Here is a 144179-nt window from a genome sequence, read left to right as displayed (position 1 = left end):
GTACATTCAGGTCTGTGTGTGGAAGGCAAGAAGGCATGATTCCATGCTTGATATTGGGAACAGATGTGTCCCCAGATGACTCTGACTCAGAATTCTGCTTGCCAAGGGAATGAGTCTGAATTGTTTGTCCAACGAACAGATAATATGCTTAAGAAGAAAGCAAGTGTATTAGAAGAAGCTTTCTTCCAAATCATTGCTGGGGATTTGAAATCTTTGGCAGAGTGATTCCAAAGAATGAACCAGCCAAATAGCCACGTTTTATGGTGCCCCCAACCCAAAGAGGACATTATCTTGCTTATTGCTTTAAGTCACAGCTAGCCTTAAGGAATGAAAGGAATTTTTTAAAAAAATTTTGTGATATCAGGTTTTCTAATTCAGAAGCCCAGCTCAAAAATTTCAAAAAAAATCCGGATAATTCATGGTTAGGCACTGGGGATATCAGATAAAATTGATATTTTCTACAAGGAAGGCAATGTTTTGGGGGCTTTCTTCTGCTTTTTCTTTCTCTTTAATAGAAAACTTCCTTTTGTAGCTTAAGTCTTGATTTTTTTTTTCTTCTATTTTTTCTTTCAGGATCCTAAAAGACCATCAGTCTACCTGTTTTACTTTCAGCAAAATGCAAATAGGATATATATTTAGAATAACTTAGTAAATAATTTATAGCCTGAACAGTAAATTATTTACTTACTCCAGGCATACATATTTAGAATATGAACATACATATTTTATAGTCTGTGCCACTGCTAACGAAAAATTAAATCAGCCTGCTCACAGCTCTGGTTTGTACTGTACATACTCTCTACATCATCAATGACCTGTGAGCAGTCTCACACCATCATGGACTTCATGTTATTGTACTTGCAGTATTTTCCAAAACATTCAGTCTTTGAAGCCTGTTTTAGTCTCTTCTCCTCCATATACTACCTTCTTGCTCTCACTTACTCTTTTCCTCTTTCTTGACCTTTCTCTAATCTGGTAAGAGTCTGGTTAGTCCTTTACCGATCAGCATATATTTATTGAGCACTGACCACATTTAATGCTTGCTAAGAATTGTAGACGAATTCGAGGAATTAACCTTGGGCCTTCCTAGGAGTTTGTATTCTGGCTAAGTTACATATATACACTGCAAACAAGCAAGCAAACAAAAAAAAATGACAGAACACATTAAGTAATTGCTATGAATACTTTTGAAAAGTGATAGCATTTGAACAAACTACATGGATGCGATTTGGGTACTGTGGGAATTTGTAGAAACTGAGAATATATATGGGGAAGAATTTGTGACCTCTGAATAAAACGGTTTCTTCTGAATTTTAGAGCTACTCCAAAAACCTTAGAGAACTTACCGTCCAGCAGCAACTGGCATTATTATGCTCAAAAAATAGAATACAATTACAGAAAGGGAAAATTACAGTGATCGAAGCACAGGAATAGAATCTTTTGGAATTAAATATTTATTATTAAATATTGGACTGTAAAGCACAGGACAGAAGCAGGAAAAAAACCTGAAATTATATAAAACCATAAAAATTAGGGACAAATTGAATATAAGCTTATTTTACAAATTCTTGATATATTAGGACAGCTTTATGAAGGCTCTCCTCTTTGAAACCTGGGCGAAGTCAATATTAGGATAATGCATAGATAACATTTCCTGAGTAGTTCGTACCTTCTAAGTGTTTGACATACACTGTTTAACGCAATCCTCACAACAGTCTTACAAGATAACTGCTATTAGTATCATCTTAAAGTTGAGGAAATTGAGACTTAAGAGTTTTTAAGAAACAAAACAAACAGACAAAAAAAAAAAACAAAGTAGAGAAAGCCAGTAAATGACAGACATGAATATGTGGCTAATTTTTATACTTTTCACCTGTTTTTGAAAAAATTGAGCCCTCAGCCTTTGTTAGGTGGAAATGTCCTTAAATGTTTATTACTGCAAGCTTATTCGTTGTGCTATTAAAATTTTCTGTATTCTTACATATTTATTTTGTCTGCTTGAACTTTTAGTTCCTGTGACAGGTATGTTAAAAGTCTCTCTCGAAGTATGGACTTGAATATTTCTCTTGAATATTTTCTCTTAAAATTCTGTCACTTTGGGGTTTAAAAATATGAAATGGCATTAGTAAGTTTATAAAAAATTTAAGCTGTTATATATTCCTGGTGAATTAACTCTTCTATCATTATGAAGTAACACTCTTTACCTCTCTTAATAACTTTTTTATTATAGGCTATTTTTTCTGAAATTAATATGACCATCTAAACTGTCTTTTGTGTTTTTATATTATACTCAGCTCCTTTAAATGCTTTTAGTGGGAAATGTATTCCCATAATTTAGCCTACCATGTTGCAAATTCAGAATGCTGTGATTTTATTTATTTATTTTTATTATAATATGGTCACTTGGATTACTTTTTATTAGTATTTTTCTGATATTTTCTTTCCAATCTTCTTACTTTAATACTATCCCAATAAAGATGTTGTAGAATATTTTCTAGTTTGGTTGATTGTCATCTGTAACCTATGACTCTGAGGTTAGCGTGGCAAGAAATGTTTCCAGTGACTATAAATATACATACATCGGCACAACCTGTTTTCTCTTTCCAGTGGCTGAAGAATACTTCTTTTTCATATTTCATTTATGGAGATTTCTACTGTTTTCTCTCTACTAAACTTAAAACATCTTAAACTACTCTGTTAGATTTAGAATAATCTCTTCAAGATCCCTAAGAAGTAAGTCATTGATGCCAAAATAAAAACAAAACTTTGAGCCAAGCAAACAGAGCCAGCCAAAAAAAAATCAAAGAAGTGAATGGAACTGCCAGAGAAGAGCTTGTCCACTCTCTACTATCACTCTTTGTCTTCCTGTGCTGGCACCATAAGGACAGGTCCTTGCCAAGTAGGTCTCCATTCGGCCCAGAATTAGAACTCAACCTGGCACTGCCAAGACTTTCCAGCATAGAAATCTTGAGCCATCATTTCCCACCTCCCTTTTCTTTAACATAATTGCATCCCTTAGTCATTCCCTATTTAGTTTGTTTCCTATATGAAATGGAAAACAACAGCAGCCTCACCAGGATGTTGAAGGAACTGTTAAAAAAAAAATTACACAGTTTCTGGAAATAGCAGATAACAAATTACTAGCTTACAAAGTGACTTGGAATCAAATTGGTATCACTCCTGATCCCCCTTTGAAGGGTTAGATTACTGAGACTCCAAATCCTCAGGACTCATTTTGAAAACACCTAGCATACTTTCTAGTTCATCTTTCAACTTAGACTAATGCTTACCAGGTTTGCAAGCATGTACAAATATGCAGACATATACATTCATTCAAGTGCGCGTGTGCGCGCACACAAACACACATACCCACCCCCCCACACACACACCCATGCACATTCCACCAACTATAGTAAACATTGTGGCAGGGATATAATTGTGTTATCATTGAATCATTAAGAATAAAAAGGAAAATGCTATTGAGTTCTGGATAGAAATATCTTAGACTTTGAATAGGACTAGTTTTCCTTGCAATCGATCTTCTACTTTTTTACTAGGCAATAAGAATCTGTATGTAGCTGTATTAATTAAATGAATACAAATGCAGTTGTCTATCTTATCTAGAGAGAATTAAAGTGATTTGGGAGGATAGTAATAGCCTGTTGTCTCCCATGGATCCAGATGAAAGAAAACAGATTTTAGTCTGACCACCTAAAAAGGAACAATTCTCCACGGAATCAAGTTTTAGGCTGGCTTATTTCTAAATCAAGGAATTCAGCATGTAGTCTCTTAATGAATGGGCACTATGTACTCTGATTGCAGATAATTATCCCAGTGGATAGGGTTGAAAATTCTGTTAGCCAAAGAGAGAAAGAGGAAAGGATGTTGCCATCCTGAGAACTTTTGATTATAAAAGTCATCTAGATTAAAGCAAATTCTGAACAAAAATTTTGAGGCTTCTACAATGACATAGACAAAACTTTCTGAATGGACTATTTACAATGGACCCTGGCACTCTTCTTAGTACAAATGTTCATCAGACTTAAAGCAAGTTATATATTTAAAATAAAGCACTATAAATTAGAATTATGTGGAGTTGAAAATTGATTTTCTCATTAAAATAAAGTGGCATAATGAGTTAATATTCCCGAACAAATGTTTGCCACACAGCTTTATCAAAATTACCATTAATATTCTATTTTACCAACTCTATGTAGTATACCTAAAGAAGATGAAGTTTTCTAATGTGCATGTAAATCAAAATCACAAGACCACTCAGTACCAGCTTCCACAAATTTAATTTACGAGAATATAGTATACCATGTAAAGTTCTTCTCGTCATTCCTCAGAGTTTTTTATTTTTACTGCCTCCAATCAGAAACCATCAGAGTCCTTAATCAGAATCAATGAAGGAATCTATGGTGGGGGATTTTCATAGTCAATTTAAGAAGATGTATGGCTGCACTGAGTCATTCTAGAAGCTGTTCCAGGATTGCCTGTTCTTTTTCTGGCTTATTTTTTTCACTGTACATATAGCAAATATAAGCATTGGGGATAAAGTTACTGGTCATTTTGCTGCTTTGGAAACAAAAATTTTATGCTTTCCTCAGTTGATATTTTATCATTATTAACAGTGATGATTTACATTTCAATGAAAGATAAATCTCTCTTTAAGTATATAATTCATTATTTTACCTTAATTGTTTTATTTGAAGAAAAGCCACAATCAAAGGATTCCACTCATGCAGACAAATCACGTCTGTCTGCTTTTCACGGTTTACTTCTGAGTCTTGCAATAAGAGGCCGCAAAGTTCACTAGAGCTCTACTGTACTTTTTAGTCATTTTAACAGGATCTGTTACTCTGAAGAAATGGCACCTTTTCATAAAAATATGTGAAAATTATATAGCCAAATCATACAGTGCTATTATTTTAAATTATCATTCTTTAGAAGAGATAACATCATGCATAAACAAAAACATTGTCCTAAATTGTGAGATTTTTTTAAAAAATTTTAAATTTAATTTTATTTACTGTTTTATACAGCAGGTTCTTATTAGTCATCAATTTTATACACATTAGTGTATACATGTCAATCCCAATCGCCCAATTCATCACACCACCACCCTTACCACCCTGCCGCTTTCCCCGCTTGGTGTCCATACGTTTGTTCTCTACATCTGTGCCTCATTTTCTGCCCTGCAAACCGGTTCATCTGTACCATGTTTCTAGGTTCCACATATATGTGTTAATATATGATATTTGTTTTTCTCTTTCTGACTTACTTCACTCTGTATGACAGTCTCCAGATCCATCCACGTCTCTACAAATGACCCAATTTTGTTCCTTTTTATGGCTGAGTAATATTCCATTGTATATATGTACCACATCTTCTTTATCCATTCGTCTGTTGATGGACATTTAGCTTCCGTGACCTGGCTATTGTAAACAGTGCTGCAATGAACATTGGGGTTCATGTGTCCTTTTGAATTATGGGTTTCTCTGGGTATATGCCCAGTAGTGGCATTGCTGGATCATATGGTAATTCTATTTTTAGTTTTTTAAGGAACCTCCATACTGTTCTCCATAGTGGCTGTATCAATTTACATTCCAACCAACAGTGCAAGACGGTTCCCTTTTCTCCACACCTTCTCCAGCATTTGTTGTTTGTAGATTTTCTGATGATGCCCATTCTAACTGGTGTGAGGTGATACCTCATTGTAGTTTTGATTTGCATTTCTCCAATAATTAGTGATGTTGAGCAGCTTTTCATGTGCTTCTTGGCCATCTGTATGTCTTCTTTGGAGAAATGCCTATTTAGGTCTTCTGCCCATTTTTGGATTGGGTTGTTTTTTTTTTTTAATACTGAGCTGAATGAGCTGTTTATATATTTTGGAGATTAATCCTTTGTAGATTCGTTTGCAAATATTTTCTCCCATTCTGAGGGTTGTCTTTCCGTCTTGTTTATGGTTTCCTTTGCTGTACAAAAGCTTTGAAGTCTCATTAGGTCCCATTTGTTTATTTTTGTTTTTATTTCCATTACTCTAGGAAGTGGGTCAAAAGAGATATTGCTGTGATTTATGTCAAAGAGTGTTCTTCCTATGTTTTCCTCTAAGAGTTTTATAGTGTCCAGTCTTATATTTAGGTCTCGAATCCATTTTGAGTTTATTTTTGTGTATGGTGTTAGGGAGTGTTCTAATTTCATTCTTTTACATGTAGCTGTCCAGTCTTCCCAGCACCACTTATTGAAGAGACTGTCTTTTCTCTATTGCATATCCTTGCCTACCTTGTCATAGATTAGTTGACCATAGGTGCGTGGGTTTATCTCTGGGCTTTCTGTCCTGTTCCATTGATCTATATTTCTGTTTTTGTGCAAGTACCATATTGCCTTGATTACTGTAGCTTTGTAGTATAGTCCGAAGTCAAGGAGCCTGATTCCTCCACTTCCATTTTTTAGCCTCAAGACTGCTTTGGTTATTTGGGGTCTTTTGTGTCTCCATACAAATTTTAAGAGTTTCTGTACTAGTTCTGTAAAAAATGCCATTGGTAATTTGATAGGGATTGCACTGAATCTGTAGATTGCTTTGGGTACTATAGTCATTTTCACAATATTGATTCTTCCAATCCAAGAACATGGTATATCTGTCCATCTGTTGGTATCATCTTCAATTTCTTTCATCAGTGTCTTATAGTTTTCTGCATACAGATCTTTTGTCTCCCTAGGTAGGTTTATTCCTGGGTATTTTATTCTTTTTGTTGCAATGATAAATGGGAGTGTTTCCTTAATTTCTCTTTCAGATTTTTCATCATTAGTGTATAGGAATGCAAGAGATTTCTGTGCATTAATTTTGTATCTGGAAACTTTACCAAATTCATTGATTAGCTCTAGTAGTTTTCTGCTGGCATCTTTAGGATTCTCTATGTATAGTATCATGTCATCTGCAAACAGTGACAGTTTTACTTCTTCTTTTCCAATTTGTATTCCTTTTATTTCTTTTCCTTCTATGACTGTCATGGCTAGGACTTCCAGAACTATGTTGAATAATAGTGATGAGAGTGGACATCCTTGTCTCGTTCCTGATCTTAGAGGAAATGCTTTCAGTTTTTCTATATTGAGAATGATGTTTGCTGTGGGTTTGTTGTATATCGCCTTTATTATGTTGACGTAGGTTCCCTCTATGCCGACTTTCTGGAGAGATTTTATCATAAATGGGTGTTGAATTTTGTCAAAAGCTTTTTCTGCATCTATTGAGATGATCATATGGTTTTTATTCTTCAATTTGTTCATATGGTGTATCACATTGATTGATTTGCGTATATTGAAGATTCCTTGCATCCTTGGGATAAATCCCACTTGATTGTGGTGTATGATCCTTTTAATGTGTTGTTGGATTCTGTTTGCTAGTATTTTGTTGAGGATTTTTGCATGTATATTCATCAGTGATATTGGTGTGTAATTTTCTCTTTTTTTGTAGTATCTTTGCCTGATGTTGGTATCAGGGTGATGGTGGCCTCATAGAATGAGGTTGGGAGTGTTCCTTCCTCTGCAATTTTTTGGCAGAGTTTGAGAAGCATGGATGTTAGCTCTTCTCTAAATGTTTGATAGAATTCACCTGTGAAGCCATCTAGTCCTGGACTTTTGTTTGTTGCAAGATTTTTAATCACAGTTTCAATTTCATTACTTGTGATTGGTCTGTTCATATTTTCTGTTTCTTCCTGGTTCAGTCTTAGAAGGTTATACCTTTCTAAGAATTTGTCCATTTCTTCCAGGTTGTCCATTTTATTGGCATAGAGTTGCTTGTAGTAGTCTCTTAGGATGCTTTGTATTTCTGCGGAGTCCGTCATAACTTCTCCTTTTTCATTTCTAATTTTATTGATTTGAGTCCTCTCCCTCTTTTTCTTGATGAGTCTGGCTAATGGTTTATCAATTTTGTGTATCTTCTCAAAGAACTAGCTTTTAGTTTTATTGATCTTTGCTATTGTTTTCTTTGTTTCTATTTCATTTATTTCTGCTCTTATTTTTATGATTTCTTTCCTTCTGCTAACTTTGGGTTTTGTTTGTTCTTCTTTCTCTAGTTCCTTTAGGTGTAAGGTTAGATTGTTTATTTGAGATTTTTCTTGTTTCTTGAGGCAGGATTGTATTGCTATAAACTTCCCTCTTAGAACTGCTTTTGCTGCATCCCATAGGTTTTGGATCGTCATGTTTTCATTGTCAATTGTCTCTAGGTAGTTTTTGATTTCCTCTTTGATTTCTTCAGTGATCTGTTGGTTATTTAGTAACATATTGTTTAGCCTCCATGTGTTTGTCTTTTTAAAGTTTTTTTCCCAGTAATTCATTTCTAATCTCATAGCGTTGTGGTCAGAAAAGATGCTTGATATGATTTCAATTTTCTTAAATTTACGGAGGCTTGATTTGTGATTCAAGATGTGATCTATCCTGGAGAATGTTCCATGCACACTTGAGAAGAAAGTGTAATCTGCTGGTTTCAGATGGAATGTCCTATAAATATCAATTAAATCTATCTGGTCTATTGTTTCACTTAAAGCTTCTGTTTCCTTATTTATTTTCATTTTGGATGATCTGTCCATTGGTGTAAATGAGGTGTTAAAGTCCCCCACTATTATTGTGTTACTGTTGATTTCCTCTTTTATAGCTTTTAGCAGTTGCCTTATGTATTGAGGTGCTCCTATGTTGGGTGCATATATAATTGTTATATCTTCTTTTTGGATTGGTCCCTTGATCATTATGTAGTGTCCTTCCTTGTCTCTTGTAACATTCTTTATTTTAAAGTCTATTTTATCTGATATGAGTGTAGCTACTCCAGCTTTCTTTTGATTTCCATTTGCATGGAATATCTTTTTCCAACCCCTCACTTTCAGTCTGAATGTGTCCCTAGGTCTGAAGTGGGTCTCTTGTAGACAGCATATATATGGGTCTTGTTTTTGTATCCAGTCAGCAAGCCTGTGTCTTTTGGTTGGAGCATTTAATCCATTCACGTTTAAGGTAATTATCGATAATGTATGTGCCTATGACCATTTTCTTAATTGTTTTGGGTTTGTTTTCGTAGGTCCTTTTCTTCTCTTGTGTTTCCCACTTAGAGAAATTCCTTTAGCATTTGTTGTAGAGCTGGTTTGGTGGTGCTGAATTCTCTTAGCTTTTGCTTGTCTGTAAAGCTTTTGATTTCTCCATCGAATCTGAACGAGATCCTTGCCGGGTAGAGTAATCTTGGTTGTAAGTTCTTCCCTTTCATCACTTTAAGTATATCATGCCACTCCCTTCTGGCTTGTAGAGTTTCTGCTGAGAAATCAGCTGTTAACCTTATGGGAGTTCCCTTGTATATTATTTGTCATTTTTCCTTTGCTGCTTTCAATAATTTTTCTTTCTCTTTAGTTTTTGCCAATTTGATTACTATGTGTCTCGGCGTGTTTCTCCTTGGGTTTATCCTGTATAGGACTCTCTGAGCTTCCTGGACTTGGGTGGCTATTTCCTTCCCCATGTTAGGGAAGTTTTCGACTATAATCTCTTCAAATATTTTCTCGGGTCCTTTCTCTCTCTCTTCTCCTTCTGGGACCCCTATAATGTGAATGTTGTTGCATTTAATGTTGTCCCAGAGGTCTCTTAGGCTGTCTTCATTTCTTTTCATTCTTTTTTCTTTATTCTGTTCCGCAGCAGTGAATTCCACCATTCTGTCTTCCAAGTCACTTATCCGTTCTTCTGTCTCAGTTTTTCTGCTATTGATTCTTTCTAGTGTAGTTTTCATATCAGTTATTGTATTTTCATCTCTGTTTGTTCTTTAATCCTTCTAGGTCTTTGTTAAACATTTCTTGCATCTTCTCACTCTTTGCCTCCATTGTTTTTCCGAGGTCCTGGATCATCTTCACTCTCATTATTCTGAATTCTTTTTCTGGAACATTGCCTATCTCCACTTCATTTAGTTGTTTTTCTGGGATTTTATCTTGTTCCTTCATCTGGTACATAGCCCTCTGCCTTTTCATCTTGTCTCTTTTTCTGTGAATGTGGTTTTTGTTCCACAGGTTGCAGGATTGTAGTTCTTCTTGCTTCTGCTGTCTGCCCTCTGGCGGATGATGCTATCTAAAAGGCTTATGCAAGTTTCCTGATGGGAGGGACTGGTGGGGGGTAGAGCTGACTGTTGCTTTGGTGGGCAGAGCTTAGTAAAACTTTAATCCACTTGACTGCTGATGGGTGGGGCTGGGTTCCCTCCTTGTTGGTTGTTTTGCCTGAGGCAACCCAACACTGGAGCCTGCCTGGGCTCTTTGGTGGGGTTAATGGTGGACTCTGGGAGGGCTCACGCCAAGGACTACTTCCCAGAACTTCTGCTGCCAGTGTCCTTGTCCCTATGGTGAGCCACAGCCACCCCCTGCTTCTGCAGGAGACCCCCCAACACTAGCAGGTAGGTCTGGTTCAGTCTCCCCTGTGGTCACTGCTCCTTCCCCTGGGTCCTGATGCACACACTACTTTGTGTGTGCCCTCCAAGAACGGAGTCTCTGTTTCCCCTAGTTCTGTTGAAGTCCTGCAATCAAATCCCAGTAGCCTTCAAAGTCTGATTCTCTAGGAATTCCTCCTCCCGTTGCCGGACCCCCAGGTTGGGAAGCCCTTTGCAGCAATGAAGACCCAACACAACCAAAAATAAATAAAATTAAATCTTTTGACTTCTGAGATGTCTCACTCACATGGCTGTAGGTAGGAGGCCTCAGTTCCTTGCCACATGGGTCTCTCCTTAGGGTTGCTTGAGTGTCCTCATGACATGGAAGCTGGCTTAACCCAGGATGAGTGATCCAGCCTGTGGTCCCCAGGACTGTCATGGCGTCAGCTGCTGGGGCCCCTCCAGAGCTGGCAGCCTCAGTGAGGCCGCCCTCCCCTCGGGCTCTGGGGCAGTTCGGTGACGGCGGAGGGATGAGACCCCTAGCCAGGAGTTCTAGCTCTGTGGAAATGCAGGTTCCATTCCGAGAAGTTTTAATTCAACCTCCATGACTGCTTCATGTAAGATTTTGGCCATGAACCTTAATATTTCTTACCCATAGTTTCCTTATCTTTGAAGTGAGGAATAGAACTGGATGATGTCTAAGGTCCCCTCTAATTCTAGAATGTTGTGATTCTAAGTCCCATTTATTAAAATAATTTTTCCATTGTTAAAATACTTGTATGATTCTCTCTATGGGGCTGCACTTGGAGAACCAGATTCCCCTTTAGAAAATACCATATTCTTTCCCTTGACACACTTTCTGCTACTAGCCTGCTGAAGTTGTGTTTTCTTCCCCATAGCTTCAACCAATAGCCTCTTACTGTGCGTTAACCACAACAGGAGCCCATGAGCAGGGTGGTCGATAGAAAGTGTCAACCTGGGACACTGGCCATTGGGCTATACTGCAGAGGGTGCTGGCTTCATGCCTGCGCTTCCCACCCTCCTAGTCTAAGTGCTGTGAGGTAGGGACTGTGTAGAGTGGAAAGAGCATTGAATCCACATCAGAAGGCTGGTGGTTCAAGTACTGGCTCTGTCACTTACTAGCTTGTATGAGCTGCAGGAAATGTGTTTAACCCTTATGAATCACAGTTTTCTCCTTTGTAAAATGAAGGCTGTTGTGAGAATTGATGAGATAATGTGAAAGTTCCCGGCACAGTGTCTGTTACACTGTGGGTGCCCATCAAACATTAGTTTGAATCTGGATCTGACATTGGCACCACTGACTGAACAACCGAACCATGAGCACTGCTCTTAGGCAAGGACTGTGTGCATTTGTTAAATTCCTACACTGCAACTGCTGCCCATGACTGATGTTAGAGTTTACAGGGATTTGCAACAGGAGTCCCATAAAACAATAATCTATTTCCCAGTGAGACTCACACAGAGATTGATCTCCTCTTTGGGATTTGTTGACAGAGAGGATGCAATAAACATAGGCTAAGCAATCACCTTGTTTAAGATCATCTGTCATATCCAAGTTTCCTCTGCCATATCCAAGTTTCCTGCTTGTACTTAAAAATGTATAAAGATTTTTCAGTTTGGAATCTGTAAGGGAGAAGGACCAGGCTTCTGAAATAGGTTAAGAGGTTGTGTTAATAGACTGTTCTCTCCTTTGGAGAATATGTGCTGATTAGCATCTATCAAAGGAGGCAGAGCTCAGGACAAGAGCCAAAAAAGTAGGGGTATGGCCAAGGGATGGTGTTTGTCAATATCCGTTGATCTTCTGGTCAGACATCAATGAATTTAAATTCCAAACTGGAGTTTTGAGCTTAGACCTGACAATCCCATTCCTCTGTACTTATTTTTATTTTGTGTCTCATGGGGTACAACCATAAAGCAGAAGGTACAGCAGCATGGACAGCTGGCTAAGCACTTGCTGCTGGAACGGGAAGAGTTATTTTCCTAGTTAAAGAAAGCATAACTGAGGCTAGGCAGAGCTTGGTCCTTGGAAGCTGAAGAGTGTTGTATTGGCTTCCTATGGCTGCTGTAATAAATTACCACAAACTTGGTGGCCTAAACCAACAGATTTATTATTTTACAGTTCTCAAAGTTAGGATTCCAACATGGATCTCACTGGGATAAGATCAATGTGTTGGCTGGGCTGTTTCCTTCTAGAGGCTCTAAGGGAGAATCCACTTTCTTGCTTTTTCTAGCTCCTAGAGGCTGCTGGCTTTCCTTGGCACTTGGCCCCCTTCTATCTTCAAAGTCAGCAATGGTCACTTGAGTCTTTCTTATATGCTGTCACTCTGACACTGACTCTTCTGCCTACCTCTTCCACATTTAAAGGACCTTTGTCATCATATCAGGCTTACTAGAGTAATCTAGGATAATCTCTTCATTTTAAAATCAGCTGATTAGCAACCTTAATTCCATCTGTAACCTTAATTCCCCCTTGTCATGCAACATAACTTGGTCACAGATTTTTGGGGATTAGGACATGGACATCTTGGTGCAGGGGGTGGTCATTCTGCCTACCAAAGATGTGTCAGGCTGGTGGGCACAAAACTGGGGAGGGTCTGTTCACAGTGCCTTTTAAAATATGCAGTAGTTTCTGGGAAGTCACAAGTTTAAACTGATCTCTGAATGTGGAGATTAAATAACAAAAGATAGAGGGATATAAACATCCAGCTAGTATTATAAGGCTATATTGAAGAGAAGGCAATACTTCATTTCTAATAGTTCACATCCTTCAATACAATGATTACACTTTAGAAATCCAGTCTAACTGTGACAGTAGTAAAGATTCGTGAAGAAAATACTCAGCAGACTGCTATTGGAAATAGACAAGATGTCCAACAACAGGAGATTATTTAAAAGTATCATGACACCATTCATATGACTGCCTATTATACATCCATAAGGTGCCATTTTGGGGAAAGAAGTTTTAATCTCAGCTGTGAGTGAATCCATTTTAACTTTCCCCATGTTTCTAGTTTCTCTCGCCTTGATCCAGTATTCATTAACTTAACTACTAAATGCTAGTCTCTGTATTAGGTGATAGAATACAGTATTAAACATTCCAGATCAAGTTTTTATGGAGCTTACAGTTAAACACTAAAGATAGACACTGCATAGGTAACCATAAGTATGATGAATATTTCAAAAGAGGTGGTGAGAGATACTTGAGGAGAAAACAGGAGGGAAATCTGTCTACCTTGCAGCCTCCCAAAACATAGAGACCTTATGTGCTGGCTAAGCCCAACTACCCTATCCTTACTAGGACTTAAATCACCACTGCCTGCAGGTGGTACATTAGCAGAGTTTGGTGCTTTAGAATCTACAACAATCCTAAAGGCATCACTTTACTTTGTTCTTCATTCTATTGATACTTTATGACCCCTGACCATTTCCTTTCTAATTTATCAACTGCTTTCAATAAATGTTATCTCATTGTACTTTATATAGCCTACAGTCCACTTTAAAATATTTCTGGAACAAAATGGGATAAACCAATCAATATTTCAAAATAATAAGGACCATACCCACCAGATTAATATGTTATTGGCAAATGGGCTGAAGACCATCAGCATATGACCCTGAGCAATTCATCCTTTGTTCTTCACCCTTTGCTTCTCCTTGCATCTGTTTCCAAAGCAGACAGGCACCCAGTTCTTTGTCTGGGATGTGGAAGTTTGCCCTACCAATCTTCCCCTAGTTCCGTGACTTCTCCATGACTTTTTCTTTCAGAGGAATGTCTAAATATGGACCTCTCTTCCTCTTCTTCAGAGTGACTGAGATTAGATTTGCCTTACTTTTCTTGTATATTTCAGGTAGTCTCTAAACATCACAATGCTTGGCATAGCACGAGTTCTAAATGCAGGTCAGCTTATTTTCCTTCACTTTGTTGAGGCATGCAGAGGAGACACTTCCATGGGACCAGTGGGTGAAATGGTTACCATGAACCCCAGCAGCTGCAGCAACTGCAGAATCCTGGGGTTTGTTTTGACAAGATCTACAGATTCCATCATTATTTACTCTCTCATATGGGAGATCCCTTGGACTATACCACCTCCAAAGTCTATCCAACTCTCCTCTCCTACATCTGAAAAAACTTTTAATGACACAGAAATATGTTTACCACATAATATTTTGTTAAAGAAGGAGAACTACAAACCATATGGAGCCCAATTTTCAGCAGGGGCATCTCTGCCCAAAATCTCCTTAAAATTAATTCATAGGAACCTTTTTCCTGCATTTCCCCATACTATATACCATGATGATTGAAACCCAAATCTCAAAACTTCTTTAAATTTCCCCCAAAGCATTCATCCACACAAGAAAACATTGGAGAAGTAGGAAGAAGGCACACGATGCAAACCATTTTTGGTCAAATTCAGGATATTTTGGTCAGATCCTAAGAGCAATGGAAAATCACTGAAATATTTCACTCACAATGATATTTGATATATATTTTAGAAATATCACTCTGGTTACATTTGAAGATATGCTTTTGAGAACCAGAATGGGATAACATAGGAGGTTAATGTTATAGCCCAGGTAGATTATGATGGTGGCTTAGACAAGGGTAGTAGTAATAGCGAAGGAAAGAAAGAGATTTCACATCTTAAGACAATAACATTGGCAGAGGTTGACGATGGATGGGGGATGAGGAATGAGTGAGAAAGAGACGTCTAGGATGACTGCCAAGTTTCTAGCTTGGTAACTATATCGATTGTGGGCAAGTGCCTTCCCAAATCCTTTAAGGGGCTCAGGAAAACAAAGCCTTTACAACTAATTGGATCCATCATTCCTGCAGCAGAGTAAGGATTCTAATTAGGTTTTTTTGTCTTTACATATATGTACATAATAAAATCCCAATTATTCGAAGTATGTGTATATATGTTCATTTGTATATATGTGTACTTATACATATATGTACATAATACAAATGTATATGTATGTATATGTACATATATACACACACATACATGGAAAGAGTTTAAATAGGATTATGACAATATGATGATAGTAGTGACAAAGAATGCTGATGTTTTAAATCATTATATTTTCTTCTTTTATTTATATTTTTTATTTATTTTCCAGAATTTCTATATTGAATAGAAATTATTTCTAGAATCAGAAAAACAACAAAATATGTAAATTTATTTTTTAAAGTTATTCTTTAAAAGAAAATGGCTTCCCTATGGCCATCTGCCCACATTCTTGTACTTCACCTCTTGGTGATTATAGCATATTTGTACATGTCAAAGATTTTCAGTTAAAGTAAAATTTATCAAAGATGTAATGCATTAGATTTGTTACCACTGTAACAAACTGCCAGAAATGTAGCAGCTTAAACAGTACACATTTATAATCTTACAGTTCTAGAGGTGAGCAATTCAACAAGGTCTCACTGGGTATGTGCAAAGCTGTGTTCCTTTCTGGAACACAGAAATACATTTACTTGCCTTTTCCAGATTTTAGAGGCCACTTGCATTCCTTGGATCATAGCCTCTTTCTTTCATCTTCAAAGCTAGCAAAATAACATTTCTCTGATTCTTCATCTATTGTCACAACTCTCTGATCCAGCCAGAAAGGTTTCCCCTTTAAGGACTCGTGATTAGATTGGATCCACCCAGATAATCCAGGATAATCTCCCCATCTCAAGGTCCTCAACCTTAAGTATATCTGCAATGTCCCTTTTGCCATGTTAAGTAGTATATTCACAAATTCTGGATATAGGGATATGGACATCTTTGGACAACTAGTATTCTCCCTACCACAACTTCAAAGGAATAAACCATTTCTGATAACATACTTCTTGACTTAACTTTTTCTCAGTTGCTATGTAATTATTTAACATAGGATTTGTAAAGATGTATGTAAATAGCACTGCACGCAATGAGGAAATATTTCTTCTAATCCTAATTACCCAACTCCCAGTGTTTAGCTGGCAACCATATTTCTTCCTCCTAATGTATTCACTGATTAAGGTCTTTATCCTCTGAGAATGGCATTTTTTGACTAACCGTCTCAGATAACTTAAGGCTCTGAGTTTGATTGCTTGGGAGAATTTCTTTTCCATTTTGGATTTTTCTAAATTAGAAAGTATCATCATATGATGCCAGAAACCACCAAATGCAGGAGAATTCAAAGTGTAAGAGAAATTTGAGACTCAAGTCTCTAGTACCCCAGAAAAGAGAGCTTTAATAAACAAACAAAACAAACAAATAAATAAATCAGTGTATCCTGAATTGAAGTTGGAAGTTGCCTCAACATTTATCTGAGGGAGGTTGGAAGGGCTTCCAGGCTCTCTTTCCTGTGTAATCCATTATAAATGGGTTAAAATGAACCTTTCAGAGGTGAAGAGCTAGAGCATTAAAAACCACTTCCTCTTGTAGGATCTTATTTTCAATCCAATTGCAATAATTTTATCAGCGTGCCAATGAACACAGGTACAGCCAGAGTCCATGTCTTTGCTGTACTTTTCTGTGTCACAGACAGATTTCCCTGTAACTAATCCCACACTGGCCAGTACCTCTCTTTTACAGTTTTGGCATTTTTCAATATGAATTTAGAAAAATCAAAACTTCCTCTCACTCCCTCATTTTCCCATTTGTAAAATGGTGTGACCATTTCCTGCTCTCTGACATAATCTGCTCTGTCTAAAAGCCAGGCTCTTGATGAGGCAGCTGGCTCAGTCTCCCCCATAATCAGAGTGTGAGGAAAGCTTGCTGACAAACTAGCATTTCAATCTGATGGTTACTTCTTTCAGGGAAGCTGTAGCCGTGCAGTAAGGAGAACCATCTACCCCATTAATGAGTCAGGCAGAGAAGGTCATATTTTCTAGCCCCTGAATAATATTAGAGCCATTTCCAGTTGAGTGTGCTTTTCAGGGATGTGTCTTATCTAATTTTCTTGAAAATCCATGATTTATAATGGAAATGGTGGTACCTTCTTCCTCCATCTCCTTCTCAAAATGATTCCCCCATGCAGATGTTAAATTCTGAAAGGCAGCTGCTGCCAGCAGCCCAAGAAACAGAGCCATATGGAATATTGAGAAACATGAAGAACTGGAAGAGTGCCAAGCATCTTGACTTGTTCCTTTACTTCATGTTTTACCACCCCAGATGTTGGTTTCATTCTGAGTCAGACCTTGGTAAGTAAGCTCCAATTACAGACAGATGATTATTTTCCTAATATGCCAGGCTAACCAGGCAGACCAAAAATAAGCTGCTGAAATGTACCAGGGTTATATGCAAAGTCTTAGCTTCTAGCCAAAAAATAAATTTCAACTATACAAGTTTCCATGCTCCTCCAATTTCCTCTTCCATCAAGCCTGCTACTTTTCCAGATTTCAATGTGGTGGCGAATAGTTACATCTTAATCTCATTGTTTGAGCCAAAAATCTAGTAGTCATCATTATTTCTCTTTTTCTCATTCCCTACCCAAAATTCATCAGCAAATCCTTCTGGTTATACCTAAAAATATATCCCAAATCCAGCCTGTTTACAAAAACAATAAGAAATGGAAATCATTGATAAATTCATCTGTGCCTTTCTCCTATGGCTCAGAGCTGATGATATAAAAAGCTGTTATTCCCTGATAGTAATGGGGATAAAGGGATCTCAAAATAATAGAAGTCAGATGATGATATTTATCCATCATAAGTAAGGTAGACACAATTATTTAAATGAGAGGCATCCAGGGTAACCTAACACTGAGGTGTATGGAATGCAGAATTCTAGGAGCAAAATAGATGGTAGCCAAGAAGTTTATAGTTTAATTTATACATTCAAAATAAAAGAAAAGTGGAAGATTAGGAAGCTGAAGGCAGTAACCTCAATAAAAACTCATGATCTATTGTCCAAATTCTAGATGTGAGTCCATTTTTAGACCCAGAACCCACTGGGTGAAGAAGATGATTGGTCCCTAGGAAGAAGGACTGTGTAACACCACAGTAACGACTATGATTTACCAAAATCTTCCCCAAAGGAATCAATGACCATTTACTTTGCTAATTGTATATGCTATGGACTGAATGTTAGTGTTTGCCCCCAATTAATATGCTGATACCCTATCCCCCAATGTGATGGTATTAGGAGATGGGAAGGTAATTAGAATTAGATGATATCATAAAATTGGAGCCGTCATGAATGGTATTAGTGCCTTACGAGGGTCACCAGGCAGCTTGTTCCTTCTTTCTGCTCTCTACCAGGTGAAGAGACAATGAAATGGTGTCCATATGTAACCTGGAGGAGGGCTCTCACCAGAACTGCATCATACTGGCGCCCTCATCTCAGACTTCCAGCCTCCAAAACTGTAAAAAACAGATTTCTTTGTGTATAAGCCACCCAGTTTACGGTATTTTGCTATAGCAGCCCAAACTAAGATAATACATTAGTGAAAGAAAATGTTCAATACAGGTTCGACAGGTATCAAGTTGACATTTATACCTGGGGACTCAAAATGTCATTATAGCCCTCCTGTTAGAGTGGGTTTTGTGAAGTCAGGAAGTAAACAGAGTCTTGGGTGGGGACAGCTCATGGTGGGTACAGTAGACCCATAAACCCTTCCAGTGGTCATTTCCCAAGTCCCTGAGTGTAAAATGGCATACTTGGTAGTTGACGGCTTGCTGTAATTTTCCCCTAGCCTGTAGGGTGAGAGCTATCATGAGGGAAGGCTAATTGGAAGCCTCTGAAACTACCCCCCACCACACATCCCCCACCAAGATAGTTAAGTTGAAAACTACAGTGCATATGGGGTGAATGGAAGAAATTAAGGCCACTCTTAATGGCCCATAGACGGCCAGGGTGGTGACCACATCAAATATCCTTTTACTTCACCAGTGTGACCTACATAAGAAACACCCTGGAGGATGACAGCAGACAATGTCAAATTCGCCCAGGTCATAACCTCAGTTGCAGCTGCTGTATCAGCTGTGCTGCCTAGTAGAGCAAATCAGCATGGCTTCAGGTAGCTGGTATATGACCTCTGATATGGCAAATGAGATATTTTCCATCCCAATCAGAAGGGAGGGCCTAAAGAAGTTTGCATTCATGTGAGATTTACAAAAGTATACGCCTACAGTCTCACCTTAGCCTGTTAATTCTCTTGCCCTCTGCACAATATAATTCTCAGGGATCTACACTATTTGGACATCCAGCAGCAAATTACATTGGTCCATATATCTATGGCATCACATTAATCAAACTGAATGAGTAAGAATTGGCAAAATGTCGAAGGCCTTAGTAAGATACATATGCTCCAGATGGTAGGAGATAAACCTGACAAAGTTTCAGTCCTGTCACATCAGTTACCTTTTTAGGGGTTCATTAATAAGGGACATGCCAGTACTTCACCATCCAAAGTAGAAGACAAATTTTTGCATTTAAAGACTCTGATTACTGGTTGGCTTCCTTAGGTTCTGGAGCCAGTGTATTTCACTCTTAGGAATACTTCTCTGATCATTTTGAGAGGTGCAGATGGCTGCCAGCTTTAGGGTCCAGGCCACGAAAGGCTTCTGATGTAGGTCCTGGCTGTATGGTAAGTCGCCCTGCTGCTCTGCTTGTGCAGCTTGGTAGATCCAGCGGCATTTGAGGCATCTATGGTAGAAAATGCCCTTTGACATCATGACAAGCCCCAGTGGCAGAATCACAACACAAAACCTTAGTGTTTGGAGAAAGGTTATGCCAGGGTCTGGCTATTTGAAAAATAGCTTTCGGCATGTTAGCCAGTCCTGGGGGAAGCAGAGCAACATCATGAGACATAAGTGACTCATGCAGCCGGACTAACCATCGTGAGCTGGTTTCTCTCAGATCCACCAAGTCATACATTTGGGTGGGCCCAACAGTGATTCATCATAAGATGGAAAAAACACATTTGAAAACTGGTGTGAACAAGGCCAGAGGGCAGAAGTTAGCTGCATAGGCAGGTATTAAAAATCCCTATGACATTTACCACTGGAGCACTCTCTCTCCCTCTCCTCACATGGCTGTATAGGAGTCCTTACGTACGACCAGCTAAGAAAGGGGCAGGGGGCGGAATCCATGTAAGACTGATTCATGGATAGGTTGGCTGCATATGTTGCTACGAGCCTGAAATGAATTGCTGCTGCGCTGCTGCCCTACTGTGGTATGTTGCTAAAAGATATTAGTCAGAAGAAATCCCCCCAAGAGGGGCAAGGCTTCAAATAGTGAGCATGGTCATCCACTTTATATACAGATAGAAAAGTAGCCTGATATAATAATATACATTGGGCTTCCCTGGTGGCGCAGCGGTTGAGAATCTGCCTGCCAATGCAGGGCACACGGGTTCGAGCCCTGGTCTGGGAAGATCCCACATGCCGCGGAGCAACTGGGCCCGTGAGCCACAACTGCTGAGCCTGCGCGTCTGGAGCCTGTGCTCTGCAAGAAGAGAGGCCTTGACAGTGAGAGGCCCGCGCACCGCGATGAAGAGTGGCCCCCGCTCACCGCAACTGGAGAAAGCCCTCGCACAGAAACGAAGACCCAACACAGCCAAAATTTAAATAAATAAATAAATAAATTTATTAAAAAAAAAAATAATAATAATATATATTAACTCATTGACAGTGGTGAATGGCTTGGTTTGTTAATTTGGGAACAGGATGGAGAAAGATTGAAAGATTGTAACAAGAAAATCTGAAAAGAGGCATGTGAATGTACCTATGGAAATAGGCACAGAAGTGAAAACCTTCCTATTGCATGTGAATGACCACCAGATTTTATCCACTATGGAAGAGACTGACCAATGAGCCAGACAGAATGATTTAGCCAGTTGATTTTCACCTATATCCATTACCAGCTACTTCAGTACCTATACCATAGGTATGTTAATGCAGTCACTTTGGTGGTAGGAATGTAGGTTATGCATGTAACTCCCACTCACAAAGGCCAATCTAGTTTCTGCCACTGCTGAATGTCCAACCTGCCAAAAACAAAGACTAATGCTGTACCCCTGATACAGCATTATCCCTCAAGAAGCCAGTCACCAGTGGCAAGTTTATAGCATTGAATCTCTTTCATTCTGGAGGAATCACTTGAAGAGTCAGCGTTTCATCTTGACTAAAATTGACATATATTCTGGGTATAGAGTTACCTTTTCTGTCCACAGGGTCTTAGCTAGCTAGATTATCTGAGGACTTACAGAGTTTTGATTCACTGACACAGGATCTTGTATAACACAGCATCTGCCTAAGGGTCCTGCTTTACAGCAAAAGAAGTATGTCAGTGGGCATATAACTATGGTAGCACTAATCCTATCATGTATATCAGCCCTCAGAAGCTGCCAGTATGACAGAGAAATCAAATGGTCTTTTGAAGGCACAGTTGAAGTGCCACCTTGGTTGTGATACCCTGTGATACCCAGCCATCAGAACAGAATGTATGCCCTGAATCACCTGCCATTATAAAGTACTGTGTCCTCAGTATGTGAAATTCACAGGTCCAGGAACCAAGAGGTAGAAGTAATAGGACTACTTAGCATTATTCCCAGTGACCTTCTTGGAAGTTTTTGATATTTTTCCCCACGATTCTAAGCTTTGTGTCTCGGCTCCTAGTTCTCAAGAGGAAATACTTTTATCAGGAGACACAGAAAGAGACAAGTTAAATTTTAAGCTACGTGTGCCACCAGATTATTTCAGGTTCCTCGTGCAGAGAGACAAATAAGCAAGGAAGAGTTAACATCTTGTCAGAGCAATTGACCCTAATCATAAGGATGAGGTAGGTTAGCTGTTTCACGGTTGGGGGAAGGGAAGAACACCTGGACATCCAGGTGATTCATGGGAACATCTCTTTTTACTCTTTGCCCAATTTGATCAGTAAATAGACAACTGCAGCAAACATGTCCTGAAAAGGCATGGTTGACTCGGGGCTCCAACCTTTCAGTGATGAGGATTTGAGTCATTTTATCAAATAATCAACCCAGACCTGCAGAGATGACAGCTGAGGGTGAGGAGAATCTAAACTGAGCAATATAGGATGAAAAATGAGTATGAATTGCATCCTGAGATGAGTGGCAGTGGCAGAAGGCTGTAGTTCATGCCACTCAACTTCTTCCCTTTAGTTCCCCAGGAACTGAAACCACCCAGAATCCTGGAAATGCTGTTTCCTGATGGGATGAAAACTTTATATGAAGCAAGCAGATCTGAGTATCACAATAGTAGATGCTAATAAGTCTTGTTGGTTGCCATCTCAGACCCCCTGAAACACTCCTTCCCCAGCTGCCAAGGCTGTTGGCAGCCAAAGGCCCATAGATTAGTCCCTCCCTGGAAACTGGCCTCAGCTGATGGTAGTGGCATTTACCTCCTCCCCGGGAGCCAGCTACATCCAATAATTGGTCGATGTCAAGGTATAAAGGCCCAGTCCTCTTGGCTCAATGTAGGCCCATTCTGCAAGTTCTCCGAGTTCCAGAGCTCACTGTGGAGCAGACCGAGGGCTCTGCTGTACCTGCATTGCACTTCCACATTTCCTCTGCCTAAGTGCTTCCCTCGGTACCTCACTCTTATAGTTCCCAAGAGCACCCACCACTAAACAGTTTACAAGTGAAACCCTGAGTCACGGTCTGTTTCCTAGGGCACCCAACTTAAATACATTTTACTACATTGTTAGTTAGCTGCTCCATACCCAAATTAAAGAGGTGATGAAAGCACAGGATCTGTACTCATAAGAACACAGCTTGGACATTGGTCTGGGTCTCATGTTTTAAGAGTGTCTGACAAATTCGAGTGCACAGGTTGATGAAATATCTAGAAAAGTATCAGATAAGGGTAGTTCAGGAGTTGAGAGTTTTAAACAGAGTACATTAGAACTAGTTAGATCAAGATAGCAATCTTCAGATACCTGAAAGACTAACATATGATAGAAGAATGAGGGATTTTTTATGACACTCCAGAACGTGGATCCAAGATTAATGAATAAAAATTACAGAGTGGGTTTCAACTCAATATGAAAAAGACTATAGCGTCTAATAATTAAAAGCTTTCCAACAAATGAATGAGCTGCTTTGAAAGAGAGTGAGTTCCTTGAACTGAAGGTAAGTAAGGAGAAGCTGTATGATCACCTTCATGGATGTTATCAGTGTAGTTTTTACATCATAAACTAAATGAACTTTGAGGCATACATTCGTTTTCTATTGCTCTGTAATAAGTTACCACAAAAGTAGCAGCTTAAACCAACACAAATTTATTATCTCACAGTTTTCATGGGTCAGGATTCTGGGTATGAGTTACGTAGGTCTCACCAGGTTAAAAGAATGGAGTCAACTAGTTCTGGGGTCTTATCTGATGCCTGGGGTTCTCTTCCAAATAGCATTCAGGCTATTAGCAGAATTCAGTTCCTTGCAATTCTTGGACTAGGTTCTCATTTTCTTGCTGGTTACTGGCCAGGAGTGACTCTAAGTTATTAGAGGCTACTCTTAAGTCCCTGCCCCGTGACTCACTTTAGGCCCTCTCACATTCTCATGCTTCATATTCCCTTTCAGGAAGGGCCTAGGACCTTTTAAGGCTAACTTGATTAGGTCAGTCCCATCCAGATCATATCATTTTTGATTATCTCAAAGCCAACTAATTCATAACCTCATCATGGGAATGATATCCCATTATGTTCACAGTTTCTGTCCACACTCAGGGGAGAGAATCACACAAGGCACGTATATACCAGGAGGGCTGGAATCTTGGGGGCCATCTCAGAATTCCGCCTACTCCAATGTGTCTTCTAGCTACAAAGTCCAGATTTCAAGTCACATGACCATCCACAGATTCTCACTAAATTAAAGGTCTTCTGGGTTAACAAAGTATGCCTGCTGGGGCTGCTTCTATATAGTCTGGCATTAGCCTCAGTACTGACTGAGACAACCTGACCATCTCCAGATCAGTGATGCTTCAGAGGTTCCTGGGGAGGCTGGAGTGGGGTCTGAATCTGTAAAGCAACAGCCATAGCTCTCCAAACTTCCATAACTGCCTCAGAAACATCACTGATCTGGAGACAACTTAGAATCACCAAAATATAGAATTTGGTGCTTAGATTTCTGAGCACCAAAATGAACAATTACTGAGCACCCAGAAGTATCTGGCACTAGTAGACACACATTTCTGGGAACAGACCAGAAATTCTCAGTGGTGAGACACAAAAAGGTCCAATTCTCCTCCTTTTTTTCTTTCTCTGTTCTCAGCTTTTCATCTGGACACTAAGAGGGTTAGGATTTTGTGCAGAATTATATCAGTAGCTCAACTGAGACCCCCCCCTGAAGAGAGGAAGGACAGAGTTAATGGGCAGGAGTTTGGAGATGGAAAGCCATACATGCTAACGATCTGGCTGAAAACACCTCCAGGTCCTGAAGGAGCTGTTGCAGGGACAATAACCTGTCACCCACAATGGGCCAGCCTAATCTACTCTCACTGTGTGTGGCTGCTACCTCCTGTGACTATGCCCCTCCAAATCAAACTGAAAAAAACCTCATTTGGCTTCACCAAGGTGAGGAACTGGGAGAAATGCTGGCCCTCCTGACATTTTGGCTTCCAGTTCCCGTATCATTGCCCCTGAGAGAACTGAGCCGAGCAAAGAGATCTTTATCTTTGCTCAGTGAGCTGCTGTTTTCATGCTTGAGCAGGAAACAAACAACCTTTTTAAGGAAGAGTATACTGTGGGGCAGACCCAAAACAATGAGCTATGCTTTGTTTAGAAATTCTAAGGATATACCCGTCACGTAGAATTACGACCAGACGAACACTGATCTACTCTAATATTCAACAGAATCACAGTGTGTTATTTTCTCAGATAAGCAATGAACATATTTGAGCTATGCTTTTTGATCTTGCCTTGAAACTTACACCCACAGAATTTGAAATATACTCTACACTTACTTCTTTTTTATTCTTTGGGCATGTATGTTTGTGTGTAAAAGTCTGCATGTATGTGATTGTTCTGAAAAAAAAAATTCATTATGGAAAATACAGAAAAGATTCAAGAAAAACTAGTAAAAGTTACCCATGCTTTCTCCGTTTAGAGATAACCATTCTTAATGTTTTGTTATATCCATCACATCGTTGAGATATTTCATATGTATCATGCATGCTGTTTGGTAGACTGATTTTTTTTAATGTAAAAATATATCATGCATGAGATTGACAGACAGCAGGGACCATAAACTCCCAAAACCTCAAAGCAGCTACTCTTGTTATTACTATTAGGCTTTAGCTTTATGCTTCTTTGTAGAATCCCATCTTCAGGGAATTTGACCATATCTGATAGGCAACAGGGGGCTATGTCAGTCCCTCTGGTTTAGGATTAGACTAACAGGCTTGTTGTTCCCTTTCTCCTGGACCCCTACACTTATCATGTACTTTTTTTTTTTTTTTCTACCATGTACTTTTAAGAGAGAGAATCTAGAGAGACAAGAGTTCCAAGAGCAAGTGTGAAAATTCAAAGAAGCCTTCTATTTAGACACTAGAACTACTGCCTCTTTCTTTGGCCATACCCAAAACTTCAGCCTCCAGCAGAATGGCCAGTGGGCTAGTAGCGGCCTTGTCCTATGCGTAGAGAAGAATCTTTGTACACATACCCCCTTTCACCGCAAGAGTTGACACATGCCATTTTAGGTGAGCATTTTCTCAATTAATGAATGTTTGAAGGCTTGTTTTTTCATGGTACAGTGTCCCACTGTTTGGATGTACCACAATTTAATCTACTGTGTTGGAGTATTCATTGTTTCCACTTTTTTTTTCTTTATATATAAGGCTATGATAAATGTCTATGTACATTAGTCTTTAAAAATGTTTCCCCCATCATTTCAGAAGACGATCTAACAATTTTGTTGCATTCTGACAACTGACAACAAATTTTTTTCTTATGTAAACTGTTAAAAATACAGTGCATCGTTCTAAATGACCTAAACAGAATTGTTTCTGGTGTTAAGAGTAGAGAAAATTTAAAATGGAAAGAGTACATAGAGAACTAATGTTTGGGAACCTCTTGGTACCAATCATAAACAAGCCTTTTACAGAGAAGATATTAACTATTAACTATTCAAAGTTGTTGGAAAAAAAGAAGCTTTTATGTTTTGGGCTTAAATATATATATATATATATATATACTCAAACCAGTAAATTGATTATCAGTTAAAATGAACATAAATAATGGATACCAAATGAGAATAGGTCAGTGACATTACTAGGTCAGTAAGATACACTTTATTATCCATTTAAACTTTTTGTAATCATTAAATAATTTTAAGTACCTAGTTGCTTTGACTCCCTAAAAAGTACCAATGGTTAAAATAGAGAAACCTGTACTTTCCTCTTTTTGGTGATCTTCCTTTGCTCCTTTTCAGAGTTCAGCATCATTCTTTGGTGTCATAAGGAAAGAGTTTAGAAACTCAAAGTCTTCACCCTTCCCCAAGTGGAAATAGATACTGATTACACTTGGGGGAAGGAAGAAGGAGACTATGTACCAATGACGAAACAGGAGTAAGAAAAGGCATAGATAGCCTCAGAAGTATGTTCCAACCAATCAAAAGCTAGATTTATATACTTAATAATGTAGTAGGAATCCTAAGTTTTCTGTCTATCTATGGTTCATCTGTTTATCTATCCACCTATCCGTTCACCTACCCATCCAAGCATATATCCCTTGCCTATATCCCAAAGAATTTGAAGTGGTTCACTTGCCGGCTGTTACAGAAACTGTCTTGGTGAGAATTCATGAATACCAATCTTTCTACTAGAGCACTGATCCTGACCAATATTTTTGAATCAAGTTCGAGAATAACAATGACAGTTTCATGTAATCCTTCGGTTTTTAAAATAAGTTATTTTTAAAAATACTATTTGAAGAGAAGAGGGAGAAAGATAGTGAAGAATACCTACTACTTCCTCTCACACTATAAGCATTTACTCTTGACTCCCATATCTCAGATTTTCTTTTTTTCAGCCGACGAGATGCTGAGTATTTTACTCCTCTCTGGTTCATCTTGAGGATCATGCATTAAGAAGTACTGGAAGGGTAGGGTCTAGTGTAAAGCACTGAATCATCAGCATTTTTGCTTAAGGGCTTAAGGTGTTTGAGTCTTCGGACACATCACTCATTCCTTGTGCCTGTATTTTCCCATCTTTAGAATAAGATGAATATGCCTTACCTTCCTTTAGAGTGTACCCATCCTGAGTCACTTGCTAGCATCAGTAAACTGCCTCTCAAGAAAGGGGTGTTTAGAAGAGTTATCCTAATTTTTAAAGGCCAAATGAAAAATGGATTGGCTGAACTAAAAGAATAAATTTTTATGGCATCAGTTTGGTACATGACTCTTTTTGAATTATGGTTTTCTCAGGGTATATGCCCAGTAGTGGGATTGCTGGGTCGTATGGTAGTTCTATCTGTAGTTTTTTAAGGAACCTCTATACTGTTCTCCATGGTGGCTGTATCAATTTACATTCCCACCAACAGTGCAAGAGGGTTCCCTTTTCTCCACACCCTCTCCAGCATTTATTGTTTCTAGATTTTTTGATGATGGCCATTCTGACTGGTGTGAGATGATATCTCATTGTAGTTTTGATTTGCATTTCTCTAATGATTAATGATGTTAAGCATTCTTTCATGTGTTTGTTGGCAATCTGTATATCTTCTTTGGAGAAATGTCTATTTAGGTCTTCTGCCCATTTTTGGATTGGGTTGTTTTTTTGTTATTGAGCTGCATGAGCTGCTTATAAATTTTGGAGATTAATCCTTTGTCAGTTGCTTCATTTGCAAATATTTTCTCCCATTCTGAGGGTTGTCTTTTGGTCAGCAAACCCACTACTGGGCATATACCCTGAGAAAACCATAATTCAAAAAGAGTCATGTACCAAAATGTTCACTGCAGCTCTATTAACAATAGCCAGGACATGGAAGCAACCTAAGTGTCCACAAACAGATGAATGGATAAAGAAGATGTGGCACATATATACAATGGAATATTACTCAGCCATAAAAAGAAATGAAATTGAGTTATTTGTAGTGAGGTGGATGGACCTAGAGTCTGTCATACAGAGTGAAGTAAGTCAGAAAGAGAAAAACAAATACCGTATGCTAATACATATATATGGAATCTAAGGAAAAAAAAAAAAAAACAGGTCATGAAGAACCTAGGGGTAAGACGGGAATAAAGACACAGACCTACTAGAGAATGGACTTGAGGATATGGGGAGGGGGAAGGGTAAGCTGTGACAAAGTGAGAGAGTGGCATGGACATATATACACTACCAAACGTAAAACAGATAGCTAGTGGGAAGCAGTCGCATAACACAGGGAGATCAGCTCGGTGGTTTGTGACCACCTAGATGGGTGGGATAGGGAGGGTGGGAGGGAGGGAGATGCAAGAGGGAAGAGATATGGGAACATATGTATATGTATAACTGATTCACTTTGTTATAAAGCAGAAACTTACACACCATTGTAAAGCAATTATACTCCAATAAAGATGTTAAAAAAAATTTTATGGCATCAGGAATAGCAAAAGGGCAGCACAGGGGCAGAGAGTTTTGGGAGGATTCTAGAAAGTAGAAACAGTAGAACCTTGAAGAAGGAAGTTCTGGCTCTGAGACTTCTCCAAGGCAGCCTTTTCTCTGGACTATTCTCCCCATCAGGTCAAGGCACGCTACAGCTAGCCCCTCCTTTGATTTCGCTCCTCAGGCCTAGTTTCTACAGGAAACCAGTCAAAATATATTCAAGTTACAGTGTGAATGTCACCCTAGGGAGAAACTTTGGAACTAGACTTGCCTGTTTCTTAAACAGGTGGGTAAATTACACTCCCAAGAGCATGCCAAATAACCTCTCAGGGCTATTGGGAGTGGGAGAGCAGAGGAGGAGGTGGTTTCATGTGTAGGTATATCTATAGCCAAACACTGGAAATAGAAAATACATATCCAAGTGATTATTAGTATGGTTAAACCTCATCATAACAGACTCCACAGACATGAAATTTCCTTAAAATAAGCATTCCTTGCTAGCTCTTCCCTTCCTGCAGCTTTTCAATGTTACACCCACAGTGCTATAGGGTCCTGTCTAAAAATACTGCAGCATATGTTTATGTAAAAATACTGCACCATGACGATAATAAGGGAGGATTCCCTTGAAAAGCACCATGGGATAGTGAAAAGAGAGCTGGGCTCAAAACTGAGAGATATTGGTTTCTACTTTTGATCCTACTTGTGAGTAAGTCTGAAGATGTGACCAAGTCAAATGACTTTCTAAGCCTTGATTTTTTTTTTGTCAATAAGAATTTTTTGAACAGCATGCTATTTAAAGCTCTTCTAGCTCTACTGTCATATGAGTCTATGATAGGTGATAGGGAAGGTTCTTTCTGGCACTATGATACATGAAGTCTTGCTTATATTTTCTATTTTATAAATTCCTTTCTTAAAATTATTAAATTAGAAAGTCACTTATTGGGGACATCCAAAATTAGCACTGGGGTAAATGCATAAAAATAAGCAAACACATCCATTTATATTTCTTGAAATATCAATTTAAATTTTAAATTGAAGAAGCCTTTTTTTCATTTAAATGGAAGACAAATCTCGGGCATGAAGATACCTCCAACTATGAAAGGGCAGATAGAAGAACACTACTGAGACAAAGAAAGTTGCCTTAGGGAAATTTTTTTCTAATTATCAATTTATTAAAACCCGGTGGTCTCAAAAAGGGGCAATTTTACCCCAGGGAACATTTGGCAATGTTTGGAGACATTTTTGGTTGTCACAACTGGTGAGAACTATTGGCATCTAGTGGGTAGAGGCCAGGGATGATGCTAATCATCCTACAAGGCACAGAACAGCCCCCTATAACATAAAATTATCCAGGCTAAAATGTCAATACTGCCAAGGTTGACAAACCCTGATATGATGCTCTCAAGACTACTAACCGTATTATATCGAGCTTGAAATACTCAAGCTGACATTGAGAGCAGTAGCTTCACCACAAAATGGTTATTTTAGTTTTGCCTAGAGAGAAACCACCCTCTCAGATGAAATTCTCTAAAGGAATTAGGCAAAAGTATTACTTTTGTGAATGCAGGCATTTATTCCTGTATTCTGAGTTACAATCCAGCAAACTCAGCTATTTTGTGTTTCCTATATCACTATTTCATATCTTGATTTCTAAATATTCCTTTTCAATCTCTAGCAAAAAAAGCACCAAATATTAGTTATAGTCATACTGAAAAATATTACAATCCAGGAACCTAGTCAGATTTTCAGGCACTCCTGAGCCCTATCAAATCAGAAAGTATTAATGGAGAGCCAGGCTGTGGTTTCAAGTACCCCATCTTCAAACTAGTTGTGTTCTCTGTGTCTGATAGACTTTTGTGATGGACATCAGTCTTCTCTATCTTTCAAATAAACACTGGTAGCTGACATTTACAAAGGAGAAAATGACTAGTCAACAATTAAAAAGGGAGTTTCTAAAATCTCCTGAAATAAAGACAGGGGACTAATTGACCAGAAATCAAATGTCTAATGTTACTCATTCCTCCTTTCAAACCTATTGTCCTCTATTAATTACACTGTGAGGGCTTGTATGCAAAGATGGCCACTAACAATTTATTACTTTCTTATACATGCATGCCACTTTCTTAACAGATGCAGTCTATTCCTTCACCCTCTTGAAATTTAGCTGGCCTGGGATTCCTTTGACTGGTAAAATACAGCAGAAATGATGTTGTGCCAGGCTGAGGCTGAATCTTTAGGAAGACTAGTGGTTTCTGCTTTCTCCCTCTTAGAACCCAGCCCGCATGCTCAGAGGATGCCCAAGCAGCTACACAGAGAAGTCCATGTGAACAAGAATCAAGGCTTCTAACCAACAGCCTTAGCTGACCTACCATCTGACAGCAATAAACAATTTGTTCACCATGTGAGTAAGCCAGCTTATAAATGAATCTATCAGCCTCATTTGGGCCAACTGATATAGCACAGAATAGAAGCAAACTGACCACACCTAATCCTGTCCAATTACAAACTCATGAGCAAATAATTGTTTTTACTTTTTTTGAGCATTATTGAGGTAAAATTTCCAAAAATTGCATATAGTAAAGGATGTTTTAATGTATGTATACATTGTGAAATGATTACCACAACCAAGATAATTAATGTATCATCACCTTATATAGTTATCTGTTTCTCCCCTGCCCCTTTGGTGAGAACATTTAAGATCTACTCTCTTAGAGAAACGAAAAAAAAAAAAAAAATCCCATTTAAAATTATATCCAAAAAAAAAAAAAAATCCTAGGAATAAACTTAATCAAGGAGGTGAAAGACCTATATGCTGAAAACTATAAAACATTGATAAAGGAAAGTGAAGAGGATTTAAAGAGGTGGAAAGATATTCCATGCTCTTGGATGAGAAAAATTAATATTGTTAAAATGGTCATACTACCCAAAGCAATCTACAGATTTAATGCGATCCCTATCGAAATACCCATGACATCTTTCACAGAACTAGAACAAATAATCCTAAAATTTATATGGAACCACAAAAGACCTAGAACTGCCAAAGCAATCCTGAGGAAAAAGAACAAAGTTGGAGGAGTAACCCTTCCAGATTTCAGAGTATACTACAAAGCTACAGTAGTCAAAACAGCATGGTATTGGCACAAAAACAGACATACAGATCAATGGAACAGAATACAGAGCCCAGATATAAACCCACACACCCACAGTAAATTAATCTATGACAAAGGAGGCAAGAAAACACAGTGAGGAAAAACAGTCTCTTTAGCAGGTCGTGTTGAGAAAGCTGGGCAGCTACATGTAAATCAATGAAATTAGAACAGTCACTCACACCATATACAAAAATAAACTCAAAGTGGCTTAAAGACTTAAATATAAGACATGACACCATAAAACTTCTAGAAGAGAACATAAGCAAAACATCGTCGGATGTAAATCATAGCAATATTATCTTAGATCTATCTTCTGAAGCAAAAGAAATAAAAGCAAAAAATAAACAAATGGTATCTAATCACACTTAAAAGCTTCTACACAGCAAAGGAAACCATCAACAAAATGAAGAAACAACCTATGGAATGGGAGAAAATATTTGCAAATGATGCAACCAACAAGGGGTTAATATCCAAAATATACAAACAGTTCCTACAACTCAATATCCAAAAAACAAACAACATAATCAAAAAAAAAAATGGGCAGAAGGCCTAAATAGGCATTCCTCCAAAGAAGATATCCAGATGGCCAACAGGCACATGAAAAGATGCTCAACATTGCTAACTATTAGATAAATGCAAATCAAAACCACAATGAGGTATCATCTCATACCAGTCAGAATGGCCATCATCAAAAAGTCTACAAATATTGATAATAAATACTGGAGAGGGTGTGGAGAAAAGGAAACCATCCTACACTGTTGGTGGGAATGTAAAGGTGCAGCCACTAGGGAAAACAGTATGGAGGTTCCTTAAAAAACTAAAAGTAGAGCTACCATATGATCCAGCAATACCACTCCATCTTTTTCATCTGAAAAAGATGAAAACACTAATTCAAATAGATACATGCACCCCCATGTTCATAGCAGCACTATTTACAATAGCCAAGACATAGAAACACCCAAATGCTCATCAACAGATGACTGGCTTAAGAAGAAGTTCATATACATATACAATGGAATATTACTCAGCCATAAAAAAGAACGAAAAATTGCCATTTGCAGCAACATAGATGGACCTAGACAATATTTGTTTTCTTGCTATTGAGTTACTTGAGAATCTTATATATTTTGGCTATTAACCCCTCATCAGCTACATGGTTTGCAAATATTTCCTCTTATTTTATCTGTTTTTCATTCTACAGAACTAAGTTTTGGAATAGGTTTTATGCAGCAATCAAGTACCAAAACATACATCAAAGTCTGAATTTAAAAAAAAGATTCTTATTAATAGCCCTTGTTAACATCATGTAAAATATAATTTTATTTCTATGAATAGCAGCTGTCCTATGATTTATTATCTTTCTTATAAACTGGACTCTTTGGGAGCTTTGAGATGTTCAAATATATAAACAATGCCAATTTCATAATTTACTGATGAGATAAGTATATAGCTTCTGCTAGGAAGCACATACATGTAGTTTTCGGTAGTATTCCAGGACCAAAAGGTTTCACACTCAGTTTTAGGTCCTTTCTGTGGTGGCATAGGCAAAACAAGGGCATGGCACTATGTGAATTTGGAAGGAATCCTTTACCTTTACCGTAACCCTCACTCACTTTACTTAACAAAGGAATAAAGCTGAATGCACATCCTGTTGAAACGCACAACTAGAAAACAGTTGGTGTCGGGATGTAATGTAAAGCCACTTAAATTTCTCTTGGTAGTAGGTAGTCATCATTGCTATTTTCTGCTACTTTTAATTTCATGCTCACCACCCCTAAGCCAGTAAGCATTTAATCAGATGTCTCCAAATATCAGTCAATGCTTTACATTTTAAGCACAACTTAAGGATCCTATGTTAGAGTGAAAGCACCAAGAAATTTGGAAAGTGTTTCTTTTTTTTGCTTTGTAAGAATATTCAGAAGATTAATAATTTTTACAAATTCTAGTTGGTTGACCTGATGTCCTTTAAAGTAGGATTTAAACTGGCAAAGTCTTACTTTATCAGGAACTAGAGTCAAATCTGACTGCTACAGATCTGACTGCTCTAATTTTTATCAAATGCAAACCAAGTCTAGAGACCAGAGGTCTTAGACTAGAGCAGCGGTCCCCAACCTTTTCGGCACCAGGGACCAGTTTAGTGGAAGACAATTTTTCCACGGCGGAGGAGGGGATGGTTCAGGCAGTAATATGAGCGATGGGGAGCGGCAGATGAAGCTTCGCTCACTCACCTGCCGCTCACCTCCTGCTCTGCGGACCGGTTCCTAACAGGCTGCGGACCAGTACTGGTCCAAGGCCTGGTCCATGGCCCGGGGACTGGGGACCCCTGGCCTAGAGTCCTGTTTATCTACATCTGAAACTCCTACACTTCAGAAAAGATAAAATATTCAATGAGAATATCTGGAGTAGACTTTTAATATAAACATGGAAATTGCATTTGTTTTTTGAATCACAGCTTCTTGAATATGGAAGGCACAGGGAAAATTACAAAGTAGGTGGCTTATGTCAGGAAAATGCGTTCTACTTTCTAATGGCAATGGCTGGAGCCACTGAAGTGCTGAGCAGCAACTATTTCTGTTGATTCCTTTGTGGCCTCTGTGTGTGACCTGGTGGTTATTTGAACAGATGAAAACAGATAAGATTCAATTCCACCCAGCTGAAGGAAGGCATTCACAAGGAATGTAACCAGACTTTTATTTCAGGGACAAGAACTTGGTGTTACATAAAGCTTTGTGAAGTGTGGTTGCTACAATAGTTGGAGTTGTTTGAAGGGAAATGTAGTGACTTCCAAAGGCAACTGAGAGAGAAGTCAGCAGAATGGATCACTGGCGTGGTTTGGACAAACGACAATTTCTGCTAAACCAGTCAGCTTGGAAGGGGGATTGCAATGAAATGGGTCATTTGAATGTACCTCATTCTACATGGACTAATCTCATTTTACATGCCTTCCATAGATTCGTTATGTGTACATCACTGGAATGTAATTAAACCACAAATAAGGTGGCCACTCAATGTCATTTTGGAAATAAAAATCATATACATTATAAATAACTGGAATAAATATTGTGTCTATTTGGTACTTGACAGAGCAGTTAGCCTATGACAATATGCACGTGTGCATTTGCATATCTGTGTATATTTTGTGAGAAAGCCAATTTCTCTTGTTTTTTGTTTTTATTGAGTAAGAACATTTTATTGTAGTAAGTAACGTGAGATCTACTCTTTTACCAATTTTCTCAGTAACAATAAATACAGTACTGTTAACTATAAGCTGATTGCTCTTTTTTTGAACATTAACTGGATATTTAATATTAAGGAATAACTTCAAGTATCATGGAGTCATGATTATAATATATAATACAGTATATATAACAATATTATATTATTGTTAAAGGATACTTATCTTTTAGAGATACTGAAATATTTATAGATAAAAAATGATATCTTGGATTTACTTGAAAATAATTAAGGGTAGGGAGGAAGTGGGCAATGTTATACAGCAGGGCCAGGAATGATGGCCCAGACCAAATCTGGCATACTGTGTGTTTTTTGTTTTTTTAAATATTTATTTATTTATTTATTTGGCTGCATTGGGTCTTTTTTTTTTTTAACATCTTTAGTGGAGTGTAATTGCTTTACATCGTTGTGTTAGTTGCTGCTGTATAACAAAGTGAATCTAAGCTGATTGCTCTTTGAATTGGTTTTTTCACATCATCATAACCAGCAGAATACAAAAGTTCCATAAAATCAGGAAAACCACCTCCTCTATGGCTAAATTTGGCATATTACCATCTGGGATGAGGCCATGAACACAACTGGTACTAACCAGGTATAGGAGGATCACGATGTTGGTGAGGAAAAGAGTTCAGTGCCCCACCTAGTGAGTGAGCGGATCCTGCTGGGGACAGTGGAGTGTGAACTCTAGGAGCGTAGACTCTGACCCGAGTTTAAGCCCCAGCCCTGCCACCTTAGGATCTGTGTGCCCTTGTGCAACTTCACTTCTCTGAGCCATTGTCTCCTTGTCTATCAAACAGATATATGATTAAGTGAGAAGACGCATGTGTGAAGAACATTAACATATAAATAATTAAAGCCTCTTCCCCTCCTTTAGCCATCAAAGACAGTGTATGAGTCAAGACAGGTTAGGTTTTCTATGATACAAAACAACCTCCAACTCTCACGCAGCCCTTTCATAAGTTCTCTGCAGACATGTGCTCTGCGGACAAGTTTCTGAGGAGTTGTCCCCCAGGTGTTAGCCCAACATCAGCTCCTTTGATCTTATGACACCTTGATATCAACACATGCTTCCACGATACCCAGCAGCAGAACAGAAGGCTAGAGAGTCAAGCACCAGTGGTGATGTGAGGACAGAGGCAGAGATCGGAGGGACGTGTGTGCTACCCAAGGAATGCTGAAGATTGCCCAGAGCCACCAGGAGCTGAAATGGCAAGGAAGGATACTCCTTAAAACCTTTAGTGGCAACATGGCTCTGCTGACACATTAATTTCAGACTTGTGCCCTTTAGAACTGTGAGAGAATAGATTTCTGCTGTTGCAAGCCACACAGTTTGTGGTAAATGTGTTGCAGCAGCTTTAAGAAACTAATAGAGATTTGAAGACCAGTGTCTCTGGCAACCTCCCAATACTTCTCTCTTTCTGTCAAGATGGGTGTCACATCTCCAGATATCATGCCTATGTGCAAGAAAAAATAATAGAGGAAGAATGTCACAAATACCCTTTGTCCCTTTAATTGGGAAAGTTAAAATTCTCCATTAAGTGAATCTCTCTAGCAGGCTTCCCTTATTTCTTCCTTAGCTGGGTCAGTAATAATGAGATGTTCCGAGTTCAAACAAACTCTGAGAAAGTGAAGGAAACAATCCCTATGATTGGCTTAGATCTATCAGGCTTCATTGCTTGGGAAAAGCATATTGCTGTCCCAAACAACATCTGTCTTCTACGAAGCAAGAGAGAAGAGGATAATGAATATTGGATAGGAATAAAGTGTCATCCAAATTAATGTTAGCTATTATTACAGATCTAAAAACGGTGGGTCTTAAGTAAGATATTAGAAGAATTTGGGGTTCAGGACTTCCCAAGTAGCATACCAGAGTACATTAGTTTGCCACACATGGGCTATAGGCTGTCACTGCTCCCCCAGAGACCAGGGCTGGTTACCTCTAGGATCAAACACTTCATCTAATTACCCTAGTGGTACATTTAAATATTAACACTTTTTGTGTGTTGCATTATGTAGAAAGGCTTGGGATCATTTTTAATTGCTAGAGGGTGGCAGGGACTTCATCTAAACTCTTGGGAAAATCATAACACAGTCTAGAGCATAAAGAAAGAAGAAAAAAGGAATAGAAGAGTCAAAATACAAGAAGGAATAAAGTCCCCTGACCCTTTCATGCCTTCTGTGGTATATTTTCATACTCATAACTCTGATGAATTATGCCTCCAAGTATCCTAAGCCCTGCACATCCTCCTTTCACCTTGACTCTATGCCTGATAATGTGATTTGCTTTGGTCTTTGGGGCATCAAGAAACAAAGGCTTGGAAAGTGTTTGGGAATTGGGGTTTATATTCTTGGAATACTGTCACTACCATGTTAAGAAACTTCGGCTGGGGACATATAACTCAGCCAAGGGCCAGCACCAACCTTCAGATATGTGAGTGAGACCATCTCAGACCAGCAGTCGCTGTTGAGCCACCAGGTGACTGTAGCCTAGACACAGGTAGCAGGAGAACCCCTCAGCTAGACCAGTCCAACTGCAGAACTGTGATCAAACATTTGGCTGCTGTTTTAGGAGACTAAGTGTGTGTAATAGATAGTACGAGGTCATTGATATTTCTCTCCCAACTTATCTCCTTCCATTTTCCCTTCCCTCATTCCATGTCTGCCTAAGGTCTTCTTGCTCTTCCCTGAACATGACAGGCTTATTTCTGCCTCAGGTCCTTTGAATGGGTGTTGCCTCCACCTGGGAAGCTTCAATTGCTTCACGGTTCACTTCCTCATTGCATTCAAGACTCTGATCCACTACATCTCCTCAGGGAGGCCTTTGTTCACCACCATTTCTGATATATAACATCCCAGGCCCTGTCTGTTCCCTCTCCATTTCCTTTTTCTACTTTATTTTTTCTTGAGATCTTATTTTGAAAACATATGATGTATTTCTTGGATTATGAGGTTATTTTCTGTCTCCACCACGAGAATGTAAACTCCAGGAGGACAAAACCACGTCTACCTTGTTAATAGCTCTATCAGCTGTGGCTAGACTAGTTCTGGCATATGGTGGACACCTTAATGATGTCTTTTGAATGAATTAATAAATAAATTAAATGAAATTTATTAAGTGTGAATTTGGGCAAGACCAGAGGGAATGAGAAGGTGATATTCAGAGCAAGGACTCATAGATTCCTTAATTGGAAATGTATTCCTAATAATTTTCATATAAGTGCAATTTTTACCCTTTGATTTTTTTAATTGACATATTGAATTTTAACCTCTTAGTGCAGAGCTCTTGCAGTATATTTATAATACTTTTATTTAATTCTAATTAAATACTTAGTTACATGTTTGCTATAATTCATACATAAGATTCTTAATAAAGGCTACTATTTTAAATGTACTTTTTTCTTCATGTGGTTGTATATATTCTTCCTAACAAAATATCTCATTACCATTATTTTACAACTTCTTGAATGTAAAATTTCCAAGTAATTATGAAATTATACTTTACTTGTGTTGTAAAAGCTTCATAATTCTCCGCAGTCCTCTCAGGCTTGTTCAACAAACATCTTTAATAATTATATATAATAATTCACTATTTCCGTATATGAAAGTCACATACCTGAAAATCCTTACTCTCCTGAAAGAACATGAAATGACAACCTGTGAGAACCCACTGTACATATCAAACCACCTGTGGGTTAAATCCCATGCACTTGTACAAACATAATCTCATTCACAGCTGTTTATCTTTAATGTGAACAGCAGTCTAACAATTTTATTATCTAGATCTCTAATCCCTAGCAGACTCTAAACAGAAAACTGTAGTTGAAGAGAATTTGAGGGGTCTTCTGGAAAAAGGCACATTGGCAAATGCACCCTGCTCTGTCCTAGGTCCTTTAAATTGTTTGTGTCCATTCACACAAACTTATCCTTTGTTCTTAAATGACCAGTCAATGTCATCAACTGTCACTTACATTTAACCAGGCTGCCTCAGTTCACTGACTCTTGTATCTTTACTGGTTCTGTCCATCCTGATACCCATCTCCTGTTGCCCTGGTGCCTCTAACACTCTTATGGATTGACCATTACATCTCCCTCTCTCTCTCTCTCTCTGTCTTTTTCTCAAACACACACCCACACACACACCATTTTGGTGCTTCCTTTCCTTGTACAGTCACTAGGACCACAGATAAGAGAAAGCCCCATCTCTGGTTTTAGTTTCTCAGGACCCACAGCAGTCAGCATACTTTTTGCCTCCCTTTCCAGTAGGGGACAACAGATTAAAACAGAGAGAAAGAGTTGATGGTCAAATAGGGAGAAAGGAGTCCATGAACACTTAAAAACAACAACAGAAAAAAGTGAAGAAAACGTGTGTGATACACACACATATATATTTTTATATCTATCATGTATATGTGTATATACATACATAGATCCATATATGCTACATAAATAAACATGAGCTGGGTTTTATTTTACAGTTTTTTGTGTCTGCTCTCACCACCGACCTTGTCATACCTCACAGCAACCTGGAACCACTCAGTGTAGGGACAAACGAATCTGTATAACATTCATATTGACCAGCACTAATGGTGTGCATGTGTCACAGCAAGCATGTGGCTTTTTTTAAAAAAAAAAACAAACCAGAGCAATTGTTACAGGTCAACTCAAGTTAGTGTCATCCTTTACTGACTTAACTTGTCAAAGGCAACATGCACTGAGTGATTTGGTCCATATGAGACCTCCTCTGAAGACATGAAATGCTACTGTCAAACTTACCAGCATGCTCTGCAAGGGCAGAGACTAATTTATACCTGGCATCCAGCATAACATACAAGTACTAGAAAACATACCCGGGGAAAGATCACATGACATGAGCTCAGCCCAATTATTGGTTCGTGAACACTGTTCGCAAATTGTAGCCTGTCATTCCACAAAAGTGAGATGGTTCCAAGCATCTGCTTGAGCAAATAAGAATTTTATGCTTTCACAGTACAATTTAAGGCTGTGACAGAATTGTTACGAGATCCATGTTTAAGGACATGGACTCTTAAATTCAACAGGAAAAAAGGTAACAGTTTCGGGAAGAGATAATCAGAAACATTTGACATGTTATCAAGGTATGAAGTAACATTTCTCTCCTAAAGTATAAGTCAGTGAAAAGAATAAAAGAAGGTAATGAAATATGTAATCTCCATTAGAAAGGTTTCTACCATAAGCACTTAAACACGAAAAAAGTTTTGATGTTCAAAAATTCAATTATCTTAAGCTGAATAAATTAAACATCATTGTGACTTGTCATGGTTTTTTAAATGGACAAAGGACAAAATGAAGCACACTATGGACCCTTCATTATAAGATGACAAATTTGGCTAAAAATCAGTTCAGGCACCTTTACACATTTACTCACTTTCCTCCCTATGTTACCACCTATTCCCCTTCCCCCTAACCCCAACACACACTCAGCTCTTTTCTGTTTTCCTAACTTTGTCCCATTTATTCCCTTCTTTCACCTTCCTCCAAGGCTCTGTACCTTGCAAACTCACTTTTCTTCTTCTTCTGAATTTCACCTCTTTTTTACAAATAATAATAACAATCATTTACTGAACACTTAATAGTTACTCAGATTTTTGCATTCAATGGCCCATTTGATGTTTGTAACAACAGCAAGAGGTGGACACTTTATTGTGTACATTTCACAGATGAGAAAATTAAGGCTTAGAAGGATGAAATAGTTCACTTAAAATAATACAGCTGCTAAGTAGCAGAACCAAGATTTGAACCCAACTCCATCAAATTCCAAAGCTCCTGGTCTTCACCACTGCTTTAAAGGCAAATTTCTTGCCATATTATGGCAGTGAATTAAATCAAACCAAGGCAAAACTACTGAGCATATAAGTGCAAGACACCATTCTAGGCAAGAAGGGCAAAGGTAGCAGATGCAGGAGAAATTCCCTTTGTGCTTGTCAGGATTCTGTCAGGAGACAGAAACCACATGGGTTACTTTATCAGAGGGAATATCATATAAACAGTGTATAGAATAGTTAACTAGCTCTTGAAGAACCGAAAAATCATAATAAAATAAATGTCTGAGTATCACAAATGTAGTAGGACACATATTCTGCCCCTAGAACTGAAGGATCAGAGGAAAAAGTTCAGAATTTTTAAAACTTAGAATTTTGAAGATGGGGACCCACAGATTTGCCACTCAGACCTCTGAGGAGGGGTCAGCCAGCAGGTGCTAGTGTCTCAACTCAGAGAAAGCCTGTGTGAGGCTGGTGACCAGACTTCTGCAGAGGGAAGCTTGGCTGACGGGAGCTGGATCTCTGCGAGGACACAATGTCACTGGTTCTGGGAAAGTGCAAATGTAAATCAAGTGCTCCTGCTAGAATGACCCACCACAGCTGAGATGCAGAAGTGTTCCTGGGGTGACACTGACAAGAACATGAAGGAAGCAGTAAGGTAAGTGTGTCTTCTTCCTTTTCCAGCCTTCCATCTCCCTCCAGTTTCCTTACTGGCAGAGCCTAACAGAGAGGCGGTAGGGCAAGGCAGATCCTTGCCTGTAGAGTCTGAGCACAAAGTAGAACATGAAAGGGTACATTTGAAGCTGAGACAGAGGCTTACTAATTAGTACACCCTTGCGGCTTACACTCTAGCAGAATGACTTAAGCAAACTATTATGTAAGGTATCACATAATTGCTAGGACACATAAAAGATGAGAGGGTATGAATCTTATCCCATAACCTAGGGTGTAGGAGATATTAAACGTATTCTTTACGAGTACATTTAAATCCAATTCTGAGTTCCATTGCAGTCCTTATTGCAGCTCTCCCTTCCCCTAGGGTTTTGCAAACGTCAGCTGCCCTGCTGCAGCACACACAAGGTTTGCACTGGTTTCTCCTGAGAGGCCCATTTTCTCCTTCTTCCCTCTGAGGCATAACCATCATTCCTTTGAAGAAATTATGCTGCTACAAAAGGGACAGAAACAACCTTTAGGTGGCTTCTGCTTTGGGCTCTACAAAAACATCCTGAAGTGGGAAAAGATTAAGAGGCTGCCTACCTGCTTGGAAAAAACTTCAGAAAATCAAACAAAAATTATTATTTAGCACACGGTCCTGTCACACAAATACAATGCCTATGGGTATAGAACAATTTAATAATATTCAAAGAGATGGAAGTGGAAAACGGCAAATGTGCCTATTCTAAAGCACGTCCCACTTCGTACCTACTGTGAGCTGTCCTGAGTATATCAGTTCCTGAGAAATAGGCACTGAACCTAGAATATTCCTCCTGCTGTGCCAGGAAAAAAGAGCATATGAGTAAACTTCCTTCATGATCCAGTTCCACTGATATGATTTACCTGTCCAATTGTAAATATTACTGAAAAAAGAGTAACAGTTCATAAAAAGGAATGAAATTGAGTTATTTGTAGTGAGGTGGATGGACCTAGAGTCTGTCATACAGAGTGAAGTAAGTCAGAAAGAGAAAAACAAATACCGTATGCCAACACATATATATGGAATCTGAAAAACAACAAAAAAAATGGTCATGAAGAACCTAGGGGCAAGACGGGAATGAAGACGCAGACCTACTAGAATTGAATGGACTTGAGGACACGGGGAGGGGGAAGGGTAAGCTGGGACAAAGTGAAAGAGAGAGTGGCATGGACATATATATACACTACCAAATGTAAAATAGATAGCTAGTGGGAAGCAGCCGCATAGCACAGGGAGATCAGCTCGGTGCTTTGTGACCACCTAGAGAGGTGGGATAGGGAGGGTGGGAGGGAGGGAGACGCATGAGGGAGGAGATTTGGGGATATGTGTATATGTATAACTGATTCACTTTGTTATAAAGCAGAAACTAACACACCATTGTAAAGCAATTATACTCCAATAAAGATGTTAAAAAGAAAAAAGTAACAGTTATTTTTTGTTGTAATCATCAATACGATTTTCAAGATGTATAAATCACTAGTTTCACTAGGGTGAACATTCCCAAATGACAGTATTATTGGTGTCCATGAAAATATTTCCAATTCCCTGCTGTTTTCCTCAAAGCAGAACAGAGGCAGCCTGAAACTCAACTTAATTTCCAGTGCTAATTTCAAGGTCCTTGGAGACAATGAACATGTTATTTGATTTATATATTAAACGTTATTTGCCAACATGATTTGTGCTCTGAGATGCCGGGTGCATTCTAGAGTACACCAGTGTTACAGTGTTACCTCAGGAGCCTCTCTTTAGGAAGCCTTGTGAAAGCAGGCTTATGATCTGCAAAACAGTTCCAGGGACACCTATTAAGGGCAGGTGCGAGGACTTGTAGCAGTGCTGTGAACACTGAGAAATCACTTTCCAAGGAACTTCCCGTGGCTTCGAATGTCTGACGGTGCCATCTCAAGTGCTGAATGAGATGTTAAACTGTCTGTGCTTTGGGTTTGGTCTCTGCCAGAGATGACTTACGTTGCAGCCCATAGAAAACAGGGTATAATAATAATGAAATGGCTCTACCACAGTGCTAGGAAATGGGACCATACAGCACTATCAGAAATAAAACCGCAGTCCATATGCCTCAGGACTTTTTTAGCACATAGCAAACAAGGGTGAGATTATAGTCCAAAGAGGTGGTATTTTCTACCTAGTTTTCAAATGTTGAAACATCTCCTCCCAGAATCATGACAAACCCCCAGATAAAAAGGAGGGTACGTGACACACCTCTGCTTATTGCGTTGCTCACTAGATTCTCAAACCCGCTTCATCTATGACACGTATTACTTCAAGATACTTCACAACAACGGGTTCTTACAAAACAGTATACCCATGAAAATGATTTTCTTCAGTTTATCCTGACATAATAGAGAACTTAACCATTCAAAACACCAGCCTATTTCTATGGTGTATTTGTGTAATCCAGAAGAAAATGAATGATGCTGCAAGACTTCTCAAACAATTATGCACAAAGATTTTATTTAGTCTTCTTGATAACAAGCAAATGCATGATGATAGCAACCCCTGAATCTTCTCTTCATTCGTTATTTTTCTAATAGAAGAACAGTGCTCCTTGTAATAAGGTTTCTCCTTCCTACCATCCCTCAGTGGCACCCAGGAAAAAGAGTAAATTAAAGTTTGTGCCCATGAATCACTAAGATTTTTCCAACCTCACTGAGGCAGAGAGATTTATGTGATGAAAGCAATAGCTTTTTGCAACCTGTCTTACCCTGTGCACTGTCTGCTCAATAAGATATGTCTTTCTTTCACCCTCCATGTTAGGTAGCCTCTAAAGGTCACAAAAGCTAAATCCAAATATAATGACATCCAGTAACATTTCTATTGCCAAGAGACTACTAGCTGACTTGAATGCAATGCATTCATTAATGCAGAGTAGCATTTCTCTTAGCATTTATGATACTCCTGTGCATAGACTCAAATCAGTTTATGTTTGCTCTAAAGAATAAGCTATTCTGAACTGAAAGAGAAATGAAGGTGTTAATAATCATCATCATCATCACAAGGCTGGGCTGGATTTTGCTGCTGTTTTAGTTTGGGCAAGAAATTGCAGAAGAAATTACTCAATAGATGACTTTGTTTTAATCCTAAGAGCTAAACCCTATGTGTAGATAAAAAATATTTATTCCCATGGAAGTGGATATTACCTTACATAAAACTCTAAATTAAATTCTCAACAGAGCCATTAGTCTAGGTGCTCATTAACCTGTAGGAGCTCAGAAATCCCAAGAATTGAAAGTCTGTTTCAGTCATCCCACTGGCATTAGGAATAACTTAAGAACAGTGTTGGAATCCTCTCCCAAAACATTAAGAAAAAAAGGGAGAAGTTGTCTTCCTTGATGTTGCTACTTTCCCGCCATTCTGAACCCAGTAATTTCTCTTGTTCTCTGTGCAATCCAACCTCTTTAGAGAGACTGGCCCTGGTAGCTGAGTTCTCACAAAGACTGAAATTAACTGTAATCACCTTTGTATAGTATATTATTTGAAATCCCATAATGGCACAATGTAAATGGAAAACCTTCTTCTCTCCTTTCTTTATAAGGCCACAGACCAAATAAAAACTAAAAACAACCCATTTCCTTTTCCAATGGGAATTCTTTAATAGTAAAATGAAAAGATTCCAGCCTTCCTTTGCTGCAGCAGCTCCCACGCCTACCTAATTAATGACACTGTAAAGCTCTGGTAGTTGCACTCTGCAGATAACACATTAAAGTGTAGCTCCGGGTGAGAAATAACTTGACATCAAAGCCTCTCAAGAAAAACACATTCATTAGACATGAACACAACAAGAGAGGAAAGCTCAAGTTTGCCCTCGAAAGAAACATAAAGTGTCAAGCTTCTGAGGTCACACTGAATCCTAGAAAGCCAAGGAAAACCTTCTATATTTGATAATGCTGCTTTGGTGTGAAGAGGCTGAGTATTTATGGAATTATGTCACATTTAACCTGAATCACAGGGTATGGTCTCTACTGAATACTCATGCTTAAGTTCCAACCCATCAAGTCCCCTCAGGAGAAATGAAAATAGTGACATCTGCTAATGATGCAACTTTTAGTCCTGCCCGGAAGGAAATAGGTAATGCAAAAAACATTTCTCTGAGAAGAAAAAGAAGCCATTTAAATAATTTTGAGCTTCTCAGGGATCTGTGAAATAAGACACAGTGAGATGAATGAATTTGCTATTTCCTCAACTTGGTATAAAGGAGGAAGGGGGACTCAGAGCCAAGGATCCTAGCTGTCATTTCCATTTATACCTCTGGCTCATTAAAACATCCAACTCATTTTCCTTGTCTTGATTTCCATTGATTAAATTCTAAAATGTGTGTTTTTGTGGTAGTTCCCAAGTCACTCAGTTCTTCCAAGAGGCCCATGTAGCCCTATTCTGACCATCATTAAGCCCCTAAATAGGAAGTAGAAAACCAAAATATAAAACAGGTGTTTTAGCTTAAGTGAGACCTGCTGGGGTTGGCCAAATAGTTCATTTGAGTTTTTCGGTAACAGCTTATGAAAAAACCCAGATGAACTTTTTGGCCAACCCAATATGTTTCTCAGGTCTCCCTTCCTTGTATGGTTCACGTTAGTGTTGCCACAGAAGAATTTGCACACGATGTGGAGGTGGGGTGTAGTAGCAGCCATTAAGCTCAAGCGGAGTCTCTAAAACTCAGGCCTTCTGCTGCTGATTTGATGGTTCACCTCACTGCATCAGACAGCAGCAACTTGGGACTGTAGCCCTTCAACTGCTACAAAATCTTTCGTTTTTTTTTCAGGTACCTGTGCAACTCTGCAGCAAAGGGCCCCAGATCTTTCTGCAGATCTTCCCCATCATCGAGGTTAGATATAGGGAGGAACTCATGCGAGTTCCAGTTTGTCCTTATGGATTCCATTTGTCCTGCAGATTGCAGTCTGTCCCTGCTTTACATCTAGCTTTTCCTTCCTACTGCTTGTCCTGGGGACCAACAGTGATTATACCCCCTCCCAGTTGCAGAAGCAAGAACCTTCCTTAGTGCTATGGTTTCAGTGTTTATGTCCCCCAACCCCACATCGATATGTTGAAATCCTATCGGCCAAAGTCGTTGGTATTAGGAAGCCAGGTCTTTGGGAAGTGATGAGGTCATGAGGGCTCCCATTAGGTCATTTAGTGCCACTGTAAAAGAAGCCCAGAGAGAACCCTTGCCATGTGAGGGCACAGTGAAAAGGCACTGGCTATGAACCAGGAAGAGGGCCCTCAGCAGAATAAGATCATGCTGGTGCCTTGATCTCGGACTTCCCAGCCTCCAGAACTATGAGAAATAAATATCTGTTTTTGTAAGCACCCATTCTGTGGGATTTTGTTATAGCAGTGTGAACAAACTAAGACTCTTTGACTTCTTTTCCTTCGTGTCCCCTAGTGACTTCTCTGATCCTTTAACCATCCCTGCTAGACTTACTTCCCCAACTTTTCTCACAGTATTGTAATGTCTAATTCTATAATAAATCACTTATTTTAGGTCTTTCATTCCCTGATCAAACCCATCTCACAATTGTGTGAGTCAGGAACTTGGGCAGAGCTCAGCTAGATGATAATTATGTCCTCAAGTGCTGACTGGGTCACTGGGTGGTATTCAGCTGATAGTTGGACTAGTCTTCAGGGTCCAAAACAGCTTCAGTCACATGAATGGCACCTTGACAGGGGCATGTGGAAAGCTGAACTACACTCACCCCCTTTACATAACCATGTAGTCTCTTCCACGGGATATATGAACTTCTTACAAGGATGCTCAGGGCCTCAAGGGAGCAGGAAGCTGCCAGTCATCTTAAAGCCTAAACTGGAGCTGGCATAGCATCATATCCACTGTACCTCATCGGTCAAAGCAGTCACAAACCAGATGGTTGAAGGGGAAAAGAAAGAGACCCAATCTCTTGACAGGAGGGATGCCAAAGAATTTTCGGTCATCTTAAATCCACCACAAGACCAAACTGGCCTTGTTTAAGCATTACATCTAGTTTGATTAGAATTAGGCCCTTCCCTCATATTTCTTCCTCACCCCTTTTTCTTCCTTTTCCCACATTTATTTACTTACCTACTCATTTATAGTTATTTCATGTGGTATTTTGAGATTGCCAAATCCTTTCAGGTGGCCATCTTCTACTTCCCAAACAAGATGATAAGTTTGGGAACAGGATTTGTTTCTCTCCTATACCTATCTCCCATCCCAAAGTGTCCCCAAATCTGTGGCCTCTGGGAAGTTCAGAGATAGGAAACCTAGTCTATGGGAGGCCTGGCGGTCAAACATGGTAGAGTCTCAGTGGCCGAGGAACTGGAAGCAAAGTGTAGTGTTAGACATGAAGTCAATGTCCTACCATGATAATCGACTGACACCGAGACACTCAATGGCACCCTCTCACACATCAACCTACACCTCCTTTTATGTAGCTAAGAGTGTGGAAAAAGACTTCTCTCACTCTCGTTAAAAGCTTTGTATAATTTTTACATTAATATTTACCATGAGTCTGAGTTTAAAGGCAATGAGAAAAGAAGCTTTTTAAAAAAATCTTTTGATTCTGATATCATTTTAAACTTACATAGAATTTGCAAAAATAGTACAGAGCTCCTGTGTACCCTTTAACCAGCTTCCTCAAATAACATTTTACATAACTATAATAAAATGATCAAAATCAGGAAGCTGTCTTTGCTGCAAATCTATTAACTAAACTACAGATCTTATTCAGATTTCACTTGTTTTTACATGTTCTTTTATGGAATAAAATAAAGGTTAGATTTATGAAATGTCATCACACGTATAGATTCATGTAACTACGACCATAATCAGGATACAGGACTGTTTCATTTACCCAAAGAAACTTCCCCATGATACCCTTTTATGGTCACATTCTCCTTCACCCCTGTGGAAGACAAGCCACTCTACAGTGGAGCAGTGGGAAAAGGATAACAGCCAAACAAAGTTCCATTCAGAAAAGGGAATCATGAGAAACACCACAGATATTAATCCATGAAGTAACTCTACAGGGTGAGTTTTCTGAGGTCCCTCCACCTAGCAGTGAAACAACTTCTTTAATTAGACCCTAATTCTTCTTTTGGAAAATGTCACAGGTTGACTTCTGCAGGAAGCAGACTCTAACAGAGATTGCACCAGGAGGTTTACTAGAATGTGCCCTTGGGAACAACACCTGTGGAGTAAAGCTAAGGAATAGGACTGAGAAGATGAAGAAGTAGACCTCCATCTACAGTCTTATTGAAAGCTTCAGCCTCCCAGTGGGGGATCCAAAAGATGGGCTGTCTCTTCAGCACTGAGATGGGTTGAGAGAACTGGGCCTTTTATTCCCACATAGAACTGTCACTAGACCTCAGAAGGTGTCATGACCTTGGGTAAGGCAACTGAGGGCTGTCATCCAATAGCACTCCCAACATCAGGGGTAACGAGTTTTATAATTTGGAATGGAGGGAAAATGGATCATCCCTACAATCCCCATATGAGAGAAATTGTCTTTTAGACCTGGGGTTGCTGGACCATGAGGGCCCTGAAAATCTTATAAAGAGCACAGTGCACTCTCCAGGTAATTCTGGGCTTTGAGCAGGATGGGGTAACTATTTCAGACTTATGGAAAGGAAAAGAGGATTATGTCCACATAGAAAAAGATTTAATAAAGTAAAGATGTCACTTTTCTTACAGTCCTACTAAAGAGTAAATGAAAGTCCTAACAGTTGTCAGTGAGGTACTTCATGAAATTTGACAAGCTTCTTATAAATGGATATAGAATAAAAATGGCCCCAAATAACCAAGACAATCCTGAATAAGAACAAGATAAAACAGCTCTCCTTTCTAAATATGATGATTTTAAAAAAATTATTAGGATTATAACATAGCATTAGTGCAGAGGCAGATAAAGACTAATGAACCAGAATATATAGCCCTGAATCAGACCCATGCATATACTGAAACATAATATATGATGGATCAGGGTGGAAAGAATGAACCCTTTGATAAATGGAACTGGGGAAAGAATTAGTCATCTAAAATTAGATTAGACTTAAAAGAGAAAAGCATAGCTTTAAGAACTTTCAGAAAAAATATAAAATAATGTCTTTATAAACTAAGAGTCGAAAGAATTTCCTTAACCCATAAAATAAATGACTGATTGAATACACTAAAATTATGAACTTCTGGTTATCAAAATATACCACAAAGAAAATGAAAATGGAAGCTCAATAAAAACAATAAGAAAAAGAAAACCTGGTAGAAAAATGGTCAAAGCAAATGAGTGAATGTGGATCAATAAGAATGCACATAGACTGCTGGTAGAAGTATTAATTAATAAAACAATATAAAAGATTTTTTGGTATCATCTTACAAAGTTTAATTTTGGCTTCACTTGCATGAAAACTATAGAAAACTCATGTCATAATGTTCAAGTTTCTGAGAGGCAAATGTTTTTAATAGTGACAAATTGGAAAAAAATCTACATGTGTGTAGGCAGAGGATGGATAAACTGAGGTGGACTCATACAATGGAATGTCACTCAGGAGTGAAAATAAGTGTATTATAGCTACAGGCTTCAATTTGGATATCTATCACACCCAAAATGTTGAATAAAAAAAAGGAAGATTTAGAAGAATCCACATATATAATTTACATAAATTTTAAAACAATATATTCCTTAGATATATATTTAAATGAGTTACAACTATAACAAAAAGTGAGACAATGCTAAACATGAAAATCATAATAGCAGTTAGTCCATAAGGCATTTGTGGGAATATAAAGAAGGGATACCTGAACTCACTGTGGTAAGGTAAGGTGAAAACTCACCCAGGAAAGAATCCCTGAATACAAAAACACTTGAGGTGATTTTTGAAGAAATAAGATGTGCAAACGATGGGTAAAGGGAGAAGAAAGGAAGGAAATAGGGGAAACAGCAAGGAAGTGAGAAGGAGATCAGGTAACAGTGGAAAAGTGCTGAGAATTTCACCCACTGTGATGGGAGGTGGGTGCAGTTATGCTGGTAAATGTTTAACAACAGGTCTCCAGGGGGAAAAATGTGTATACACACAATATATGGATATCTATATATACATATAATATACACATATATGTTTATTGTAAATTTTAATATGAATGATGTGTAGCCCACAATTTACAAATAACAATAATATTAAATACTCTTTATTGCTAATTCCTTACAGCCAAGAGATTCTCAAAAATTTTGCTGGGGGAAGGGGATCAAGATGGCTGAGTAGGAGGATGTGGAGCTCACCTCCCCTGACAAACACATCAAAATATATTTATGTGTGGAACAATTCTCACAGAAAACCAACTGGAAACTGGCAGAAGATATCCTATGCAACCAACGCTGCAAGAAAGATCTCCACATAACTGGGTAGGGCAGGAAAAGAAAGTTGGGGGTCACCAGGACAAGAATGATGCCCCTGGGTGGAATCTGTAAGGGAGTGAGACCCTCGCCCTGGGGAGCCCCCTTGCCTGTGGGAAATCTTCTGGGACAGAGGGGCTGGAGAAGCCTAGACTCTCCTCAAGAGGAGTGCACGTGTGCTGGCTTGTTAACAATCAGGGCAGAAAGAGACCTTTGCTGGTGGCTGCAGCCTTGCCACATTTCCCAACCCAGACGTTTGGTCTAGCTGTGCAGAGACAGACCAGGGCACCTGGGGTGTGATCCAGGCTAAACTGTGAAGACCATTGTCAGCACATGCACAGAGATGATGGGTCTAGCCAGGCAGATATTGTCAGCACATGTACTGGGTGGCGCCACAAGAGTGTGTAACAGTGAAGCACTTTATTTCAGGCAGACAGGCCCTGGAAGAGGACTTGATATAGCTAAGTATTAATATTGTTAAAATGTTAAAATTAAAGGAACAAATAATCCTAAGTTTTATATGGAACCACGAAAGGCCCAGAATTGCCAAAACAATCCTGAGGGAAAAGAACAAAGCTGGAGTCATAACCTTTCCAGACTCCAGACTATACTACAAGGCTACAGTAATCAAAACAGCATGGTATTGGCACAAAAGCAGACATATAGATCAGTGGAATGGAATAGAGAGCCCAGATATAAACCCACACACCTACAGTAAATTAATCTATGACAAAGGAGGCAAGAATATACAGTGGGGAAAAGACAGTCTCTTCAAGTGCTGCTGGGAAAGCTGGACAGCTACATGTAAATCAATAAAATTAGAACACTCACTCACACCATATCCAAAATTAACTCAAATTGGTTTAAAGACCTAAATATAAGGTCTTTTATGACCTTATAAAACTTCTGGAAGAGAACAGAGGCAAAACATTCTTGGACATAAATTGTAGCAATATTTTCTTAGATTAGTCTCCCAAGTAAAAAGAAATTAAAGCAAAAATAAATAAATGGGACTTAAACTTAAAAGCTTTTGGACAGCAAAGGAAACCATCAATAAGATGAACAAACAACCTATGGAATGGGAGAAAATATTTGCAAACGATGTGACTGACAAGCAGTTAAATATCCAAAATATACAAACAGCTCATGCAACCCAATATCAAAAAATCAAACAATTCAATCAAAAAATGGGCAGAAGATTTAAATAGACATTTCTCCAAAGAAGACATACAGATGGCCAACATACACATGAAAAGATGCTCAACATTGCTGATTATTAGAGAAATGCAAATCAAAACCACAATGAAGTTATGTCACACAGGCTAGAATGGATACCAGCAAAAAGTCTACAAATAATAAATGCTGGAGAGGGTGTGGAGAAAAGGGTACCTTCCTTCACTCTTGGTGGGACTGCAAATTGGTAGAGCCACTATGGAAAAGAGTATGGAGGTTCCTTAAAAAACTAAAACTAGATCCAGCAATCCCACTCCCGGGCATATATCCAGAAAAGACAAAAACTCTAATTTGAATAGACACGTGCACCCCAATATTCATAGCGGCACTATTTACAATAGCCAAGACATGGAAACAATGCAAGTGCCCATCAACAGATGATTGGCTTAAGAAGATGTGCCATATATATATATATATATATATATATATATACACACACACACACACACACACAGACACACACATACATACACATATATGGACCTATATTCAATATCTTATAATAACCTATAATGGTAATAATCTGCAAAAAGTATGTATAATTGAATCACTTTTTTGTACCCTGAAAATAATACAGTATTGTAAATCAACTATACTTCAATAAAAAAACTTTTGCTGAATTCTTATATGCTTGAGCAACCTATAGTTTCAATTTAACCATGATTTGACAATGAGAGTAGCATCCCAATCCACTAACTTTACCTAATATATTTATTGCCACTAAATTTGATGTGTGACTTACTTTTAAACTGTTTTTCATCCTTATACAAATTTGATTTATTAAATAGAAAACACTTTTGGCTTCAGCACTACCATATTTCAAACTTCACTCTTTCATCAGTGAGGCAAACAACTTCTTTGCTGAATTAGATGATCGGGTTTAATACTGGAAGAATATTTCCTCAAATACAGGTGCTATCCTATCCACTATGTAAAGGCTGTAAGCATAAGATACTTTTAAATTTAATCTGAATTATTAACATTTTCTGAAGTCCAGACAATCAACTGAACAATAAATCATCCCCTGATTTGTAGCATTGCCTATTGCCAGACTGAACATACTCCCATACCGGCTGATTTCAAGCTACCAATGTAAAGTCAATGAATGTGAATTTGGGGAAAGATACACAGTAGCACTCTGTTCTATGGTGCTTCCACCACGCAGATACTTTAGAGATTCGTAACCTCAAGAATTGAGTTAAGAAAAAAAGTGGTAACATAATTTTAAAACGGATGGGTTTTCGTATTTATCTTTAATCTTAAAGTAGTAGTTAACCTTTAAATAGTAGGTTTAAACATTTTAAAATAGTAGGTTTGTATAATTTAGTTTTTAATAATGGCTGTGTTTAACAACCAGCTTTCAAAATTCCTGAAAATTTGGCAATTGGCTCTTCTGCTCTAGAACTAGTCCTCTCCGGCCCACCAGTTGGAGGATGGTCTGAATGACAGTGAACAGGTGGAAGCAAGAGCAGCCAAGCACCCTGTGGTAGAGCTTGCTGGTACCCCTGGGTAAAACAATGGTACTACGATTTTCTTGCACTTGGATACGGTCACGTGCACTGAGTTCTGGCTAATAGAATATGAGTGGGAGTGATGTGCATCACCTTCAGGCCTAACTGATGGCCCTCCCCACCCACCTCTCTCGCCAAATGAGATGTTAGCTCTCTTTTCTCATCTGCTAGCTTAATGGAGAAGACTCAGTGGTCCCAAAAGACAGAGACACAAGAAGCAAGGAACCTGGTTCCCTAATAGTCCTGTGGAACAGAATCACCTCTCACTTGACTCCTCCACCTACCCACTCACTCACGTGCAGACCAGAATAGCCCCGAGATGAGCAAGAAAAACATTTTACTTTGTTAAATTACAGAGATTTCAGGACTTGGCTGTCACAGCAACTAGTGTTTCTTACGTCAACAAACACAAAATCAACGTAGAGTTTCCGGTTGTTTGGTTTGTTTTGTTTTACGTTGAGAGTCTCAGCTGTGTTTTGTATCTATCTTCATTGCTTTTCTATCACATCTTTAGGCTTAGGTTCCAATTTGGAGACTGTATTGAAGATTGGGGGCCAGAGCAACGGATCTTACTAAACAGGCCCCCACAGAGTGAGAATTATATTGAAAAACAAATTATATTGTCAAACTCACCTGTAGTTTGACAGCCTTTTTTAGGATAAACAGCTTCCAAGCCTGGGGATATGAAATTCCTTAGGGCCATGAGAGAGGAAGTGGGAAATCTTAGACACCCCAGGAAGGAACACATGTCCTTCAACAATAACATGTCAAGTTTTTATACTTGAATAGTGACACTAAAGGAAGTAGCAAATAAGACCAGGATAGTGAAATTAATTTTTAGAAAATCAGGCTTCCACAAAAAAACATTGGCCAGTCTTCCAGGGGAGAGCTATCCTTGCAGGACAGCCTATGGGCACTAGTCCAAATTCAAATAATTTCTTCTCCTTCCTCTTTCACCTCTCCAAGAAGATGTAGCACAGCCATATGACCTTTGAGTTATGTGTGCGACATTATTCCTCTCTGCTTGGGGTGCCTTTATTTCTTGTTTTTTTTTTTTCCTTTTACTGGGACTGCTTCCACATACCTTGAACAATATTATCTTTCACAGTCTGGGGTCTCCCTTTTTTTATCTTTTAGTAGGATCCTTTTAAATGTTTCCTGGCTTGAGTTCTTTCTCTGTGTTTGCTGACTCTCTGCTTCATGGAAAGATAGGCACATCTCTCCCAAGTCTTACCTTGTTAGTGATTGCCAAGCACAAACACACAGATGTGTCACTCTTTTATCTTCAACTATGGTGTCAGGCTCTCCAGTATCAGAACTTTTCCTGTGTTCTCTGAGCTCGCATTTTTTTTTTTTTTTTTTGAGAATAAGAGGTAGGTTCTTTGAAAATAATCTGAAATTGAAATTAGTTCAAAGATTATTTTATGATATATTCAGATCCCAATTAATGGAGAGATATGAAATATTTAAAGTGCTTCTTTCAAAACATAAGCCTCCTTTCACAGATGCATAAAATGCTAAATAAATATCCTTCCCTATAACAGATTGCTCAGCAAAAATTACTGTAATAATGCCATCTAATCAAGTCCTGCAGAGTATCTTCTTAAAACTTGCTATCAGGTTTCCTATTGTCAACATTTTTCTACCATCGATGCTGTGTATCTGTGCTCTTTCATCTGTATTATTTAAATACAATAAAAATCAAAAGCCCATCACTCCATATCATAGAAGAATAATATAAAGAAGCTCCAATATATAAGACCCAGATGCCATTATTTTTGGACCCAACCTTCTATGGATTTTAAGGAAGAGGAACTATGAAGATGATTCATTATTTATGGCATCTATTACCTATTCATCACTTTTCTGGTAATCGTGCCTCAGTTCCTCTCTGAGCCGTCACCCTTCCCCCACGGTTAGCTCCCACGCTTGGGAAAGGCTTGGCTGTTGACTCCAGAGTTATTATGTGCCTTAGGTCACATTCAATCAGAGGATTTCCCTGAGTGATTGCTACAGAGAACCGGCAAGTAACCTAATCAGAGATGGTGAGAAATGAGGTGGCTATTTCTGGAACTTGTATTAGTTTCTATATAGCTATTTCTTGAACTTAGGTCTCTCACTCAGGCTCCCTGGGATCATCTTCTATATACACTATGTGCACATTCTTGCCTTAGTTCTGACTTTGGGGAGCCTGGGGGAGCCTGGGGGCAGCAGGCTAACATACCTATAGCCCGTCTTCCTCAGGGCAACCACATTTAGCTTTTGAAAGCTAATTCAAACCAATTCATCCCTGGCTAAAAACATGCCGGTGGCTTTATTTTACTACAAAATAAAAATTAAAACTCCTTTTTGTGATGGTCTGCAGGAATCCACAAAATGTGACCCTGCCACCTCTGACCTTATCTTCTTCCAAACCTCCTCATTTACAGTTCTAGCCACACCGGCCTTCTTTTTGCCCCTAGAATAGGTCAAGCCCATTTTTGTCTCAGGACGTTTGCACCTGCTGTTTATTCTGCTTTGAACAATCTTTCTCAGGATGTTTTCATGGCTGTTTTCTCATTTAAGCCTGAATTCAAAAAACACCTTCCAGAAGTCCTTACCCCACCACCTTGCCTAGCTCACCTTATCACCAATTCTCTATCACACTTCTATGCTTAATGCTGTTTGTAAATATCTAAACTTGTTGCACTAAGATTCTCTCTTTCCCTCTGGAGTGTAAGCTGAGAATAACGTGCAGAACTGTTGTAGTATCTTATGGAAATGAAGAGAGAACCTGGAGGAGAATGGCACCAACGGGAAGAGTGTAGAGAATTGACACAGAGGAGAAACCAATCCTGGTGCTGTTGGTGGCTTAAACAGGATCCGAAACCACCCTAGTTCTGTTCTTCTCAGTTAAATTATATATTAAATCTCTTAGTAGGTTTGAATTGGGTTTTCTGTCACTTGAATTTAACAGATAGTATGAACTCCATGGAAAAATCGGTGGGGATATCATTTAAAGACCAAAAAAGCACAGGATGCTCCTTGGAGAAATTGTTTTAAGTGTCTTAAAAGAATCATATTAGAACAAAGAGTAGCAAAGCTAATAAGACTTGAAGATATTTGTCAAACGAAAATTTTATTTGGTATTTTGACATAAATTACAAAGGGTGTTGTGCAGTGCCTTTCCCTGGAGGTACTCTAAAAGAACGTCTTACCTGTTTGAGGTGACTGAATTGGCATCAGTCTGATGGTAGGGAGGATCTAAATGATCTCAGACTCCTTTTGACCCTGTGAAACAAACAAAACAGGGAAAATGAAAGTTGTTGATAAAAAAGTAGGCATTTTTAGGGTAACACAATGTAATTAGCCTAAGCAAGGACACATACTTGGAGCATGAAGTAAAAAAAAAAAAAAAAAAAAAAAAGAGTAATAAAGCAATGCTATTAATTAGAGAGGGCAAACTAATGTCACATGATGGTGACTAGTCCGAGATGCCAGCAGGATATGCCGTGAGGGCCTCAGTATCACTTAGGTATATTCAGAAAGTCCTATTCTGTCATAAATGATCTCAACATTTTTAACATCTGATATCTGGAACCAAATGTCATTTCAATAACAGATCTAATAATTATTACAACAACAATAATAACAATGTTTTGGAGCAGTCTCCATATGTCAAGCACTGGTTCTAAATACTGAACATGTAGTATCTGTTTTAATCTATCAACAACCCAATGAAGTACTATTAATTTCTCCAGTTTATAAATGAAATCACTTAAACAGAGAGGGCATTTATTCTTTTGCTGGATGGAATGTCAGAGACCCAAGAAAGGATAACTAAGATAAGATGCATAAACTACAAAATATAAAATCAACTGAAGAATTTAATAGCCAGCAAATTTGGTCTTTACCAAATTTAGCTCTGATCATTTTTTTGGACCTCAGCTGTCGAGAGTATGGTCTTGAAGTTTAATACTATGAGCAAACCAGATAAACTCTGAAACTCTCTAGTTTTTCATAGAACTGGAATGTGGTCATTTATATTCAGCATAAGGCAAAACCTCTCAAAGTCAGAGAAGAGGCTGATGAAGCTGGGCTACTTGAGGAGACCAAATGGCAAGGAATACAATAAGGCCAGATTGTGTATGACAGAGGAAATGACAATACGCCAGTTAGGAAATAAAACTAGGGAAGTCCAAAGAACTTAATGCATACAAAGGTTTTTTTCCCCTGCAAAAGGAGTCAATTTGAAAAGCTTCAGGGAAAATACAAGTTCTGTGTTGAGATGAAGTTTTAGATGAATGAAGAGCTTAAACTACTTTCAACTTGACATGGCTTGGCTTCAAGGTCTAGCGGTTCATTATGAAGTATAGAAGATGTAACTAAAAGCACAACTCTTACCATGAACCAAGAGAGACCAAAATGGTGAGGGAAAAGGTTTGATTGCAAACGTGAGTGCCATGCTCGCTAGCTTCCTCTGTTTTAAAGGGAAAACCCTTTTCCTCTTAAACTTTTACACTCCCTCGTGCACATGACATCTTTTGTAACAATTGCATAATTCTCCAGGGACAACTCTGTACTCAAGGGAGCAGATCCCAAGGACAATACAGAAGAGGAACCCCAGGTGTGCACACCAGTGAGGCTCTGGCTGGAACGGAAACTCAGGGACGCTCATTCCATCTACTTCTCTTAGCTTTTAGCCTATGTTGTCCTACATATGCCTCAGTGTTCAACAAGAGGTAGTGGGAAATAAGGTTTGACTAAAAAAAAAAAATCTAATTTCCAAGAAACATTTTCAGAATAAAACGGTAAATAACTGTCTTTCTGGTTAGCTGGTTGCAACAGTGCTCTGGAAAAAAAATGGTGTGAGACCACTTGAGATGTTCCTTACTTCTATTACTGAGATTCAAAACAGTGTGAACTTCCAGATCTCTCCTCTGAGTCATTCACTCATAGGCCTAAGGCTCTGGAAACTTGGGTTGTGTTCTTTCCTTCTTTTAGACAGATAAGGGTGTAGAGGTCTGCAGAAACTAGGGGACCTTACAAAAGCCTCGGTGGGAAGGACAGCCCGAAGAAGAGACCGTTAGAATCTTGAACTCTCCAGTTCTCAGCTTGGGGGTCCCAGGAACACACGATCCATCATTTTCACTGTGCTTTTTTATTCCTCTCTTCCTATATTTTCAGTTTATTGTGATGAACACTAATAACCACCTATGAAATACCATAGTACAAGTACAGTAAATCCATTTGAAATACTGTGATATGATTCCAACCTGTCTGACTCCTTTTCTCGCCATCTTCTGCTAACACACCTGGTGAAACTCAGAAGGTGCAGCTGGAGTCGTGCTTTTAGTCTTTTTTAAACATCAGTTGGAAGCTGCGACTCAAAGCAATGTGACCCCTGCACAACCTGAAACCTAAAAGTTTCCCGAGGCTCTTCTGTGAATTAAATGGCCAGGTTTCAAAAACACACACATGGCATTTGAATGAGGTTCAGGACAGCTGGTCAGAAAAAGGAATTGAACAAAAGAAGGGCAAACTTAAACTCACTAAAAGAGCAGGCATACCAACAACAAAAGCAGGCAGACAATGGCACTGAGGTCAGGCAGAGCTTCCCAGGCCTCTGACAGAGCTAGGGCTCCTGAGAGTTTGGCAACAGTGTAACTAATTAGGGAGCTCAGGATACCAAGTGCCAAAGCACTATTTGGTCTCCCAGACAGGACTTGGACACTTTCATAGCTGTCACCTTTTCTGGGGACACCTTGAAACTTTCTGGGTCAACTCGAAGCCAATCTCTTTCAGCAATTCAGTGGCACTTCTAGGGAGGGCTCATGTGACTCTTTTCTTGAAAGGTGCCCTAGGATTAGAACAGAAATTCTGCCCCACCTACCCTTCCTTTCAATTAGTAAAAAAAGCGGCCTGGACCAACTTCTATAGGGCTCCATAACATTCAAACCACCATTTTTTCCCCATGAGGGTCTATTTTGTACCCAGGACTGCACACGTTGCTGTCACTAAAAATTTAGAAGTATTTCACAGCATCCCTGTAATTTACAATCTTTTTTTGGACACAAGATTTACAAACCTGAAACAATGCTATAACAATACAATATTGTCCTGAAAACCAACTTAGCCTTAATTCTCTTCTGTGTTAAATAGAGTTGGTCTCATATATCCTCTCAGAATATGAAATCCTAGAGTGCAGGTCCATGTCACCTGTATCCCCTAGAGCACGTAGCATTGAAGCTGAGCACTGCAGGTCTGCAATGACTAATGGATGGTTTGTAGGATTAATCAATTGGGAACCTAAAATGCCTGTGTTTCTTCATGGGTTAGGTCCCCTGGTAGCACTAGAGGTAGCACGAGGTGGAAAATGGCAGTAGCTTTTATACAAAGAACTTCATTCTGGGTTGCAACAGGAAGTTTATCTTATTTTTGCCTTCCTGTTTTGAAATCTGCAGGATGGCTTCCCCTCATGCCTGGGTGCTATCTGGTAAGGAAATGTTCCAGTAGGGAGTTGCTTGGCAATATTCCTGGCCCACTGTTATCAGCATCTGGCCCACGTCACAAGCATTCTCCTGCTGGATTCATCTGTCAGGAGGACAGATATGAAAGCACCTTGTAGCACAGAGAATATGTTCGATGGCACCACACCTGTGTGTGCATGCATGGGCACACACACACAAATGACGCAGGAAAGTACAAGACAATTGTATCAAACAGAGCAATTAGCTCAAAAAGAGTTTGTCATTTTTGCTCTGGCAGAATGGGGGGCAAGGGTGGAGGGAGTGCAATAGCCCCTCTCTCAGAACTCTTAGAAGAAAGTTGGTTGGCCACACAATATAACACACATATTGGTCAGTGAGGGGAGGAAAGAATCTCCCCACTTTCTGAACTTTATTGTAAAGGGAAATGCATACTAAATCTATGCACAAGTTTTGTCATCTCTAGCTGCATTTTACAGACTGTTTTTGCCAGTCCTATCCAAAGAAAATAATGGGACTCAATCATTCATCCATCTAACCAATATTTAAGACCTACCCTCTGTATGCCAGGCACTAATTCTAGAAGCTGAGGGTATAGTGTTGAACAAAAGACCCCTGTCCTCAAGGAGACTATACCTAGTTATAGCTTTAGTCATTTGTTATATCATTATATACCATTAGTCATATCATTATACTAGTGGTTAACTAGTATATATCATTATAATTAGTGATATATCATTATAACTAGTGATTTCAGAGAATAAAAGCACTTTCTCTGAAGGAAATTCAACACTGTGGGATGATATTGGAGGGAGATATTTAAGGTGGTTGCCCAGAGCAATCCTGGATGAGGAGGTAACGTTTGCACTGAGAGCTGAATTATAAGAATGGGAGAACATTCCTGGCAGAGAGAAGAGCAAACACAAAGGCCATCACTTTTCTTTATTTATTTGTGAGTACAATCAGCCTGATCCCTGACCCAGACAGTCTTCCACAGTGATAAAATCTGTGTGTTAGCACGGCCTCCATTCAGAGGGGTTATCCTTTCAGCTGGCCCAAAGGCATGAGGGCCGAGGACAGGGACCCAGCAGAGAGACTATTTCTCAGCTTCCAAGGAAAAGAGAAAACATCAGAAGAGGAAGAATCACAACAGGCCAGGGCATATCTCTTACTCCTCCTTGTAGTAATGGATGGTCCCTGCAGTCCCAAGGCAATGAAAATTACCTTCAAGCATCCAGGAGGCCAAGGCCAATCAGTGACAGAGTATTAGATGCTTTTATTGGTCATAGAACACAGCCCACCACGGGAATCACAGCATGGCCTGGGCCAAGTTCAACTCAAAGAGATGGCCTCTCATGTTCCAAGTTGAAATTAACTCTTCTTCCAGTTTTCTCCCTCATTGTAGCCTCCCATATAGGTGTGACAGAAGGAAGAAGACAGAGAGGCAGCTTGCCCCTGGGGCTCTAACTCTCTGACCTGACAAGTTTCTGATCCTTCCATATACTTGTGAGCTCATATAAACTTCAGTGTCATGGTTAAAAACAAAGAGTTCTGGAGTCAGGCTGCCTGGATCCAAACCCTGGCTACACTCCTGGCTGAGTGACCTAGAATAGGTTCCAACATCTCTCCAAGCTTTGCTTTCCTCATCTGTAAAATAGTGGTTATATAACCTCAGAGAGTGGCTGAGGATTAAAAGAGATCATTCATGTAAAGTCAGAACACATGTACTACCTAGCACACAATATGCACTTGATCAAAGCCAGCAGCCAGAGCAGTAAGGAGAAGAGGAAGAGGGACGAGTCAGTATCACAGTAATACTCACAGGCTCGGGACTCAGTACCCATTCATAAGCATCAAGAACACTTGGCTTCAGACATGGAAGCAACTTAAGCATCCATTGACAGATGAATAGATAAAGAAGGTGTGGTATATACATACAATGGAATACTACTCAGCCATAAAATGGAATATTACTCAGCCATAAAATGAATGAAATAATGCCATTTGTAGCAACATGGACGGACCTAAAGTTTATCATAATGAGTGAAGTGAGTCAGACAAAGACAAATATTATGTGATACCACTTATGTGAAATCTAAAAAATAATACAAATGAATCTATATACAAAACAGAAACAAACTCACAGACATAGAAAACAAACTTATGGTTACCAAAGGGGAAATGGACAGGGAGAGGGATAAATTAGGAGTATGGGATTAACAAATACACACCACTATGTAAAAACTAGATAAACAACAAGGATTTACTGTATAGCATGGGGAACTATATTCAATATCTTGTAATAACCTATAATGGAAAATAATGTGAAAAAATATATATGTATAACTGAATGACTTTGTTGTACACCTGAAACTAACACAATATTGTAAATAAACTATATTTCAATTATAAAAAAAGAATGCTTGTGTTTATTGGACATGTTGGCCCCTAAAACCAACCTCAAAAACCCTACATTAGAGAAAGTGAGAAAAAAGTGTAATTTTCCCTTTTCATACTTTCAGCCATATTTTTAGAATACTCTAATAGGGCTCAAGGACTGAAAGTACATTTGTTTCAAATAAATATTAAAACAATTGCAAGAATTAGAGAAAAGAAAAGCTGTTTTGCAGATGTCTGGCCATTCATCGTCATCCTGCTTTTGGATTGCACCCAGCCAGTGAAGGGAAGATGGAGCCCAATCTGAAAGATGGGTTCCCTATGAGGTCATTGCTGATTCTATTGCAACAGTAGACCTCCAGGAGATTATTAATTTTTCAACAATAAGCCTGAAAGGAAAAGAAGCACTAATCTAGCTCTCCCTGGCTGCTTGTAAATATTCATTATTTTATGCCCTTCTGTTCTCCTTTTCTATTAGGCTAAATTCTTTTCCAAAGCCAGAGACCAGGCCTACTCTTTTTATGATGCCAACAGCAAAGCTGATTTGTATGGTAGTGATATTCATCTGATGTCACTCACTTGTACTTCTTTAGAATGGGGGATCTGGTGAATGTCTCACACCCATGAAATATTACATTGCTAATCTTTGTTTTCCAGTAGTCTGGCATAGTTTCTGGAACATTGGTTTCCACTGAAGTTTGTTTAAGGGAAAATTTAAAATAGAAGAAGTTATGTAATGATGTTAGGAGCTACCACAGAAATTCAATAACAATATGAGAAATGTAATAACAATAGGAGAAAAGTAAACCCAGTATGTCTGCACATGCTGACATACTGTAGTTAATATAAGATTAAAAATAATATTCCAACTGGAGGTGAAAGGGCTAATAAGAGTTTATTTCTCACACACATAAGAAAAAAAGCATGGAAGTCACCAGGCCTGGGCTGGAATGATAGCTCCATGGTCACCAGAGACTCAGGCTCTTTTTGCTATTATTAGGATCCAGCCACATCATCGTAGTCCAAAAAGGCTGCTGGAGTTCCAGCTATCACAGCCACATTTTTTGCATCAGTATAAGAAGAGTAGAGGGGAAGAAAGAGACTTCCCAGGATTTCTACGCAACACATTTGCTTACCTTTCATTAGCAAGAACTTAATCACCTGAATCAGCTAAATGCAAAGAAGACTATTGCCCATTTACTGGCTTCATAACAGTAGGGACCAGTATGTTTGGCAACAGGATCATAAGGATAATAACTCTAAATATAAAAATGTTGAGAAGCTTCCAGAGGATTTCACATGTGCCAGTGTTTTGAGAAGGGAGGAAGGAGGGCAGAAGAGGGAGCTGGCTCTTGGAAACCTACAGCTTAAAGTAGCAAGAGGAGCACCCGGCTCATCTGGGGCCTGTTCTGACGAAAACAGATGCACTTATGGACATAGTGTGGTAGAATACATTAAAGGTAAATAGACAAGCTTTAAATGGTCACTGTTGGTGTCTTCTAGTACAGTTTATCACAGAGAAACAGAAAGAGATTCAAGCAGAAAGCTCAGGTCCAAGTGAAGATTCAGTCGTTAGCCTGTGTTCTGAATCTCTTTGAACTTGACTATGACCGAGAGGGTCAAAAGGCGAAGAACCCTAAACCTGGTGCAATGCCAAAGCGGGCAGGGAGAGCCCAGTGCTGCCTCTCTCCCTGCCTATATTTGGGGTCTGTCATGGATCGTCTTGGGCCCCTCATTCTGGATCAGTCCCTTCCCAGACCTTCTGTAGCCCTGAATCCTATGACGCTGTCATTTTCACAATGATAATTTTCAGCCGATGCTTGCTGTTGAATGACTGAGAAATGGCCATCACTGTAAATACACCACCACCTGCCCCCATACTCTCACACACTTCTTATCTCAGAGCAAACAGGTTTCTGGGAATTAATCGGTCAAATATTTTGAAAGAAGACTCCACAGCCTGGTAACAAGGCTTCTCTTTCCCCAGTGAATATTCATTCCACTGGCAGCTATAACTGGGAGACAAGTATCACCTAGATCCCCCTAATTCCTGGCAAGGAGAGGAGGGGAGTCTAAGGCAACCAACAGCTGCGGAAGATGGCACCAGACTGAGGCTGTCCTAGAAATCTCTGTCCTCAGGGAAAATAACCCTGAGGCAGAGAGCAGCAGTGCTATTGTGAGGCAAATCATTTACTGAACGGCTGGACCCAGCTACAGGCCCAAATTAAGAATGGATGAAAATGGGAATGGCTGAATTTGGGGGTATGTGTTTGGGTTTGTTTGTTTGGTTTGGGTATGACTATAAATTTTATCTCTAACTTCTCCTTTTCTACTCTAAAAACTGGGAATTATCCAAGGTATAAAGGGGTGTGGACCAATAGCCTTAAAGGAATTCTATAAAACTGACCTATTCTCAGCGATGAAAAAACCCCTAGTCTGCATTCCCCCTGCCCTTCAGCAGGTTTCTGAGGACTCTGCCCTCAGCAGGCACTTTGGCTCAGGAAGGGGGTAATTTTGGTGCTTTTAGTTTACTGCCCATCTCATGACTTATAATACATTGCCTGAGTTTTGGAAAACTCAAAGTTTTGGATAAGACCCATCCCTTTTCTAACCCCCCAACTTTTCCTTTTGACAAAAATCAAGAATTCTCTGAACATTTTCTGTTCTATGTATTGCTGGAAGGATTATAACAGTCATAGCAGGGATTCATGGCATGGCGGTATTTTCACGATTTTTTTAGAACTCAGCCTGAACTTATCTCCAATGAATCAAAGGGTGGGAGAGTTTTTAAGAGGTGGAATGGTGGGAAATCATAGGTTATCTGGATTCTATAAGGACCTGGGTGAGAGGGAGGTCAGGGGCCAAGGGGCAGAAAGAAGCCTGTCTAAACTTTAGTCAAGCTGAGAAAAACATTAAGGTCATTGGTCAATCCTTACCATAACCTCATGGAATCATGTATCAAGATGCCCATTTTAGGGCAGAAGACCTAAATAGAGATTTTTCCAAAAGACATACAGATAGCCAACTCGGACATGAAAAGATGTTCAACATCGCTAATTATTAGAGAAATGCAAATCAAAACCTCAATGAGGTGTCACCTCACACAGGTTAGAATGGCCATCACCAAAGAGCCTACAAATAATTAACGTTGGAGAGGGTGTGGAGAAAAGGGAACCCTCCTACACTGTTGGTGGGAATGTAAATTGGTGCAGCCACTATGTAAAACAGTATGGAGATTCCATAAAAAACTAAAAATTGAGTTACCATATGATCCAGCAATACAACTCCTGGATAGATATATATATCTGGAAAAGACAAAAACTCTAATTGGAAAAGATACACGCACCCCAATGTTCATAACAGCACTATTTATAACAGCCAAGATACGGAAGCAACCTAAATGTCCATCAACAGATGAATGGATAGAGAAGGTGTGGTATATATATACAATGGAATATTACTCAGCCATAAAAAGAATGAAATATTGCCACTTTCAGCAAAATGGATGGACCTATAGAATATCAAGTAAGTGACGTAAGTCAGACAAAGATAAATATTATATGATATCACTTATACATACACATGGAATCTAAAAAATAATACAAATGAATCTGTATACAAAACAGAAAAAGACTGACAAACATAGAAAACAAACTTACGGTTACCAGAGGGGAAAGGGAAGGTAAGTAGGGATAAATTAGAAGTATGGGATTAACGTGTACAAAATACTATATATAAAATAAACAACAAGGATTTACTATAACACAGGGAACAATATTCAATATCTTATAATAACCTATAATGGAAAATAATCTGAAAAATATGTGTGTGTGTGTGTGTGTGTATATATATATATATATATATATATATATATATATATATATATATATATATAACTGAATCACTTTGCTGTACACCTAAAACTAACACAATATCATAAATCAACCATACTTCAACTTAAAAAAAAAATTCTCTAAAAATGCCCATTTTACAGATTAGGAAACTGAGGCACAGAAAGGTTGAGACTTGCCCTATTTCACCAAGCCTCACAAGTCCCAAGCTATCCCCAAGTTCACCTCCCTCCCACACCTCCCAATTTCTCACATGTGTAAATTAATTTTTTCTTACTGTGGTTTGGAACCAGGTCAGCTGCATTATGTCCAAGTGCTGTCCTGATGAGAGCACCTTTGAAGGCTCAGCCCAAAGACAGTTTTGGGGAAATAGGGAGGAAAAAAAGGATGGGCAAAGTATAGGAAAGGGTAAGGGTAGTCAGCCATCATCCCCCCAATCTCATTTCACACATGTACACAGTCTCCAACACCATGTTCAGAACTGCGTTGGCAGTAAACTAGGCAAAAAGGAGTAAAATCCTGGATGAGGTCAGTGGGAATAGGAATAAAATGGATGGGACAAATTTAAGGGATACATCAAAAGAGTGGCAGGGACAGAAAACAGAGAGGCTAAAAGGGATATAAGGCAGGGACCTGTCTAACATGACATTAGTCCTAGAAAGATGGGAACTAAAATAGTTGGGAGAGGGAACAAAATTTAAGGGGAAAGATGTGAATTAAGAATTATAACATGTTGTCTTTAAGGTAAACTGACGTTTATTACTTTGGAAATATTAGACCTATACTATAGCATAAAATTTATGCTGCTAATTTCCAATTTTGAAGTGCTCATCTTCACAGTGATGCTGCAGATACAAAATAAATGACCTTAATCAAAGAGGAACTTGCAAAGAGAGAAAAGCAAAGAGCAAGATGAGGAATCTTAAAGAGCCACCATCTCTGAGGATCAGGGAAGGAGAGGCGAGAAAGCAAGAACAATAAGGGGGAATAAGAAACAGAAAAAGAATAAGAGAAATAGAAGAGTTCAGAAAGTATCATGTCATAGAAACCAAGGCAACAAGAAGTTTATAGAAGAAACAGATTTCAAAGAGTCAAATAGTGCAGTTAAGGAGAATTATATTTTACAAGACAGAGGACTATACTGGTGACTTTCAAGAGAGAAGTCTCAATATAGTTACGAGGATGCAAATCAGACTCCAGAGGTTAAAGGAAGTGGTAGATGGATAAGAAGCAAAGCACTGGGTCACAGCTAAGTAGTAAAAAGAAGAAAGTTTGGATGCTAGTTGGAAAAACAAAGATCTTTTTGTTTTCCAATAATAAGGGAGAATATGTTGAGAACCTGAAGTATTAACCCTGGAGCCAGTATATACAGGGGCTCATATACAGATTACTAACGTGTACACAAAAAGTGTATGATTCCGTAAGAATATTCTGTTTCTCTACCATACTTTGGTCCCATCTCTGATACACAGCATTCATAATGGGGGAACTCTAGCCCAGGGATTTCCAGCCTTTCGATTAGTAGAGAAGGGTGTTGCTCTCAGCCTGCTTGCCAGTCCAAGGCCCTGTAGCTTGTTACTATTTGAAGAGATTTTATTGTGGGCCTAGAGACAGCTACAGATGACTAGTTAATCTTGGTGTCTTAATCATTTCAGGCTGTTATAACAAGTTATCACAGACTGGGTGGCTTAAACAGCAATTTATTTCTCACAGTTCTGGAGGCTGGGAAGTCGAAGGTCAAGGTGCCAGTGTATCTGGTGCCCTGACTGAACACAGCCATCTTCTCACTGTATCCTCACTTGGCAGAGAGAGCAGAAAGGAAGCAAGCTTTCTTGTGTCTCTTCTTATAAAAGCGCTGATCCCATTCATGAGGACCTACCCTCCTGACTTCATTACCTTTCAAAGGCCCTACTTCCTAATACCACCACACTGGAAGTTAGGATTTCAACATATCAGTTTTGGGGATGACACAAACATTCAGTCCATAGCACTTAGCAAGATGAGTCAGAGTTTCTGGGGATTCAAGGAAGGATGCTGACGCTTTTAAAACGGTTCAGGACGTGGCAGTAGTCGTCACACTTGCAGGTGATGCAGAACATTACGTAAGAGAGTTGTTGCTTTGTCTAATGGGTTTCCCTGTGATAGGTAGCTGTTTCCAAATGGTGATCATTTGCTAGCTCTCGACAATCCCCAGCTATTTGCTCTGAGGCTATCGGGCATATATCTTTGTCTTAATTAACCTTTTTGTGTACATACATCTTTTTTCCAGCTATGGCCAACAAATGCACTTGGAAGAAGGTAACATATCTTTCTATCCCTGCATTTCTGCACCCCTTAAAGCTATCTGCTTCTTTAAAGCAGGTCCACACCTGATCAACAGCGTAGTAGATTTATTCCAGTTCCTGCCTCTGATCATTTCCTGTTCTTTACTTCTGTGTCCATTTCTCCTCTGTAGTTCTCCTGAGAGTAGATCTCCTCTCACCTCCACATCTCTCACCTGGCAATTGAACTCTTGGTTCTTCCATTTTATGTTTTCACTTCATCTCTCCCAGTAACCATCCTAAATCTGCTCTCCCTGGAAAAACTCTCAATGATATCTCTGTCCTCCAGGGCCCAGAGTAATCTGAGGGGCAAGGAACAATTAAAAGCAGAGATCAAGTGTTTTCAATTACATGCTTGCTTTTGGCTATAATGGAAACAGCCAGCATATCAGTTCTGCGTGTGCATGTGCGCATGGAGAATCTTTTAACCAAACGAGCAAAAACAACAGCTACACTCAAAACGCTATAAATTGGTATCAGAAATAAGTGAAAATAACTAAGTATAAAAAGTATATCTGATCCAGTCTTAGATAAAACTTCACCTGAACCATGTGATCTCTTCAAACATGTTATATTTAATTTCACATCAGAGCGTAGATCGAGGAACCTATGATATCAGTAGCAGAGATGATCTGCTAAATGTTCTGAGGATATTTGAAAAGTTAAAAGCTATTCAGATTCCTATTTCAAGTCATGGCTTAGAACTGAGTAAGCTGTGTTACTGCCCATACTCAAACATTGCTTAGGATGTTAATTATCTCCCCAAATTGTCAATGTCATATGATGATGTGAGACCCCAGGTTGTCTTGGGAGGGCAATGGGAAGTGGGGGGGACTGCACAAGACACTGCTGCCCTGACCACATGGCATTAGGGAAAGGCTGGTACCCTTGGTCTGGCCAAAGAGAGAAATGCAGTTTTCATAGTTCTTTGTCTCTTTCACACATACCCATTCTCAAAAGATCCGTTACTATGCATGTGCTTCTCCTCTCCTTTTGAAAAGCTACATAATAAAAAAAGATTTATACATTTTAAAATGTCTCTGCACAGAGTGAACCCTGTGTGCATCCTCTGGCTTTTGACATTGCTCTTTCTCTGAACCTTGAAAAGCCTGCATGAGCCAGACCGCTTGCTGTTTGCCCTTAGACGCTCAGGCCCTGGCTGGTGGAGGCAGCTAGCGTGTGCAATTGGTTAAGAGCTATTGCCCAGCCCAGTGAGGCTGAAGAATAAAGGTGTCCCATGTGAACTTTCTTCCCCACATCTGAGGCTCTGAGGAAGTGCTTTTCAGAGTCTAGGCGGTCCAAGGAGAGTGCTGTGTGGGCCTGCCATGTTCCTCTGGCTGCAGGAGTGACCTGAATGAAGTGATTGTGCCAAAGGCTTGGCATCCCCTTGGACCAGCATGTAAGGTCTGTGCTTATTCCCAAGGCCAGACTCACCACAGCTAAAGTGACCTCCCCCAAAGCTTAGTTCAGTCCATTATGGGGTGGGCCCTGTGAGCTGATACCCACTGACAAAGAGAGACAAAGAGAAAGTGTGGTCTGAGAGAGGGGGTACTTAAAGGAAAGGAGCCAGGGAGCAAGACAGACATGCCACTAAGGGCTGCTCTCCAGGACCTTCAAAGAAAGGGTTAGAACTAAGATTGAAGATTCGTAGAGCTGTGCTGTGGGCAGCTGAGGGCTGAATGTGTGCAGACCAGCTAATGCAAAAGCAAAGAGTACGGCTGGACCTGGGAGCAGCACCCCATGGCTGTTACTGAAGAATCTGCAGGGAAATGTCAGCTGCACCTGCAAGCATAATTGAGAGGGTGGAGATGATAGTGGCATCTTATTTTTATTAACATAAATGAACACCAGGCTTTCAAATAGGGTGGGAATAGCAAGTATTAATTATATCTCTAACATGGTGGCTTGTGGCATTGGGGTGTGCGTGTGTGTGTTTTCCTGGGTGCAGCAAATAACAGTTACTGCATTCTTTAGGGAAGCATTAATAAATTAAAAGTTTGGAACAGAAAAATATTATCAGTGGGCAGGGAGTCCAGAAAAAATATTAAAATGAAGAAGGAGCTGGTGGCTGCATTGAGCCATGCTGGGAGCTATAAATATGGAGAGCAGAGGCAACCTCCTAAATGGCATCCTTCCCAAGCAGGCAGGCAGGCAGGCAGAGTGTGAACACGTGTCTGCTCCCAGCAGGCCTGCACAGTAACCTCTCTCTCCATGGCTGTGCACACCATCACAGAGCTGATCTCTCTAAGACGGAGATGCTCAAATTTGAGCGTTCAGAAGATCACATGGGGGCTTCCCTGGTGGCGCAGTGGTTGAGAGTCTGCCTGCCAATGCAGGGGTCAAGTGTTCGAGCCCTGGTCTGGGAAGATCCCACATGCCGCAGAGCAACTAGGCCCGTGAGCCACAACTACTGAGCCTGCGCGTCTGGAGCCTGTGCTCCACAACAAGAGAAGTCGCGATAGTGACAGGCCCGTGCACCGCGATGAAGAGTGGCCCCTGCTTGCCGCAACTAGAGAAAACCCTCGCACAGAAACAAAGACCCAACACAGCCAAAAATAAATAAATTAATTAATTAATTTAAAAAAAAAACAAACCATGAAGGTCTGGTTAAAGTATTAAAAAAAAAAAAAAAAGATCACATGGGAACTTACACAAATGCAGACTTTGAGTCCTGCCCATCCCCATCAGAGAACGGATTCAGTACCTGTGCGATGGGACTCAGAAATGTGAATTTTTAAAGCTCCTCTAAACTTTAAGAAACACTTTTCTAGCCAATACAGAGGTCGATGCTGAATGAAATTAAATGATAAATGTTTCCGTCAGAGATCTTACTATTTTCTCTCTTGAGGGCAATCTATTTACTGTCAGCTCCCATGGACCATCATCCACAGATAAAAAGTGATTCAGGAAATTAGCAGCTGATAGACATTTACATCTTGGATTAAATTTAAGTCAACATACTATCTTAGGATCAATGTTGGGCACATAAATCACAATAAATGTTGATGCATAAAGTGAAACTGCTTAGAGAAAATAAACATACACCAAGGGATCCATAAAAGAAGATGAGATTCCTCTATATGGAATCATTAGTACATTTGCCTCCTTACTGGGCTGGGGACTGTCTTGGCCCATGGAGAAACTGGCCTCCATAAATCCCTACCACAGTGATTTTCCATCTACCCAGCTCTAGGCCACATGCGAAGCCTGCTTTTTTCCAAATTAAAGCAGGTTTTTATGCCTGTAGCCACCAAAGGAAAACAATAAATATTAATTAACACCCTTTCCATTCTGTCTTCATTTGTTAGAAATCTAACTAAATTTAAGTAGAAGGGGAGCCTTGCTATTGTGGTCAATGTCACTGTGCTTTAGAACAGCCTGGTGGTTAGACTAGGTAAGGAGGCCAGCAAGATGAAATGACCTTTAATTTATCTAAGTGGAAAAAAGAAAATATTTGTTGAGAAAGTAGTGGTTACTGGAGCCAAATAAAAATGTCCCCAATACTTCTGAGATGGCTTCTTTTGTTGTTTTCAAGAAAGTAAATGGGAATAATGATTATTATATAAATTAATATTTACTGAGCACATAATATGTATGCACTGGCCACTGCGTTAAAAAGTTAGGTAAATTTTCTCTTTTAATTTTCATAATTATTCAATGAGTATGTTACTTTTAGTATTCTAACTTTACAGATGAGAAAGATAATTGGATTTTTTTTTGGAGAGTGTCATTCCACTGATTCGTTAAGAAGTTGTACGTAACAGAGTTCACCAGGGCCCAAATCTCCCTTATAAAATAAGCAAGGCAAAAAAAGTTTGAGAATCAGATAGCTTAAATTACAACCAATGAAAAGCAGAGCAAGGACTCAAACACTGGTATGGTGATGCCAAAACTCATGCTCTTAAGGAGTGCCCTATATCGTCTCTTACGTTGTTTCACTGTTTGGATAAATCAACAATGGGGGATATTATAGTTCATATGTTAAGCACATACATAGATCATTTTTTTAAAAGTCTCTTACTGTGTATATTTGGGGCAACTACCACCAAATAAATAGATAATTGCTGTATTTCTTTGAAGTGGAAATTTTCTTAAAGTTGGGGCATATGAGGGAGTCAATAAACTATAATGTGATTTTTCTTTAAAATCGTGAATCATGGGCTCAGCAAGTTAGAAGCCACATTATCATCTTCTTGTAGGACCCTGGACCCAGCCAGGAATTCCATCTATAACATCCCCAGTGGAAAATCCCAGTAGCTCAGGCAACAGACACTCCTTTTCTTAGTAATGCTTCAAGATCCAAATCAAGAGGTAGTTCCTGCACGAGGATCTCTCTGATGGATGAGTCAGAATTTCTTTTAATGATTTTAATCAGAGTGTAGCTGACCTGAGACGATCATATAATTTTTTTCTCTCTTTCTCTTATTTTCTTTCTAGCTTTACAGAGCTATAACTGACATATAACATTGTATAAGTTTAGGTGTACATTATGATGATTTGACAAGTGTGTATTTTGTGGTGAGAACTTTTAAGATCTCATCTCTTAGCAACTTTCAAGTAAACAATACAGTATTGTTGGCTGTAGTCACCACCCTGCACATTAGATCCCCAGTTGGCTGGGCTCCACGTTCGCGTGGGAACACTGGGTGGGCTCCCTGCTCAGGCAGGGTTGCTGACTACGTTCTGCTGTTAGGTGAGGCCAGCAGCTCACCTAACTGGGCTCTGCAATCACCTCCAGCCTGGTGGGGTTGCAGGCTATGTTCCCTAGCAGGGCGGTGGTTGTATTCCATGATTGGACAGGGCTGTAGGCTGTGCTGCACAATTGCTCCTGGTCTGGTAGGACCTCAGACTGTGCTCCCAGGCGATGGTGCTGCCAGCTATACTCTGCACTTAGGTGGGACCACAGGCTGTGGCTGAAGTTGTGGAGGCGGGAACAGCCTGGGCTCCACTCTCAGGAAGGCTGTTGGCAGTGCTCCACTTTTGGGCAAGGTCACCAGCCAGGCTCTCTGTTTGGATGGGGCCCCCAGCTGTGTCCCACATTTGAGTGGGGCTGAAGACTGTTACACAGTCATGTGAGGTCTCTGTCTGAGCTCTGTGGTCTGATGGGGCTGCAGGCTCTACTCTGTAATTGGGTGGCAAGGCTGCAAACGTTTTTCAGCATTAAAGAAAGACTATATGCCCGACTTCACTGTTGCATGGGCTTGAGTGAACAGAAGAATTCACTGGTGAAGCCATATACATCACTGAAAAGTAATTTTTTTAAATACCAGATTTCCATTCCATTAACAGAACAAGATTATTCAGATTTTCTATTTCTATTTCTGTTAGCACTGTGATTGGAAATTTTTCACAGGTATTGTCCATTTTATTCAAATTCTTGAATATTTTGCCTAAAGTTTATAACATTTCCTTTGTTTGTAAAATAAAATCTGTAGCTCACTTTCTCTCTTTCCTGTCCCTCCTTCCATCCTTAATCATGCTTGATGATTAAAAGTTTATCAATTTCAGTAATCTTGAAAAAAATTTGTCTTTGTTGATTTCCCCTGTGTATTTTTTTCGATATCAGTTATTTCTGCCCTTACTGTATTCTTTATTCTATTTTCCATAGTTTTGGTTTGCTCTTCTTTCTCTCATTTCTTGAAAGGAAAGGTGAATATTTTTATCTTTCCTATTTTCTTTAAATACATTTAAGCTAAGAATTTTCCTGCAAACACTGATTTAGATTTATTCCAAAAGTTTTGATACTCTAATATACTTTGTCATTCCATATAAAATATTTTCTGATTTCCACATTGATTGATTTTTACCCATAGATGATTTAAAATTTTGTTAAGTTCAGTGAACATAGGGTTTTCCTCATTATGTTTTTGTTTTTGGTCCCTGGCTAAATATCAATGTAGTCAGAGAAGAAACTGAATAATTTTAATTTTTTTTTAAGATTTTTTTTTTGATGTGGACCATTTTTAAAGTCTTTATTGAATTTGTTACAATATTGCTTCTGTTTTGTGTTTTTGGTTTTTTTGGCCCCAAGGCATGTGGCATCTTAGGTCCCCCACCAGGGATCGAACCCATACCCCCTGCTTTGGAAGGCAAAGTCTTAACCACTGGACCGCCAGGGAAGTCCCCTGAATACTGTTAATTATTTGAACTTTTTGAGGCTTTCTTTTTGGTCCAGAATATAATTAGTTTTGGCATGTGCACATGAAAATGATTTGAATTTTATTAGGGCTGATTTCAGTGTTCTATATATGTTGTTCAGATCTCCCATACCATTACTGAGATTTGTCTGTTTGTTAAATCAACTTTAATTAAAGGAATTTTCTGCATGTCATTTTAGTTCTGCTTTGTGTATTTGTTCATTTTTGCTTTATCTATTTTGTAACTGTGCTATTGAGTACATATAAATTTAAGATTGGGATATATTTCTGTTAGATTAACCTTCTTATTATGATAAAATACCTTTGCTTCTTGCTATTTGTTATCACTCAGTACAGCTATTTTCTTTCGGTTGGTGTTTGTAAGGTAAAATCTTTTTCCAAACTTTGACTCTAAAATTTTCTATGTTATTTTAAGTAATGTGTGTCTCTGGTCAGCAGTAAAAAGAGTTTTTAATTGTTACTCAGTCTATCTTAGATTTTTATTGGAGTATTTAGTCCATTTATATTTAAAGTAATTTCTAATAATAGTTGGGTTCATATCTACCATCTTATTATTCATTTTCCATTTTTCCCATTTGTTCACTTTTCCTCCATTATTGACCTCTTTGGGGTTAGTCATATATATTGAATATAAATATATATGTATATACATATATATATACTTCTACATTTTCTTAACTTTAGTCATATATTCTTATACTCTTCTGTTAGAAGTAACCATAGAGGCTACAAAAATACTCTTGAGTTATATAGTTCAATTCAGTTTATTACATTTACCACTTTATAATATTGTTATTTCCTCAAGACTTTTAAACACCTAACTTATATTGTTGTTATACATTTTAGTTCTCCATATAAATGCAACTCCACAATCAATATTCATACATAATGAATATGCATATATTAATATATCTATCAATATATTTATCATATATTTATCTTTTATCCTTTCTGCTATTTTTTATTCACTCCTACATTTCTCTGTTTCTGTTTGTGATAATCATTCTGCTTTATAAATTCTAAGTTTTTTTTTTCTTTAACTGCAGGCTTATTGAAGAAAAGTTCTCTCAGTCTTTGTCTAAAAACATTGTGCTATTCTGAAGTATATTCTTTCAGCATACATAATTCTAGTTTGGCAGTTATTTTCATTTAGCACTTTAAACATATTATTCCACTGCTTCTGGCTTCCATTGTGTTTGTAAAGATGTCAGTTAACAATCTAACTTTATTTTCTTTGAAAGTAATGGGACTTTCTTCTCTGAATGCTTGTAAGATTATTTTCCTTCTTTTTAGTTTTGTTTTGTTTTACCAGATTAATTGTATATGCACATAGTTATTTTTCCTACTTTGGATTTGCTAAATTCTTGAATATTTGGGTTGATGACTTTTTTTAATTTTGAAAAATTTTAATCATTATCTTATTAAATATTACTGCTGTACTAGTCTGTGTTCTCCTTTTAGGACTCCTTTTACACATATGGTATATACTATATATTCTTAAGTAAATTCCATATGTCTTTTGCCCTCTTTTCTGTTTTTTCCATTTCTTTTCCTCTGTATGTCAATTTGGATGTTTTCTATTGACCTGCTTTAAACTAACTAATTCTGTGTTCTATTGTATCCAGAGAGTTTCAGGTTTGTTGTTGTTGTTGTTGTTTAGTTCTAGGATGACTATATGATTTTTTAAGATACGCTTTATGTATTGGGTCCTTTCCTCTAATTTCTTTAATATATTGTTTGTATTGGGTTGGCCAAAAAGTTCATTTGGGTTTTTCCATAACATCTTCTGGAAAACCCAAAATGAACTTTTTGGCCAAACCAATAGTTATTTAAAATACTTTGTGTGCTAACTCTGTTTCCTTGATCATCAGAGGACTGACATGTATTTTCTGGCTCTTCTCTTAATCATTGGTCATATTACCTTGCCTCTTCATGGGGCTATTAATTTTTAATTGTATGCCAGATATAATGAACAGACTTATCATAGATTGTTCAAAATACACAAATCAATGAATGTTACACACCACATTAACAAAAGAAAAGATAAAACCATAGGATCATCTCAATAAATGGAAAAAAAGAATTTGATAAAATTGAATATCCATTCATGATAAAAACTCTCACCAAGGACTTCCCTGGCAGTCCAGTGGTTGAGACTCCACACTTCCAATGCAGGGGGTGCAGGTTCAATCCCTGATTGGGGAACTAAGATCCCACATGCTGCGAAGCATGGCCAAAAAAATTTTTTTAAAAACTGTCACCAATGTGGGTACAGAGGGAATACACCTCAATGTAATAAAAGCCATTTATGACAAACCCACAGCCAACATAATACTCAATGGTAAAAAACTGAGAGCCTTCTTGCTAAATTCAGGAAGAAGACAAGGATGCTCACTTTCATCACTTCTATTCAACATAGTATTGGAAGTCCTAGCCACAGCAATCAGACAAGAAAAAGAAATAAAATGTATCCAAATTGGAAGGGAAGAGGTAAAATTGTCATTAACTGCAGATGACATGATACTCTCTATAGAGACCTCTAAAGACTCCACACAAAATCTATTATAACTAATTAGTGAATTCAGCAAGGCAGCAGGATACAAGATTAATACACAGAAATATGTTGCATTTCTTCACACTAATGATGAAATATCAGAAAGAGAAAGTTAAAAAAATAAATAAATAAAATAATACTCCCATTTTAAATCACATCAAAAAAAATACCTAGGAATAAACCTAACCAAGGAGGTAAAAGACCTATATGAAAATTATAAAACATTGATAAAGGAAACTGAAAACTGAAGACGAGTCAAAGAAATGGAAAAGTATCCCATGCTCTTGGATTAGAAGAATTAATACTGCTAAAATGGCTGTACTACCCCCAAAGCAATCCACAGATTTAATGTGATCCCTATCAAAATACTTGGATATTCTTCACAGAACTAGAAGAAATAATCCTAAAATTTATATGGAACCACAAAGACCCAGAATTGCCAAAGCAATCCTGAGGGAACAGAGCAAAGCTGGAGGCATAACCCTTCCAGACTTCAGACAATATTACAAAGCTACAGTAATCAAAACAGCATGGTATTGGCACAAAAACAGATATACAGATCAGTGGAACAGAGTAGAGAGTCCAGAAGTAAACCTACATACATATGGTCAATTAATTTATGACAAAGGAGACAAGAATATACAATGGAGAAAAGACAATCTCTTCAACAAGTAGTGTTGGGAAAGCTGGACAGCTACATGTAAATTGATGAAATTAGAACACTCCCTCACACCATATACAAAAATAAACTCAGAATGGTTCAAACACCTAAATATAAAACATGATATCATAAAACTCCTAGAAAAGAACATAGGCAAAACATTCTTGGACATAAATCGCAGCTATATTTTCTTAGGTCAGACTTTCAAGGCAAAAGAAATAAAAGCAAAAATAAATAAATGGGACCTAATCACACTTAAAACCTTCTGCACAGCAAAGGAAACCATCAACAAAATTAAAAAATAACCTATGGAATGGAAGAAAATATTTGCAAATGCTGCAACTGACAAGGGGTTAATATCCAAAATATACAAACAGCTCATGCAACTCAATATCCAAAAAACAAACAACTCAATTAAAAAAATGAGCAGAAGACCTAAACAGACATTTCTCCAAAGAAGATATCCAGATGGCCAACATGAAAAGATGATCAACATATCTAATTATTAGAGAAATGCAAATCAAAACCACAATGAGGTATCACCTCATAATGGTCAGAATGGCCATCATCAAAAAGTCTACAAACAATAAATGCTGGAGAGGGTGTGGAGAAAAGGAAACCCTCTTGCACTGTTGGTGGGAATGTAAATTGGTGCCAACCACTATGGAAAATAGTATGGAAGTTCCTTTAAAAACTAAAAATAGAGCTACCATATGAACCAGCAATTCCACTCCTGGGCACATATCCAGAAAAGATGAAAACTCTAATTGGAAAAGATACATGTACCCCAATGTTCATAACAGCACTATTTATGATAGCCAAGACATGGAAACAATCCAAGTGCCCATCAACAGATGATTGGTTTAAGAAGAAGTTATATATATATAAGGGAATATTACTCAGCCATAAAAAAGAATGAAATATTGCCATTTGCAGCAACATGGATGGACTTAGAGAATATCATACTAAGTGAAGTAAGTCAGAGAAAGACAAATATTATATGATATCACTTATATGTGGAATCTAAATAAAATACAAATGAATCTATATATCAATACAAAACAGAAATAGACTCACAGACATAGAAAACAAATTTACGGCTACCTAAGGGGAATAGGGAGGAGGGGTAAATTAGGACTAGGGGATTAACAGATACAAACTACTATACATAAAATAGATGAGCAACAAGGATTTACTGTGCAGCACAGGGAACTATATTCAATATCTTGTAATAACTTATAGTGGAAAATAATCTGAATATATATAACTGAATGACTTTGCTGTACACCTGAAACTAACACAATATTTTAAATCAACTAAATTTCAATAAAAAAAACATAAAGGGTCCAGATCATTTTATCTTTCACCATAGAGTGTTCTCTCCACAATTAAGCAAACATAGTGAAATATGATCATCTTAACCCATTTAGAAATTTATTAGGTACAAAACTAGATTTCAATATTTATAATATTCAGTCCATTTCTGATTTTCACTGCTCCAAGGGCATAAACCGCTCAGAGTTTTTAATAGAACCCTGACAGGATTCTGCCTACTGAGCCCCAGAACAGTAAATGGTTTCCATCTCGGCTCTTTATATGTTTCAGTCAATATATCCAGCCCCCGAGCAAATGTCTTGAGTTCCTGACAGATGCTGTTCTTGATGAAAGCTCTCTCACTGGCAGATCTTAGTTCCTAAGTACCAAGAAACTCTAGATACTTTCCTCTGTATTTTAGAAGCTTTTAGCTTAGCTCCCCTGCAGCTCCAGAACTTGCCTGGGAAAAACAAGTGTCTGACTCCCTTCAACTTTCCAAACTGCCACATCAGCCCCATTAAACTGCTAAAAGCTTAGGTGGTTACTCTTACCCCCAGCAGAGCCCTGCTGCATCAGCAAGACTAGTCCTTGAGTCATGCCCCAAATTGGCAGATGACTCAGGTTTAAAAATGACTGGAAGGGGCTTCCCTGGTGGCGCAGTGGTTGAGAATCCACCTACCAATGCAGGGGACACGGGTTCGAGCCCTGGTCTGGGAAGATCCCACATGCCGCGGAGCAACTAGGCCCGTGAGCCACAATTACTGAGCCTGCGCGTCTGGAGCCTGTGCTCCGCAGCAAGAGAGGCCGCGATGGTGAGAGGCCCGCGCACTGCGATGAAGAGTGGCCCCCGCTTGCCGCAACTAGAGAAAGCCCTCGCACAGAAACGAAGACCCAACACAGCCATAAATAAATAAATAAATAAATAAATAAATAAAATTTAAAAAAATAAAAAATAAAAAAAATGACTGGAGGTAGTCAGCTTACTTCTCCCCTCTCAGAAGTTATAGTTTATCTCATCTCTGTTCCTTCTACAGCTCTCTCATGCAATCAGAAATTATGAATTTCACAATTTATCTATTTATTTCAAGTTGTTGCAGTGGGAACATTACCCCGTTAGCATCTACTGTATCTTACTTAGAAGCAGACGTCTACTATACTCTATCTAGAAGCAGAAAAACCCAAGTTAGGAATCTTTTGGTTGCTAGTAGCAAGCAACCCAATGCAAACTGGTTTAAGAAAAAGGAAATTATGTTTTCACCTAACTGAAAAGTTCATGTATTAGGCTGGCTTCAGCTACCGGCAATCTAGGAATTTTTTAAAAATCTCATTGGCTATAGTCAGTTATGTGCCCATTCCCGTCTCAGTCATCACCCAAACTAAATGGCCTTAGATTGGGGGATGCATGATTCCTCAGAGAAAAATCTGCATCATGTTAGAAAAAAAATAAGTAGACTGTGGGCAGTGAGAGCAATTGCCCACTATGCCCGACCAGTCCAGCTGTCATTCATCTGTCTTCTCAATTGCCATAGTTTCTACAAGCTATTTAAGCACTGAAATGCATTGTTTTGACTTGTGTATTGCTCAGATTAAGCTAAAACCTTGTTCTCAGTACTCTTTTGATATCCAAAGCACAAAAATTCATGTTGGGCTGCTAATAGATGCTTAATAAATACTTGTGCCTTGGTTAGTCCTGGGGTAGGTTACCTGACTGCATCTCACACTGCAGATCAGCAACTGAAGAAGGATTATTTTCTGTTTTCAACTCTAATCACGTGCTAATAAGCACTGTCAGAAGAAAGCACTTTAAGATAAGATGTAGGTTATTGTTGTATATTTTATACAATATCCTTTTGAAGAAAAACTAAATGTGAAAATGGGTTGAGGATGCCTAGCTAACCCCTGAGCCATTTCACTGATGTGGAATATTGGCTTCAGCATGCCCGCATTTGCTGTGACATCACACATCCCAATTTTCCACCTTCCAGGCAGGCAATTATGGGAAAGACTTCAGTGCTGCTCTCTAAGAGACTACACTATGGGCTGAATGGAACTATGTCAGAAAGGCAGCCCCATTTCCTCCCAACTACTTGATGTGTTTCTCCCAACAAAGGACATGGTTTTGAATTCTTCCTTTCACCTGCTTGCCGCCAGAAATCGCATAAAAGAGTCTATGCTTTGAGTCTGAGCTTGAAACGAGAAACTGACTTAGTCAGTGGAGGGTTGGGATTAACAGCTCATGCTATTTCCAGTATGTGTGCAGATCTCACAGTGGCTGTGTTAACTAAAGCCATCTGAAAGAGGAAAACCTAAGGGAATTAATAAATTAGAGCAAATGCACAGTGTGATGATAAAGAGCATAGTCACCGGAGTCAGAATCTTGGCTCTGCCGCTGGGTGGCCCTGGGCCTCAGACTCCTAATTTGCATCATAGAGCTACTGTGATTAAGTGGAATAATGCATGTGAAGTGCTTAGCATGACGTCACACATAAACAATAACAAATAGTCATTATTGATATTTTTATTGAATTACACAGGAAACTTTAGGGATAGCACCACCAACTATCACCATGGTAATGAGCTAGCATGGCAACAGCTACAGATAAGTGCTACAGATAAGCGGAAAAGGCTTAAGGATTAGGCTTTTTGAAATGAGTCCGTATATACTTTTTCTGCACATTAAAATGCCCAAACAAATTATTTTGAATGCCTGCAGACCCAAGGCAGAGGTTAACATTAAAAGTTAACAGCATTAATTAAGACAGGGGAAAATTAGGGGTACATTCCTCTGAGTACCTGTGTTGCTCAGGACTAATACAGAGGCCAAAATCTCCTTAAACTGCAGCATACAAACTCTTATATTAAATGCTATTTTTTCCAAAAAAAAAAAAAAAAAAATAGGAAGAAGCTATGTGGAAGGACTTGTATTTTATTTACTTATATACCCTGCATCTATTGTTAATCCATAACTCATCCTAGACTGAAAGCAGTTAGTATCCAAGCTCAATCTATTTTCTCTGTTCCAAGTTTTGACTTCTTTCCTCTTTCCCTGTTGTGAATCTCATCCATAAAAGCATTCTGTTGACCTAGTTATCACAGATACATATTCATTTGTGATTGATTTGAAAACATACATAGTATATGCTAGGCCCTATGCCACAGACATAAGAATACAGGTCCTGCTCACAATCCACTTGAGGTGAGGGTAAGGAAATAATGCTTTAACACAATGAGAGAAATGTGCACTGACTGTGAGAAACTAATGGATTCTGAGTCCATAAATGATGGATGAGAGTCAGGCAGATAGGTCAAGAAGTGAGGATCTTGGCATGCCCAAATGTACAGAGGCAAGAAAGAGCTCAGCATGGAAAGAAACTAAAAACCATTTGATGTTACTCAAACAGGAAGTTCAAAGTAGTCAGTGGCAAAGGAATTCTGGAGAAGTAGACGAAGGCAAAATAGTGAGGCGCCTCTCAACTTTGAGCTCTTTTCTGTACATAGTGGGGAGTCACTGAAGGTCTTGAAGCAAGAAGTGGTCAGATTTCACATATTAGATAGATTACAGAGTGGAGGAGGTCATCCAAGTCTCTGGCCAGAGGCAACAAGATCAGCTATGAACCTGTTCCAATAATCCAGGCTAGAAACCTGAGGACCTGAATGCAGGCAGTGGTAGTTGACAGAGAGGAGACTAGGCAAAGATATGTTTAGGGAAGATGAAACTTGAAGTCTTTCCAAAAGAATCTTTTTATGGAAAAAAAAAATGAGGAAAATATTTAAAAGTGAAAGAAAGATAAAGTATAAAAATATAGAAACCAATAAGTCTACATACTATGTATCCTAAGGTAGTTAAGTTATGCCAGCCTCATATTTTACCAGATACTTAAGCCTCAGAAGATTTCCTGGCCTCTATCCTATCTCCCTTTGATCCTGGGACAGACTTGGAATGGCACCGCAGCTAGCAATGGAGGCTGCTCCATTTTTCTCCTATAAGAATTTTGGATCAGGTCTTTAGGCCTTAGATCATGAAGCCATTGCTATGCATCTTCCCTGTCTCCTACAGCTGGCAGTCAGGATCCTAGGCCCTGAGTCTTCAAAAGAGAAAGTTCCTTCCTTATCTGCTTCCCAACACCTTTTCTTGGACTTTAGGCCATTCTTCTTCATTTTTATATTTACTTCTAGCACCTAGCCTGTTACCTTTCTTCAAAGTAGAACTTCTCAGAATTCCAATCAGAGAAGTTCTTCTTTGAACCCTGACCAATATCTTTTTATTCAGCACTGTTTAAGAGAAGCACAGTAAATGGTAGGGAGACAAGTTATACTCTTCAGTGGCAAGTGTTTCGTTCACCTATGGTCCTAAACCAAGGTCCCACAGACTATGGCCCACAGGCCAAATCTGGTCCACTATCTGTTTTAATAAAGTTTTATTGGAACACAGCCACACTCATTCATTCAAGCATTTTCTCAGTTGCATGTGTGCTACTGTGGCAGAGTTAAGTAGTTGTCCCCACGAGTTGAGAACATGTGTCCCAGAACCTTAAAATATTTACCACATGGCCCTTTACAGAGAAAGTTAGTTGACCCTTTTTCTAAACCATTATTAAGACTGATTTTTCTTGGTAGTTACATTTATTCTATAGTAAATGCCCATCTGCTTAAGTCTTTGGAACTCTCCCCAACTCCCTACTACAGCTGCTATGTCCCAACCTCAGTGCCTGTTTCCCATGTGAAGACAGTCTTCAGCTTCACCACCTCCTCGCCCCATAATCCACCCTAGTGACCATCCAGAATTCTATTAAAAAATTCTACAAATTTTCACACAAAATTGTTTTTTTATATATGGTATCAATTTTTTAAATTTGCCTGGCAGCAGGACATGGAGGAGTATTGAGTGGTTAGGCCTCTATGAAATGGTGCAATTAGTTTTTCTCCTTTGTTTCCTTTCCTATAAGTCATATCAGCAGAGCAAAAGACATGGGAGAGGAAGCAAAGCTGAAATACTTCAATTATCCATATTCCAGAAAATCAACTCATAGTAACTAAAACTTAGCTGAACCATTTTTCAAGGCATATAAAATGTCCTTGATTTCCTGTAATGTAGTAAGATAATTTACATCTGCTTTTACTTAAAGATGTATTTTGTTAAGAGACAATATCATTCGATAATTCAGGACAAGGACTCTTTTGTTCTACATTTGTTAAATCCTACCATCATCACTCATTTGCTTACATCACTTCTTTGTATTTCAGTCTTTTCACCTGTAAAATAAGAAAAATACTACTGTTTATCTAATAGTGTTTTATGAGGTAATATTTGAAAAATATTTAGAACAGTATTGTACGATAAATGCTGCTTGTTATTGTATTTATTTTTCTTTCCTGCATTTTGTTTGTCGCTGTTCTCAAAATGATGAGTATTTCCATTTAGAAGAGAGCTTAGCTAGATTCTGGTTGAATTTCTCCCTATTTTCTCCTTGCTAGACAGGTCTCTCTCACACTGCTTCCCTCTGATTTTGCTTGCTACACCAGCCACACCAGACCCTCTCCTAACCCCTTCACACTTACAGATCACAACCAAAGTTCGTACTCTTGGCAACTGATCTCACCAAGAGTGAAGGCAGAGAAGCCAAGACCTCAAAACAGTGGCTACTTGTGCACTTTTCCAATGCCCACTCCCCCCACCCCATGAGGTAGGGAACTGTGTCTTTCTTGTTCTAATCTCTGTACCAAACTCATAGAATGATGTCTCATAGAAGGTGTCCATGAATATTCATGGAAGGATGAAATAAACTGCACAGAGAAGCAGAGGCCAGTGAGGCAGAGAAGGATGAGGACTGAGTGCTGAGCCTTCACCAGTAGCTGTTCTTCTGGCCTCATGGTCAATGATCAATATGGAAAATGACTACACCAGAGGGACATGGATTGCTGAAAGCATCAGCAAAAGTTGAAGGTAGCAATTAAGCAAAAGTCAGGGGAATGCATTCTGGGAAGAATGGCTCGAGGCCAATTTTGGGTACTAACTCCAGATATATACATATGTATATATATGTGTGTGTGTGTGTGTGTATATATATATATATATATATATATATATACACACACACACACACATATGTATATATGTGTGTATATATAGATACATATGTATATGTATACACGTATATATATATATAAAGTAATTAGATGAGAAACACAGGTATTACCTTTAAGTTTAAGTAAATAAGTACCATTTATTCCTAATTTGTCTGGTAACGTTCCCACTCTTCTGGTGTTTGGTAATGCATTTGTGTTGCTAACCATTTATTTGCTATTATTAACTCAACATAAGCCTATCAAGTATATATTTGATACCACACATTCTGCCACAGATGGGGCATCTTTTAAAAAATGAGTAGCACATTGTTCTTGCTCCTGTTCTGAAGGAATGCCACTTGAAAGATAGAGATAGTCAAAATGACAAATAATACAACATGGTAAGTGCTAATCAGGGCAAGGAAGAAAGGCATTGGAGAACAGAAGAGAGAATAATTCTGCTCTCCTGCAAAGGAGACATCTATGACCACTTTAGAAATAGGAGATATTTCACTTGAACTTTGAAGTTGAAACTTGCCAGGCAGTGAAAGAGTGAAGGAGTATGTCAGATAGATGTGGATAGGGTGGGACAAGACAAATTTTGGAAATGGCACATCATCTGAGTTCCTAGAATAGAGTGTACTGTGTAGTAATAGGGGATGAGACAGAGAAGATGGTTGAAGTCAGATTGGTAAAGATTTAGTTGACACATGTATTGGAAGTCATCAGAGAGATTTCTAAGGAAAAGAGTGTTGTGCTGCATCCCAGAAATTTCAGCTCTGTGACTTGGGAAGATTCCTTGAGTTCTATCTCTATGAGTTAGTTTCCTCATCTGTAGGAGATCATAACAGTGGCTCTCTCTTATGGTTGTTGTGAGGACTAAATGAGTTAATATATGCAAAGTACTTAAAACAGTGCCAGATTCATATTAAGCAGTCTTTAAAAATATCTCCTATTATTGTCTTCAAGAGTGAACTTCTCATTTGCAACCAACTGTTAAGGCATTTTGGAAGATCTACCATTTCCCTACTCCTAGGTCACCCAGAGCGGTGCACCAATAGAATATATGCTCTGTCTTGACTACTGTTCCTGTCAAGATCCAGTGCCAAAGGAAGAGCTGTGTTGGCTGCACAAACATCAGTGCGCCCAGAGCCCAGTGTGTGAGATGACAAATTATGGGCTGAATCAGCTATTAATCACTCATGCCAAACAAAAGAGAAGGCTGTCTACAAGTTTCTGCAAGGTGAACCCAAACTTCATTACCTAAACCAACATTATTTTATGCTGTGTTTTGCTTCCTTCAGGATTTCCTTCTGGAACATTTTTTTAAAGAAATCTTGCTTATCAGATTTGTTGTAACTTTTAAGAAGCTTCTCCCTCTCATGTTTTTCATCACGCAGCTATCTTTCAACATCCTGAGCGCTGAAGTTCTAGGGATTGTCGGCAGAACAAATTGATTTCCTTTATTATATGAAATTTGACCTTTATTTTCTGCCATATTAGATTGGTATTTGATGTGGTTTTCCATTTTTAAAAGCACCAATATGGTAAAAAGAAACTATCAGTATCTGATATGCTAAATGTCAATTCTGGGAATTGACTGCCCAGAGGCTAACTTGGAAATAGCTATCTTTGTTTACCCACTGCAACTCCCTCAATTGAGAGATTATCTCATCATATTGCTCATCTAGGGTATAGTCCAGACAGCAGGCCCCTAAAATGATTAAGCCGCAAAGTAATTCCATTTTAGCCCAGAACATTTGCATTTGCCCACATCAACATGCCATGGTGCTGCCCTTCCTGCTTTTCCGGCAGGCAATCTGTTCTACTCAGGCAGACCACAAGGCCAAAGTGCCACCTACTTGTCTTTCTAGGGCCCTCAGTATCTACCCTAGTCTGGATTTCACTGAGCTTAAGTGATTTGTTCTTAAATTAAAATGAGTGGTGAGATAACGTCCTTGACTGGATTCTTTATTTGATAGGGCTAATATGTACTAGACTTCGATCAACTTTTTATGCAAGAGAAGCTTCAAAATCAATAGTAGATTCAGGATAGAGTAAAACTAATTGTGTAGGTATAAATGACACATGTTAATATAAAGCACATTTCTAAATACAGCATTCAACTATTTTATTTATGTGCCATACATGAAAGGGATTTGCAGCAGGATTGTTTTGCTCATTCATTGAATCATTTATTTATTTACTATTTACTAAATCAATATCTGAGGAAAGCCACCCTACCAAAGAATTCTTTGCTTTCTCCTCTGCACTCTCATAGCTCTCTGCAAGTCACTTATAATACTATTTATTTTTAATAGATGTATTTTAATAGATAACCCCTAAATATCTCTAATCTTAATAATATGCTGAGAATTTTTTTTGTGATGCTAAGAAGATTTTTGTGCAATTATTTTTACTGCAACATTATTTATAGTTAAAAATGTAGAAACAACCTAAATATATATTCAGCAATAGAGGATTTGTTAAATAAATGATGGCACGTGTACAGTAAAGTGCTATAAAACCATCTCAATGCTTATGTGAAGTTTTTAATGACGACAAAATATTTGTTTTATGATGTTAGTAGAAAAAAATGAAATACAAAACTTTATTGCTATTCCTAATTCAAGTTATACTTAAATATTCATGAATAAATTGATTGTTATGAACTGATATGTTAATAGTGATCCTTTCTGAATTAGAAAATTAAGAATATTATCTGTTACTTTCTTATATATGTGTATCATAAGTATATATAACTTTCACGATTAGAAAACAAAACCACAGAGGGTTTTTTTTTTCTTTTTCTTTTTTTTTAGGATTATAATTACATTATATATGTCATACTGTATTGTCTCTGTAAAGGAATCAGAAGAAAAAAATTTTTAAATAGACTGGTTCTCTTGGAGCTTACAATTTAAAGAGGGATACTAAAGAGACAAATGTGATAAAGAAAAAGGAACAATACAAAAGAGGAATAAAATTGCAACTGAGGAATTGTTCTCTGCAGGCTACTACCACTGGAAGAGTTAAGAAATATGGATTTAGTGGGGACTAAGAAGCAGGAAATCTTGCATGGAGACAGACTTAGATGGATTTGAATGGGTAGAAAAAAGGGAGAGACAAGATAGTCCACCATCATGTGGAGTAAGTCCATGTTTTACCTTTGGTTTTAGACATCTTCATTAGAGGAGGGTTTATATTACATAGTCAGGGTTCAGTTAGAAAAAGAGAAGCCGTTCTATGTATTTAAAACAGAAAAGAATACAGTAGTACAGGAAATTAAGAGCTTACAAATTATGGAATGGGTTGGACAGAGTCAGAAACTCATGTCCAGAGGCTAAGAACCTGCAGAAAACCAGCAGCACTTCATAGTTCCTCCACAGGCCTGTGGCAGGTGAATAGCAAACAAAAACAGAGATCATTAAAAAGCTCATCTCTGTAAAACCCATAGTCTAGTGTCAGAGTAAGAATAAAATAGCTTCTGCCTCTCTTCTTCTTTCTAAATCTTGCATTGTGTGACTACTAGGCAAAAGGTCACTCTATCTAAAACACAGGCATCAAAGTGGTCTAGAAAATGTAGTTCCAAGGCTTGTAGCCTCTGCCACACAGGAAAAAGCAGAAAAGGCATAAGAATCAGTGCTGAGTCCCTAACTTCCTCCCCAGACATTTATCATAGATAGTTCCGTAAATCATTGAAAGCCAGGGTAAGAGGCTTAGCCTTAAAAACAATAGGGTTCTTTAAGCAGATGAGAAAAAAAATACCGTGCTGGAAAAGTAAATTGGTTAAGGAAAACTATCTTACTGTGGCAAATATGTTTCGAGTTGCTTCATCAATACAGAGTATCATGAAAAACACAAACAACCTCAAAGAACTAAAGGGAAATCAAAAGTGCGGTCAAAGTTACATGGGGTCGAGTTAAGGGCCATGTGCCCAAACCTCACTATGGGTCTGGTCTGGAGTTGTTTTCCGTGCATCACGCAACCACCCTGACCCTTTTAACCCATCTATTTGCTTAAAAAATAAACTCAGTTTAAAAAAAAAAAGCATTAAATCCAACTGGTTTTTAAACTGTTGTTCTGGTTGCACCATGTAAACCCAATTTAACAGCTTCTACAGTCAACTCTGGTCAAATGAGAAATGTCATACTCATGCACACCAGTCTCCCACGGTGATGCTTTCACTCAAATACTATTTTCATATCATCCCATGTCTGGTTTTCAATATTTCTCCCAATGTGGTTTAGGAAAATTATATTTTAGATTTCTAATGCATTATGAATAGAATGAATTTAATATAAACTCCCACTTGCTGAAAGACAATTTCTGTTTAGAAACAAAGAAATTTCAAACAGACAGAAAGAAATGAAACACTTAAACTCTCCTCCCTTTTGTGTATGGGTGGAGTGAGGTAACTTTTTTAAATTTTATTTTATTTATTTTTATTTTATTTTTGGCTGCATTGGGTCTTCATTGCTGCACACGCACTTTTCTCTGGTTGCAGTGAGCAGGGGCTACTCTTCGTTGTGGTGCAGGGGTTTCTCACTGCGGTGGCTTCTCTTGTGCAGAGCACGGGCTCTAGGCGCGTGGGCTTCAGTAGTTGTGGCACGTGGGCTCAGTAGTTGTGGCTCACGGGCTCTAGAGCACAGGCTCAGTAGTTGTGGTGCACGGGCTTAGTTGCTTCGCGGCATGTGGGATCTTCCTGCATCAGGGCTCGAACCCGTGTCCCCTGCATTGGCAGATGGATTCTTAACAACTGTGACACCAGGGAAGCCCGAGGTAACTCTTTATAAGGGAGAAAGTCGTGTAGGATTTTGAACAATTTACCCTACTCTCCTACTATCCTGTCTTTACAACATACTTGTCTGTAAATTCTTTGGATGCAGATGGTGTGCTTTAGGTTTCCCAACACTACTGACCTCAGACACTTGCCTACAAGCTCTTGTTTGATGCATAAATCTACTCTAATAGCCTCCATATCACTGCTGCTATGTCATGAGTCCACAATGAGACTTAAAAAGATGGAAGTTTCTTAGTCTGGAATTTTATTATTTTAGAAGGTACTCAATAGCAGCGTTAAATGCAGTGGATGAGGAAAAGGAGGAGTAGGATGAGATCAAAGAAGGAACGAAAGATGATGAAAGGAAAGGAAGTATGATGGAAAACTTTTACCAAGAGCTTGAACAATATCTTACCCAAAGGAATTATAATAAGAGCTGAGATGAAGCATGGAATTGGGCAAAATGAAGTCATATACAGTTCTGACTAGACTCCATTAAAAAAGATCTGTGTTCAGACTTCCCTGGTGGCACAGTGGTTAAGAATCTGCCTGCCAGTGCAGGGGACACGGGTTCGAGCCCTGGTCTGGGAAGATCCCCCATGCCTTGGAGCAACTAAGCCCGTGCGCCACAACTACTGAGCCTGTGCTTTAGAGCCCGCGAGCCACAACTACTGAAGCCCACGTGCCTGGAGCCCGTGTTCTACAACCAGAGAAGCCACCGCAATGAGAAGCCCACACCCTGCGACGAAGAGTAGCCCCCGCTCACCACAACTAGAGAAAGCCCGCACGCAACAACAAAGACCCAATGCAGCCAAAAATAAATAAATAAAAATTTTTTAAATTTAAAATTTTTTTAAATTTAAGAAAGAAATTAAAAAAAAAAAAAAATCTGTGTTTCACATGCCCATACTCAGAAAGCAAGGCTGAGACTATGGAAAATTTATAGGCCGTCTCCTAAAGTTGTCTTTGAAGACATTTTGAATTATGACAAATCTCTTGAGTGGAAGTAAATAGAAAATTCTATACGAAAAGTCATGATAAATGGATAGTGTTCTCTGTGATCTATAATTTCCTGATTTTTAGTAAAAGTGTCCATATCATTGTCATTACTTATGTCTTATGACCTTATCTACTCAGCTCATCTCTCAGAAACTACAATTAAAGTGGGCACTTCTGCTACTTTTGGAGAAATCCTTTCAAGTCAATTTTCCTTGGATCAGCCTTCAACATAAATTTTGACTCTTGTGGAGAAATTCAGTACAATGTATGCAGGCCCATAAAATAGGAAAGCCTATCTTTATCAAGGAAGTGGGGCGCTGCATATTTATGCACAATGCCCTATGCAAATCAGGAAACCACAAAACTAAAGGCATTAAAAACTCCAGGTCTTTCTACAGAACACTGTGGTTGGTGCATTTTTATGTGAAAAAAAGTTAAAGCTGAGACTCAAATTCTTCTGTATTGCAGCAATGCTTTTGCCTTAATAAAGATCTGGGGCCAGAAAGAACTGCCATCAATTCACAACATGTTTTTCTTTCCAAAATTACATTTCTCTTATAAATATCCCTGGAAAACAACCTTAAGAATCCAATAAACCCTGAATCACTTTGCCAGTGACCTTATTTCTGGTTGAATGTTCTCGTCAGCATCCTGGAGGAAAAACTGAAATTTGTGATCTTTTGATGAGCCATGCAGATGAAACCTGTGATTTAGAACTGAGGGTTTTGAGAGACTTTCTAAACAGAGAACAGAGCTTCTGTACCCAGGATCCTCTAAAATGTCTACCTGTGCGCTCTTGTCACTCTGTTCCTTTTTGGTCACCAACACGGACTGGAAAGAACTTTGTGGTAACACTATAATTAAATATCAGGCTTAGGTTTCAATGCACCAGGGTGGTTTTCATCCCCCTTTCTGTGACCCTCCCCCGACTACTTTTCCATCCCACGGGGCAGCAGCTTTGCAAAGCCCGCCTTTATTGTCCACTTGGGTTGTATTTTTATCTGATTGGGAAAGACATACCCGCAGAGGCTTTGCTTTTTATCCTCTCCTATATTTCAAAGATTGTTTCTCCCTCAGTCCTGACACCAGCAATCCTTTGTGGTTTTTCTTGGACCTCAAAGGCTTAATGGTCTGGCACAGAACTTGAATCTTTGGAAATATACCCCAACTACCTCTAACAGCAGCTTCAGATAAGTTCGGGAGCAGCCACTCAGTAAAGCAAAAGTGCTGCCCGTGGTTAAATGTTCCAGGGAGGTTTTTGTCTTTAAAATCAAGTGAATATATTAAAAGATGGCTTTAAAACCTGCAGCACTCACCCAGATAGCACAGAGATGTTTCTAGATTTGCTGTGGGTAAGAAGATGAAACCAAGTTTAAAAGTTAATTAGTTAGCTCTCTTCCTGAATGTTTGGTGGTCCCTTCTCTGGGGAAGAAGGGGCGGGAAGAGCATGATTGGGGAGGGGAACTCATATGAAGCTAGTTATTTGGAAGTCGTGTAATATTAAAAGACTAGTTACCTCACAGGGGCACAGATATAATTACAGTCAATGCACTTAAGCAGTTATGATGAAAGGAGGCCTCCTATAATCCTTGCAGGTTAGTATTTTGCTCATTTCTTTGTCATGGATTATCTCTTAGGGAAGGCCTGACATGAGAGGGAGGGAGGGAAAGAGGGAGAGAGGGAGAAAACTAACATTTATATGTTATCTGTGTGCCAAAAACTGTCTTTAACACTTTACAAATATTAACTTATTTAATCCTCATAACACTGTGCAGAATACTATTATTCTTCCCATTTAAGTATTCTTTATTTTGCTCCCAAATAAGGAAACTCAGGTACAGAAAGGCAATTAACTTGCCCAAGACTGCATAGCTGGTCAGTGGCAGAGCTGGGATTCCAACCCGGGAAATCTGACCTCAGAGTCTGAGCACTCCATCAGCTAGACTTCTGATAGGAACTTAAGGCTCTATTTTTAAGGCCTGCTGAAATCTAACACACACACACACACACACACACACCTCCCAAACCTCAACTGCTTAACACAACAGATGTCCGCTTCTCAATCATTCTGTGTCCCACGCAGGTTGTAAGGGAAGCTCTGCTCCTTGTACTCACTCAGGGACTCAGGCTGATGGAGGCTTCATCCTAAGATACGCTCCCACAAAATCCACTCCAGGGGGAAGGGAAGGTGGCAAGTCACACCGTGGCACTTAAAGTTACACATACCACTCCCACTCCCACTGCACTTGTCAGTGTAAGTCATACGGCCACGTGCAATCTGAAGAGGACTGAGAAATGCAATCCTACTATGTTTCCTCGAGTAGCGGTGATATATTGGATGGAATTAGAGACTGGATATAACGGGATACCTGGGATGAACAGCTCTAATGACTCTTTGGGACCAGCACACCTCTTTGGGACGCACCCAGATCTCTTGTCTCAACAGTTCCCCTCTGGTCCTTTCTTTCCTTTAACTGGGAATTTATTTTTAAATCTCCAGGAGAAGACCCACTTTCCTTAAACTTTTGGCTCTCTAGTACAGATTTATTGAGAATATTTTCGTCCATGTTACCTTAAAGCCCAAGGATTTTTAAACATACAATTCAGAAAGAGACTTAAAATTGATGGGCTTTCTGCTCTGCATTTCTTCCCCATGGCAATGTGTGTAGGCTATTATCTGCTTGAAAGGGAGGAGGAACGTCAGTTAACATTTTGAAAATATTACTCTATCACAATGCTACTAGACGATACTAAAATCTTAGAGTTCAGAGGTGGGTGCAAATTTTTCTTTACTTTTTCAGTCAAATCACCTTTCAGCTCATTAAATTCAATCTCAGCTGGAAATTTATGAACCTCTGCTCCTTCTTAGTCTCTCTCCCTCTCCAGAATTTACGTGCACTTTCTGCTCCCCACCTTCCACTGGCATCACCGTCAGGATCCGAGCTCTTAACATTCAGTGCTGAGGGGCACGGGTAGGCCCTTCAGAGCCTATACATCACCGATGGAGGCTTTAGCAACTTCGAAGTGAAATTTTCTCTGGCAGAAAACGAGCATTTCCCATGTTAGTAGTGATGGTCTTCTTCAGAATGTCCTAATCCTATTTCCTAGCAGGATTTTTATCCCTTTCCTCCATATGGCCAAGAGACCCCCTCCCAGGAGGAATGAGGTAACAATAAGCCTGCAGCCTACCACTGTGTCAAAGGATTTGGCATGTCCCAGGTACATGATCAGCTGTTCTCCACACCCACTGTTGGTCTCATCTCTCTAACACTAACACCTTTCTGACCCGTGAATTAAGTAACTGAATCGTGGGCACTGTCTAACTCTAATATCTAAGTAGTATTATCTAGCTCAGTAGTTTTAAATATGCTTAGGTCAGTATTTTTAAAATACAAGGATGCTTTTCAACATAAAAATATAGTTGAAAAAAGATATACAGATGGAAAACAAGCATATGAAAGATTCTCCATATCATATGTCATCAGGAAAATGAAAACTAAAACAATGAGATATAACTATATACCTACTAGAATGCCCAAAATCCAGAACACTGGACAAGCCCAAATTCTAGTGAAGATGTAGAGCAACAGAACTCTCATTCATTGCTGATGAGAATGGAAAATGGTACAGCCATTTTGGAAGACAGTTTGGTGGTTTCTAACAAAACTAAATATACTCTTCCCATAAGATCCTGCAGTTATGCTTTTTGGTATTTATCCAAAGGAAGTGAAAATTCACATTCACAAAAACCTGCACACAGACGTTTACAGCAGATTATTCATAACTGCCAAAACTTGGAAGCAACCAAGATGTCTTCAGTAGGTGGATAGATAAATAAACTGTGTTGCATCCAGACAATGGAATTTTATTCAGTGCTAAAAAGAAATGAGCTATCAAGACATAGAAAGAGATGGAAGAAACTTAAATGCATATTACTAAGTGAAAGAAACCAATATGGAAAGGATCTCATGATTTACATCATGTCCAAATGCAGATCTTTGCAACTACTCTTAATCTGGATATCTATGTACTAAAAACTATAGGATAGCTGACCCCTACACACCTAAACATAAAGTGAATACAGTCTTTATATGACATTAACAATGTTCCAACTCCCAGAGTCCAATTCATCCAAAGTTAAGAATGTTTTTTTGTCATCATTTGTGCAATAGTACCTAAATAAAATAAACAAGCTGAGCTCCATAAAACTCTATTAGTTTCTTTTATACTACTTTTGTTTACATCTGAATTTGTCCTGGTTGTATTGTTCGTTGCTATATGACTTAATAGAACTAAGTGTATTTGATAATGTCTGACCATTTTTATTAGAAGGGCAATGGGCTATAAACTAGAGAAGTAGCATTACCAGTTACCACTTGCTCTGAAGCCCCCAAAACAGAGACTTCCTTGGAAGACTAATAAAGGTCGTGAGAGCCGGTATAGAGGATACTTTTGGTACTAAGCTATAGAACAAAAACTAAAACTTCAAAAATTGACATGGATTCTAAATTTCTGGAGAGTAGTTGTGTTTATAAGGACTTCGTTAGACTTCTAAAACTCTGTTTTAACATAAATTTCTTTTAAGAGGAAAGAAAGTGTATAGCACAATAGCTCCATGGTATAGTTATGTTTAATAGAGGTGCTGTTTTTTATGTTAGTTGTGGTTTATTTATTCTTTTCATTCACTGTGGTAGCTCTCTGTAAGAATTTTAGAGTTATTCCCTAGTTACCCAATGAAGCTTTGTTCATCCTTTGGTTTTTTTCTTATTGCTTCCTAACACATTTTTTAGCAGTGAGAATGGGAAAATCTCTTGGAAAAAGAAGATAAAAGCAAGCAGAACTAATTTATCTTCAGTAATTATTGGCAAGGAATTGGGTAAGAGAGTCAATAACTTCTGTTAAATTTTCTGGATCTCAATCTGGAATTATTTTCTTGAAAAGCTGAAATCCACAAGAATTTTCCTGAACCCTAGCACCACAATACTGCATGGTAGAGAAAACAAGCCATTCGCCTGTATCAGTCATTCATTTTCTGATGCATGTCTTAGATTGGAATAAAGTGAGTCTCTTTTGTTCCAGAATTACAAGGAGCTCTGCTAATGAGAATGAAACATTCTAGAATTACATGAAGAGTTGATGACTTTAGAACACTGACAATTAAGGTAATGGTCCAAAAAAAAAAAAAAAAAAACAACCCACCAACCTCTGGGCTTTAAAAAAATCTAGGCTAATCAACAAAAATATATCTCAAAAACATGTTGAATAAAAAATATATTACAGAGAAAAATATATACCATGTGATATAATTTGTTTAATTTTCAAAACACATAAAACTACATACTATTTGTGAATTCATGTGTATGGAGATATATATACCAGTTTCAGCAGGGTAGTTATCTCTGAGGGGAGCACACAGTGGTTCGGAGAAGCATTAAGAAATGACTTCAACTGAATCTGCAACATTTTATTTGGTGGGTATAATGGATGTTTGCAATATTATTCTTTATACTTCTCTATATGCCTCATGTATTTTATAAGTTAAAAAATTTACAAAGATTCAGAATGCTTTCCAAATAATCTGTCAACACTGATATAAGGAGCTGGCACTGGATGTAGACTAGCATAGACCCTAAAAGAAAAGTTCACAAAAAGGAACAAAAGAAGAATGATGGGGGGGAAATGGGTAAGAATGAAGAGAAAGTGAATCCCATTAGCCTCACCCTCTATAGGTTTCATCAGTTCCTAAGAGTCTTAGCCCACACTCACCCCAAAATCAGAGCACAAAACAAGAGGATATGTGCAGTCATTTAACTTAATTATTTCATTATTTCTTCTGGATTGTCTTACCCTTAATTAGCACTTTGCTGATTTGATCAGCAGTTGATCTAATTTGCTTGCCTGGCAAGGTGACCCAGACCTTCAATCCTGAGGCTTCAGAGTCCTCAGGTGCTTTACCCTGGGACTGCTGCTGTTACAATTTTCAATGTGTGATTATCACTGAGTTTAAAGGTATCAAAAGATGACTTGGTGAGTTTCCTGGATTTTAGACCTACTTCTTTCTGTCCTCATTTGTGTAGTTGTAACCCTAGATCCTCACTGGGACATAATGATAAAGCTCATTGAAATTACCAGTAGGGTAATTCCTTTTTTACTGGTTCAATAGCACAAGGATCCCAAAATGTTCAAGTGGGAGTCATAGCTTCAGGCTTAATGGATCCACTACTATATCCCTTTGTCAAAGCATTACTTCACCAGCCCTGAGAATGCGGACTTTTAATCTAGCAGATCCTAAGTTTGCATAGATGAGCAACAAATTCCCCAAGCGAGTCACTGGAAGAGACAGTGAGAGAGCCAATCCTACTTCCACACTAGTTCCCAAATCCATGTAGTTTAGCTATTGCGTACATAGTAAAAAATATTCAGTGTACAAACTGCATCCTTGAGGATAGGTCCTGTACCTTTTAGGGTGTGATACTCAATCTGGTTCCTTAACTGAGCTCTTAATAAGCCATTCTATCATCTTATTAGGCAAGTTTTTTCCACATGATGTAGACAAGGCAGTAACAGGGGACCCCATGGGTGGTCATGCAGCCATAGTCATACCACCTTTATGAGAAAAAGTATCCTGTGGTCTGAGACAAAGTTATGCAGATAAGATGCTGGTAACTCAGGCATTCAAAGCCCTCAAAGAATAGTGTTGGCAAAGGCACTGCAGATAGAGAAAGCAAACGCATATATGAAATATGGGATGTGGATCGACAATTCCAGGGTTGAATGGGTCTGGTATAATCATCCTTCCCCTAGGTAGATACCTGGTCTTTCTGAGGGATGATATTAAATCAAGGGCTTAGTGTCAGATCTCTGCTGGCAGGAGGGGAGTCAGATATCATCAGCCTCAGTGATAGGCAGCCATTATCACTACTCTGTTCACAGGCCCATTGTCTAAGTACTAGGATAACCAAGGAAAAAGACTGGCTAATATCCACAAGATGAGTCATCTTATGCAGCTGATATTTAGTGACTCCTCTGAGGTACATGCTAGCAGGACATGAGGCACAAATATTTTCAGTATTTCTGCCCATTCCACATGAGCAGAAAGTCTATCCACATGTCTCTTCCTTAAACTTGTTTCTGGTTGTCTAATCTTGCTCTTACAATATTCCTGAATAACCAAACTAGTTACCATGGCACAGAAGTCCATGTATAACCATAGCTTAGCCCAGTTCTTTATTTATACAGCATGAACATCCAAGTACCTGGCTTGCAGCTCTGCCCACTGGGAAGATTTATTAACTTTTCTTCATGACCACCTGTGAGAAGGTTTAATGCAGTGATGATTCACTCTTGCCTAGTAGTTACATATTGAACTCTGTTGGTTGTTGAAGGAAACCACACAGAAACCATAAATGTTTTTTGAGACAGGTGACGTGGAAATTTGAACCACCTGTTCATGCAATAAATAGTGCCTCCTGACTCTGCTTGAACATTTCTATCACTCAATGGGGACTCTTTTTCACATGGTATACGGGGGAATGCTCTCAGGAAAAGGAAAGTAGTGGTATAAGATATGTTTAGCTTTTTAACTCCAGTGCATCAGAACATGATCTTATTTGGAAACAAGGTCTTTGCAAATATAGAAGTTAAGATGAGACCATTAGGCTCTTAAGCAATATGACCCATGTCCTTATAAAACAGGGAAACTAGGACACAGAGACATACAGGCACACAGAGAGAATGCCATGTGAAGATTAAGGCAGAGATCAGGTGATTCATCAACAAGCCAAAAAACACCAAAGATTGCCAGCAAGCCAACAGAAGCTAGGACACAGACAAGGAATGAATTCTTCCTCACAACCCTTAGAAGGAGCCAACCCTTCCACCACCATGTCTCAGACTTCTAGCCACCAAAACTGTGAAACGATACATTCTGTTGTTTAAGCCACCCAGCTTGTAATGCTTTGTTATGGCAATCCTAGCAAATTAATACAGAGCATGAGGGAAATTTGGGGTGTGGTAAAAATATTCCTTCTTTTAATTAGTATGGGGATCCAGTGAGTTAAAAACTCGCTGAACTCCATACTTAAAATGGGTTCATTTTGTTGACTATAAATATTATTCTTCAATAAAGTTGATTTTAACAGGTAAAATTAATGGATTAGTTAATATTTCAAAGATATGAAGGCTGTTAGTCATTTTTTGCTTTTCATGCCTGTAGGCTACTTCATGCCAGTTACTACTCTGATGACTAATTAAAAATTAACTCTGTTACTGTAAGAATGTAGGATGACGACTGCATAATGAAGTCAGGAAAGTTTGTCTGGGACTCAGTGACTCACTGGGTGCCTGTTGGTGTTTCCATGTAAAGTAACAATTCAAGCAAAGCAGATACAAAAATACCTCCCTCCATTCCCCATCAGTTCTTCATACACAAACACTGCAAATACACAGAATTCTGGGTAACTATATTTAATTTTTAAAAAATCTCCAGGAGCCAGATTGCTGTTCATGAAGTTTGGGATGAGGTTTGAGGGAGGTAATAAGAGAAAGCTAGGACAAAGGAGGAACTAGAAAGATAGTCCTTAATTAAAGGCTGGGGTTTTATATCCATGCAAAGTCAGGAGTTGTAGGGCTTCTTTGAATACAGTAGGAAATGAGATCTAGTCTTCTTATATAAAACTGGGAATGCGGATAACACTGTCCTGCCCCTGAACCTGGACCAAAAACGTATCTTTCTACCACTCAGATATTATAGCAATTGCTAAATTATTCTTTATAAATTTTGGTACTTATGAATTTCTAAAAAAATGCTGGTGGAATAGTGATTCTAAATTCTAGTTGGAGGGATTAATAAGTTTAGTTTGGGACATATTGAGTTTATGGAGTGTGTGGGACATCTAAATGTCCAGCAAGCTTACCTAGAGCAACTTAAAGAAAAGCGTAGCCTAAAGATATGCATTGGGAGCCATGGAGGAAAGGGCTGGAGCTAGATGATACCACTAAAGGAGAATATGTAAAATTAGAAGGACATTGGGCAAAAGTCAGAAGCCTGGGCTTCACCAACACTTGAAAAATTGGGAGGAGCATAAATAGTCACAGACAGAGGAAGGCAATTGGGAGAAGTACAACACCAAGCCCATAGAGCAGGCAAGCATGCACAACAGAAGCCTGGAAGCTGCAAATTGGAAGATGTGCACTGGAATTGGTGATTAGAAGTTAGTTCATAATCTTCAAGAGCAGTTTTCAAAGAGTGTGGGAGGCTAAAAGCAAGTCACAGCAAATTTAGGAGTAAAAGGTAAATAATACAGTTAATATTATAGGAAGAAAGGAGTAAAGACAGAGTAAGAAATTACATGAGATGACAGTTTATACAGTGTCAGGTAGGAAACACAGTGTCAAGATAGGTAGTTTGAGAATGGGATACATTTGAGTCTCCTAAAAGATGAGGAAAATGAGCCAGTACAGAAGATAATTTCATGATGTGGGAGGGGTAAAGGTTTGTAAATGGAATGTCTGTATGGATGAGGAAGGAGATGGATTTAAGGGAACTGATGAAGAAATAAGCTGGGATAAGAAGAGAGGTCCTTATTTTTAAGAACTGGATGAAAATCTGTCAGATGGATATAAGTACAAGCAAGCATCTTGGTAGGGAGATGAAAGGTTATCTAAAAGAGAATGTGTATCGAGTCCTTGCAATAATTAAAGATACTTGAAAGTCATCGATCCCAAAGGAATGCTTTGCATGACAAAAGTCTATTTCTTTGATAAGATAGTCATATCACCTCAGCTATGCTAAATCCAGTACATTTAGAAAATGATTGTACATAAAAACATATTCACAAAATAAGTCTCATGGGTAAAATTAACTTTGTCACTAAAAAGTCCACATAGGAATATAAAACATGATTTTCTAAGTATATCTTTCCCAAAGGGACCTACTTTGATAGAAGAGAAAGTGTTGGATCATGGTGAGTCATGTAGCCTCTATATTACAAAGGTTGCTCTTACAAAATAATATCCTTTCTCCGGTTAAATATATTAGATAAGGGGGATGTTGTCTATGCCAAGAAGCATTGTAGTTGCATGTTACTGGGTGTATGCATGTATGGAAGAAAGACAGTGGTTGGAAGAAAGCCCTATCCTACTGCATTTCTATGTTTCTTACTGCTTGGATCACAGCAAAGAGACCCAGCTACAATCTCAGCCACTGCCATAGAAATGGATTCTCCATTAACTCTTCAAAGACCTAACTGAACTCTGTTTCTTGAACTCCTTTTTCTTGAGGTCAGATACCTAGTTACACCCCCTTTGTTAGACCATTCCTCTAATTCCTCCTATAGAAAATGGAGACTTCCTTATTTGCCCACAAACAGTTAAATATTTTTGCCTATTAATGCAGAAATCATGCAGATTAAACTATATGCCATAAAGGGCAATGAAAAACAAGTTATAATGGTTGTTTCTTTGTATTGGCAAATAGCATTTTTAGTTAGTAAAAACATGTTTCCTGACCCCTGCCTTTACCTAGTATGTGACAATTTGACACGTAGTGTCAGTAAATCAGGCAGTTTACTGACCTGATTACAATGTTGAGGCCATCAATTATATTGTTATATCCTTTACTCAGATGGATTGTATCAACATATCATGGGGAAGAGCGTTAGCAGCTAATGTAAAATAAATGTGTTGGCAGGTTAAATATTTGGTTCTTCAGTGAAACTCCCTCTCCTGTTGTTATGATGGTCTGTAACAATCAACAATTTAGTTGGGGATTTTGGGAGGCTCTTGTAACCTAATAAGAATGATACATTGCTGTAGGTCTGGAGTTTTCTTTTTTTTTCTTTTTTCTTTTTACATCTTTATTGGAGTATAATTGTTTTACAATGGTGTGTTAGTTTCTGCTTTATAACAAAGTGAATCAGCTATACATATACATATATCCCCATATCTCCTCCCTCTTGCGTCTCCCTCCCACCCTCCCTATCCCACCCGTCTAGGTGGTCACAAAGCACCGAGCTGATCTCCCTGTGCTATGCAGCTGCTTCCTACTAGCTACCTATTTTACATTTGGTAGTGTATATATGTCAATGCCACTCTCTCACTTCCTCCCAGTTTACCCTTCCCCCTCCTCTTGTCCTCACAATTTCATACCACTTTCTGTACCTCCATACACCCCAAAGTAGGAGTTAATTCATCCTGGACACAGTTTCCTATAACCCACTGTTTTGAAGGAATCACATATGAAGCAAGTCTCCTGTCCAAGAGTTAATGCCTTACTGTCCCACCTGCCACGGAGGGCTGTGAGTCTGAGTTATGGTGCCCAGACCAAAAGGGATTATATGAGCAGACATTCTTCAGAAATAATGACTTATGAGTGCCTGTCTCATTTCCCTTTCCCTGGTGATATCCCCACAAAGCCCAGTTAGAAAGGATTCAGCAACTTGCAGGAAACAGAATTTGAGTTCTGAAACGTCCAAAGATGAGTGAATGCCCCTTTTTTCTTCTCTGGAGCATTTCTAATCACAATTTTCTTACCACAGCCTAGATGATGAGTGAGATGAACTCTAAAAATAGTATCTTCTGAGCTACTTCTCTGTCTTGTGAGGTCCCCAAAGCAAAGCTACTGAATGATTTGCAGCTCATTGTAACCAGAATCTTCACAGATGTGGAACTATTGGGTTTTCTTTTAATCCTGGAAGGTGCCAGATGGATGATGTTTATGGCTGGGGTCTTGACTTGGGATCACGGTAAGAGGGAGGCTAAAATGGTGGTGAGTCCGTCAGCCTCTGCCTTCCACAAAAGCATTGGAAAGCAGTTTTCTCAGTTTGAGCTGAGCAGAGTAATGTCCGCATTCTATATTATCTGGCCACCTTCCTGGGGGCCAAACAGACTTACCAGTTGAGATAATTAGGGCAGAGCCAACATCTCTGCCTCCTGGGCAGCAAAGCCTCCAATGGTTTAACCAAAACTTAAAAGGAAGTCACCAGTTCTATCGTGCTTCCTACATATCATCATTTATAAAATTGAACCATTTTATTATCCTATTTCCTGGCCTATTATTTATGGGGTATTTATTTCAGAAATAAAATATGGGGGAATCAAAGGAGGGGAGAAGGATCTTGTTTCCTTCCCTGTCCTAACTATCAAATTAAGTCTTGGCTTTACCATTCCTGAAACAAATGAGTGTGATATTTACATCCATGTTCACTGTTCATTCTTTCCACCACTCGCAGGAACTAGCAAACTGTTAATTCCCTGGTAAGTTCCAAACAAGAATGACATGAAACAGAATTTCTAGAAAGTGAGGGAATGTTCTAGCAGTTTCTGGTGAGGTGGCTAATTATTTTTTAGGGATGGTTTTAAGAATAGACCTGCTACTAACAACATTAAGACTGGATGGGACATCAACTTCAACTAGAAGAAAACAGTACTCGTGACACTTTTAATTAATTAAGAAATCTCCTTGCATCAAGACAGTTAAAAAAAACTAATATTCTCCTACTGATAGAAATGCAACTTCTCCCTCTTGTGCAAGAGGGAGGAGATATGGGGATATATGCATAAGTATAGCTGATTCACTTTGTTATAAAGCAGAAACTAACACATCATTGTAAAGCAATTATACTCCAATAAAGATGTTTAAAAAAAAAAAAAAAGAAAGAAATGCAACTCCTCAGAGCATATGAATGTTTCCTCTAGAACATCTTGTACTAGCTTGGCAAGGCTATATATAGCTTTACACTCTGCTGGGTGTACTGAGCTGTCTTCAGTCACCGTGGATAGGGTACCTTCTCCCCTCTCCTCCTCACCCCACTAGTTTAAAAACAAACAAGGAAAGTAAACAAACAAAAACAATGCTTTCCTCACCCACTTTACTGGTGATTAAATTTTCCTTCATAGGACATCAACATTTCATTTCCCAATTAAAAAGATACCCAATCCAATACCTTTGCAAGGTAGACATCAGGACCTTACCTGAGATCTGGTTTTCATAGGCCAGGAGGCATAACGGTAACTGTTTTGGAAGGATGGATGCCAGACTGTGGTGAAAATGAGAAAGAAACAGGAAGTTAAAGAATATTTAAGACAGAGTTTGGGCACCCCTCAAAGTAACCCAGGGCCAGATTTCACACTGAGAGTGGCTTGTTAGAGAAGTTCTTGGAGCCTAGGCACTGTGGTCAAACACACTTTGGTCGAAATCCCATCTTTGTTGTACTGATCTATAAAACTTTAGGCAAATCATCTAATGTCTCTAAACCTCATTTTCCTCTTCTATAGAGCACATGTCAGCTACCTGGCCATTCATGGGTATTTCAGTAAATGATACCCACCATAGATACATCACTGTGTCAGAAATGCATAGAGACCCAGAGAAATATTCAGGTGAGAGACATTGACTATTCATTAGAAAATAGCATAGAATCTCATATTGAGTGAAGTAAGACAGAGAAAGACGAGTATATGATCTTTCTTATATGAGGAATCTAAAAAAAAGCTACCAATGAACTTATCTACAAAACAGAAATACAGTTACAGTTGTAGAAAATAAACTTATGGTTACTGGAGTGGGACGTGGAAAGAGGGATAAATTGGAAGATTGGGATTGACACATACACACTACTATATAAAGAATAGATAACTAATAAGGACCTACTGTATAGCACAGGGAACTCTACTCAATACTCTGTAATGGCCTATATGGGAAAATAATCTAAAAAAGAGTGGATATATGTATTTGTATAACAGATTCACTTTGCTGTATACCTGAAAATAACTCAACATTATAAATCAGTTATACCCCAATAAAAAATTTAAAAAAAGAAAAAAAATGAATTATACATAGAAACAGAGATTTTTTTCCCCTAAAAATCCTTAAAAACTTTTTGAACAGTTATTAAAATATTAAACTGGTTAAAATATTCTCCTCTCTGACAGTGATTATGTGAAGAAGATGTTTTGCTCAGGCAACCCTGTGCAGAGGTATAAAACAGGGTATTTTGCTTCTGGACAGCTTAATCAAGATTATTTTAACCATCCCCTCAGCCTGATTAAACAGGGCTTCTTTCTGACTCTAGGTCCCTGACTTCCCTTTTCTTAGAGCATTTATTTTAGAAAACCTGTCATTGTAAATCCTTTCTCTGCCCCTTTGAATTGTATGTAAATCTTCTCCCAGACTCTTGTCAGTTTTACAACCCAGGAAATGTTTTTCTCAAGGACCTAGGAATCATTTTGAAAAGTAAACACTGAAGGATAAAGTGTCCCACTCTCCCAGTTTCTGTGGAGGGTAGGTTGAACTTCCATGGGTGCCAATTAGCAAACACAGTTTGACTAATCACAGAAAAAAAAATTTGCACACTCAGGAACAACTAAACGTGCTCACAAACCCTGGTGATCAACCTGCTCTCTCACATCATCCAGTACTTTTCCACTAGCTCACCCTCAGGGTTTAAAACCCTCTGCCGTTTGTTCCAGTGAGGCTAAGGATCCAGACTTGCCCTGGGCTCTCTACCTCATTGCTGGGAATAGTATCAGAATAAAATCAACTTCTGTCTGCTCATCTTATCCTGTGCCCATATTTCTTTTTTCTGTAAGAAGCTCCACTCTGGCTTTGGAGCCTCCCTCTTGGCCATGAGTGCTCCTGTCAACATCTAGTCTAGTACAGTTTCTAAAACCTTCAAGGGGTAATGAATTGCAGGCTGATGAAACTTGCAATGGAAGGGAAGTCCATCTACACTTGGAGCCCTTTAAGGTACAAGAATGTCTATCCCCTAATATCTTCCTCTTGTGAGTCTACCTCCTGCTGACCTCCAGGGGTGAATTGGTGTAGCAAAGTGTAGTGGTAACGGCCTCATATTTGTTCCTAGTATGCATGGTCTTTTGCAATGTGACTTTGCCACCTCTCCTGTCAAGAGATGCAGTCTTCTTCTCCAACTCTTGAATCTGAGTATGGTCTTATGCCTTGCTTCAGTTAATTGGACACTAGCCAATATGCCAGAAGTAGAGTCTTCAAAAGTGTGCATTGGCAGCTACTGAGCCTGCGCATCTGGAGCCTGTGCTCCGCAACAAGAGACGCCGAGATAGTGAAGAGGCCCGCGCACCGTGATGAAGAGTGGCCCCTGCTTGCCACAACTAGAGGAAGCCCTCGCACAGAAATGAAGACCCAACACAGCCAAAAATAAATATAATAAATAAATAAATAAAAGATTACTATTAAAAAAAAAAAAAAAGTGTGCCTTGGGGCTTGCCCTTTCTTGCATGCTATGGGACACATACTGCCTCCAAATAATGAGAAGCCATGCAAAGAGATCCCAGCCATCACAGCTTCTCCGGCTGAGTTCCCAAGCATCTTAGTGAGGCCATTCTAGTGTGATCTATTACATCCCAAAACATCTAGCCAGCCTACAGAATCATGATACATGATACATATCTGAGTTGCACTTTTTAAAAAATATAGTAAAAGCTGATAACGTTAGGATGTTACATTTACTAAGAAAGCGTGAATGAGTTCCCAAGCATGAGAAATGATGAGAAGTTAGCTAGAGAAGGAGGGGTATCCAAGAAAACATTCCTTCATATGGTGAGCCTCAAACCTGAAATGTTAGCTGGAATTTAAAAGAAATTTTTTTAAGTTAATTCAGAATCTCATAGAAAATCAATCTCTCTGTTAAGACTAAAAATATCTCAGCTTTGAACACTTTTTTCATTCTTATTAGACTTGAGAGCATGCCCATTGATCTAGCAAGAGCAATTTGCTAATAATTAGGCTGGCAAGGCAGGCTTGAGATTATTACCAAAAGGGTGGGTGAGGGGCCCCTTTAGTTCATAAAAGTCACAGGCCTAGAGAGAGAAAAGATGAAGAAGCAGCAGCAACCAAAAATGCCTCTGTTCCCTAAAATTCAGGTGAGATTAAACTCTATCACAGAAAAAAGTCATCCCATGCAGTATTCAATGCTGTCTGCAGAGAAGAAATGGTCTTTAAGTTCCCCTCCCAAGAGATCCTACAAACTCTTACATTCCTTTCACATTACACTTACCTCTCCTCCTCCTCCTCTTCCTTTTTTTTCCTTCTTCTTCTTCTCCTTCTCCTTCTTTGCTTCCATGAATATAAACAATATGCACTTGTCCATATCTCCCATTAGACCTGAAGTTCATTGAGTGCAGGGTCTGTGCTTAATTCATGTTTTTATCTCCTTCAATACAAGGTACAGAGAAGGTGCTCAATAAATGTGTGCTACATAAATGAATGGAAGAGGACAAGTTCTATGTAATACAGGGAGTAATATCCAGATAACTCTGTTCCTGCTCCTAAGGCCTGAACAGGGAGCTTGGCAAACAGCGGCCACCTTTCTTCGTATGAATTAAAGTTTATATTACAGAAAGCTGCCATAATGCATGAAAATGTGTCATATTTTTTCATGAGGGCACCTGAAATTCCTCCAGGAAAATCATGACATGATACATCTATAATATGTCTGTTTGAATGAATTCCTTTGAGTAAATTCCAGATAGTATTTGTTACTTGTATCCCTTCTTTTCGTTTGGGAGAACAAAAGCCTCAGCAGGGAACAGACTTCATGATGTTCCAAGACAAAACTTTCAGAGACAGCACATGCCTAACAAGATACAACCCAAAGTAAATATTTTTTGGAAGCTCAAACTAATTAAAAACAGTATTGTTTGCTTTCAACCGGTTAATAGGGTGAGATTATTTTTACTGTTTCAGTTTGCTTATACCCCAAAAAAGAAAAAAAAAACTATCCCTTTCCTTATAAAATATTTATTGTTTTATATTTTAAAAGAAAGAACCAAGTCAACTTTATTTTGAAAGGCACATTAAAAATGTAAGCACAAAGCACAGCGCACATTTCACAGAAGATAGAAACAGCTACAATTTTTTTTCATCTACCAGAAGAAATCAAATGAAGCCAGTTTGCCTCTGGGGTTTTAAACATCATTACAATTCATCTTAATAATGAAGTTAAAATTAACTGAAAAAATACAAAATGGGGGAAAAAAAATCCCTCACATCACTTACATGGGTTTATTCATGGGAAAATGGATAAAAATAATATCCTTCGGGTATGGTTAAGAAAAAAATCAAAATAACCAGTATATAGGTGACCCATGATTGAACCACACCTTAGGCATTTTGTGTTTATAGAAACATAAACTAATGCATGACACACACACTTTATACCCGTATGTAAACATATGTTCAGAATACACACATATACACCCAACAAAAAATAAATGCAACCAAGAGATCTTTAAATTATATTCAAAAATACTACACTCAAGGTGATCTACTTACCATGGAATTCTGTTTCTGATACCGCATATAACTAACCACAGGAACTCAGTTCTGCTTCATGTAAGCTTCCCAGTTGTCACTGTGGAATCTTTCTGTTGAGGAATGAAAAGACAGATGAAAAGGTCAAAAAGGTGCATCTCCACTCCACAGGGCCCTCGAATGTCTCCATGAGCACTCCTGCTTTGACTTCCATCCTCCCCCTCTGAGAGAAAGAACAAAACAGGTGCTTGCTCCTTGGAAATGGATAGGGGATTTGTTTTTTAACCAATTAAATCCTTTTCAGAAAACTAAAGCTGTCACATTGAGGATATAATGATGGTAACAATAATGAATTACAGAGCCAGGTTACACACTAGAAGATGCAGTGTTCGCTTGGCTATCAGATGGGAACTCGGCTTACTGATTCATACTCTTCGGTGGTACAGTTCAGAATTCAATCATTTCTCTTCAAACCAGCAAATTACAATATTTTGGTTTTCATTGAAAAAAATAAAAACCTGTAAGTTTCCTGAAGAGGTATGCAAAGTTACAAATTACAGGAATGAACCTATTGATTTGCTGTTATTGTTGAAAGTGGGAGAGATAATTGACTTAATATTTCTTAATATTAAGCTTAGTATTTCTTCAGTGTTTTGGAGAAACCAAACATAAAGAGCAAAGTATACTAGGAAATAGAGAAAGCCCAAAGTCTCATGGAGTTTTTGCCTTTTCAAGTAAACAATTCCAGAAAGGCTGAGGATGAAATCAAGACTATTTGTTCCTAACACGGAGGGATCATTCTCTGTCTCTCTCTCTCTCTCTTAATAACCATCACCTCTAATTAATCTGAGTTTTCACCCTATCATTCTGATTCCTTTAAATATTTAGCCTTTTTTTCATACTACAAATGCAGAATAATAATAAGGTGTCAAAAAGTCACAATTAACACATTATTTGTTCCAAGATTTTACCATTGGTGACCTGGTTGTATGGTTAATTGTAAGTATGGTTTGAGGAAACACTCCAAAATTTACATGCTACCTGTATAACTGAGTAATATATGTACAGAAAATAATACATGCACAGAAAATTTTCCCACAAAGTGTTTATTTACCTAATAAAAACAGAGATGACAACAGGTGGAGAAATTAACATGAATGGGGGGCTTGATATCTAAGTAAAGATTTTAAATGATTTAATACTACTTCTCCATTGAAAAGATAAGGAATCATAGCAAGTGAGCAGTTCAGAATATATGTGATGGAAATCTATGGAATCATAGAGTTCTAACATACATATGTAATGGCTTAGATGTCACCCCCAAGTTAAGAATAAAAAAGGTGCTTTGTATCACTCAGCTGGTTATTTCATAGAACACAGTATATTCATTCTATTTTCCTGTACAAGGCAGTTTAGCACAGTGGCATATGCAGAGGCTCTGAATTCATACTGCTGGTACCCAGATCCCAGTTATTCACTTGCTACCTGTCTGATTTTGCACAAATTTATATTGCTTTCTGACATGAGTTTCATTTGTAAAATGGAGATAATTCTATCCATTAGTGTCCAATCAGGAGCTAGGAATTACATAGTAATGTGAAGGGGAAAAGTTTAAAATAAAGGATTGACCATAGCAGGGTGTTGGAGTTAGGAAGGAATGGGAAGCAAGCATGAGGACGCTAAGGAACGTAGGAATAGCAGATATAAGGAACAGATCTCAGGGTGAGATTGAACACCCAAGGAAGCAGCCGCGCCAGGGCTGAGATCCAGACTTCAATAGAGGGGACACATCCGTGGCTTGCTGGATGACAGAGAAGTCACTGTGGTTTCTTACTAGTATAACTTGCTGAAAATCCAGCATCTGCAATATACCAAAAACTTACTTTCTAGGGTTCCAAGGAAAGCTGTTCATGAGGAGGTGTCTCAATGAAAACTCTCCACTATAAAGGTGCACAAGGGGAGAGCCAGGGGAACCTGAGGGCCATCAGCTGCTAGAGAAGCTGGACATACTTCAGCAACCTACCTACTGAACACACTGAAATCAGAAATCACCTCCTAAAGCCTCATAAAGGCTGTACCTCCTAATACTATCATACTGAGCACTAGAATGTCAACATATAAATTTGAGGGGGGGGACACATTCAGATCATAGCAGGCACCAATTTGTTTTCACTACTTTTTAAAACTCTGAAATAATAATCCTAAAGATCACCTCACCTCCATGAATGGAATGAATAAGATTGTCACCTCCTTGAGGACAAGAATGATGTCTTCATTTAATTGGGTGCAATAAATCCTTGCTATACTGTTGCAGAATGCAAGAGTTGGTGCAAAAAAGAAAATTTGGCTAATACAATCTTCAATCCAAAAGAGCCTTCAAAATCCATGCATTGAATTACTCTGTCCCACATCTCCAGTAATGAATGCATGATACTAAAGAGAGTGTACAGGTATTTAGCAATAACTAATAACGTCCCAGAGAACTCAGTACTTGGAGAACTCTTGTGTAGTACATAAGTCTCTTCACTTACAGGGAACTTTTCCTCTCCTCCAATAGGTAACCATCCCTCCTCACTCTTTGCTCTCGACTTCCCTTCTTATTTATCTGAAAGAAAGGGCACAATCAGAAGAAAAAGACTTATTTTCCCAGCATTACATCTAAGAACCCACAGACTCTGTTTACCTACTATCTCAACATTTGTCCTGTCCATGCCCATTTTCAAAGGTCAGTTCCTCAAAATGTGCACTGGACCACACTCTCTCACCTATTCAAGGAATGTATCTCCTCTTCCTCCCACATCATAATTCCTACTCTCTTTACAGTTCTAATAACATACAAACATGCTATAATATTTCCTATTTTTAAAGTCTCTCTGATGCCCTCATACTTTTTATCAGCTGCTCCCCTTTATAGCAAGAATCCCTGAAAGAGTTGTAGGTATGCTCCAATTTTCTCTTTAACATTTTGATCCCACCACTACTTTGAAATTCCTTTAGTTGTAGTCACAATGACTGCATCTTGCTAAATCCAATGATCACTTCTGCCTCGATTTGTCTGGTCCTCCAGTACAATAATATTTGACAAAGTGAACATATTTTCCTTCTTGAAAAACTTTCTTCACTCAGCTTTAAAAATATCAAATTCATATGGAAATTTCCCCATTCACTGATTATATTTACTGACTCCTCTTTCTCTTAATGTTACAGTGCCCTAACCCTTACTCCTAAAATGGTTATTTCCTATCAAAATAATCTTATCCAATTTGACTGTATATACTGATGATGTCCACGTGTGTAACAACATCACTTACTTCTTCTCTTAGTTTCAGACTCATTTATACAGCTACCTTCTTGGTATTTAAATATTTGGTAGGAAGTTCAAAAAGAGAATTCTTGATTTCTCGCACCTAAAACACAAATCTGCCCATCCCCATGTCTCTCTCATCTCAAAATTGGCACTACCCTTTAACCACTTTCTAATGCCAACATGATAACCTTTGATTTTTCTCTTTTCTTATCATCCCATATCTAATCCATCAGCAAGATAGGGTCATCTTGACCCTATCTTTAAAGCATATCCTGAGCCCAACAGCTTCTCACCACCTCTACTTTTATCTCTCTAGTCCCAGGAGCCATCATTTTCTGGCTGTACTACTTTAATAGTCATCTAACTGGACTACCAGCTTCTACTTTTTCCTTCCATAGTTTCTTGTCCCCATGAAGGCTGACATGAACTTTTCGAAGTTACCTCGTGCTCCAGAGCAAAGAATAGCTAGTTTGAAAATCTAGTTTTTCTTCTTCTTGCCTTCACAACTGGATTACATGTTACAGTTTCCCTTGCAGTTAGGTTTAGTTGTTAATGCCTTTTTAGCCAATGAAATATAAAGAGAAGTGATATTTACCACTGCCAAGTCTAAACTCCAAACGCTTCTATACATGATTCCCATGTTCTTTTTCCTTCTTCTAGGCTTGAGACAGTAAGCATGCAACTTGCCTCCATATGAATTTTGTAAGGAACAGGTAAGAGTAAATTCTTATGTCCTTACCATTCTCATAGTCATCCTGGATGCAGGGTATGGCACCATCAGGACTGGAACAGGACTATATTTTCCCTTTATCCAGAGAGCTGTGACATCTAGGAACACAGCATTAAGTCTCTCCCTCTGAGAAATTGCCATGTATTGGATGACTGGCTCCACCTCTTTCTTCCTTCTTAAAAATAATATAAAGAAAAAAATAGAAAGTCAGAGTTATTTTGCTCTTGATGCTTATATCCTTACCAGATTTGTAAGGAAACTTTAGGGGGAGACGTAGTATGGAAAACTCAGCTTTTGTTTCAAATATATTGATAAGGTTTGGTCTGGTTGTGCACTTCCAAAACACTTTGTACCACTAAATAATATTTGAGAGCTACAAGTAAAAACTCTTGATTCAAAATGTTTTAGTCTATGTTAGAATATTCCAAAGATGAAAATCAATCTCTACTCTAGAAACAGAGAATGATATCAAAAATTGAATTAAATAGGAAAGTAGTGACAAATTTTCACTTTGAGATAAACGTGTGAGACTAGCTGACAACAGGAGAGCAAGTTCAGATTCTCACTCCTCTAGTGGTATGGTCTAACAGGCATTTAGCTAGCTGAATAGGGCAGGAAAAGAGGGTCTTCAGCCTACACCTGAGAATGCACTGAAGTCACTAAAACTATCATTGAAGACTTGAGGTTTCCTATCAAATTTGGGGATTTTTTTTTCTTTCAAGGTGATCAGCCTAGACCAATAAAAAATTTTGTCTCAAATGGCCCAAAGGCTAAGTGCTGGAAACTAAAACTAATCTCTGATAACATGAATATAAACTATTAAAATTGCTATGTCTGCACAAAACTTGGAGGTTCTCATTTCTCGCAATCAAGTGTCCATTGGAGATTTTAACTCATTTTCATTTTGCTGTTACCAAGAAGAATAAAGTCTAACACCTGTGTCTTCAAGTAAACCACAAGACAGCCACTTAGGTTTAGAAAACATAATGTTACATCACCACAGTGCAGGAGTAATACCTATGCTTCAGTGCCTAGAGGAAAAAGAGTACCACAGCAAAAAAAAAAAAAGTAAATTACTTTTGATTTTTCATTTGGTATTGAGATTTTTACTCTTTACACAATTCATTGCACACGTAACCAAAGGGGGAGAAAGCATCAACTAATGGGTGTTTTAGATGTGCTGTAGAATTTATGCAGCTACAATGGACTTAGTAAATTAGACAGTAAAAGTTAAACTTTTTCCTCAAGAAAACTATGAACATCAATCTTAATCCAGATCCATGAAAATGAAAGGAAGGAAAGTTAGGCATTAAGGTCTATTTGAATACATTCTATCTGCAGCGTGAAAAGCAAGGATAGAAAGAATATTTTATCTAATAAAAGATTAATGTGAGAACACTTCTCTGAGTGATAACCGCATTGCTTCCTCTCAGAGCTAATTATGCCTTTGAATCGCATTCAAACAGAAAGATACAAAGTTACCTTCAGCAAATACTTATTTTAATTGTTTAATAGTGAATACTTTTTTTGAGATGATTGAGTTATTTCTCTGAGAGATATACAATCCATCTGTCCTCAGTGGAATATTGAAGATGAACAATGTTATTCCTTCGGAAGAAAGATTTGGAATAGTGTAACTACTGACATCAGACTGTTTTTGTCAAGAGAGAATTTTAAATTTTACTTATTTTGGCCATTAAATTATTCTATGGAGTTTTTGAATGGACAAAACTCAGGAATTAATCCACAGCTGTGGTCTGTATCTTCACATAGAAAGATATGAGGTCTTCTGTAACCTAATTTCTATACACCCATACAGAGCACTGAGAAGCTAGGGCTGAGATTGTCTTATCATCCAATCTCACTTGGAACTCCAAGAAAATACATATACATATTAGTATCTCTTATAAGAGAGACTGATATCTTCTAACTGCTCAGTGGTAGAAGTGGCAGAAATGATGGCAGTGGGTTATCTGGTGGGGTGGAGTACTTTGTTACTGAAATTGTCTAGAATTTATGGTACATAGTGATAATAAATTATAACCCAACTTTTAGTAGGTATTATTATTTTAAAATTCTCCTCAGGCACTGCACCCCTGACAGGTGCGTATAGGGCAGACCACTCCACTACCACTACCTGGGTATATCATTTAGTGTAACTACTTGATGCTCATTATCCTATCGAATTCTCTCAGCCAGGGAAAGGAAACTCAGAGGGCAAGTAAACTGCCTTACACAGTTACTCAACTAGTTAAACAAAGTACTACAGTTACCAACTATTAAACAAGTTACTCAACTTATTCGACTAGTAACTGGCAGAGCCAGGATTAACACCAATTAAAACCAAGAGCTTCCTGATGCCAAAGCTTGTATATTAACCATTAGTTAGGCTGTTCAAATGAGTCACCTGACTCTCCCAACTATCATCTCCTTCTTCATTCCTTAAACGTCACTTTCCCAGTATGGAAGTACTCAGTCTGACACAAAACTAACCGAAATGACATTTGCACCCTAACTTTCCTAGCGATGCGGGAAACGTTTTCTTATATGAGTCCTGCTGTAGGAAAGAGCCATGCATGTGAGACAGGGAGTATATTGGCCTTTCCTCCTCTGCCAAGGACAGAGCAGAGAGAGGAGAGTGAGTCTGTAGGAATAGTGTACATATCATCAAACTGCTACCCTACGTGAAGCATGCATCCTCCCTTAATTTGAGGAAGGTGTAGACCCCTCATCACCTATCTCAGACTCAGTTTACTCTCCCTGAAGTCAACAAAACTTTATAGGAAGTAACATATCAGATAAAAGTGTACAGTGGATTTTCTACTTCCCTCATTGTCTACTGATTTCAAAATTAAATTCATTAGAACATTTTCGTACCACAACAATGATGAGATTAAATAACCCACGTTTTAAGAAACGTACTTAAGAAGACTTCTGTAATTTCTTCATCAGGCTGTAAACTAACCAGAGCACTCCCAAGTGGGTAGTTTACCTAAAAGGGAACGGACGTGTCCTCACAGCCAATATTGTGGGAAGGATATGAGGAACAAAGTCTTAGACCGAGGTGGAGAGAAACCTGCTTCTTTCTCAGGGAATGGGGTTATCTGGACTCCTAGATGTGGAAGTACATGGTGCACTTACGGTGATGGTTAGTGAGCTGCTGCAGTCACAGAGAGCCATGCAGCGATGAGACAGGAAATTAACTCTCTCAGGTCCCTAGCTCAGGCTTGGGCCTAAGTCTGTGCAATAGCTGGACTCAGTTAATATACCACGCAGTTAATTAGGCCAAGACGCTGACCACAGGCAAACCTCTCTGTAGCTTGCGTCATTATCACTGATATGAGAGTCAGGATGCCACGCCCTCGTGTCTTCAGTTAGATTTCCCTAGTGTTTCTCAGTTGAGACCTTCCCCCACAGTACTTCCCTATCTGATAACCGGCTTTAACACATGTGTTTCTGATCCTGAGTACCTGAGAGACAGTCAACAAGTCTTACTGTGCAGCCTTTATTTGGATCTCCGTTTTCTACACTACAAGCTGCAGAAGATTCCCTTTCAAAAACTGGAGACCTATACAACCCCTCTGGAAAGATAGTTGACAGTCTCTATCAAAATAAATAAATAAACACAACCTATGATACCATAATCCCACTCCTAGCTACACAGCCAAAAGAAATGTGCACTTATGTTCACCAAAAGACCTTCATGCTAATGTTCATAGCAACACTATTTGCAATAGCCAAAAGCTATTGGAAACAATCCAATTAGAATGGATATATAAAAGGTGTTATATAAAAATAATGGATTACTATACAGAAATAAGAATGAACAAACTACAGCGTACAGTAACATGGGTGAATCCCATGAATATACGAAGAAAAAATAAATAAGTAAAGGCAGACACAAAATAGTATATTGCATGATTTCATTCTTATGACTTATAAATACAGCAAAACTAATTTATGATGTTAGAAATCATGACAGTGGTTACCGTGATGGAGAGGGATAAATAATGACTAGAAGGGAGCATATAAAGGATTTCCTGATGTGCTGGTAATACTCTCTTTATTGAGAGATAGGTCTTTTTACATGAGTTTGTTCAGTTTGTGAACATTCATGGAACTAAATGTTTAAGAGATGTACACTTTTCTTAATATTACTATATAGTGCTACAATACCTGAATTTTAAAAGTATACTTCAAACTAACACAACATTATAAATCAACTATACCCCAATAAAAATTTAAAATAAATAAATAAATTAAAAGTATACTTAAAAGTGATAAAACAATTGAGTCTTTAAAAACCCGGAACTCTGCCTTGCTCTTGACAATATCCCTCTCCCCATCCCAGGCCTCACCACCTATTGCTTTTGGAGTCATGAAAAGGCTGATGGACAAATCCTCTGGAGTGAGTCTTGCTAGCCTCCCTGAACTGATAAATACTGCCCTTTGCCAAACTCAAATCAACAGCTGGAATCAGGATTGGCTCACTTTTATTACTATAAAATATCAAATTCCATGGAGACCACATCTTGCTTTCTCAGCTGAAAGTCTAACGTCAGGTCAACCTACCTCCATCCTTCTTCTTTCCATTTATTCACACAGTTTTTATTAAATTATCCTTTAATAATTTCAACTATGTTGGGCATTATGCTCAACTATGAGGATAAATGAATTCATGGTCCATATAACCTTCCTCTGCCTCACTTCATTCCTGTAGCTTCATAAGCTCCCCCTCAAACTAATCCACCTGATATGGCAAGGCATCTCTGTCCACCATAGTTCATGACAGGTAATCACAGAGATGCAGATGGACCATGGCTGTCATAGTGACTGAGTCATTCAGTCAATCTATTCTGAAAGAGGTAAGAAGGTATGTGAATTAAATGAGTCCATTACATGATTCTAGTGTATGTAAATAAAATTTTCTTAAAAAAGAGTTAGAACCAGAAATGTACTTTTATTGTCTGCTTGTAATTTATTTTTTCTTGTTTGGGAACCTAAATGCCTAAGCAGTTTTTAAATGTTTTTTCCTCTCATTCCCATGAATTAGGGAGTCCAGTTAAGTGGAATGTGGACTCCAGGAAGCATGTTTTTAAGGCCTAAAAAAAAGGAGTCCATAACATTTTTCTGTGAATTTATCAGCTTCATTAATTAACAACTTATTGAGTTTAATAATGTCAAGTAATAATACAGCCCATTAACTATGATTTCAGTTTTTCAGAATAACACACATAGCTATAAATGTACCAACCTTTTGGGTAAAACTCATGAAAATTTTATAATATTACCATGTTGCCAGTTTCAGTTTCATTCCCAACAAACCTAACAATTGAAAACTCTAAAAATACTTTATATTTGTTGGAATATAGATTTGGACAATATTTGACATATCAACACCTAATGGGAATTGTAAATATCCTTTTGAACTTATCACTTTTCAGGCCAGTCTCAGTGATGACCCCCACTTATATTATAAATAATTTTAGCACAAAAGAATAACCAGACTCTTAAGGCTACAGATTATCTACACTTGTTCTCAAAGAAGCTTTGACATTTCCAGATACATACGCATTCACTGATACACTTCTGCCCTTTGCTCAGAAAAGATACATTTCCAGACATATAACCCACAGATGACAAAGATTTTACTTTACCTCCAATCTGATCTTTATTTTAAATTCCCTTTAATTAGTTTCAGCAATTTTTAGGCAACCTTACAAACAAATGGTCCCCTCCCCTTCCCTCCCTTTCCCTTTCCTTTCCACAAACATTTACTGAGTGCTTCCTATTTTTCAAACATAGGTGATACAAAGACAAATAAGACTCTCTGATCTCTACCACTATAAAATTTCCACCAATCTACCAATTTCAAAACACATGAATTCCCTTAGCATTCTGGAACTTGACTGACTTTAGTTTCTAATGAGTAATCGAAGCTTCTTTTAAAATCCAGCTTTGCGACAGATTTTGCATATTCTTACATGCTGCAAGTGAAACAAAGGGTAAGCATTCCTCCATCATCTCCTTTCTTACAATATCTCTTTGACCACCATCCTCTCATCCACTCACCCATGGACTTTCATGGCCAGGTTGGTGAGGTGATTTCACTAGGAATCCCAAACTATTGGAAAAAGCTATACATCCTCCCAGAATCCCCAGAGTAATTTTTGTGCCGAGATTCTTCGGACAATTATATCTCACAGATGAGGATTTGGGATAAAAAGCAAGGCACAGAAAACTAACCTTGACAACGTGATTAACCATACCACCTGCATCCTACTTTGGTTCTCCTCTACTTAGTCCTAGAACATCTATGGGATCTGTTGTTTTAGAGATATAGTGATGAGAGAAACAGCCTCTAATTTCTTAGTAACTATAAAATCATGAATAAATATGTTATAACTATCCCATCTGATTTTTCCCAATCAATTTTCAACTTGATTTCATTTCAGGGTTAATACTCAGGGTCGTTTTATAGGCAGAAAATGTCCCTGAACTGAATTTGTTGCCTCTCAGTCTCTCAACAGGCTTACCACTCCTGGATTAGAATTTTAATTGCGCTAACATTAAGGGCTACATTTTTTTTCTGGTTGGGGGCTGTCAATTAATACTAATAATATGTGAGTTGTGGCATAGCCTTAAATTCTTTGAGTAGATTGATAGCTGCTTAAAGGAAAACACAGTGGTGATTTTTTTTCTCTTTTTGCTTAAATAACAGACATTTATTTTGTCACAGTTCTGCAGGATAGAAATCTAAGATCAAGGTGGTAGCAGGAATGGTTCCTCCTAAGGCCTCTATCCTTGGCTTGTAGATGACCATCTCCTCCCTATACCTTCACATGGTCTTCCCTCTGTGCATGTCTGTGTCCTAATCTCTTCTTTTTTTTTCAAATTGAGGGATAATTGACATGTAACATTATATTAGTTTTAGGTGTACAACATGATTCAATATTTGTATATACTGCAAAATGATCACCACAATAAATCTAGCTAACATTCATCACCATATATAGTTACAAAATTTTTTTCTTGTGATGAGAACTTTTAAGATATCCTCTCTTAGCAACTTTCAAATATGCAATACAATATCATTAACTGTCATTTCCATGCTGTACATTATACCTATAGGAATTATTTTTTAACTGGATGTTTGTATCTTGTGATCACCTTCATCCATTTCACCAACTCCCTCCATCCTCCATTCCATACTTCTGGCAACCACCAATGTTTTTTGTTTTTAAGTTCATTTTTGTTTGTATTTTTGTTTCAGATTCCACATATAAGTAAGATCATACAGTATCTGTCTTTGTCTGACTTGTTTCACTTAGCATAATACCCTCAATGTCCATCCATGTTGTCACAAATGGCAAGATTTCATTCTTTTTTTTATAGCTGAATAATATTCCATTGTGTATAAATACCACATCTTCTTTATCCACTCATCCATCAACAGACACTCAGGTTGTTTCTATATCTTGGCTATTTTAAATAACGCTGCAATGAACGTTGGGATGCAGATATCTTTTTGAGTTGGTGTTTTCTTTTTTTTCAGATAAATATCCAGAGTGGAACTGCTGGATCATATGGTAGTTCTATTTTTAATTTTTTGAGGAACCTCCATATTGTTTTCCACAGTGGCTACACCAGTTTACATTCCCAGCATCACTGCACAAAAGTTCCCTTTTCTCCACATCTTCACCAGTGCTTGTTATCCCTTGTCTTTTTGATAGTAGCCATTTAACAGATGTGAGTTGATAGCTCATTGAGGTCTTGATATACATTTCCCTGATGATTAGTGATGCTGAACACCTTTTTATGTACCTGTTATCCATTGTGTTTCTTCTTTGGAAAAATGTCCATTCAGGTCCTTTGCCCATTTTTTAACCAGACTATTTTTTTTTTGATATTAAGTTGTATAAGTTCCTTGTGTATTTTGGATATTAACCCCTTGTCAGATACACGGTTTGCACTGGATGTGTTAACTAACCTTACTGTGGTAATCATTTCTCAATATATACATATATCAAATCATAATGTTGTACACCTTAAACTTATATAATGTTATATGTCAATTATATCTCAATAAAACTGGAGAGAAAGAGAAAGGAAATAGGAGTACAGAACAAGCAGGAAAAATTGAATGCACTTAAAAAATGGTAGATTTCAATATAAATAGCAATTATATTACATATAAATGGAATAAGTGCTTCAATTATAAGAGAAATATGATCAGACTACATAAAGAAAGTTATAAGCCTATGCTATTACAAGAGACGTCTAAAATAAAAAGATACAGAAACCTCGAAAAGAAAAAGAAGACCCTATAAATGCTAACCAAAGGAAAACTGATATAGCTAGATTGATATCAGAGAAACTAGACTATTAAGAGAAAGCATTATCAGTGATACAGAGAAAGATGTCAAAATAATAAATTCAATTCACCAGGAAACTATTTATATCTATCTGAAATTATGTCTTCAAAATATGCAAGGCAAGAATTAACAGAAATAATAAAATATGATCTAAATAAATGGAGAGAGAAAATGTTTCATAGATTGAAATACTCAGTATTGTAAAGCTGATGATTTTTTCAAAAATGATTTTAAGAATTAATGCACTCATAATCAAAATCCCAATAAGTATTTTCTGGAACTTCACAAGTGGATTTTAAATTTTATGTAGAAATGCAACCATTATCTGTAAATAACTTTTTTTCCAATCCCATATTTTATTTATACATCCATGTTTTAATTTACTGATTTTAATCTTCCAAATGATGTTGAATAGAAGGAGCTCTGCTGGACCTCCTTGTCTTGATACTGATCTCAGAGGAATCAACATCATTAAACTGATGCTTTAAAAAACACTTTTTTTATCAGAGTTAAGGGAGTTCTCTTATAGTCACTGTCTTCTACATTTTTCTATAATGAATATACAATATATGTTTTTCAAAAGTGTTTTCTACATCTGTTTAGATTATATACAGGTTTTCTTTTTTATTCCATTACTGTGATGAATTACACTGACTGGCTTTCATATATATGTATTAACCTTGTTTTCGTAAAATAAAGCCGCACAGTCATGGCATACTATCATTTTTATGTATTGCTTGATGTGACTTGATAACATGTCATTTTAAAAGTTTTACATCCATGTTTATGGGTGAGATTGACCTATAATTTTTCTTTTTTTTTTTTTTAAACATCTTTATTGAAGTATAATTGCTTTACAATGGTGTGTTAGTTTCTGCTTTATAACAAAGTGAATCAGTTATACATATACATATGTTCCCATATCTCTTCCCTCTTGCATCTCCCTCCCTCCCACCCTCCCCATCCCACCCCTCTAGGTGGTCAGAAAGCACCGAGCTGATCTCCCTGTGCTATGCGGCTGCTTCCCACTAGCTATCTATTTTACATTTGGTAGTGTATATATGTCCATGACACTCTCTCACCCTGTCACATCTCACCCCTCCCCCTCCCCATATCCTCAAGTCCATTCTCTAGTAGGTCTGTGTCTTTATTCCCGTCTTGCCACTAGGTTCTTCATGGCCTATTTTTTTTTTTTTTCCCTTAGATTCCATATATATGTGTTAGCATACTGTATTTGTTTTTCTCTTTCTGACTTACTTCACTCTGTATGACAGACTCTAACTCCATCCACCTCATTACAAATACCTCCATTTCATTTCTTTTTATGGCTGAGTAATATCCCATTGTATATATGTGCCACATCTTCTTTATCCATTCATCCGATGATGGACACTTAGGTTGCTTCCATGTCCTGGCTATATAATTTTTCTTTTAATGTCCCTGTCAGGTGTTAATATTAAGATTTGTTAACTATATAAACTGAGTTGGCAAGTATTTCCTCCTCCTTCCCCCTTTATTTTTGGTCTCAGAGTTTTGCTTATTTTTCCTTTTTTTTTTTTTTTTTTTGAGATTGCTGTTGTTTCTTAAATATATAGTAGAAGAAAGGTATGGTAAAATATCCCACTGTGAATATGATTTGTCTAATTTTCCTTTTAGTTTTGTCAATATTTGTTTTATGCAACATATACGTTTAGAATTATTACCCCTTACTAATAAAATTAATATATACCATTATAAAATAACCTGACTTATCTTTAATAATGTTCCTTGCCTTTGTCTGATATTAATCTAGCAAGATCAGTTTTCCTGTTAGCATTTGTATTATATATTTTTCTACCCTCTTTGCTTTCAAATGTTCCATGTCTTATATTTTATGTGCATCACTTGTAAGCAGCATATAGCTGTTGTCTCTTAGTCTAGTCTCACAATCTTTATTTTCCAGTAGCATCAGGTAGCTCATTTACATTTAATATCATGACTGATATATTTGCAATTAAATCTACATCTTACTAACTTTTTTTCTATTTCTCTTGCCTATACTCTGTTCCTTTTTCTCTCCTTCCTTGTCTAATTTTGGATCGATTGATTATCTTTTAGTATTCCATTTTCCTCTCCATTAACTCAGTAGTTGACCATCTTTTACTCTTCTGTCAGTGATTTCACTAGATTAAAACATTCCTCCTATCTTTACCAAGTCTAATGTTCCTTGCTACTCTCCCTCTTTTTCCATGTTAATGCAGGAACCATACAACAACTACTGTATATCTTCCCTCTCTTGACCTACATGCTATTCTTGTTATGTATTTTAATTCTATATCTATTTTGAATGACAGTTGACTTGATTTCACTGCTTTATATAGTAATATTAATGGATTTACCCTCATAGCTACCAGAAAAAAGGCCAAATATGATAAACCCCCAGCTCACTTAATACTCAACAGTGAAAAGCTGAAAACACTTCCTCTAAGATCAGCAAAATAGATTGGTTCAAGATGGTGGAACAGAAGGACATGTGCTCACTCCCTCTTGCGAGAGCACCAGAATCACAACAAACTGCTGAACAATGATTGACAGGAAGACACTGGAACTCACCAAAAAAGATACCACACATCCAAAGACAAAGGAGAAGCCACAATGAGACAGTAGGAGGGGTGCAATCACAATAAAATCAAATGCCATAACTGCTGGGTGGGTGACTCACAAACTGGAGAACACTTATACCACAGAAGTCCACCCACTGGAGTGAAAGTTCTGAGCCTCATGTCAGGCTTCCCAACCTGGGGGTCAGGCAACAGGAGGAAGAATTCCTAGAGAATCATATTTTGAAGGCTAGCAGGATTTGACTGCAGGACTTTGACAGGATGGGGGAAACAGAGACTCCACTCTTGGAGGGCACACACAAAGTAGTGTGTGCATCAGGACCCAGGGGAAGGAGCAGTGACCCCATAGGACACTGAACCAGACCTACCTGCTACTGTTGGACGGTCTCCTGCAGAGGCAAGGGGTGGCTGTGGCTCACCATGGGGACAAGGACACTGGCAGCAGAAGTTCTGGGATGTACTCCTTGACTTGAGTCCTCCCAGAGTCCACCATTAACCCCACCAAAGAGCAGGGTAGGCTCCAGTGTTGGGTTGCCTCGGGCCAAACAACCAACAGGGAGGGAACCAAGCCCCACCCATCAGCAGACAAGCGGATTAAACTTTTACTGAGCTCTGCTCACCACAGTAACACCCAGCTCTACCCACCACCACTCCATCCCATCAGGAAACTTGCACAAGACTCTTAGATAGCCTCATCCACCAGAGGGAAGACAGCAGAAGCAAGAAGAACTACAATCCTCCAGCCTGTGGAACAAAAACCACATTCACAGAAAGATAGACAAGATGAAAAGGCAGAGAGCTATGTAACAGATGAAGGAAAAAGATAAAACCCCAGAAAAACAACTAAATGAAGTGGAGATAGGCAACCTTCCAGAAAAAGAATTCAGAATAATGATAGTGAAGATGATCCAGGACCTCGGAAAAACAATGGAGGCAAAGAGCGAGAAGATGCAAGAAATGTTTAACCAAGACCTAGAAGAATTAAAGAACAAACACCTAGAAGAATTAAAGAACAAACAAACTGAGATGAACAATACAATAATTGAAATGAAATATACATGAGAAGGAATCAATAGCAGAATAACTGAGGCAGAAGAACGGAGAAGTGACCTGGAAGACAGAATGGTGGAATTCACTGCCATGGAACAGAATAAAGAAAAAAGAATGAAAAGAAAGGAAGACAGCCAAAGAGACCTCTGGGACAGCATTAAACACAACAACATTCACAGTATAGAGGCCCCAGAAGGAGAAGAGAGGGAGGAAGGACCCGAGAAAATATTTGAAGAGATTATAGTCGAAAACTTCCCAAACATGGGAAAGGAAATAGCCACCCAAGTCCAGGAAGCACAGAGAGTCCAAGGCAGGATAAACCCAAGGAGAAACATGCTGAGACACATAGTAATCAAACTGACAAAAATTAAAGACAAAGAAAAATTACTGAAAGCAACAAGGGAAAAACAACAAATAACATAGAAGGGAACTCCCATAGGCTAACAGCTGATTTCTGAGCAGAAACTCTACAAGCGAGAAGGGAATGGCACCACATATTTAAAGTGATGAAAGGGAAGACCCTACAACCAAGATTACTCTACCCGGCAAGGATCTCATTCAGATTCAATGGAGCAATCAAAAGCTTTACAGACAAGCAAAAGCTAAGAGAATTCAGCACCACCAAACCAGCTCTACAACAAATGCTAAAGGAACTTCTCTAAGTGGGAAACACAAGAGAAGAAAAGAACCTACAAAAACAAACCCAAAACAATTAAGAAAATGGTAATAGGAACATACATATCGATAATTACCTTAAATTTGAACGGATTAAATGCTCCAGCCAAAAGACATAGACTGGATGAATGGATATAAAAACAAGACCCATATATATGCTGTCTACAAGAGACCCACTTCAGACCTAGGGACACATACAGACTGAAAGTGAGGGGATGGAAAAAGATATTCCATGCAAATGGAAATCAAAAGAAAGCTGGAGTAGCTATACTCATATCAGATAAAATAGACTTTAAAATAAAGAATGTTACAAGAGATAAGGAAGGACACTACCTAATGATAAAGGGATCAATCCAAGAAGAAGACATAACAATTATAAATATATATGCACCCAACATAGGAGCACCTCAACATAAGGCAACTGCTAACAGCTATAAAAGAGGAAATCGACAGTAACACAATAATAGTGGGGGACTTTAACGCCTCACTTACACCAATGGACAGATCATTCAAACAGAAAATTAATAAGGAAACAGAAGCTTTAAATGACACAATAGATGAGACAGATTGATTTGATATTTATAGGACATTCCACCTGAAAACAGCAGATGACACTTTCTTCTCAAGTGCACAGGAAAATTCTCCAGGATAGATCACATCTTGGGTCACAAATCAAGCCTTGGTACATTTAAGAAAATTGAAATCATATCAAATATCTTTTCCGACCACAACACTATGAGATTAAATATCAATTACAGGGAAAAAAACGTCAAAAACACAAACACATGGAGGCTAAACAATACGTTAGTAAATAACTAAGAGATCACTAAGAAAATCAAAGAGGAAATTAAAAAATATCTAGACACATATGACAATGAAAACACGATGATCCAAAACCTATGGGATGCAGCAAAAGCAGTTCTAAGAGGAAAGTTTATAGCAATAAAATCCTAATTCAAGAAACAGGAAAAATCTCAAGTAAACAATCTAACGTTACACCTAAAGGAACTAGAGAAAGAAGACCAAACAAAATTCAAATTTAGTAGAAGGAAAAAAATCATAAAGCTCAGAGCAGAAATAAATGAAATAGAAACAAAGAAAACAATAGCAAAGATCAATAAGACTAAAAGCTGGTTCTTTGAGAAGATAAACAAAATTGATAAACCATTAGCCAGACTCATCAAGAAAAAGAGGGAGAGGACTCAAATCAATAAAACTAGAAATGAAAAAGGAGAAGTTACCACAGACACTGCAGAAATACAAAGCATCTTAAGACACTACTATGTCATAGTAACTCTATGCCAATAAAATGGACAACCTGGAAGAAATGGACAAATTCTTAGAAAGGTATAACCTTCCAAGACTGAACCAGGGAGAAATAGAAAATAAGAACAGACCAATCACAAGTAATGAAATTGAAACTGTGATTAAAAATCTTCCAACAAGTCCAGGACCAGATGGCTTCACAGGTGAATTCTATCAAACATTCAGAGAAGAGCTAAAACCCATCCTTCTCAAACTCTTCCAAAAAATTGCAGAGGAAGGAATACTCCCAACATCATTCTATGAGGCCACCATCAGCCTGATACCAAAACCAGACAAAGATACTACAAAAAAAGAAAATCACACACCAATATCACTGATGAATACAGATGCAAAAATCCTCAACAGAATACTAGCAAACAGAATCCAGCAACACATTAAAAGGATCATACACCATGAATAAGTAGGATTTATCCCAGGGATGAAAGGATTCTTTAATATATGCAAATCAATCTGTGATACACCATATTAACAAACTGAAGAATAAAAACCATATGATCATCTCAACAGATGCAGAAAAAGCTTTTGACAAAATTCAACACCGATTTATGATAAAAACTCTCCAGAAAGTGGGCATAGAGGCAACCTACATCAACATAATAAAGGCCATATATGACAAACCCACAGCAAATATCATTCTCAATAGTGAAAAAGGAAAAGCATTTCCTCTAAGATCAGGAACAAGACAAGGATGTCACTCTTGCCATTCTTATTCAACATAGTTCTGGAAGTCCTAGCCACGGCAATCAGAGAAGAAAAAGAAATAAAAGGAATACAAATTGGAAAAGAAGAAGTAAAACTGTCACTGTTTGCAGATGACATGATACTATATATAGGGAATCCTAAAGATGCCACCAGAAAACTACTAGAGCTAATCAATGAATTTGGTAAAGTTGCCGGATACAAAATTAATGCACAGAAATCTCTTGCATTCCTATACACTAACAACGAAAGATTAGAAAGAGAAATTAAGGAACCAATCCCATTCACCACTGCAACAAGAAGAATAAAATACCTTGGAATAAACCTACCTAAGGAGGTAAAAGACCTGTACTCAGAAATCTATAAGACACTGATGAAGGAAATCAAAGATGACACAAACAGATGGAGAGATAAACCACATTCTTGGATTGGAAGAATCAATATTGTGAAAATGACTATACTACCCAAAACAACCTACAGATTCAATGCAATCCCTATGAAATTACCCGTGGAATTTTTTACAGAACTAGAACAAATCATCTTAAAATTTGTATGGTGATGCAAAAGACCCCAAATAGCCAAAGCAGTCTTGAGGGGAAAAAATGGTGCTGGAGGAATCAGGGTCCGTGACTTCAGACTATACTACAAAACTACAGTAATCAAGACAGTATGGTACTGGCATAAAAACAGAAATACAGATCAATGGAACAGGTTAGAAATCCCAGAGATAAACCCACGCACCTATGGTCAACTAATCTATGACAAAGGAGGCAAGGATACACAATGTAGAAAAGACAGTCTCTTCAATAAGTGGTGCTGGGAAAACTGGACAGCTACATAAAGGAATGAAATTAGAACACTCCCTAACACCATACACAAAAATAAACTCAAAATGGATTAGAGACCTAAATATAAGACTGGACACTATAAAACTCTTAGAGGAAAACATAGGAAGAACACTCTTTGACATAAATCACAGCAAGATCTCTTTTGACCCATGTCCTAGAGTAATGGAAATAAAAACAAAAATAAACAAATGGGACCTAATGAAACTTAAAAGCTTTTGCAAAGCAAAGGAAAGTACAAACAAGACGAAAAGACAACCCTCAGAATGGGAGAAAATATTTGCAAACAGACAAGGGATTAATCTGCGAAATATATAAACAGCTCATGCAGCTCAATATTAAAAAAACAAACAACCCAATCAGAAAATGAGCAGAAGACCTAAATACACATTTCTCCAAAGAAGACACACAGGTGGCCAAGAGACACATGGAAAGCTGCTCAACATCAGTAATTATTAGAGAAATGCAAATCAAAACTACAGTGAGAATTGATGACTGACTAAAAAAAAAAAAAAAAAAAAAAAAAAACTACAGTGAGGTATTACCTCACACCTGTTAGAATGGGCATCATCAAAAACTCTACAAACAACAAATGCTGGAGAGGGTATGGAGAAAAGGGAACCCTCTTGCACTTTTGGTGGGAATGTAAATTGATACAACCACTATTGGGAATGGTATGGAAGTTCCTTAAAAACTAGAAATAGAATTACCATATGGCCCAGCAATCCCACTACTGGGCATATACCCAGAGATAACCGTAATTGAAAAAACACACATGCAACCCAATGTGCATTGCAGCACTATTTACAATAGCAGGTCATGGAAGCAACCTAAATGCCCATCAACAGACGAATGGATAAAGAAGTTGTGGTACATATATACAATGGAATATTACTCAGCCATAAAAAGGAACGAAATTGGGTCATTTGTAGAGACGTGGATGGATATAGAGAGTGTCATACAGAGTGATGTAGTTTAGAAAGAGAAAAACAAATATCGTATACTAACGCATATATGTGGAAACTAGAAAAATAGTACATTTGAACCGGTTTGCAGGGCAGAAATAGAGACACAGATGTAGAGAACAAACGTATGGACACCAAGGGGGGAAAGTGGTGGTGGTGGGGTGGTGTGATGAATTGGGATATTGGGATTGACATATATATACTAATATGTATAAAGTGGATAGCTAATAAGAAGCTGCAGTATAAAAAAGAAAAAACAGATCAGTAACAAGACAAGGATAACTACTCTCACCACTTTTATTCAACACTGTATTGGAATCCCTAGCCACAGCAATCAGACAAGAAAAAGAAATAAAAGGAATCAAAATTGGAAAGGAAGAAGTAAAACTGTCACTGTTTGCAGATGACATGATAATATTGATATATATAGAAAATCCTAAAGACACTACAAAAAAAACTATTAGAAGAAATGAATTCAGTAAAGTTGCAGGATAAAAAATTAATTTAACAGAAATGTTGCATTTCTGTATATTAACAATGAACTGTCAGAAAGAGAAATGAAGAAAACAATCCTATTTAAAATTACAACAAATGGGCTTCCCTGGTGGTGCAGTGGTTAAGAATCTGACTGCCAATGCAGGGGACACGGGTTCGAGCTCTGGTCTAGGAAGATCCCACATGCAGCAGAGCAACTAAGCCCGTTCACCACAACTACTGAGCCTGCGCTCTAGAGCCTATGAGCCACAACTACTGAGCCCAAGTACTGCAACTACTGAAGCCTCACACCAAGAGCCCATGCCCCACAACAAGAGAAGCCACTGCAACGAGAAGCCTGTGCACCACAACAAAGAGTAGCCCCTGCTCGCTGCAACTAGAGAAAGCCTGCGCACAGCAACAAAGACCCAGCACAGCCATAAATAAATAAATAAATAAATACTTTTAAAAAAATTACAACAAAAAGAATAAAATACGTAGTAATACATCTAAGAAAGATGTAAAAGACTTGCAATCTGAAAAGTATAAGATATTGATGAAAGAAGTTAAAAATGACACAAACAAATAGAAAGCTACGTCATGATGGTGGACTGAAAAAAATTAATAATGTGAAAGTGACCAAACTACTCAAGGCAATCTACAGATTCAATGCAATCCCAGTGGGATTTTTCACAGAACTAGAACAAATAATTCTAAAATTTGGATGAAAACACAAAAGATTTCAAATAACCAAAGGAATCTTGAGAAAAAAAGAACAAAGCTAGAGGTATCACATTGCCTGATTTCAAGCTAAACTACAAAGCTACAGTAATCAACCAGTATGGTACTGTCACAAAAACACAGATCAACGGAACAGAGTAGAGAGTCCAGAAATAAAACTACATTTACATGGTAAACTTATCTATGACAAAGGAAGCAAGAATACACAATGGGGAAAAGACAACCTCTTCAGTAAATGGTTCTGGGAAAACTGAACAACTACATGCAAAATAATCAATCTAGACTACTTTCTCACACCATATACAAAAATAATCTCAAAATGGAAAAAATTTAAAACCTGAAACCATAAAGCTCCTAGAAGAAAACATGGGCTGTATGTTCTTTGACATCAATTTTAGCAATATTTTTTTGAATCTGTCTCCTCAAGCAAGGGAAACAAAAGCAAAAATAAACAAATAGGACTATGTCAAACTAAAAAGTTTTTGCACAGTGATGGAAACTATCAACAAAATGTAAAGGCCACCTACTTAATAGGAGAAGATATTTGCAAATGATATATCTGATAAGGAGTTAATGTCAAAAATATACAAAGAACTCATATGACCCAACATCAAAAGAACAAACAACCTGATTAAAAAATGGGCAGGGGACCTAAATAGACATTTTTCCAAAGAAGATATCCAGATGGCCAAGAGACACATGAAAAAATGCTCAACATCACTAATTAGAAGAGAAATGCAGATCAAAACCACAATAATATTACCTCACACCTGTCAGAATGGCTATTATCAAGAAGACAACAAATAACTAGTGTTGGCAAAGATGTAGAGAAAAGGGAATTCTCATGCACTGTTGGTGGGATTATAAATTTGTGATGCTACTATGGAAAACAGTATGGAGGTTCCTCAAAAAATTAAAAATAGAACTGCCACACAATACAACAATTTCACTGCTGGATATTTACTGAAAGAAAAGAAAAACACTAATTTAAAAAAATGCATCCCCATGTTCATTGCAGCATTATTTACAATAGCCAAGACATGAAAGCAACCTAAATGTCCATCAATAGATGAATGAATACAGATGATGTGATACACACACACCCACACACACACACCCACACACCCACACACACACAGGAATAGTACTCAGCCATAAAAAAAAAAAGATGAAATCCTGCCTTTTGCAACATGAATGGATCTAGAGGGTATTATGCTAAGTAAAATAAGTCAGACAGAGAAAGATAAATACTGTATGATTTCACTTATATGTGGAATCTAAAAAATAAAATGAACAAAGAAAACAAAATGAAAATGGAGTCATAGATACAGAGTGCAAATGGGTGGTTGCCAGAGGAAAGCAGGAAGAGGTGCAAAATAGTTGAAGGGGATTAAGAGGTACAAACCTCCAGTTATAAAAAAAAAAAAAAAAAAGAAAAAGAAAAAGCTATGGGGATGTAATATACAGCATAAAAAATATGGTTGATAATACTGTAATAACTTTGTATGGGGACATACGGTTACTAAACTTATTGTGGTGATCATTTTGTAATGTATGCAAATAACAAATCACTATGTAGTACACCTGAAACTAATATAATATTGTACATCAACTGTATTTCAATTTTTAAAAAAGAAAAAAAAAAAGACATCCTGTGGCACTCAGCATTGGGAATATGTGATTATGCAAGAAAAAGTTAAAAAAAAAAAAAAGAAAGGGAAAGAAAGAGAGAAGAAAAGAATTAAGAAAGAAAGAAAGAGAGAAAGGAAAAAAGAAAGAGATTGAAATGTACAAAGCCAATAGTAGTAGGTGGGAAATTCTCTGATTCATCAGACATGTAAAATCATAAATGGAAGATTAGATTCTAAATGATGCTTAAAAAAAACAAGAAGTTTCTCTTATCAGGAATACATTTAATAATGGACCATTATAAATAAACAATATATCCATTTTTCTTTCTTTATGGGAATTGTGTGAAATAAAATGTATCAGAATTTTTGTGCTTGTAAAGTATAAACATAGTAGTTCTATAAAGATCAATTTTATTTGTGTGTGATGTTTTATGCATCTCAGTAGAAAATATATTTTAGAATATTTGATGCATATTTTCCTGATAATATCTAGTGGTCTAAATGAAACTGTTGGTAAAAATTGGCCCAAAAAAGCAACACAAATATTTAAAGAAAGATTAGAGATATGCTTAATAGTTATTTAATTAAAATATATAATTTCGATTTGGGGATATTTGTGGAGATTTTTGGTTTTCTTAGAAGCATTTTCTTATTTTTTAATTCTAATAAATATTTACTTTTAAACCTAACTTTGTATACAAAATTTGAATTCCTTCTTTTAAAAGAAGGACCAAAGATAATGAGGTTCAAGTTCCACACACCCTGAACACAAACCCTCCTTTTATTGATTTATTCAGTGTTAATAAATACTCTGCTTTTGTTTGAACATAAATGTCTTTAACTATGCATTTTTGAAAAAGATGTATTCGGTTTGAATTCTAGGTTTTGAATTATTTTAACCCATTGAAGATATTTCTCTTTTTTTTCTGGTTTCCTTTCTTTTTTTTTTTTTGCTGCACAGCACGTGGGATCCTAGTTCCCCAACCAGGGATCAAACCCATGTCTCCTGCTTTGGAAGTGCAGCAGCTTAACCACTGGACCACCAGGGAATTCCCTGGTCTCCATTCTTTCTGTTGAAGTCAGCTGAAATTCCACTTGTTACATCTTTTAAGATAAACTTTTTTTTTTCTGGCTGCTTTAAGGCTTTGACTTTTTCGTTAGATTTAGCAGTTTTACTATGCTATGATATGTCCTATTTATTGTTCACAGTATCTTGAATCTGTGGTTTGGTGTCTTTCATCTTTTATAGAAAATTCCAAACAGTTTTTTTTTTCCTATTTTTCCTGCCTCCATTCTCTTCTCTCCCTGGAACCTCAGAAGTATAAACCTATATTAGAATTTCTTTCATAATATTTTCTGTATTTTCCCTCTTTCTGCCTCTGCATGCTTCATTCTGGACACTTCCTTCTGAAATGGCTTCCAATTCATCATTGTCCATTCAACTCTGAATATTTTTAACTCATCCCTTAAATTCCTAAATTTAGATGTTATATTTTTTCAGTTACAGAAGTTTTGTAATTTGTTGCCTTTTATGTCTCCAGCCCTCTTTCAAAATTACCACACTTTACTTATTTCCTTAAGCATGTTGAACAGAGTTATTTTAAAATCTGTATCTGATTTTTCTATTATTTGTATTACCTATGATTCTATGTACCACCTAGGTTATACTATGTTGTTACTCTTGGGTTTTGGCAACATTTTCTTCTCCTCTTGTATGTTAGGGTATTTTCTGTAGAATGTCACCCACTATATATACAAAAACAGTAGAGACAATTTGAGGCTTAGGGTTATGTTATTTTTTTCATGAAGAAATTTATTTTTCCCATGGCACAACGCTAGTGGCACTAGCAAATCAAAAAAAAAAATTAATTCTTTCAAAGAATAAAAGGATTCAAAACATGTCTCCACCCCTGAGAGGACAGGGTTGTTTATAGCTCACTTTTACCCTCAAGGTATAAATGTTCAGAGTTTTAACCTATGGAGTTGACCAACGTCTCACCATCTTGGAAGGCCCTGAAGTCCAATTTTATAATACAAGCCTCATGAACCTGTCAAAAACTCTGCTTAAATGAAAATGAAATAAGAGAGATACAAAGAAGAATGGAAGAAATAAAAATGTCCCTACTCAAGGACTACAGACTATGTAGAAAAGCCCAAAGAATCCATAAGAAACTCTTAACAGAATCATAAGATAAAAGGTCAGCACACAAAAATCAATCATATATACTAGCTATGTACAACTGGAAAGAAATGAAAAACAACACTATTTATAGTTGCAACAAAAATTAAATATTACTATAAACCTAACAAAACATGTACAGGAGCTCTATATTGAAATATTTAAAATGCTGATAAAAGAAGTAAAAGACAACCTAGATAAATAAAGAGATATACCATAATCATGGATGAGAAGATTCAACATAATAAAGAGGTCAAAAATCCCCAAATTCATCTATAGATTTAATGGAATACCAATAAAAATCTTAGAATAATGTTTTATAGATATGAACAAACTGATTCTAAAAGTTATATGAAAGGTCAAAGAAAAGAGAATAGCTAAAACAATTTTGAAAAAGAAAACAGTGGGAGGAAGTGAATTTAACACTTACCAAAGACAGTGTAGTATTGATAAAGGGATAGCACACAAATCAATGGAAAGGAAGAGAAAGTCCAGAAATATTTCCACACAAATATGGCAATTTGATTTTTCACAAAGATACAAAAAATTTAATGATTAATTATAGTGTTTTCAATAAATAGTATTGGAGCAATTGTATATCAATGTGCATGAAAGATTGTGAACTTTGACCTGAACATCTCATTTTATACAAAAACTAATTCAAAATAGATTAGATCTAAATATAAACATAAAATTATAAAACTTTTAGAAGAAAACAGGAAATATATTTATGACCTAGAGTTGGTTAAGAGCCCATAGACATTATACTAAAAGCAAGACCTATAAAGGAAAAAAATTTTTTTAATTAGACTTCATCAAACTTAAAAATTTTGCTATGACAGGCACTGTTAAGAGAATGGAAAGACAAACCACAGACTGAGAGAAAACATATACAAATCATGTATAAGATAAAGGACTTGTTACTAAAATATATAAAGAACTCTTCCTTCCCTACCATGAGGTGGAATGAGCAAAGGAGAAAGAATACAAATAATACATTTGGGTCTCCTCCTCAAGGAAGAAGTGTTTGCTGCCAACATTCTCTAGTTTTTTCTTCTCTTAATCATTGAGTTTAATCATTAAGCCTGTGGCCAGCTGGGGCTGGGACTTCGGCTTTCAGGGGAGAAGAGCAAGCTATCAGGGCAGAGACCTGCTCCCACCTTCACAAGACCACTCTCCTAAGATGACCACCACCACTGCTCTTTTGTGTATTATCCTAGGACACCTTGCAGACAGTTTAGGCTTGGCTCTGGCATATTCTGAAATTGATCAGAAAGGAGCATCAATTAAATCAATTCCACTCTGTACTCAAGAATGAAAATAAAACTCATTCTCTTCTCTATTGTGGTTCTCAAGTTACATCCAGCAACATTACCTAAAACAGCACATCATAAATCCTGCAATGAAATTAAATGACAACATGAAGATACTCTAATGATAAAGTGCCAACATAGAGATGCACCAAAATTGAATATAAACCCCTACCTATTATTAAATTCCCAGAGAGAAAAGATCAGAGATGAAATACCCTTGCAAATATAAGTCCAAAAACATTCAAGTCCAAAGGAATTGAACTTCAAAATGAAATTTTCTTGCTCTTGAAAGTTAAAAGCTCAAAAAGTCCTAAGAGCTTCCTCCCTACTTTTCATTCTGCTCAGTCTCAGTCAGAGGCATTCTCAGTGCGTGGGTGCAATTACATATCACCTTGCATATTCCAGGCAAGATTATGTGCTCAAAACAGCACTTAGTTTGCCAGACCATACAGAGATACAAGATTATCTGAATAAAGAAGATGGGTGGAGAAAGATGTTGATCACTTGTGAACAAACTCAATTGAGAAAAATCTTGCAACAGTTAATTTTGTCACTATGCCTTTACCATTATCTGGAGGAGGGGAAGGCATCTATCTATGCATATTGCCTCATTTCCCAAAGAGTGGCATTTGAGATATACTTGCCTTCTACAGATTTTAGAATTCGCAGTGGTGGCCTGAAGTATGTATGTTTGGTAAAGCCCAAACACCTTTACTGTAGCACAGAGTGGAAAATTCTCACAGGTACTCTCCATGGAGCATCAGAGTTCCAGAAACATCGTGCTTGTGTTACTTAGGCTAGGTTGCTTCCATCAAGAGACAATCAAGTCAGATACAGTGAGGTTTACAGGTACACAGAAGTTCCTAAGCATGTGGGCTGAGAACAGCCTTATTTAAAACAAAACCTAAATGTCTTCTCTTTTGTATCAGATCCCTTTAAGCTGCACAAACGTTCCTAAACTTTTCTCCAAACCACCTTCTCCAAGATGAAGCTCCTATTGGACAAGCTGATTTTCTCTTTATTAATATCTACTTTGTTTCCCGAAGTCTTGTTGTTATTTTAGAATCAGTTACATTGGGAAGGGACCTGCAGTGAAAGCAACCAGGAGTGAGGCCTGCAGAATGCAGTCCTCGTGCTTCCCTAAGTACATTTAACCAAACTCCATCTGGGGTCACAGATGCATATATTCTGCAGTCTGAAGTCTCACCTTCCTTAATTGCTCTGCTTTACCACTGTCTTAGAACTTATGCTGTCCTTTTTGTTTCGCTAGCTTAATATGTTCGATTTCTCCTAGTGAAAAATAATATATATTTTTCCTCCATTATAATACATTTTCATTCTGATCAAAGCTATATAATATTACCAAGTGAAAAGAAATAAGGATTTAAAAACTTGTAGAAGCCATCCATTTTAATAAAAATATCACTAATTTTAAATTATATTATATACATGTAACTATGTTATATATACACACATATATATATTTTTAGTATTTTTCTTCTAATTCAAAAAAATCGGTGACTAATTTGTTTTTCAAAATTGTATTCACTTCTGTGTTAAACTGTAATAAGCCAGTCAAATACATAGAATCTGCTTGTAAACATTTTGACCTATTATAAGTCCTGCAATGTATTATCCTAATATAATTTTATCAAAATAGAATTCTAGTTTTCTTAATAATAAAAATATATTTTGGCTCTGTATGCCTTTTTACAAAGATGCCTTAAGTATACAAGTTCTCTTAAGCCTTAGAATGACTCTATGAGATAGTGTATTACTGTTCCCATTTTATAAATGAGTAAACTGGAATTCAGGGGTAGATTTTCCACACTCTGAATATTTAATATATGGCCAAATTTGGACTTGAAAACAAGTCTGATGACTCTTAGTTCTTTTCTTTTCCTGCAACAGTAGCAAGACTTGGAGAATTTTAGGGAATCATCATTATCAGTGAATTATTTAGCTAATGCCTTAATAATGCTGTATAACACATCACCAGCTGAGGGTTTCTCAATCTCCACAATATTGACATTTGTGCTAGATAATCTTTGTTGTGGTGCCTGTTCTATTTATGGTAAGATGTTTAGCAGCATTAAAGGCTTCTACGCCCTAGAGCCATCTGTGGTAGACAGAATAATAGCCGCCCAAACATGTCCACATCCTAATCCCCAGAACCTGTAAATATGTTACCTTTGCAAGATATGATGAAAGTGATGGGATGTTACTCTCAGGATCATCTTTCATTTTATAATATTCATCTTAACAGACTGGGGGGGGAGAGATTCTTCTACTGGCCTTGAAAAGTAAGTAGCCAAATGTTGAACTGCCCATAGATTGGGTCACAAAGTAAAGAACCTCATATGACCTCTAGGACCTGAGATCATGGTCCAGATGACAGCCAATAATAAGCCAAATAAGTTTGGAAGCAGATTCTTCCCTAACTGAGCCTCTAGATGAGAACACATCCTGACAATACTTTGCAGCCTTGTTGAGATGGCAGAGAACCAACATAAGCAATGCCTACAATCTTGACCCATGGAAACTGTGAGATAATAAATGTGTGTTGTTTTCATTCATGAAGTTTGTGGTAATTTGTTATGCAACATGAAAACTAATGCACCGTGACCATGAATGAGACAGGCCTTAAAGCTATCAGTGGTAGTTCTGGCAGGGAAAGCAACTCAGTATCCAGAGTAAGTATCTATTCCAATGAGAACGATGTACTGCCCTTTCCATGATATAAATGGTCCCGTACAACCAGCTGACTGGCTTTCCTGGAGAACAGTGCCCTAAAAGGGGCTCAGTGTTGGTCTGCTGTTGACAGGCTACACACTCAGCAGTGGCTGCAGCCCAATCAACCTTGGTGAGAGGAACCCCATATTGCTGAGTCTAAGGATAACCTCTAACCCTAACAATATGGGCACTGTGTGAGCCCACTGGGCAAGAATGGGTGGTTGAGGAAAGGGGCCTGACTGATATCCTTAGGACAGATCATGTGGCTTTACACAAAAACAGTGATTTTATTATCTCTTACTGTTGCTTTTTGTCAGGAATCTGGTAAGAACTTTGCTTCTTATTTGGGGTCTCTCATGGGGTTTCAGTCAATGTCAGCCAGGGCTCTATTCATCTGAAGGTTTGACTGGGTCTGTAGTGCCCACTTCAAAGATGGCTCACTCACATGGTTGGCAAATTTGAGTCCTGACTCTGACCCTTAGTACCCATATTATTTGGGGATAGTTGCTCAAATTCTGTGAGCTCCAGTCTGCTTGGCTATCAAATAGAGATAGTAATATTTAATTTGTAAGGTTGATTTGAGAATCAATGATCACATGTCAAAGCACCTGGCAAAACTTATACTCACCAAAGGACACTGTTCTATCATAGAGGAGAGAAATGGGAGGTAATATTGGGAGTATGACTAGGAGTTTGTTCTGGGGGAAGAAAATGATTTAAAAGGCCAAATTTAAACAATTATCAGAAGGGGCCTCAAACATAAGAACCCAGACGGTCCCAAGAAGCATTCTCTATCCCCCCCTTATCTCCTCAGAGTGCTTCCAGCCCCATTTCCTTTCTAATGAAATACAGCATAATGATCTAGCAGGAAGGGCTCAGCACGAAGGTCTGTCCATGCTTCCCAAGGGGTCAGTCTCCTTCTTTCCCAAAGATATACCAGAAATTTCTACATAGCTTTTTGCTCTACCTCACTCACTACTAGTGAAGTCCATGGTAAGGCATGCCTACCCCATGTAGAACTTACTTTTTTCCAGTTAACCTGTTATACCTGTTGCCCCTTGTGCTCTCCTATCTCTGTCCCTTTGCTCAGGCTGTTTCTTCCATCTTGAAACCCTCCCATTCTTTTCTTGCTAGAAAATCTATACTTGTTTCAGGGTCCATATCAAACTTCAATTCATCTTTAGAGTTTCCCCTGACAGATTTCTCTTTCTTTGGATACCCCTTAGCATATTATGCCTATATCAAAGTCTTATCAATGAAAAAAATATTGCCTGCCATATCAGTAAACAAAGGATGTTGCCACCATCAAGCCATCACATTACACCCATCCCTGACAGTGAGCCCTAAAGGAACTCAGGATAGAAACAGGATGCCCACCATCTAGCAGTCAGCTGCTGCAGCCACCCCTAATGACAGTGCATCCTGAGAAGACTCAGGATGAGAAAGCACAGAATACTGGCCCCAGATAGCTCAGGTGCATATCAAAGGAATGATTTCAGTGAGCCCAGACTCTTGCATCTTCCCACAGATAGAAAAGCACTAAATTCCTTAACTTGAGATATCTGGTTTTCTTTATTTTTTTTTTTTAAACATCTTTATTGGGGTATGTAATTAATAGTAATCTTTTGAAGTTCCGACTACCTCGTTTTTGTTGCAAAAACTCCTATTTATCCTGGCTCCTCCCTTACCTCTTCTGAGCAGTCTCTCAGAGCTGTCTGAGATGCTGTGTCCTGGGCTTAAGTCCTCAGTTTTGTCTGCCAAATAAAACATGAAAAGATGCTCAACAGCACTAATTATTAGAGAAATGCAAATCAAAACCACAATGAGGTATCACCTCACACCAGTTAGAATGGGCATCATCAGAAAACCTACAAACAATAAATGCTGGAGAGGGTGTGGAGAAAAGGGAACCCTTTTGCACTGTTGATGGGAATGTAAATCGATACAGCCACTGTGGAGAACAGTATGGAGGTTCCTTAAAAAATTAAAAATAGAATTACCGTATGACCCAGCAACACCATTAGTGGGCATATACCCTGAGAAAACCATAATTCAAAAGGACACATGTACCCCAATGTTCACTGTAGCACTATTTACAATAGCCAGGTCATGGAACAACCTAAATGTCCATCAACAGATGAATGGATAAAGAAGATGTGGTACATATATTGAATGGAATATTACTCAGCCATAAAAAGAAATGAAACTGGATCATTTGTAGAGATGTGGATGGACCCAGAGTCTGTCATACAGAGTGAAGTAAGTCAGAAGAGAAAAACAAATATCATATATTAACACATATATGCGAAATCTGGAAAAATGGTACAGATGAACCTATCTGCAGGGCAGGAATAGAAAGGCAGACGTAGAGAACGGACGTGTGGACACGGTGGGGAAGGGGAGGGTGGGATGAATTGGGAGACTAGGTTTGACGTATATACACTACCATATGTAAAATAAATAGCTGGTGGGAACCTGCTGTATAGCATAGGGAGCTCAGCTCAGTGCTCTGAGAAGACCTAGATGGCTGAGATGGGGTTGGGGGAGGTTCAAGAGGGAGGGGCTATATGTATATGTATAGTTGATTCACTTCACCGTACAGCAGAAACTAACACAACATTGCAAAGCAATTATACTCCAATAAAAAAATAAAAACATAATCCTCAGCTTTCAGGTTGTGCGTTTTCTTTTCAGTTGACAATCTTATCTCCCATTAGTCTAGAAGCCTGAGGTGGTGACTATGTCTTTCATATTCTCCACAGTGCCCTGCACAGCATGTTCTTCCTAATATGTGTTCGAAATTTTATTTTGCATATTAGACTTTATTTCAAGAATTAATTCACATCTTTGCAGTAAACTGACATTCATCTTCAGTGTGAAAATCACAACAATGCTAAATATTTGCATTCCCATGAAAGTAAACATTGAATGGGAAAAACTTTCTTTTTTTCTCTTTTTCTTGCCTTTGAAACATTTTTTTTCCTTTTTGTGTTAGAACCAAGAATGCATATTTAGTTTTCTGACTCTATTTAATGCCTAAAGCATTTTAGTAGAATCACAATAGTCCTGGAAGGAACTTTAAAGGGTGAAGTAAGGTACTCTCTTATTTCTAAATGAGACTATAATTAACTCTCCCTAAAAAAGTGAATACCTTTAGTCTCTTAAGAATTTGCTTTAGAAAAGAACTGAATTAGAAGGTAAGGTAGAGTAGGAAAACTCAGTCTTTCATCCCTGATTACCCCTCTCCTGCTCCAACAGTTCCTGTCTTTATCGTGATCATCTCTGTGAGGCCTTCTGCTGTTCTCAAGAAGAATATGCTTGAGGAGAATACAAATTTTTTTCTGATAATTTTGGTTGCTATTTCCCCCCTTCAAATTCAGAGAATGGCATTCCCTTTATAGTCTTTAAAATAGTTCCCTGGACCAGCACATTTGTCTCTAATAGGCATCAACTATTAGGCTGCAGCAATTTTTCATTTGGGGTAAAGTCACTGCATAGAACAACCATTGAGGCAAAGCAAAATGTTACAATGTGAGGACCTTAGGGCTTTAAGAGGTCTTCTAATTCATTCCTCTGACTTCATGTATGAACACACAATCCATCACAAGGGAGACTCCTATGTTTCAAGATTTCAGGGGAAAAATCAAATCTCCATTGTTAACTGATTTCTAACTTCATTGGGTTACATGCCACAAGTCACTATGCTGTTTTCTGGTGGTAATGGTGGTGGTATGGTTTAATTTGGCTTACTTAAGTTAATTTGTTTTGCTCCTTGCCAATCTCTTGTTTAAATTATTTAATTATTCTTCAGCATTTATTTCCTAACTCAAGTCCATGATACCAATACTTGCTCAGAAATCATGCTTGTCTACTCTTTAACTATCTGGTTAACGCCTTCTCATCTGCCTCTATATTGTCCTCACCCTCTTTGGGTACTGCCAGAAGGCATAGTAAGTCAATATATAAGTGTGGGTGAATTTGCTACTGTACTTTTCTCCTTGTAAGTAATTCCAGCTTCATACTTCTACTGCACGTATCCTACCGGCTAATGTTCGCACCACAGATTTGTCAAAGTCTGGTCAAGCTTCAAACTAGATTCAGATGTTACGATCTCAAGTGAATTAATTGCTCCCTCTCCTGTGTTCCAGTTGCTCTTCATGCTTACCTCTATTAGATTACATATATTATATTCTTATTTTTAGACACATATCTGTTTCTTATACCTATTAAAATACCAACAGTCAAGATAGCAACTGGGAAAATACCTGTTTAGGTTAAATGCTTAATTAATGTGAAAAAAACAAAGGATGCAAGAAAGAAAGAAAATTCATTTAGAACTGGAAGAGATCACAAAGATTATCAAGTTTAACCGTATTTGACGAACAGGAAAAGTCAGACAATAAGAAATTAGGTGAGCCAAAGCCAGATGCCTAGTGAGAGCCTGTTGCAGACATTTTGAATCTGGGGGCACCAAGTACTTATTTCCCAGTTTATTTGGTAAGAGCACTCTGATTTTAGATCCTTGCCCTTACAGAACTTTTACTTGAACTCTTAAGGGAAGAGGAGATTTTCTATCTGCGAGTCTTGAGCCTGGGAAGATTCAGGACAGGAGCTGTTGGCAGCCAATGTGTCACCATTTGGAGTGTGAGAATAAAGTCAACACAGAGCAAACAAAAGCTTGAAGAGAGATTGGGTGCGCTGATGCTTCTTAAATCCCTGCATCAAGACAATCCTGTAGAACAAATACTTTTCCTTTTTTACTTAAGTTTGACTTGGGCTTTCTGACTTGGGTCCTAACTAAAATCATGCAGGGCTTGAACTAAAGTACAAGTCTTCTAACTCTTAATGTGTACTCTTTTCATTACCTCAGTATTGCCTGCTCCCCTCCCCAATATCTCTTTCCTTTTCCTTTATCGATCAAACAACAAATCTTCTGTAGCAATTATGCCCTCAGGTAGGAAGCTTCCAGCTTTTACAGACAACTGTGGTATCTTTGCATGGCCCTGCACCTGATGGATGGAAGGATTACCTCACCATCCCTATGTAGCTAGATCCCTATTTATCCATCCCCAAAACGTGTTTGCTATTTAAGAAATAAAAGTACAACGTCCAATATTCCCAGAGCCTTCAATCTCATTTCAAATGTGTTCCAGTTTCTATTTATTCAGAGTTGAAAACTAGAGCCCTAGGGAACCCTGAGTTCTGGTACATACATATTATGATCTTATCAATGCAGAGGCAGAAATTCTATGCATCCAGAAAGCCCTGAGTCAGAGATGGTTCCTAGATATTGTTGGAATTGATTTCCTCAGGTTGTTAAGGTGACTTTTGTGACCTTACCACTGTAGCAGAAAGGGTCACATTCGTTCAATGACTGATCTAGTGGCCATGTGGAAACACAGATCAAACTTTTGTCTTCCCTGGCTAGGTTGGTAACAGCTAAACTAAACCAGAGAGAAATCCCACATCCAGAAATCAGCACTGTACTCTGACATATAGTTAATATTTTAAAAATAAAATATAATTAAGTCTGCTAAAGTTTTCTGCTGAGCCTGGGAGAAACTTGCAACCACTGAAGAGGAGAGATGTGAGAAGCAATTTATATCATGGCAGTTTAAGATTCAAAAATATTTTACACCATAAGGTATATGTAGAATATTTATTCCAACATTGTAGGAGCAAGTGAATCAAAAGAGCCTAAGTTCCCACCAGTAGGAAGCTGGTTAAGTAAATTATGATACATACCTCCGTGCACTTCTATAGAGA

The 144179-nt window shown here is 38.1% G+C and overlaps 1 long non-coding RNA gene and 1 pseudogene across 2 annotated transcripts in view; both read right to left on the bottom strand.

Moving 5' to 3' along the window:
* Positions 1 to 56771: 56771 nt before the first annotated feature.
* On the bottom strand, positions 56772 to 121993 carry LOC309622539. Its single transcript, XR_014240952.1, has 4 exons — positions 112817 to 121993; positions 107515 to 111375; positions 104456 to 104520; positions 56772 to 57182 (listed from the first exon to the last, which is right to left on the bottom strand). It is a non-coding gene; the product is annotated as an uncharacterized lncRNA (long non-coding RNA).
* An 18694-nt stretch (positions 121994 to 140687) lies between these two features.
* The window catches only part of LOC309622474 (transcription initiation factor TFIID subunit 12 pseudogene), a 9826-nt pseudogene continuing 6334 nt past the window's right edge, over positions 140688 to 144179 (bottom strand). The window contains exon 1 of the transcript in view: positions 140688 to 144179. This exon is cut by the window's right edge and continues 6334 nt beyond it. The product of the transcript in view is annotated as a transcription initiation factor TFIID subunit 12 pseudogene (transcript).

This window comes from Balaenoptera borealis, assembly GCF_965194805.1.
Source record: "Balaenoptera borealis genome assembly, chromosome: 2".
NCBI classification, from domain to species: domain Eukaryota; kingdom Metazoa; phylum Chordata; class Mammalia; order Artiodactyla; family Balaenopteridae; genus Balaenoptera; species Balaenoptera borealis.
This window is presented reverse-complemented; position numbering and strand designations above follow the sequence as displayed.